The sequence below is a fragment of the Molothrus aeneus genome, chromosome Z, assembly GCF_037042795.1.
Source record: "Molothrus aeneus isolate 106 chromosome Z, BPBGC_Maene_1.0, whole genome shotgun sequence".
NCBI classification, from domain to species: Eukaryota; Metazoa; Chordata; class Aves; order Passeriformes; family Icteridae; genus Molothrus; species Molothrus aeneus.
The window spans coordinates 12,916,880-13,061,058 of NC_089680.1; the positions used below are offsets into that span (position 1 = coordinate 12,916,880).

At 41.6% G+C, this 144,179-nt stretch overlaps 1 protein-coding gene across 1 annotated transcript; it reads right to left on the reverse strand.

Annotated features, from left to right (window-relative positions):
* Positions 1-233: 233 nt before the first annotated feature.
* PLCXD3 (phosphatidylinositol specific phospholipase C X domain containing 3) lies at positions 234-74,818 on the reverse strand. Its single transcript, XM_066569661.1, has 3 exons — positions 74,648-74,818; positions 28,018-28,726; positions 234-3,495 (listed from the first exon to the last, which is right to left on the reverse strand). The coding sequence occupies exons 1-3, from the start codon at positions 74,748-74,750 to the stop codon at positions 3,339-3,341; spliced, it is 969 nt and encodes a 322-aa protein (XP_066425758.1). The 5' UTR covers positions 74,751-74,818; the 3' UTR covers positions 234-3,338.
* Between the last annotated feature and the right edge of the window lie 69,361 nt (positions 74,819-144,179).

A 144,179-nucleotide genomic window follows, 5' to 3' on the forward strand; every position in this document is an offset into this window, starting at 1 on the left:
AAGAATTTAAAAAAAAAGGAAATCTAATTTTCACACCACCCAATGATTTGGACCACTTTACTATATTAAAATTATAGATCAACTCTTTTGGCTATATTTGAGCAGCTGAAGAATCACAGGAGGAATCTGGAAACAACCAACTCCAGCCAAATGGAAAATAGAGCATTTTACACTATACTACCAGTAAATAAGCAAACATTTTCATATTTTTATGTAGGACATCCACATAGGACTGGGTTCAAAATTTATTTTCATGTTTTATTTTATATATCTGTTACATAAATTTTACTGGGAGAGCCTGTGGAAACCAGAAACAAAGACTATCAAGCCACTCAACAACTTGCTTAGTTGTGGGTGAAAGCATTAAAGTCATACCCCTTGTTCAACAAAACCATGACTTATGACTCTAGGTAAATTTTTGACATGGTCTGGATGAAGTTTAAATTCCATAAAAAGCCTAACTAGCTTAGATCACAGATTTCATTTGGGATGACTTGTACAGCCCTAACCTATACAGAAGAGTAAGCTACTGAAAGAGCCATCATGACTTCACAACAGCTGCATGCGTTTTTTTCAAACAAATTTATAGTAGTCCTGTCCATAACCCCAAAGACATTATGCAAGTGTACAAGGATGCATGTGTTATACACACACATTTAAATGTGTCATTATACTACACATACATAAAGAAATTATTCTTTATTCTACACTCACATGTGCATACACTTTTTCCAAGTACAAAACAGCAGGAAGTGTTCTTTTTATTTCACTCCCTAAACTAAAGCCAAGAAACCCCCCATAATGCTTGTTACCTATCTGTTCAATATGGCCATTTCTGAATTTCTAAACTCTGATGGGAGACAGTAGTCATCATCATCTGACAAAAAAGAGCAATGGACTGTATGATGCAATTCTCTCTTCTCACTCAACCAAAAGTTCCAGTAATATAAAGTGAAATGTGACCTTAATTCTATCCCATAAATCCTTGCAATATTTCAAACATTTCCTTGTGAGATGTTATAGCATCTATTGTTTCGTACAGATGAGATGTTTTATTTTCCAAAGTCGTGTACGTGTCTATTGATGTGTCCAGGAGATGAGACTACCTGTAGTTTATCCAGTTAGGTGTCATACAGTTGCAATGCTCTCATTTTATAAATTACTAAATTTTCCATTTACCTGTTATAGATGTTTTTTTAAAGCTAGGATGATCAGTAATTTAGTTTCTGGAACAGTGCCATTCAGTAGATTTTCAATCTTGTGTTATGCAGTATTGTATCCCACAAACAATTTAAGGATTATAGAGTACTGCTATTAGGTAAAATTGAACTACTGAATTTTTAGTACAGGAACTTTTCACTGATGAAACTGGCAATGATTTTTTGTAATCAGTGGAAAAGTGTTCTGCTCATAGCTGCCTTAAAGAGAAGCTTAGACCACATCTATTTTTAAGTGCAGTTTCAGTCTTGCAGAAATCAGGTTTCCACCACGGGACAAAATACTGTACATGTTAGAGTATGCACAACTCACCTTATGCTCAATCCATGCTAAACAAAGTCATTTCCATATTCAGGGCACTGGATCAGGCTCTTACATAAGATTAATCCTGGGAAGAAGTGGCACTCAAAGCTGGCCTGTGTTCCTGATGGAACCAGGGAAAATACGGACAAGCAGCTGTCCCTTAGAGGCTCATATTGTGACCGGTGTTATTTAATATCTTCATTAATGATGTAGATGAGGAATCAAGTGCACCCTCAGCATATTTACAGGTAACACCAAGCTGAGTGGTGCTGTTGACACACCTTCAGGATGGGATACCATCCAGATGAATGTGGGCAAGCTCAAGAAGTGTGTCCATGGGAATTTCACATGGTTTAACAAAACTGAGTGCATGGGCAGCCCCTGGTACCAGCACAGGCTGGGCATGAACAGCCCAGAGCAGCCCTGCCCAGAAGGGCTTGGGGGTGCTGTGGGTGAGAGGCTGCACATGGCCCAGCCATGGCACTCACAGCCCAGAGAGCCAAACGTGTCCTGGGCTGCACCCAGAGCCCCGTGGGCAGCAGGGCAGGGAGGGGATTCTGCCCCTCTGCTCTGCTCTGCTCTGCTGAGACCCACCTGGAGCACTGCATCCAGAGCTGGGCTCCCAGCACAGGAGGGACAGGGACCTGCTGGAGCCAGCCCAGAGGAGGCCATGAAGTTGATTAGAGGGATGGAACAACTCTCCTATGAGGAAAGGCTGAGAGAATTGGGATTGTTCCATCTGGAGAAGAGAAGGCTTTGGAGTGACCTAATTTTGGCCATCCAGTACTTGATGGGAGTCTACAAGAAAGGTGGAGAGAGACTTTTTACAAGAGCATGTAGTGACAGACAAGGGGGAGCAGCTACTGAGAATAGGTTTAGATTAGATATTAGGAAAAATTCTTTGCTGTGAGGGTGATGAGGCACTAGAACATGTAGCCAAGAGAAGCTGTGGATGCCCCATGCCTGAAAATGTGTAAAGCAAGGCTTTGGATAGAGCGCGGAGCAACCTGGTCTAGTGAAAAGTGTCCTGCCAATGGCCAGAGTGTCAGAACAGTGAAATTATCTTTAAGGTTCCAACCCAGGCCTTTCTGTGATTACAGAGTTAGGCCAGTATCACATACTTGCTGGCTTGACCTGAGGCAGAGACATTGGAAAATCCCATTTTGAGAATGAAAAGCAAGCAGGATTCCATCTGTGCTTTGTGCAAGCTACACAGTACATGATGTTTAATGTCCACTGATTATGGTACATAGCACGTCATGTTTACTGTCCACTGATTATGCATGTGTTAGAAGCATGACTTTGGATTTACATTACAAAGGCATTTAAACCTGCAGCTCATTGATAAATATGATCAGTTAAACCACCTAACAGATGAAATGTAGCAGCTTAAAATTTTTGTACCAGATATACTGTCCTCAGTCTCCTGGTGCAATGCTCACACCATTGGGAATCCTGCTGCGAGCAGGAAGAGGACAATATATACATCCCCTTGCTCTGAAAACAACAAATTTCTTGGCACTGTTCATAACCACAGAAGACACATGAATCACATTTGGTACCTCATGGAGAACCTGTAAATGGCCTTCTTTTATCAAACACTGTAAACATGTTTAGTTTTGCTCTTCACAATAAACACAAATATGAAAAATGATCCTAAATGATGAAAACATTTCCCTTATGCCCACCCACTAAAGCCCTAAACATCTCAGTGTGTTACAAGAAGATGAGTGTTTTACAATAGAATCCTTCTAGAATACAATCTTTCTTTTTTTTCAAATTCTGAATAATGCAGCAACACACATTTCACAGTACTATCAAGTAGTGTCATCTTCACCTTCATCCAGAGAATAGTTGAGCTTTATGACTGTGCTGATAAAGTCACCAAGTTCTACAAAATCTGCAGTGATAATATTCACACCACTCTCTCCTGCCTTCTGACTTCGGACCCACTCCATCATTGCAGGAAGAGCCCTGAGGAGAAAAGAGGAACAATAATTACTCATAAATCAGTGAGACAAATGCATCAAGGCAGGATCTACTGACAGTGTCTCCCATCAATCTTACTTGGTTCCTAAGGGAAAGAAACCAAGTGAGACAGGACACAGGTGACTGCTCAAGCTTTTTAAAAATTCTTTTTAATTTTCATTCTCTGGGGAAATAGTATGTTGACTGCACTTCAACTTCTCAGTGGAAAAGAATGGAAGGAAGATAATGCAGGCTTAGAGTAATTATTGATTTTTCCTAGGCACAAGGCAAAATTGGACCATGGACCAGATACTTTTTGATATCATCAAAATATGACTCCAAGGGATTTGCTTATGGAAAAAACAGTAACAGAGAACTCAAGCCATTTGCAAAGCATGCTTGACACACACAAGGAAATGCTGAAAATAGTATTTTGAGGAACATAGAAACAACCATGATTCCTACAGTATAAGTACAGCATATACCAAAAACCCTTTCTTCACCAGTGCTGATACCCAAGCCATGAATTAATTAGACTTAATCATAAACCAGTGGCTGGTAACTGAAACAGAAAGCACCACAGTCATATCAACTCTTTTCTAAGATGGCAGATTTTAATTATGTCAGATCCTTAGCACAGGAATACCAGGGTCTAAAGGATATCTGCCTAACTGTGCTTCTGAATATAAAGAAATTTTTCTGACATTTTTCCATGCGAATACAAACTAACAATCACAAGAAACATCTGTGAGAAAAATAAAAGGCTCCTTAGTCCTGCTGAGGCTGTCAAGCAGCAAAATCCAGGATTTAGGAGAAAGAAGTTAACAGAGTTCCAAAAAAATAAGGTACACATTTTTCAGAGAAAGTGTATTTTTCAGAGAAAGGGCATTTTTCAGAGAAAGGGTAATTGACCATTGGTACAAAATCCCAATGACTGTGACAAACTCTGCAGCAGTCTTTAAATCAAGCCTGGGTATCGTTCCAAAATTATCCTTTTGGTCAACCTCAAGCTGCTGAGTTAAATAAAAGAACCTAAAGTCTGGGCAGGACTGCAGTCAGTTTAGATGAACATTGTGTTCTCCCTTTGCCTTAAGATCTATAAATCTGTGGTTTCCCCTAAACCAGCATGTTGTGCAGCCTTTTTCACAGACACAAGGTACATGGAAAATTTTGGTCTGAGAGTAATTTAAATGAAGATGAACATGTTGAACCTACATCTTTTCTCACAAGCGTTAGGAAAACTGGTCTAAAGAAAAGAGAACTATTAGCAGAAAGAGATTGTACTTGTCAGTGGCTACTAGAATCAGTCAGTTTTAAAAATAATTTAACATGGAATAAATCCCAAGCAGCTAAAATTATTCCTCTATGTGATTTCACAGAAGAATACCAAGGTTTTATTTCACCAAAATATACTTGAATCTACTGTAAGATCCACATATCAGCAATACATTTAATTTCAGTCATTGATTCAGTATGACTGAAGCACTTGTATGTACGCACACAGCTCATAAAACCAGACTCAAGCATTCTGCTGTTTATGAACCCAGCCAGCCCTTCAGATATAAGTTTATGTAATGCTGAAAAGCTGCACTCTGTACAACTGTAATGGGACACAGGTCAGGAATTAAATACCTGGCAATGCCTGGACTGCTTGAAAAGATCTGCAATCAACCAGAACCAGGACAGATCTCAGCAGAACAGCACAGACCACCAAGGTGACAAAAGGCAGCTCACAGCAGCTGTAAACTCCACTGCATCTTCATATGTGAAAGGTACTGCTGAACTCTGCTCAAAGATACAAAGTCAAACCTACGAGATGGCAGTATGTTCTTTTGTATTTAATACCTGCCTATTTAAGCCCAAAGAGTTAGAGGTTTAAAGGTCAACTGATTCATTGTAGGCAGGCACAAATCCTTCCTTCCTTCCTTCCTTCCTTCCTTCCTTCCTTCCTTCCTTCCTTCCTTCCTTCCTTCCTTCCTTCCTTCCTTCCTTCCTTCCTTCCTTCCTTCCTTCCTTCCTTCCTTCCTTCCTTCCTTCCTTCCTTCCTTCCTTCCTTCCTTCCTTCCTTCCTTCCTTCCTTCCTTCCTTCCTTCCTTCCTTCCTTCCTTCCTTCCTTCCTTCCTTCCTTCCTTCCTTCCTTCCTTCCTTCCTTCCTTCCTTCCTTCCTTCCTTCCTTCCTTCCTTCCTTCCTTCCTCCCTCCCTCCCTCCCTCCCTCCCTCCCTCCCTCCCTTCCTCCCTTCCTCCCTTCCTCCCTTCCTTCCTTATAACCTTGGTATTTTACTCCCCATCCTCCCTTCCTTATAACCTCGGTATTTTACTCCCCATTGAGGCATAATTAACTCCTTTTGGTGTCTTTTACTTGTTCTGAAGCTGGTTGTGATGTCATTCTTTCTTCACACCTTACAGTTTGCTGTCCATACACTTACCCATATGGACCAAAATACTCTTTTCCTTTTCCTGATGTGTTCTTAGTAAGTCAGACCCCGCCAAAAAGTCATGCCTCCTTTTGATCAGTGCTTTATCCTACAGTCAGCCTGCCTTGCCATTTCATCCACAGCTGGCTTTGTTAGTTGAATGGGTTATTTTTGTTTTACTGATATTTCATACAGGACACAGTTGCATGACCCTCTGCTCATATGTAAATTGCTAGATAAAGTCACGGAAATCTTTTGTTCATGAGACTAGAAAGCATTTAAATATAAGTCAGAAATGAATCACATTATCAAACAAAAAGCTTATTTGCATAGCAATGCCAAATAACACAATCCTATTAAAAAAAAGATAGCTGAAGAAAACATTCCACTGACCTTAAAGATTTGATGTCAGCTCTATAGTTCTCTTTATGACAAAAGTTAATGCAGAAACCACACAGATGATCTCTTCCCCATGTGCCATCCTGAGAGTGGATTACACCAATGACTCTAAAAACCTCATGTTGCTCAGTTTCAGTGTTTATCTGAAATGCTCACGATAATTATTAGAATAAGCCTGCTTTAATATTCCTTGGGGTGCCTTTGTGGTAGCAGTACAAACCTTGCTCACCCTGCCTTGTAATTTCCAAACTGTGCTTCAAACTAGTGATTGTTCTCACCAAGGGTTTTACTCAGGTGAACAAACCACCTACATGACTGAGCTCACAAAAGACCAGTACCTACCATAGTCCTCATAAATATTCTTATGTGGTTCTCTGTCAGACATGGGGGAAGCTTCTAGAAGCTTCTCACAGAAGCCATCCCTGTAGCATCCCCCTCTACCAAAACCATGCTACTCAAACTCAACCCATCTTGCTGGGAAGGTAAGAAATTATTATATGCATGAGCATATAGGCAGAAGCCTCTCAGCCTGCAAACCCTAGGAGCATCACTGCCTCTGTGTTAGGCAGGTCCTGGCTCTCCTGTGGAGGATTTCTTTAGGGTGCCTCCCACAGCTGGTACAGTCCAGCCCTTATGGCCATTCCCAGTTCTCACAAGGAATCATTTCTAACCCCTCTGGGTTCCAAAGCCACCATGTCACCCAGAGCCACATGCACAGAAGGTGCTGCTTGTCTTTGCACAGAGCCAGGGAGGAGAGCAGGTGTGCTCCTCCACAAGAGCTGTGCCAGGAGAAAGAGAGGAGTCCTCTCCTCTTACCTCTCTTCCTGTTTTCATTCTGCTGCAGTTCCTCTGACCTGGGCTGGAGTTGGCCAGATCTGATCCTGCCAAGCCAGTACAGCACTGCCCCACAAACCAGCATTTGAAGTCAATTACTTTTTCCACATCCCTGGTGGAAGAAGAGGGGTTAATGGAAACATTAGTCCAGGGAGGGCAAAGACACAAGGCTGGGGGGCTTGAGTACTGGCAGGGAAGAAGGTGAATGGCATGTTACCTCAATTTGACTATGGACTGAGATCAGGAATCCTCGTGATAAATTTTCTGGCTTGAAGGAATGTGTAGAGTATCTCATTTCCTTTCACAAACTGGAAATGAGGAGGTGCCAGACAGCTGCCCCTCACTGCCAGGATGGTGGGTGTAAAGCCATGTGACTGACTGATGTGGAAGGACCTCATGGGAAGGGCTGTGGGCCAGCCCCAGCCACCACCACTGCACCTCCACAGAAGCAGACAGATCCACCACCCGTGATGCCCAGCAGCCTTCTGGAGCAGCATTTCCACCTGCCAAAGTCTGCATGAGAAGGGGGAGAGTAGAGGAGATCTGGGTGGTAGGGACCTTCCTATGCTGGACAATGCAAAGTCACACAGAGGTGCTTGATGTGGCTGCATTTCTTCTGAGATCTAAGTTTATATCTCAGGTGGCACCTCACTAGGTTAGTCAGAGGTATTCATAACTTGGGCATGACCTGGGTATCAAGATGGTTTACACCATGACTGCAAGCATGCCTTATTTCACCACTCTCAGCTGTTTTGTTATTTTTGAGGGGCCATATACTTTCTCATACAGCATTGCTACAGCAATTTTCACTTACAACCCAGTAAAATCTAGGCTCAGCTTTGACACTTATTTTATTACCTCTATTTTCCCTGTTCTGCTTGCTTGCTTATATAAACACAAATGTGCACATATTTAAGTTTTTCTCCTCTTTCAGGAACCATTTTCTGATGCATTAGAGATCTGCTGAGAAATACTGACCTCAACTACAAAACAGGCATAGCCCTTTTAAACATTACTGAATATTCAAGACCTCTTTTTTCTTTTTTTTAATCTATCAAAGCTCTCAAGTGACTTCAATGGCATTGAATTTTGTTCAAAAATAATAATTAAGCATTCAAGTTGCTTCAGTTCAAGCAGTAAAATCATGACTCCCATTAAAAGCTTTCAGAAAGAAAATATGACCTAATTATTTGTATTAAGATTTGCTTTTAAAAAACTGTTCTTAGGCTATTTTAGTTCAGAAAGAGGGTTGGTTATTTGGTATTTTTAATGCCTGAGTCATGAAAACCCGACAGTGTGACAGAAGACTAATGTCAGCAGTGCTGTAAGAAAGGACCTCCCATGGCAGAACAGCCGCTCCTCTCTGCAGAGCTTTCACGGGAGAGGAGAAGGATAAGCAAGTTCACAAACACAAAACAGAATGGCTATTCACTATTTAATGAGAGTTTGATCACTAAAGGCAGAGAACACGTTTTCTTCTGGAGTGCAGGGAGTCAGTGCAACCTAATCCACAGTGAGAAATTGGTCCCATTCACAAGGTGTGATGCTGCCGAGCATTAAGTGCCCATTCCCAGTAACACCAGTGAGAACTGCAGCAGGTCTCCATGCCCAGGGCAAAGTGACATGTGGCATTTCTTCCCTCTCCAGTGGAGCACACACCCTGCTCCCTGCAGCCTTTTGCAAATAGGTGTTATGGCTGAACAAAACCAGCACCCCTTTGCAGGAGGCTGTGCTTACACAAGCCTGACTGAGAGCTCCTATATTCCTTAATTTCCCTGCTCTCCATTCAATTTTACCACTGTCTGCAACAACACTGAATTCTAGAGCCATAATTCAGCATATGCTCACCTTGGCTTTTCAAGGATACTGAGAATTCATCGCTCCAGTGGGAGCAGTGGATTTCCTGTGTGTCACTGAAGCATGAAATCACGACTGGAAAGAACTTTGAAAAGTCATCCAAGTTCATCCAGCCCACCTTGAACAGGATCAGCTGCACTAAGATCAGTGATACAAACCACTTCTGGTTCAGTTTAATCTATTTACAAGCCCCCAGTGAGGGAGAATACCTTTCTGTGTATTCAGAGCACCCCCATACAGAAATCCTTATACACTCTCATTTGTTTCACCTGGAGCAGCCAGAAATAACGGCATTGTGGCACGCTGCTCAAGAGTGCTCACCATGCCCTCATTCTGCTCCTGCTGAGTTTTACTCGGCATCTGTAAATAAGTTTCCCTGCAAAGGATGAGCCTGAGGTACCATTCCACTGTACACCATTCTACCATAATTTTCTCTGTGGCAAAACTACTTTAAAAGGTTATCCTCTTTTATATGCTAGTCGTTTGTTTCCACTCCCTGATCAAAATTTACAATTCTCTCAGTTGTGCCAATAGACCTGTAGAGACAAAATTAACACAGCACATAGAAATAGTCTGAATTAACAGAAACAGAACAAGTGGTTTTGCTCTCCCTCTGTCCCTGATCATTGACAAGTTTTGGTTTGTAACATGTCCTCACTAATTGTTGAAATGTGACAAACAAGGAGCAAATGAACTGAAGCACAGAGATTTACACGAGCTCAGTACAAAAAGGCTGGAAAGGAACTCCTCAGATGCACTTCCACAACTCTTGGATCCTCTTTAGGCAGCAGTCGCATTGCCATAAAATTGGCACCACCAAGGTCAGATTGACTCACACCAGAAAATTTGGGCAACACTGAGTGGGAATTGCTTTCCCTGGATCTTGAGTGGTCATTACATAATGTAGGTTGTTCTTGCAACATGAGCTGCCATGTTGCAAGAACAACCTACATTAATATCTAACAACCTTGAATTTATTCTTCTGAAAAACTTGTCTTAATTTAGTCATCCTCAATTGCTTTATACAATTTGGAAATGCATCCATTCAAATGACACAGACAAGCATGCTGGGGTCACATGCATCTTTTAACGTAATTATTTTAGCAGCATACTCCTTAGAGTTGCCAAGGGCCAGATGTCTTCCTTCTCAGTTTGAACTGGTGTTGGCTTTCTGGGTTTCATTTATAAAATGAATTTGTTAAACCTACATCTTGTACAAAAATGTAATGGGATATTTAATAGCAGCAAATGGTGGTTTCTGGAGATAATTAATGTTCAACATCCCATTTTTCCCTTTTTCCCTGTTTTTACCCATTGCATCTGGAGCACTAACTAATAGCATTAGGAATACAGGCAGGAGGAAAAAGACTCATTGGACACTGTAATATAAGAGCTGTCTTTAAGGAGACAACTCTAGTATTTTGGCTACTCTCTTGGTTAATGCAGTAGGGAACTGAAGTGGCAAAGACAGAGCTAAAAGTTTGAGCTGCTGCCATACAAACCATGGTGTTTAACTTTTACGTTATGACTGAAAAAGGCTTGTAAAACCTGTAGTTACCCTTGAATGGAAAATACGCAATAGCCAAAGGATTTAAAGGAAAAGTACTACTTGCTATGAGGATGTCTCTGTTCAAAGGCTGGTTTTTCTCAGTGATTCAGCAGATCAAATTAGACAATTTCATCAACTGCTTCTCTAACCTGGAGCTGTGCAAAGCATTTGACATGGTCACGATATCCTTGCGTCTAAATTGAAGAGACATAGATTTGGTCATGGATCACTTGGTGGACAAGGAATTGGCTGGACAGTCACACTTAAAGAGCTGTAGTTAGTGGCTTAATGTCCAGGTGAAAAGCTGTGTCAAGTGGTGCTCCCCAAGGGGTGGTATTGGGACTGGTGCTGTTTAACATCTTTGCTGGTTACATGGACAGTGGGATTGAGGATTCCCTCAGCAAGTTTGCTGATGAAACTGAGCTGTGTGGGGCAATCAACAGCAATCAACACACGGGAGGGAAGGGATGGCATCCAGGGGGACCTTGACAGGCTTGAGAGGCAGGTCTGTGCAAACCTCATGAAGTTTAAGGTCCCTGCACATGGAAGGGGCTGGCATAGGATGACCTTCAAAAGGTTTCTTACAATACAACCATTATGTGATTCTATGTTAATCAGTTATCTCTTGGAGATCACAGAGCAGTGATCAGGGAGGTCAGAGCAGTGTTCAGTCATTAGCCCTTTTAACCTCTTGTAGCCCAAACACAAAGCTTGAACACTCATTACCACAGGTAATGCCTGGATGAGGCATATTTTATCTGTGTGAGACAGCTGGTCTTGCTCCCAGTTCCACATAGAAATCTGAGTGTTCAAGAAACATTAAAAAATTCACATAAATTACAATATGCCTGGAATACGGAAACTGGAATTGGAACTTATTCCACTCTCTGTGAAACAGAAAATCTCTGCTTTACAGAAGAAAATATCTGTCACCAATCAAAAGAACAGCTACAGGTTTGGGGTTTTTTTCCTCCCCCATCTTTTAGTTCTTTAAAAAAAGAGATATGATTTATTCATACACCTATTACACTTGAATCACTGCATTAAAGCATCCAAGTCAGGTGTTGGAATCTGACAGCAGAGCTGGAACTCCTTTGACAACAGATGTGTGTTGTAGCCAGTACCAGACCATTCACAGCCAAAGTTTCCTCCACCAGACTCTGCCAAGGGTTTTGTTTTCTCCAGGAGCTGCCACTGTGTGTTATCTGGGATCTCTCAATGAGCTGTCCTGCTGAGTAACTTATTTGGGTACTCGAGGCATAGAACTGTTCAGCTACCCCCCATTCTGGAGTTTCACTTGCTACTGCTGGCTCATCTCCTTTTTACAAAACTCACATTCTTGAAAATGTAAAATTTGAATGATTCAAGAAAAAAGACAGAGATTTAGAGATGAAAAAAAAAGTAGAAGGTAGTGCATGGAGGAAATACTTTGAAATTTAATGTGGAGAACAATGAAAGAAAATCTACCACATCAATGTAGGAGAAGTGATTTTTACAAGCATTTAGCCCTGCCCGGAACCTTGAAACACAGATGAATTAGCAGAGTGATTATGAAAATCCCACCCTTTTGAGTAACAGGAAAAGTTAGTAAAAAGGTATGTAACATTAGCAGAGAAAGCAGAGCAGTTAGGTGGAGGGCAAGGTTTAATAAGAAACTGGCTGCCAGCACTATTTCTCTGCTGTACGACTTGTAACAGAATTTCACACATCATTTCAGTTTCCACTGACATTGTTGCTACAACAAATCTAAATTACTTAAGTAAATAGATAAAACATGCGCTTTTTTCAGACTAATGGTGTAGCCTGAAAAACTGTTTCTTCCTGCAGATACCTTAAATGAAAGTGAATCTCACCAATATTTTAATTCTTTGCTATTGAATACAGAGACAACCAAAAAGGAAAAATCTGCAGCTGACTGTTTGCCATAGTATCTTATTCAGTATATTCCACAATATGTTATTCAGAAAGACATATGGAGAATAATTCATTTGGAAGGCAAAGTTGAAAAATGCGAGGAAAATAACTATATTCAAATAAGAGAAAGTTACAGTAAAGAGATGCATCTTATGGTTCCAAGGAGTTTAATACTTTCTTACTGTTTAGAATAAAGGTGAAAATGTGCTTTGTTCATGAAACATTCAGTAAACAGATTATGATGAAGCAATCCACCTAATAAAGTTGAAAGGGCAAATTATAAGAGAAAGAATTGCCTCCAAAGAAGGGAAATAGTAGTTTTTCATCCCTAGTGCTATTTGGACAGCAAGAAGCAAAGAATATAGTAAGGGTTTCAGGCAGCACATCCAAGTAACGGAAATTGGGCATAATTACAGCTCTGATTTGAATGATGTTGTGATTAAAACAAGTCGGAAAATTAGATGGTGGAAACAAAATGACATAGGAACACACAGTTTTTCAGTTAATTAAAAATATATTAAATGTGTAGCTCATGTTCAGCACAGCCAATTAAACATTCTTTTCTCACTCTTTGGTCTCTTAAAATTGTCAAAACATTTCAATATTTCTAAAACACTAGGGTTGAAAACATCACATGTAAATGTTTTCTTACATATTTTTCTCATATACAACTAGTCTTCAAGTTTGTTCCCATTTCACAAATAGAATTAACAACATTCACAATTCTTTTTTCTCAGTACATTTAATTTAGCCCACAAACTCCTCTCTGCTGTACTTCTATACACCTGAGGCATCACTTCTTCTGCCAGCCTGGTGCCTGGACCACAGGCACACACCTATTAACTCCTCCACAAAACCTGCTTCACCTCACCACAGAGAAGGATCAAGCTGCTTATTATAATTTACACATCTTCTGGCTTCTAGCTCTGGACTCCCACAGCTAAACCATCTTTGTTAATCAGCTGGATCCCAGAGGCACTATCCTCCTAAACAGCATCCTGGGCATTGCTGTGAATCATTTACCAGGAGCAGCCTTCCCAGAGCTATTCCTCATTCCTTCTACTTAACTTTCCTCACAACCTAGAATTAACAAGCCCAAAGCATTCATATCATAAACCCTTTACTATGCCAATTATAATTATCTAAAATATAGTACCCAGGAGATATTACAAAATAGTCACTTCTCTTTTACAGTGAGAAATGTTTGTCCTGGATACAGCTGGTGGAGACAGGCTCACCAGGTTATCTTTCTGCTGAGGTGGGAACTGTGCCCCTAACACAGACTTCCCTGACTTCTCAATAATCAGTGGGGTCATGAATGAATACTGCAAGAGCACCTCTTTCCCCACCCCCCCGTGGGAGTCCCCATCCCATGTCTCAAGACCAGAGTTCCCCCAGGGCTCCCACAAGCAGGCCAGTGGGGAGCAGAGCACAGTGAGTGATGTTCTCCCATCTCCAGTAAGTACCATGGTAAGGCAGGTTAGCAGCCACAACATTCTCTTGTAGAATGGTGTCTGGGAGGAACTTGCTAACTAGTGATTTCTGTTCCTTTTTCAAAAGTTGATGAAGCTCATCTTAAAAGCAGTCAGTTTTCTCACTCCCACTTTTCCAGCTGGAAAACTTCACTGTAGGGAGCCCTTCTCTCACTTCCAGCTTAAATTTATTTAGTCAGTGTTGCTCTTCTAAGAATGCTGGCCCTTAGCCTAAACTGTTTTCCCTCACTGGTATTTATTCCTGTGATATTTACAGCGAGTAGGTAATCACAGAATCTCTCAGGATTCACTGTGCTAGGATAAACAAGACAAGCTTTCTTGATGTCTTCAGCAATTCACTCCCTGTTCATCCTAGTTGGTAGTCCCTCTCTGCAGCTGTGCCAGTATTATCTACTCAGAACAAGGATGATCAAAATTGCATTGAGCATCCAAAAAGATATCCCATCATACCTCAGATGGTAGTGTCAGCATCTTTCTGTGCATGCTGTAAATGTCTAGGTGCATAACATGAGGGTACCACTCTTTCTTCTACACAGTTTCCATCAAGGGCTAAGATTTAGCCAACCATGGGTGACACTACAGCAGCTACCTTGCCTGGCAATCCCAGCTGATGAGATTCTGCTTTAACAGAGCATGCTCCCATCATCATGACATTACATTTTATACCACTGAATTTCATCTCACTTCTCCTGCAGGCATCCAGGTCTTGCTATATGTTACCCCTCAGCTTTCCTCAGTTACAATGACAGACTCTTGCTTTGTGTTAGCAGCAAACTCCCTTATTTACTGCAGAATTCAAGCTCCTTACTGGCAAAATTAAAGACAACCAGGGTCTTTGAGGAAAGCTACCATTTCTACAGTGTGGTACTTCTAACAAGTCCAACTTAATTTCTGATTTCCAAACTCCATTTCAGTTGACAATACACTACTTTACACTTTAGCAGCTGCATTTTGTATTATTTACCAGCTGCACCAGGCCATCCCAGGGGTGACAAACAGGTCAAGGGCTGTAATTATGGCCCTCTGCCCCCATGAGACCTCACCTGGAGCACTGTGTCCAGCTCTCAGGTCCTCAGCACAGGAAAGACATGCACCTGTTGGAGTGGATCCAGAGGAGGCCACAAAGATGATTAATATGATCAGTATGAGAGAGGTGGGGCTATTCTGCCTAGAGAAGAGAAGGTTTTGGGGAGGCACTGGAGGAAATAATATCTGCTTCTTTCATTCTCTTAGATAGTTCTGCTGACCTCTGAGCAACCCTTTCTAACATTCATTACTGGCATATTTTGTAACCAAACAATAATACTCATCTTTTCTTTTAACTCAAACTTATAGCAACCAGTCTTGAAAAGTCAAGATGTTACCATCAATGGCATCATAACATGACAGACTGCAGTCAGTCAAAAAGCTAAGTCAGACTCTCCCACATTGCATAGTCCTGAATCACTACCTCTAGACTACATCTGCCAATATGCTGTCTGCCTTGAGTTCAAATAATCTTAGATTTTAGAGAAGGCAGTTGGATAATTTAACTTCCATCCAAAATAAAGCAGTTGAACTTTCTCAGAGAAAAATTAAGGACAGATTCTGATTTATTTCTCCTGCAAAACAGTAAAGCATCCTGTACTGTGCCACAGTATTACTTAAACAATAGAGTCTCCCTGAAGAATTACATCCTTCTACACTGTTTATGATTGTGCACACCATGTTAATTAATATTGTGAATAGCACTGCTGCTTTGCTGGGCTGGTGGTATTCACCTTCTGGACAGCAGATATAACTGTAAGTTCTAATACTCATGAGCAAAATTAAAATGGATATGGAGGAGAATGGGACATAAAGACTGTCACTTGATCAACTGTGATACCAAGGGGCAGGCAAAGGCTGGATGCTTTAGGGCTAGACATCCACTGTGGTACTAAATAGATGTGAAACCAAGATTCTGAAACCAAGAACTGCTGTTCCGTGAAACTCCAGCATTTCAAAATGTGATTTTGTTTCATATTAGAAAGCAAAACAAAAATTTTGGCCTTTCTACAAAATAACGTCCAAGACCTATTTCTGAATAAAAAAATGAAAAGCTGTAAATATAGAAACAGCATTATATATTGCAATTAAGAGTGTAACATAAATCTAAATACAAGAAAGAACTAATAGGAGTGAAAATCGAAATATTTTGACGTATTTTTCTAAAATAGGCTTTTCCCTGGGGAAAAACACTGAAAGGAACATTCTTGGGGGAAAAAAAAAGAAAAAAGAGTAGACTTTAAAACATCAGTAGTTGTCAATAAAAAGTGGCATGGATGGGAAAAAGAAAAAATGGCTTTGTAATCTTTGGGTTGAAAAAAATCACAGAAACATGCACTTGATGTCACATCTAAAAAACTAACAACTGTAGACCAAACTCTTAACAAAGGAAATGAAATATTAAACAATATACCACTGATGCAATCTCAAATTAGCTTTAAAAACAAAAATTATTTGTTGACTTGGAGCAGTCTTACTGCTTCTGATCAGCACTAAAAATAGGCAGACATTGTGAGAAGTCTCATGTTTCCAGTAATACTGATAACTTTTGAATTGATCTCATATTTTATTTAACGAGAACTCCACAGCAATGAACCATGGTTACCAACCACAGGGAAAGGTAGACTTAAAAATACATTATGTATCTTGTAAAAATTTACCAAGGGACTACAGAGGATGCATCAGCAATAAAGTAAAATCCCCATGGAGAGAAGAAAAGAGAGGTACTTGGTTGAGAAACACTTCAGCAAAGAGGTCATGGAATAACTGAACTGTTTGGGTTAAAATGGATGCTTAAAAGTCATCTGAGGGACACAGCTTGCCACTGATGTCCATCAGGAGGACACTGAGCTGTTAACAACTATACTCTGGATATCTATCCAAGCCATTCCTCATTCACCAAAGTCAACTCGTCAAATCCATCTCTGATTTAGAGAGAAAGATGTTGTGGGGAACCATGTCAAAGGTTTTACACAAGCCCACACCGATGACATCCCCTGCCCACTGTTTTGGTCATTCCATCATAGAAGCCTAGCAGGCTGGCCAGGCAATACTTGCCCTCAGTGAAGCTGTGATAGCTGTCTTGAATCACCTCCCTGTCCTCCCAGTGACTTAGTGTAACTTCCATGAGGAACTCTTTCATCATATTCCCTGGCACAGACAGGAGGCTGACAGGTCAGAGTTCCCAGGGCTCTCCCTTCTACCCTTCTTAAAAATGGGCACAACATTTTCCTTTTTCCAATTACTTGGGACTTCCCCTGACAGCCATGAATTTTCAAACACCATGGACAGCAGCTTGGCAGCTCCAACAGCCAACTCCCTCAGGACTGAAAAGAACACAGATCTATCTCCCTCTTACAGTGGTTTTTCTCCCTGCTTTAATGCCAATTCACTCGAGATATCTGGGAAGAAAGGCTGCCAAGAGAAGTCATTCCCTTCTCCATTATCATAGCGTTGAGCCATGATGCTTCATCAGCACTAGGAAAAGCAGACCTGCCACCTCAGCCATACATGGTGCCTGAGAGACCTGCAGCAGCTCACACTCGTCTCGTGGAATGCAGACCAGGCTGCACATTCATCACAGAGATGCTGCACTCCTCTTCCTCCAGTAAATCTCTCACACCAGAGGCTAACAGTGGTCAGTCTTGCCTAAGCAATTGCCTTGCATCAAAGACCAGCAGACAGACCTTGCACAGCTCTGCCTCAGCACAGAGTGGGGTAGATCTGCACAACCTCTGTCACTGTCACCCAGTGCACTGGCGTAACCTGTGTCAACAGAGACATTACTTATGAGACAACACGAGTTCACAAAGCATGGTCTGGAGAAAAACACACACCACTTCAACAAGCAGATGTGAATGTATCTCCAGAGATACACCCTTTCTTCTCAGAAGAGCTGGGCAGCAGGTACGGTCAGTGCTGGCTGTCAGCAGCAGAGGAATACAGAAAGTTACTGAGAAGAAATTACAGTAACTGACCCTAGATGTCAGTCCATCCAATGCATTATTTCATAGAATCATAGAATATCTTGACTTGGAAGGAGCCCACAAGAATCATCAAAGTCCAACTGGCCTGCACAAGACAACCCCAAGAGTCACACCATGTGCCTGAGAGCATTGCCCAAACTTTTCCTGGACTCTGTCACATTTGGTGCTGTGACCAATGCCCTAAGGAGCTGTTCCAGTGCCTGACCACCCTCCAGGTTAAAAAACCTTGTCCTGATATCTAACCTAAACCTTCCCTGACACAGCCTCATGCCATTCCCATGGTCCTGTCACTGGTGAACAGAGAGAAGAGACTGGTGCCTGCATCTCCATTTCTGCTTGTGACAAAGCTCCAGTATGCTATGAGGTCTCTTCTGAGACTCCTTCAGGCTGAACAAGCCAAGTGAACTCAGCCTCTCTTCATACAGTATCTCCTCTGGACTCTTCAGCATCTTTGTAGCTCTCTTTTGGATACTTATACTTGCAGTTACTGAAGGAAAAACAAGGTCCTTCCAGAGCTGAAAAGTATTTTTCAAAACAGTCCACTTGTATTTCTTATGAGAAATAGCTTAGAAGAAAAAAACAAAACAAACAAAAACAAAACCAGGTGTTCATCATATGGATTAATACTTCCACAAATGTTCCTCAGACTGTTGAGCTTAAATGAGGGTGCTTTCCACCAAGAGAAAACCATTCATATGGATTTACGTCTCTCCTGTTCCAGCACAGCCAGACACTAACAGCAGTGAAACGCTGTCTGATGGAGAGAGGAAGCCAGCAGCAAATGCCACTAGGCAAGAAAGATCATTATCAGCCAAATGTTCTGAGCTGCAGTTAGCAACAGGCTCAGAAGAACTCGTTGTGGCTGGTGTGAAAACAGGGCAAGAGGCAAGGCACTGCTCTTGTTTGCAGTGCCACTGCAGGGACTTTGCTGACATCTCTCAGCTGAGTCCTATCCTTTACCTCTAGCAGAAGGACACTTAACAAACTGGGCACAGACACTGCCCATGCCATGTGCTCCTACTATTCATGGAAACAGCACCAGTCTTGCACAACACACAAGCACCTTGATGACATTCCAGCAATGAGATTCAGGACCACCTGACAACAGTCTGAAACAGCATCTCTGGGTATGAAACATCCTTTCCTAAATCTTTACCATCATTAAAAGCTGGCAACATTCTGGCTTCAGGCTTATATTTTCACCCTAATTACCCAAACCCTAACCAGCATCTCACATGTGGCTGAAGTAGAAATTAAGCTTGCTGGGGTGACTGCTTGCAACAGTTTAGAGGAAAAAAGCAAATCTAATTAAAAAGAGCAGGAGAGAGGTGAAGAAAGGGGCTAAGGAAAGGATGTGACAACAGTGCTCCCTTAGCAGAGGCAGAGCCTCCTCCTGACATGGGGCGGTTGGCATAAGACCCACACAGCTGGAGGTCAGCTGAGAGAGTATGGAAAGTCATGAAGAGCCAAGTCCTCACTGTTTCAGCATTTTCCACAGCCAAAAGCAGGGAACAGAGAAATGGTCCTGTAGTTGGTTTTCTCTGGTAAGACATGCAAATCCAAGACAAATCATAATGACCTTAGCTCTGAGAAAAAAACCTGCTCGTAAGGAGGCAAGTTTCTTTTCAATATCCACTCAAACCCTGAGAAAAAGCAAAATGGACATCTGGACAAAATGACCACTTTCCCATTATTTAAGCACTACCACAATTGCAGGAATCATTTGGGATTACAGCCTTGCCTCAGAGCTGTAATTTGAACAGGTCTCACTTGAAAAGCAAAGTCAGTTTCAGATGTCAGAGTGTGTAAATAAGTTGGGTTGGAGTGTTGATCTGCTGGAGGGCAGGAAGTCCCTGCAGAGGGATCTGGACAGGCTGGATCATGGCTGAGGCCAATAGAGTGAGGTTCAACAAGGCCCAGTGCTGGGTGTTGAGTGCTGCCCTTGGGTCACAACAGCCCCAGGCAGTGCCACAGGCTGGGGCAGAGTGGCTGGAAAGGACCTGGGGGTGCTGGTGACAGCAGCTGAACATGAGCCAGGCTGTGCCCAGGTGGCCAAGAAGGCCAATGGCATCCTGGCCTGGATCAGCAATGCTGTGGCCAGCAGGGCCAGGGCAGGGATTGTCCCCCTGTACTGGGCACTGGTGAGGTTGCATCTCAAATCCTGTGCCTAGCTTTGGGCCCCTCACTCGAAAAAAGACATGGAGATGCTGGACTGAGTCAGAGCTGAGAAAGGGTCTAGAGACTAAGTCAAGTGAGGAGTGGCTGAGTGAGTGGGGTTGTTTTGCCTGCAGAAAAAGAGGCTCAGCAGGCAACTTTTTGCTCTCTACAAAGCTGTACAGGTTGCAACATGGTGAGTTGACCTGCTCTACCAGGCAACCAGTGACAGGACATGAGGAAATGGCCTCAACGTGCACCAGAGGCGGTTCGGGTTGGACATCAGGAGGTTCAGGAAGAACATCTTCACTGATAGGGTGCTTAGGGATTGGAACTGGCTGCCCAAAGGGGTGCTGGAATCACCATCCCTGGAAGTGTCCAGGAAACTACTGGACATGGCACTTTATGGTACAGTTTACTTGGCACAATGGTATTCGGTCAAAGGCTGGACTCGATGTTTGAGATCTCTTCCAAGCTTTTTGAGTCTTTGATTCTAAATCCAAGTAAGAAGAGAATAAAGATCCATGGCAGTCCCTCTTTGCTGTTCAGCAGCAAAATTAATGTGTCCATTATTCAAGATCACATTTCATACTTGATTCACTACACGTCAGTGTCTGCTCACAGAACTGAGAGTGCAGGGTACAGGTTTTAATACCCCACCATGGAACAAATCATGGTAAGGTTCATCCTTTGTGCTGTACCTCTGGAAACAAGCATGTTCAACAGGAAAGTGCCTGCATCTCACCATGGCTCCTATTTCACTCTAACTACTTAGTCTCCTTCATATCTTAATACTCTTTTATGATATAATACATTCTGGATGACAGTTGCTTAGCTACAAAAACCCTCAGATCAACAGCTACAGTATTAAAATATTGCCAAAGGTCAAATCTCACTGTATGATCATTCAGCATCTTATAGATATGTCTTTTATTATTTTTCTTAGTGTCTGAAATAAATACTGGAAGACATTTTAATATAACAGGCTGAGCTCTCTAGGGCAACTGTACAACCCAGGACAATACATGCAATTATATCATTACAATTACAGTTAAATTCTTATTATAAACTTTATAAACTTTGACTACATCAAGTTTGTGTATTAGACCTAGCTCACCCCTCCCCCTCCAAAAAAAAAAAAATCATTCCTGGAGAAAAATATTATTACTAAAAATTTGCCTAAAAGTAAAGTTGTAAAGAAAAGATCAATAAAAGAAGGCTGGATATTTGAAGGATTTGTATTCATGAAACCAGCATCTTTCACAGTGACAGTGGCTCCTTAAGAAAAAATTGCATTGCAATCCACAGACATTACCAAATTCCTAGGGAAAAGACTGTATCATCTCTGCTTTAATAGAAGAAAAGCATGGGCATTTTCACAGCTTATGCAAATTCTGCATTATACAGAAGGTGGTACATCAACAAGACATTTGGCCTGCCTGCTTTCACTATTTCCAGCCCCCCTGTTGCAGTGATCTCTTTGTACAATTGTGGCAGCAGTGTGCCAGAATCCCCACTGCTTCCTCTGCAGGCTTTATCCAACACATCTCTGGCTGTAGCCTGCATGGCCAACTGCTCACTCAGCCCACAAAGGCTGTTTGTAAGCACAGGGAAACGTGTAACTAAATTAATTGCAGGCTTGGTGTATCTCCTGAAAATGGATTTAGGGGGTTTCTGTCTCTAAGGCTCCTTTAACACCCCTTCCTGTCTTAAATCTTTCCTACCAGCCAAGTGGAGATACCCGCTGCAGAAGCTGGGCATATGCAGGTGACTTCTCCAGGGACAGTGTGGATGCATTCTCTCCAGATTGCATTTGAAAGCCCTCTAAGGTTTTAGAGGCTGTTGAGAATTGCTCAAACCAATCAAAAATGATACAGTGTGTTCAAAATGGTTTTACAAGCTGACAGGATTTTGTTTTGACATTTCTATTCACATCCGACCCCTCTAGGACCGTGGAGCAGCAACAAAAGGTTAAAAATGGAAGGGGTTTTTTTTGGAAGTTTGATCCAAACATACAATGAGCATGTTAGTTCGTGCAGAACTGTCCAGTTCTCTGCTTAAACTGTGACAAGGATGTGCATATAGATCTACTTATAAAGCCCTATAAGTAGACTAGCATGATTTGCAGCAGTGGTTTGCAGCATGCAAGAGCTAACACAATACAGAGACATGGACATTGCCATATCTACTGAGTTTGTTTTTGCTTGTGTTTGTGTGAAACATCTTTGCTTTACACAAATTACCAACTTGAACATCACCTTCTGAATATATCTGGAAAAGGTTGTTTGTGTAAACCTCTGTGCTCATTTTGTCCCTTATAAATGAAGAGCAGAAGGATCAACCCATCAAGGAACCATTTCCTTCACAATGAGGAAGACGCAGCTACACAGACCCAGGCCCAACATTAGCAAATGCATTTTCCCTGGGGTCAGCACTTGTTAGCATCTATTAGCTTTTGAGTTTCCTTAGTGATCTGAGTAATGCAGAAAGATCAAAGAAAACCCAAGCGATTTAATGAGACATTTGCAATTTCACTACAGCAGCCATAAAGAGTGAAGTGTGAAATCTTTGAGACAAGTAGATGTTAGAGACAGCTTACAGCAGTGGAGTTGAGAGAATTAACATTCCCTTTTTTGTGATGAAAAGTACTTGCTGCTGTCTGTATGTGCAGGGCCACACTGTGCCCAGAGTGCAATGACAGGAAAACATAAAGTATATTTACAAGTAGTCACATAGCACACACAGTAACTGTAAGCAGGTGTTTTGATGCCCAACATTATAAAATTCACAAGCACACCAAGCAGAGGAAAAAACTGTGAGACACCGATACCTGCCTCAAGAAAACATCAGAACAACTACCCCAAACACACACCCAGAAGCCAAGCCACTGATTGCAGATGTCACTGTGGTGATCACCACGCCAATCTTCTTCCTCCACCAAATCCCACAGGCTACTACTGGGTATGTAGACAAATACTTTAGCAAAGCCATTAAAAACCTATGCTCCTGTATTTTGTGACAGTTTAATACTGTTCCAAGTTCAGGACCAGAGCCATCAGACACAACTACACAGCTCTTCCTGTGGGAATGCTATACTGAAATTCTCATGCAGACAGATGGTCCGTGATGAAATGCCACTATACATACACAGCCCATTGGGGGTTTCATTGTGCAGGCCTGTAGATGTTGTGGATAGATTCTTCCAAAGAAATCTCCCTGTGCTGTTCTGTGTGCAAAACACAGTGACTGCCTGTTGTGTAGAAAGACTGGAAGAGTAATTAAGCATAGTTTGAGGAAGAACAGGAATACTAAGGATTTGTCTGGTTCTTTTGAATAGCTTGCTAATATACCAGAATGCCATTGTGTGCCTTCTGTGGTCAGGAAATAATAACAAAAAAAAAAAAAAAAGAAAAAAAGGAAAAGACAGCTGCGTCCCAAGGCAAACATGTGTGGTCAGGCGTGCTTGTACCACACACATTAGTGAGGGACTGAGACTCCCCTCACCTCTCAGCAGCTAAAGAGCTGACACATTAGCTTCAAGTCCTATAATTGGAACCAGCTCACTGGAGCCTGCTGCTCTCCTGCAAAACTATACAGAGAGAGACATCAAGGTTACAATCAGGAAGGACGCAGAAAATTAGGAAAAAATAGTTGCCATTTCTGTTGTTTTTCATATAAAATAGTTTAAGAATGACATCAGTCAATATGGAATGCAGATTAAAATATGATCAATTCCCACTCTTCCTGTCACACAGAAACTCAAAAATTCAGCTGACGGAGGTGTGGCACCATCAGTAACTGACTCAAAAAATCCTACTTCTTGCAACTTCAGGAATCATTTTCCACAAAATATCCACCTAATCATCTAATATCCATACCCTAGCTAAATCTGACTCTCCTTAGTTCATGACTGTACCCAGAGATGGATTTTCTCCTGACAGTTACTGTGGCCTACTTACCACCTCTTCTGTCAATAGTGTGAATTGGATGCTTTGCCTCCATTTCAAAAGGCTTTATTCTCATGTGCAGGACATTTTTTTTTTTTTAATTTGGTTTGGTTGCTAAGGAGGAAGCTTTAGCAGGGTAGGCAAGGATTTAGTCATATGTGAGCCACAGGGAACATTATCCTTAGAGATTAATTTGGAAATCAAGTGACAATTGGCAGGGTATGTGTTTACTTTCTATTTTTTGAAAGCTTTACAAGAACCACAGGATTTCTGCATCCTCTGAAGGAGATCTATTCTTCTGCGACATTAATAAACGACAGAGACAACAAAGAGAGTATCACACTTGTCTCAAGTGTCATAGATAAAATTAGCAATTTCACTGCAAATCAGAAAGCAAACTAGATTATTAGGAACAGCTCTACACTAATCAAAAGGGTGTCTCACAACCACCTTTCAGATATACTGAAGGCAGCTGCCTCACTGTGAAGTTAATTCAATGAGCAGAGCAAATGTAATTCATTTGGCATATATTGTTTGCTAATCAAAGAGCATTTCTTGGCATCTAAACTGCATGTGTGACAGAATGTTAAGCCTGGAAACACATTGATAGTCCTCAAAGTTTTTAATCAAATCCAAGAAACATAGTGTGCACACATGCAAGCAATTCTCCTCATTCAAGTAGCGAAGGTGAAATCTGTATTACCAAGTGCTGTTACACTGAACTGTGGTCCTAGGAAGATCTTACAAGAAATAGCTTTGCCCTCACGTACTTGTGCAGGACAGAAAGCTTCAAAACTTTTAATTTCGCCTTCTTTCTAATTACCATACCACAGAATACTACCTGTTATGACAGCAAACCCTGCGAGCAAACATTATCAGTAGAAAACTCCTGATATATCTTCACTGAATTGAGTCTTAGGAGCATGAAAATGTTTTGGTTTTTGGTTTTTTTTTTTTTTTTAATTGAGGTTATTTTGGGCCTCATAGATTGCATACCTGAGCTCTGGGGAACAGGCTAAGGAATAACATCTCTACCCATTCTGAAATATATTGCCTTGGAAGGCTGCTCTATTGCAGGGTGAGTATGGACCTCCACCACCACAGCAATCATGATGAAAAGCCATTAAACCAACCATCTTGGCTAAGAAGAATATTTCACTGTGTTCTTTCCCAAAGAAAGCTGCAAAACAGCAGAATGGAGTCCGGATGGGATTGCTGTATGGAGTCTGCTCACAGATTCCCTATCCAATGGATGCTGTGACTGAGGGAAACCATGCTCTCCCGCTAAGGCAGCCACTGCTCTTCAAATCATAAACAATTTCATTATTAAAAAACAACTTCAGAGATCACAACCTGGCATGTTTCATTGCATCTGAGACGATCTACACTTTGACCTATTTTCAAAAGGAAATCAATATGTAAAAGGCCACTGTGCGGGTAAGAGAAACAAAACAAAAGAAATTACTATATGTTTTATTCAAAATGCAAAAGGAACATTTCTTAAATGTAATACTTAATTTAGGAAAAAAACCCAAACCAAACCAGACAACAAACCCCACACCAGAATTATTTGAAAAATTCAACCTTATTCATTTGAATTCAGAACTTTTAAAATTCAATGAGAGGGAAGAACCCCATCCAAGTATGGTTACAAAACTGCTTCCAAAAGCAAGATAACTACATTCTTAATGTAAGGCTCTTCACCAGCATTTCTTAAAAAGGAGAAAACAGTATAATGTATAAGCCTATGCAGTAACTGGCAACAAAAGCACATATGTTATTTACCTGGACACAAAGATGGGATTTGGTCTGGCTATTTATTTTGAAAAGAACAAAATAATATTTTTACTGAGTGATGGTTCACAGTGACAAACACAGCACAGCTGGAACATATGTCTTGTTACCTTTGGTGTGGATTACATATTTTTAAGCTACTGAAACATTAAGGCAGGGTAGACTGAAGACAACTGTGCAAATTCTGCTGTGGAAATTGTACTTCATCCTTTAATTGCTTGCCTATTTATTTTTAACAGAATCTTCATAAAATGAGGAGCAGTTCTGAATGTATTTGATGTTTACTTTTAGAGCAGTTAACTCAAAATACAGGCTCAGTTTCTATCAACATTATCATAAATTTCAAACCTGTTTCTTCCTACAGTCTATTTTTCTATTAAAATGACATTAAAAATGAGATGCCATACTTGGAAGACTAAATATTGGCTTTGGAGATTATTTTGAAGGTCTATTTCTCTCATAAGGACTAAAAGAATTATACAAAAAAAAGGAAACACCTTTTCATGTAGAAAAGTGACTACACATTTGGGGATCATGTGAAAAATCTCAGTTAAAATCTGGCAAAACAACACTTCCAGGTTTTTCAGCCCAATTACTTACTGGCTTTTGAAGGTAGTTACAATTTCAAGATTTGCTGTTGGGAAAGGCACACAAAGAGTTCAACGGCTCTGGATATTCAAAACTCCATCAAACATTTTCAGCATCTATTTCAAGTCTTTGCTTTACAAACAGCTTCTAAAAAGCACATTATAAGCCAAAGATGAAGAAAATGAGGTTTCATGGCTATTTTATTGATAAACAAGCTTCCTGATTGTCCTACTTCATGTTCTAAAGAACACTCAGGAAGATGTTTACCAGAGGAAAAAGCTCCCTACACATGGTGTTATGAGTAAAATCCATCAACAAAGCAGTGTTTTAGTACAGAGAACTGCTCTTCAGACTCAGGAGAGAGGGAGACTCCCCAGCCTGATGGAGCCCCTAAAGCACAGATGAAGGATATACCAACAGCTGCAACTGCAGTCACACAAGTGCTTCTAAATCACATTCCACTGCCTGTAAAACCTTCCATGTCAGTGTTTTACCACATCAGGTGAGGTTTTTACCTATTTTTTTCCAGTCAAGAACTGCTTTGGAAAGCTGCGGTAAAAACAGCTCAACCTTTCCCAAATATGAGGCATGTTTTCTTTGCAGACACTGCATTTTTCATACAAGGGGATAAGCTCCCAAGAGACCTTCCTGTCATAGGCACATCCCTGAAGAGAGCAAAACATTAGCAGGCCACTGACCCTCATTGTAATTTTTTTTACACTCTGCAACCCTTCTTTATTTTTAAGGAGAAAAAGAAAATAGCTCTTGCATCTTGGCATTAAATTTCAGTTTTCCTACCAAGTTGTCAAGAACATAGTCACATATATATGCCTTTAAGCTCAAAACTGGCTGTGATTTATCAAAGTCAGAATGGTATAAATAATGCATGTCTTGTACAGGTGGCTTTTTTTGTAATATAACAACTAATAGCCTGTCAACAAACTATTCCATATACAGAAGCTATATGATGGTCTGCCATCTCTTTCCTGTGTGGTAAATGAAGAAAGACTTTAAGGAGTCAAATTCTCTCTAATGGTGTCCTGCTGTCTTTGATACAATGTGTGATGGTACAGAGACAGAGAAACCGTGCATCTTTGTGTAATGGCAAATCCTGCAGCATCAGGCTTTACTGATGAGCCAGGACAAATTTTTTTCTAATCCAATATCTGAAGCCTGATGCACAAACAAAAAATTATCTAGATCATACAGATAGATTTGTCTAGATCATATAGATAAGATTTTCCAGTAGACATGATATTCAGTGCTTATGGTAAGAAACCACATTTGGAAAACAAAGCAAATAAGCAAAACCTGCATTCAGAAAAAAGAGAAGGTTAAGCCAATCCTCCAATATCTCATTATGCTTCAGTGGCAGATTTTCTTTCAAGATGCAAAAGCTTGTCCTTCAATGTGTTTCTCTTTAAATATTTTAGCATTATGCCAAGTTCTGACTAGCCCACAGTAGCATGGAAGAAATGCATCTGCTAGAGTGCCTTTAAAAGGAATTGGAAGAAGAGCACTACCAACACACATTCAGCACAGTCAGCACACCTTACCAGCCACAAACTCACCTTTCTGTGATCGTTTCTCTGAGACCACTTGCAACCCCTTTCACCACCGTACTAGCCTTTGGTGTCAGCACTACTTGAGATACGAAAAAGGAGCCTTTCTTTCTTCTTTCAGTGATTGATGCCTGCAGGAACTGAATCAACTTTTCCGTATCTGTTGTGTTTGCCCAGGGAGCTGGCATCATCTGGCCTGGCCACAGAAAGGCCACTTCGACAGCCACTGGACTGTGGTAGAACACTAGCACTTGGTGCTCCTTTTCCCACAGGTACTGGAGGCTGACTTCATGGGCAAATATAGCAGGACACATTTTGTTTCCGTATGTGTCCTTGAGCATCTGGACAAGCTTTTCGTGATGGCATTTCTGCATCCCGTAGAAATGATTGAAGTCCAAGAAGACCACTTCTTTTGGGTGCTCAGTGAGAAATGCGTTGATCTCCTCCAGACCTTCCTTGACTTTGGCACTGAATAAACCATGGGCAAAGTAGAGTTCATTGTCTGGGTCTCTGGGCTTGGTGGAAATTCTGAGATCAAAATACCGTATACCTGCCCCTAGCTGGCTGGTGAAGTTCATGGTCTGTGTAGCCAGCCACTTCCTCATCAGCTTTTTAGCCACAGTCCCAAAAACTGACACAAAATTCTGGACCGTCTCCGGCTGTTCAGGCCCAACTGGAGAGGCTTCATCAATGTAGAAGCTAAAAGAGTCATGAGACCCTAAAATACAAGAGAGAAAAATTATAAAAAATATATTAAAAGCCTTTAGTGGGTTTTTCTCAATGAAAATAATTTTCTGACCTGTACCAACACCCACCAACCAACCCCAACACCCTTTCCCTCAACATCAGTACATTTGTCTGGCAGCATTTGCCCCAACAACACTTTGTAGGAGCTTGAAAGAAAGTCTGTTTCACTGCTTGTCTGGATGCTCAGTCACTCTCTTCCAGCTCTTACTCATGCCTTTAGGCTCAATGAACCCAGTGGTCTCTGAAGATCTCTAAGCAATTCTGGTAGCAAAGCAAAACAAATCCCTTGAGCTAAGGAGGAGAGTTTGGCCCTGCACACTGAATTGTGCACTGTTTAGTCTGTAGAATCAAAGGGAAAAACCAAAACAAACCAATATCCTTCCACACATACCTTTATAGCCAGATAAAATAGGAGTGGGAAAAATGTCAAGGAACATAAATATTTTATGTTCTATCTTAAATCAAGTCTCATCTGGTCATACACAAAGTTACTAAATGGTTTTCCTTCTTAAATTTACTTCTAAAATTCATTACTTTCTTTTGCTAAATAAGTACAAGACGTAGAGCCAAGAATAGCATTGCATTCCACTAATAAAATTCAGAAACTCAGACAAAAGCCAAATGAACAATGCTCAGCATTCAGACATCGACATGAAAGCAGTTATATGGAGTTATAAGCTGACCCTAGGAGATGCTTATCATCTTTGTCAACCATTACCCTGCTGAACACCTGGTGTTTGCACCGGGCAGTTTACACAGAAACACTGTCCAGCTGCGAGCAGAGCCACACTCCTGGTATTCCAGCCATAGATTCTGGTCAGACTCATAGTAGCAAGCAGGTCTGCTGCTCAGCCTGAGACACACTGCTTGCAAAACTCCTTCAAAGTCAGCAGGACTTGTATTCTGGAAATGGACTGTGGTACTAGGTGCTCAGAGATCCAAATCCTACATCAAAATGAGTTCATAGCACTGGTCTTGTCTGTCACCAATGCTTTTGCAAGTGCTTTTCAAAATTGCTTTCCAAAGAACACATGCTGTAGCAAGTAAATATCACATTAATGAAATTCTGCCAGTCAGTCATTTCTGAGAGTGATGCTACTTTACCTGAACTGGAATAAACCCTATAAACCAAAACAGCAGCTATAACATTATCTTCTTTAACAACAAATGGAGTCATGACGAATCATCCTAGACTCTGGCTTGGATTTGGCTTTGTTTAATCTGACAAATGTCTTTAAATTTTGTACACACCTACTTCTCCTGGTTGTCTCTTTGAACTGCATTTTGCTTTAAATATTAAATAACTTTTCCATTTTGATGAAGCTTTCTACTGCTAGGTGTTGAAGTGATAATGTATTTCTTGCAGTACCTGATTAGATCACGCAGTATCTGGTTACACATTGATATCCTTGGGGACTAGATCTGCATACAGAATTCTAATGGTAAAACAAATTATTAGAGCAATGACCTGTGTACCAACAGTATTACAGGGAAAATCAATGAGATGCATTAAATGTTCTGCTCAGTGTAACCTGCGATAATCTAGAAATCAAAGTAAATCCAGTCTTGTTTAAAACAAGGCACAGCTACTGATATTAGGAAGGGATGGATTTTGCAAACCCCCCTTTGTCCATTGAAGCCCATTTTATTTTTGTAGAGTTTTATGCCAGATTAAGTACCTGTGTAAACCTGATCAACTGCTTAGAGCAGTAGGCTCAAAATGGTATTAAGACTAATTAAACCATTTGTCTTTTATCTTCTGATCTGCAGACATGGGCAACCTGAAGTTGCAGAAAACACAGTAGCTAAAGTTGACCCCGGCACTGCCAGTAGGCACATATTGGTTTAAAATGCTTCTTAGAACTACTTTAGTCAAGAAAGGCAGCACAATTTTCACAGCAGAAAACTAAAGTGAACAACCTGTCTACAGGTACCTTTTAGCTACTGGTGATGAAAAACACAGAGAAGTGTGTGTGTGTGTGTGCGTGTGTGTGAACATCAGTTAGAAATACCTGAACACTGCAAGTAGGACAAGTCAGAAAAATATTTTTTCCTCGCTAAAGTCTTTGTGCACATATTTGAGCCTAAAATAGGTATTTCTATGTGGATGGTAATGAGAAAACCGCACAGTGCTAGGTGAATTTTCACGTTTTGTAACCCAAACAAGGAAGCCCTACAGCATAATACAAAAAGGAAATAAGGCTTAACTTGGTTGACACAAAATGAAGCAGAGGTCAGCTGTTCAAAAGTATGTAAACATTCCTCCTGAACAAAAAATACAAATATTTTGTCTTTCCATATGTATAACTACTTGGAACAGGTCAATTAAATATTAATTTTCATCATGCACTCATCTACATTTCCTTTTGCCTTAATCATGCCTTGTTGTCTCAGATAGCTTACTTGTGAAACTCACAGAAATTCAAAATCCTTACACTTAGCAGAGCAAATTAGGGTATGATCTTTTCCACTGTCATGCCCAAAATCACTATATTCCTGGTAATGAGGGAATCCTGTAAAAACATGCTTTTGGCAACCATGTTTCCTTCCAACTCTTTCTTTTGTGCACAGGGACATTCCCCTCCTACATTTTCACTGGAAAGTGTTTTTGCAGGTTCTCTCTATCACCAAACTTCACCCTCCATGAAGAGAGGACACAAGTTACATTTAGGAACACAAATGCAATGATGCCTGCAATCTTTGGAAGGTGGCAGACCTTGCACATCATCTATCTCTGTTATGGCAGGTCTGTACCACAGAGACTTCACAGTCTGAGACCTGGAGAAGCAAAGAGGGCAAATTACTCATCCCAAGTCATGCGGGGAGCAAAAGATGATTTTCCTCTTGTGTGCAAACATATTTTCTCACCAGTTTACTTAGTGTCTAAAATTTTCTTAAAATATTGCACACTGTTTTCCCACTATTTCAACAACCCAACATATCCAAGAAGTCAAGGATGAAGGCTCATGGATCAGCATGATGGGGACAGCAAACGAGGGGTTAACGTGGTGTGCACACACTATAGACTGGCCAGTCAAGAAAAGAAAGTGGATGAAGCCTTTAAACAACTGGAAGAAACTTCATAATTACATGTTTTCATGGAGGAATTTTGAGACATTTGCTGGCAGAGCAGAACAGCAGAGTGAAGGAAATTCGGAGAGCATCAGAGACTTATTTTTTCTGCAGATACTCCTTTTAGTAGTGAAGTTGCACTGCTGGATGTTGTATGAATTAAGGAAGAAATTGATAGGGACATAAAGGCTGATGACAACCTTAGACTGAGTGACTACAAGGAGAAATAAGAATTTGAAATACTCAGGAAAGCAATGAAGGCAAAAAGCAGAGTAAAGATCCTGGATTTCAGAGCAACTGTCTTGGCTTGTTCAGGAAATTGGTAAGTGGTAGCCTGGAAGAACTCAATTACCTTAAATGCCAAGAGACTCAGCAGAAAGGGCTGAACTTGAAAAGCAACTTCTCTAAAGCATATGAATAGAGTATGAAGAAACAAGGAGGTAAGGCAGGAGGCAAGTTTGTCTGAAGGAGTAACTTCTGAGTGGCATCAAACTTAAGAAGCCACTACAGAAGGTTTTAGCAAGGACAGATTGCCAGGGAGGAACAGAGGACAAAGGCACAGAGGGAGTTAGGAAGGGCACAGCTGGGAAGGGAAACCTGCAAGGGATGGGAAAGGCAACAGACAGCTTCTGCTGATATATCAACAAAAAAACGCACAGAGAAAACTGGTCCACTACAGAACAGGGCAGGAGACCTGAAGGATGGGATGCCATCCAGAGGGACCTGGACAAGTTTGAGAAGTAACCCATGAGAATATAATGAGGTTTAACAAGGCCAAGTGCTGGTGCTGCACCTGGGCTGGGACAACCCTGGTACCAGCACAGGCTGGGCATGAACAGCCCAGAGCAGCCCTGCCCAGAAGGGCTTGGGGGTGCTGTGGGTGAGAGGCTGCACATGGCCCAGCCATGGCACTCACAGCCCAGAGAGCCAAACGTGTCCTGGGCTGCACCCAGAGCCCCGTGGGCAGCAGGGCAGGGAGGGGATTCTGCCCCTCTGCTCTGCTCTGCTCTGCTGAGACCCACCTGGAGCACTGCATCCAGAGCTGGGCTCCCAGCACAGGAGGGACAGGGACCTGCTGGAGTGAGTCCAGAGCAGCACCTTTGATCATAAAGATGATGAAAGGGCTTCTCCTCTGAGGACAGGTTGAGAAAGCTGGGGTTGTTAAGCTTGGAAAACAGGAAGCTGCTGAATAGCAGCTTTCCAGTACCTAAAGGGGTCTTATTTAGAAGAGAGAAAGTTTTCAAATGGACAGCCATAGGACTAGGAAGAACAGTTTTAAATTAAAGAGGAGAAATTTAGATTAGATGTCAAGAAGAGAGCAGTGTTACTCAGAGGGCAGTGGGGCACTGCATCAGGTTGCCCAAGGAAGTTGTGGATACCCCATCCCTGGAAGTGTTCAAGGCCGAGTGCTGGATAGCATTTGTAATCTGGTCCAGTGAAACATGTACCTGACCTCAGCAAAGAGGTTGGAACAAATGATCTTTAAGATTCTTTCCAACTCAAACCATTCCATTATTCCATAAGAAATTATCAAGAGACACTTAAAGTGTCTATGCCAGCCATGACTCAAAGAACAGAAGTGGTCTGTTTCAACCACTGAGACACTAAATTTTCATAAACTGGATATTAAAGAATAAATTGTGCAGTATCATTTAGATTGCTAGAAATTCCCTGCTAGTATTTTTACTAGGGAGAACTGTCTACTGTTTTCTTTCCTGGATTCCTGTAATAGGGCAATTGGGAATATTTAACCCACCACCACTCACTATGGACATATTTATGGTTTCCCTGGAGGGCTAACCCCCTCATTTAAAAAACGTAATTGGGCTTCGTGTTGAAAGAAGTCCCTAAGGGAGAGTACATTTTAGTTCAGAATTGTTTCTTCAGTCTCTTGGAGATTTACACAGAGGCATGGCAAATGTCCTGCAGACAAAAGGGACAATCACTGGTTTTGCTGGCTAAGCTTAAATATATCATTCACAAAGCCAACAAGGGTATGTGAACTTTGCCATGCCTTCCCTTGCTTCCCTGTCATCTCTGGCCATCCCTTGGCAAATACAGCCTTGTAAACAGCACCTAGAATTGAACAGCAGTGACCAATATGCTTCCAACAGCAGCTATCACACCCTGATGATCCACAAGTACCAGAAAAAAAAACCACAAACAAATAGAAGCAACAGTTCACAGGTTTTAGCATGTTTTGCTCTTCCTCTTTTTCCATGGATCTCTAGTCTCTATGCTAGGAGTTATCCAACAGCTTTTGGAAGTGGAATTTTTACTAGTGCTTTGAGTGTCATTAAAAGCTTTACCTGTCATTAAAAGCTGTACCTTTCTGTATTTAAGAGACGTCATCCCTTTGTGACTACTGCTGAAATGTCACATGCAGTGCCACATAATTCCTTCAAAGACATCCTTATCAAAGAAAGCTCTATAGTGATTGACAGCAGGTAACATGTTTCTTGGATGGTGTAGAGAATAGCTAGGACAAAGCCCATGACCTCTGGTACACGGGAGTTCCAAATGTTCTTGCAATCTCATTTGGTCTGTTCTCCCTGTCTTTTTTGACCTTAAAAATCAATCAGCCAAGGGAGAAGCCCTATGAATTGTCAGCTAGTTGCACTGCCACTTCAAGGAACAGCAAAACCTAGTCATGAACCCTAGAGTTAATGCACCTCAATACTGTTCTGCCTTATTTTTGAGATGGCTGAGTGCTGTTCTCTTCATCAAAGCCACAGCACATCTCAGGAAGTCAAAAGGTGCTGCCAAGAGCAGTCCAGCTCCCTTTAGCATGCAAACTGCTTGGATGATAATATCAGCTTTGTTTGATAAAAACACTAAACAGGCAAACAAAACCAAAACTGGGAGAAACAGAGACATTATAGATTGCCCAGTGTCCAAGTGTCCACATAGGTAACTGCCTCACTTTCCAGTTGTTCTTCCAGTGTTCATCACCAGCTGTGTCCCTGACCCCAATTGAAGGTCACAGGCTCAGTCACACATTCACACTCAGGAGTCCACAATCTAAAGGCATGGGAAGAAAGGTACACATTACCTCTGATAAAGCAAAAATCCAGATACTGAACGAGTCCCGAGAACAGGAATACTTGCATGACATTAAAAACTGGCATACATGTATATGTATACAGCATATATAAATACATATACTCATCCTCCAAGAAATTGCACTCTTCTTGTACTTGTATCTCATTCTGCCTTGAAAACATTGGTTACAATGTGTGAAACAGTGAGAAAAGGAAATGTTTGCTTCCTTCTTGCTCCATAACTTCCCAGAAATGACAGCTGCCCCTGCCTCCCCCCACATATTCTCTCCACCACCAGGTGAGTTCTGGACCAGCCACTGGAATTGCATATAAAGGTAACTTTGACCCTAGTCCTATGCATGGGAATACATCCCTGGGAGTCTGGACTGTGCTGCTTCATTGAGACTGTCCTGCAGACAATAGGGACAATCAGAGAAACCAGGCAGGAGCACAGGCACCACCATGCAAATTTTAACGTGGTCTGCTTGCAAGGCTGAGCTGAACTACTTTGTATTGTATTTGCAACCTCTGTCTGGTTTTCTAATGCTACTTCTGCCATGCGTGGAACTCAGCATTACCCAGCTAAAGCACCTCAGCTGGAGCCCCTCAGTCCATATCAAATGTCGAAGCACAACTTTAACAGACTCATCAGCTACTTGACCGATCAAAGACACAGCCTAGAACTGCATGTACAAAACATTCAAAACCCAGAACAAAGCATCTGCTTCTTGTTCAGTGTAATACAGAACAGAGAATTTATTTTCAGGGATTCACAGAACAGCTCAGTTTGGAAGATAACTCTGGAGGTCATCTGGTCCAATCCTCCCTTCTCCTGAGTGAAATAAAGAAAAATATGCAGACTTGACAACAGATCATTGACGACTTCTCCAAAACACCTTGCCGAAGCAGCTCCTTAGCCAGGAAGAAAGCAGAACTTGTAGGCCATCACTCCAGAAATGTCATTCCACATCTAATGACCAACTTTCAGACCTGGAATTACTTTTTGTCCTCCTTATAAAAAAAAGAAAATTTTCATGCAACAAGAGAGGATTTTAAACAATTACTTGCTCTTGTTCCTCTTACATGTCCTATCACCTGTGAAATACTCTTGTTCAAAAGTACAAACCAAATTTTGGCTATAATTGCTTCCATGGGGAGACTACTACTGTTGATACTGCCAGTACTCCATGACCATGATGAACTAACCATGATGAACTAATCCTCACTCAGGCCAAGGTTGTTACCATTTGAAGTTGTTAAGAAACAGCTTATGAAATATGGCAGTGCCTGCACTGGGAAGTGTTTCTGGTCACTGGACTGAGCCAAGATCAGTGCCTTGCCTAAGCCCTGCTTCTTTCCTATAAAGAACTCACTTCTAAAAAATAAAACAGGTTGGGAGGTGGGGAGGGATCTGCTTGGTATTAAGGCCCTGGGTAGCTAGTAATTATCACAGTACGACAGACAAGCTTGGCTACAAATCTGATTAGATTACTCATTATTCAATTCATACTAATATGTTTGGTGTATAGAAAAGTACCCACATGCAATTTCTCAAACTTCCCTCCTGCCAACACAAAGACCAGCTCCCATTCCTTTTAGAAATTGTATCAGATAGTCAATTCCACTTTTCAAATTCTCAATACTGTGTTGAAAAGTAGAGAAACAAAAAAAACCCAAGCTGTAATTATATTTCTAGCTCTCCAAACTATGTGAGCACATTCACAATCACAGCCACCACAAGCTTAGTTTTGCTAAAGAAACTGTTCTTTAACAGAAGTTTAGCGTATGCTGCCTTCCTGAGAGTTTTCCCTCTTACTTACTAACTTCTTTACTGTCCTGTAATTGTTTGTGTAGGATGAGATGAAGTAACTTTTTCTGAGACACTGCCAAGAGCAGATAGCCTCCCACTTCTTCCTAGGCAAACTACCTCCTGACAGATTTCCTTGGAGGCTTCATGCAGCCAGCACTCAGAAGGCAGCATGGTGTAGCAGCACATGGACAGCAGGGACTTTCTAAGAGTCCCAGATTATGTATTCTAAAAGCTCACCTTTAATTGAATAACTAGTTAATCAAATGCAGATCTAAACAAGGCAGATATTACACAGGCAAATGTAAGATTAACACAGCTGAGAACCAGAAAAAGGGCAGTGAGGCCAGGACACAGCACAGGGTGGAGAAGGCTCCTTCTCCTGTTTGCCCAGCGCAGCAGAGCCCTTGCCCAGGGCTGCAGGAGCAGCAGAGCAGGAGTGGGGCAGCAGGACAGGAGTGGGGCAAAAATATAACAGTTTTTTAAAATAATCTTTACATTAGAATTGACCAAGCACCTAAAACATATGGTTTAAGATCATCAGAATTTATAACTTCAGCAGCAGACTAGACACATCACCACAGCTTGCATGGGGCAGGTCAAGTGCTGTAGTATGCAGAGTGGCGTGGTCTTCTTGTTTATGTGTTTGCATACATGAAGATTGTATAGAATATTCTAGATCACATAAATTAGCATCACATATAACCTTGTATTTTATGCCCAACTATAATTTGAAGACAAATTAACTACTAAATCACTGGGAAATAAAATTCATCGGGGCAGAGCTGTAGCTACTATCTATTACCCAAACTCCACAAATGAAAATTCTTTTAAGTCTTTGCTTTTCTGTGAACTGTACAAACAAATCTAGTATTACACCTTTTCACTCTGCAAGCTCACTGCTGCGTGTTCAGATGCATCAGAGATCTCTATCAGATCTCACATTTTAGTTAAAGACTAGTCTCAGAAGTACCATTATAGCTATTTTTCATCTTAATTTAGGGACCAGCAGACAAGAATGTGAAGGAAGGAAAGAAAAAGGAAGGAAAAAATAGCAAGAGGTATATCTGATTCTAAGCATAAAATTAATGTGCCAGGAATAGTTTGGGGCGTATTTTGTTCCAGCACCAGCTCAGTCTGTCTGAGTATGTCATCAGCATCCTAGTCATACCTCCTGGGGCCATCAGAAGCACTAGAATTGTGAGCCAATAGCTTTGGGACTAGTGAGAGACTGTGATGATCCCAGGCAGCTTCGCTGAGCCTGCAAAATGGCATCTGCCAACAGTGAGCACCTTCTGACCATAATTCTGGTTCATGATCCAAATGCATTGACAGAAAAGGCTTGAAGGACAGCATGCACCTGAGAAAGCTCCTAAAAGAGAGAGTGCTCATATTTCTTCCTCTCCATGCACACAAAGAGCACAGGTAATTCAATGTTCACACTCTAAAATAGCATCAAATCAGACAACTTCAGCTTCTTGAGCTTTTATTTGATTTACTTTCATGAAAAACATTCTTTAGTACTTTGAAACATGAGAAATTTCCCTTAAAATAATTGCCTCTGATTACACTGATATATCTCTTGCCACCTATTGTATCTTTTTGGCAACACAGAAGGTTTTGGATACTTGATTTTGCCTTTCCCTCACCTCTTGCATATGCCCTCTTCTTTGATTTTTTTTGTCTCTGAAATACACAGTGCAGCCTTTTCCAAACTCACAACTGCAGTGACATATCTACTAGCCTCAGTATAGTTCTTATTTCATTAATCTCTTCTTTCTATTTAAAAATCAGTAACAGTCATTTAAAAAACCCAACAAAATGAAAAAGGTGCAGCATTTTCTACTCAATCTAAGCATCCCTTCTAAACAGTTCTAGTGATCTTGTAGGTGACAGAAACTACTTGCACAGCATATATGGTTTCTGCATATCTTTACCCATAATTTTAAGCCAAGAAAAGGACAAGAGCTCTGTCTGGACAAAATGAAACCACATTGCAAAGCCAGTGGAAAGAATGATCACTTCAATCAGGTTGCCTGTTTATTTTAAGATCCCTACAAGACAAGCACTCTGATCTGAGATGGATCACCACAAGAAATTTAAAAGGTAAGATTTTTCAACTTTACAAATATCAAACTGTGCTGCAAGAACCTCTGCAATGCAGAGAAAAAGGATTCTTCCTGCACTGTAATGAGTGCACTGGCAATCAGTTTACCAGAACTCTAGAATGGGACAGCCTAAAAACAATAGGGATAAAGTTTTCTTTTACCACACAAGAAATCCAGGCTAGCTTTCTTTGCTTTTTCTCAGTCACTGAGTTTGAAAAACTGAGGCAAATCTGAGCAGCTCACCTGATGCTTAGGGAGAAAAGCTGCAAAATATTATACCTTGTGATAGGAGAAATATCATACCCTTTTCTGAGTCAGTTTGCAAAGGCTTTCACAAAGAAACACTCTTAAAGCATCATTTTAAAAACCTGTACATAAAGACTTAGCTGACTGACTACACCATGCCTGAGAGATAACAAAAGGATGTAAAACACTGCAAAGTAAGAAGAGTTAAGATGGAAGCTTGTCAGGTGTTTTATATTTTGACCACTGCCCCTGTTACGCACCTGTCCTTATCATTTGGTTGCCTCAAATGTTCACATTAGACATTGCTCTACTTTTGTGCACTGCTTGGCAGATTTGAGGAAGAGCTATAAACAAAGTAACTCCCTAAGCCAATCTGTGGAATGCAAGACTCGTTCTCTGAGACCAGGTGCTCTAAAAGAAGTCTCTCATCCAAGGTCTCCTCAACTATAAGCAAAGACATTGTAATGTTCAACTTCATGTACCCTAGAGAAAAATACTGAAGTAATTTCCCTAGGACCCTGAGATACAGATGGAAAACACTAGGTCCTTTCTGCCAAAACATTTTTTTCCTGCCAAACTCTAGCAGCTCCTTAAGCACTTGAAGCCCGAACTTTAGGAATTCACCAGCTACACATGCTCAAATGGAGCACCCCTCCAGCCCAGGGATCCCCACGCAGTCAGGAACTGTACTTCAAGAGACTGGGTAAAGGAATGGGCAAGTGGAGCAGTATCACCACAAGGAAGTACATGGGCTCCTTCAGCTGGCCATAAATATAACCCCTCTGCCAAGTTACCACACCATGGTGTCACCGGCCTTCTCAAGCCCAGAGGTCTGCAAATAACAGCACAGCTTCTGCTTTGTTACATACACCACTGCTTGTCTGCCTCAGAAAGTAACTACAGAGAAAAAAAACCTTACTAGGAGGCCTCACTGTCTCCTCCACATAATCAGTATTTGTCTTTTACATCCAACTGCATAACAAGGAAAACAGTCTCATCCAAAAATTTTTGTATGTGAGCGTTCAAGTCATGGCTTTCCTAATTTGCCAGCTGCAAGGCCTCATGAGCCATCAGGCAGGGACACATTCTGAGCTTGCTGGCACCCGGAGCCCATGGCAGGTGTCAGAGCACATCCTCCTCACACACTGCTGCCCTGACACCTTTCAGTCCTGTCCCACATCGTGCTTTGCTGCTCAGATTCTCACAGAAGTTCTCCAGTCATGTTTAGTCACTGTAGACTATCCTTTCTAGGAGCACATGCAGAAGATAAAAATGTGACTTGCTACACACTGAATGAAGAAAACCAACTACAACACCTGTAAAACACAGGATCAATGCCAGAAAACAGCCTCCTGCTGTGTGGTGGCACCAAAACTGGAAGACAATGAGCCAAGAGGCTTTATAAAGGGAAGCAGCAGAGACATGTACCTATTTGGAAAAGAAGGACCCCAAGAACACCTTTCAATGAAACTATTTATTTGGTCGTTGCTAAATGGAAATATAAGCAAAGGCGAGCTGTTTTTTAGCCATGAAAATACATCAAAAAGAACAGAAGACACAGGAAAACACCAGAGGTATCAATCTCAATCAATAGACAGGAAACGGGACACACTTACATGCTATATTAGCCTGTAGATGAAATAAAAAACAAGCAATCAAAACAAACCACTACACTATGATACACTAAAGAATTAAAAGTGCCACTCTTGGAAGAGTCTTAGCTAGGACTGCAAAATGTATCTATCTGCCTCATCCCTGGTCTATATCCTTGCCAGCTCAGTAGCATAGAAATGCTTTTAATTTCATTTTGCAAACAGAATGAAGACAAGTAAAGACACATGGAATAGAGAGAACTTGAACTGTCAATACCTGTCTTCTACACATCTCTTCTAAGATCACTAAAGAGGCAATTTAAAGGTCTGCATGATCAATGAACCTAGGCTCCTGTCAAACACCTTGTAATGCCTAGCAATCCAATTTCAATCAGTTCTTCTTGCATTATTTGCTGCTAACATTATCCCTGCTCGATTCAACACAGCAATCAAATAAGCCACTACACAACACAGAGGGCTACAAGAAATGAATGAAACCAGTTATAAAACAGTATTGATGTTATTTCATTTCCTAAGTTTCCAGCCTACAGTGAACACCAGATCCCCAGTTGGCATTTATCAGTATAGCTCTAATGACCCATTAGGCCAATTTAGACTGCTGCAGATCTGGCTGTTAGTGTTAGACTTTAGCATTAAGAAGTCAATGAAAAAGGACAGGTGGTACTATTGATTAACTGAAAAAAGAGAGAGATGATCTATCCTTTTTCCAGACTCAGGATACAACAATTTACACTGGATATGCTTGTGTCTTCAAAAGCAATTATTAGGTTAGCTGTTTCATACTAACACTAAGTAAAATACCATAATTTCATAGTATTTTCCTAACATGTAATTGCATACTTTTGTCATCCTCTAACTAATTTCAGCTGTTTTCAAGGATTCAAAAGCTAACTGTAATTCAGTAAAATTTAAAATTAGTAAACACATTGTAAGGACACTTCAAGACTGAAAATGGAATGTTTTCAGTCTTGCATATGGTCAAAAAAGAAGCCATGTCTTCTCTGAACTTAATGGCAATGACTACAGTCCACCCAGACTGAGATTGTTTTGGCTTCAGTGTGACACACAGCTTAGAAGTCAAAATATTGTTATCTGCATTAATTCCACAGCTGGTGATACTGGTAAATTTGAGGGTATTAGTAAAGCTGACATTCACAGTGTGGTGATGATGCCAGTACATATTCTTCCATGCTTCCTTTAAACTCTCAAACAACCTATGTGTCATCCTTTTCTTCTGGAAAGAGATTGCCTTTATTCCTTGGTCAGGAATATCACAGATCAAACTGCCTTAACATCCTCTTTCTCTCCACTTTTTACCTCTATGTCATCCTGAATATCTTCAAGGTACTTGCAAGGACTTGCTAATTTCTGACCCAGTTGCATGAGAATGTGAGTGGCCTGCACGGAAGGAGACCCTTTTCCTTTTCCTTAAATCATTAAGTAATTCTTCAATAAAATTACACTGGCAGAGAGATCTCTGTTCAACAGTTGTACCTCATAGCCAAACACAATGGCACCTGTTTCACAATGCTGCTAATTGCTGGTTTTCAAGGAGACTGTCAAAGTTCCACCACGATCAGTGGCTTTTTTTTTAAATCTCTCTACCTTTTCTCCAGTTATATCTCTCTATCTTTCCTCCAGACATATACATTAATTCAGCAATTTGAAAAATTTTGAGTAACTGAGATATTTTGAAAAATAAAGTCCTGTTTACTCATTTTAGGATCAGCTCTACTGGGTAAAAAAACAATACAGCAAGCAACTTGCAGTTACCTTAAAGAGGACCAACTGGCAAGAGACCCAGATCTTACAGGCAACTGTGTAAAAAGCTTTTCCACAACTTTAACCTCTGTCTTGGATATAGAATTGCCCTCCTGCTGGGACATCACTGAAGCTGTGAGGCATGTGAAATCAAAGTTCCCAGGACCTTTCATTCCTCCAACTCACAGCTGTGATCCAGAGGGAGGTCTGAAAGACAAACTCAGGACATAGCTTTGCTGGAAATCTCTTAATCGCTTAATAGTAATTTCTGCAATACTGAGCTAATAATACACTCTTCCCCATTAGAGTAATGTCCTAGTAACAAGTGCCACATAGGAACGGGGTATTGCTGGATTTTCAGTTGGGGCAGTGTTTGGTGCAGACAGACAGTCAATGTCTTCACAACACTCTCACTGATGCCAATCATGGACCATAAGAACTTCCGCGTTGCCCACAAGAGTGCAGCTGCACTGCCACCCTTCAGCCTGCAAACCTGCACACCACAGGCAGCCAGGAGCCCTCAGCACTGCTGCCAGTTCATCCAGCCAAAACCAGCCACCACGGCAGCTGCAGAGCCTGTACTCTGCCCTTACAGGCATATGGTGCTCCAGATGGTGCTGCAAGGACATTGTCCACCCCTCCTGCCCTGGAAGTGTCACGAGCCATCAGACAGATCCCACACACAACAGAGAAGGCCTTTTCGCTGAAGTTCAGTTTTGTCCTGGGCTCACGACAGTAAACCTTGTGTATGGTTAAAATGTTTCGTGTTTTAAAAAGGACATATAAAAATAATTGCACAGGAAATTGTTTATCACCTACGAAAGCACCTAGTCTGTAAATCTTCTGTTATTAACAATATCACTGACATATAAACAAAAATACATGCCTCTTATCAGAGTGCATGTTTTTAGATCTAAATATATTCATCAAAATCAAAATTTGTAGGAAGCTCTAAAATCTTTCCTACAACTGGCAACCAGCCATTTTTTACATTAGGCTACTGCCATACTTTAATTAGCTCTAATTCACAAATTATAATCACTGTCTAGAAAAACTGTGACACATTTTTTATGAAGCAGTTTTGCATCTTTATCAGCATGCAGTCACCTTATTCTTACAGAATTCACTAATGCAAAAAAAGGTTTCTTTTCCCATCATGAATTATGACATCGCTGTCTTCTACTTAAGTACTCTGGTTTTCTGAACTACTAGCTAAAAGCACGAAAATCTTTGTTCACTGGAAACAATCAGCAAAAAGGAAAAAAAAATCACTCCTTTACTACAGGGACTAGTACTTTTTTCAAATATATTTCAGGAGGATACAGAAACTAATCATCAGTTCTTTACAAAAAAACTCTTGGGTGTATCATTCTTTCTGTTCCCAAGGACCTTTGAGACTCTGACTTGTGGAATTCTGTCTATTGCTGTGAGTCAATGACATCTAGGTTCTTCCAAATGTGACAGTTTTAAGCCTGCTGGTGTATAACTAAATATGCAGCAATACTCCTATTGAGGAAACACAATTTTAAAATTGAAATTAAAGATTTCAACCCTTTATAATAGTGATATAGCTATTGGTGTTACTGAAGTTCAGGTCTCATACAGTTCTTCAACATTCAGAGTTGATTTCCAAGCATTATTCCAGGCAGTTTTATTTGAGTTCAGTTTTCAAGTGCAGAGTTTTATTCATTTGCTGGATCTGCTAGGTGAAATGTAATCTTCCTGAAGCACTAATAACAAAAACCAAACATGGTGCAGGTAAGTGCAAGCTAAAGGATTAATCAGCACAAAATCTTGAGAAGAAAGGCTTTCAGATTGCAAACTCTATTGTCTGAGAAGAGACTGGCAATACAATGCCTTCTATATTTGTTGAAGTATACTTGAAGCACAGGAACTTCTTGCTCCATGAGCTTAGCTACCCAGGAAAGCAGAAGATACATTCCACCTTTTGCCTTATTTCATCTTCCATACCCATCTTTGACAAGGTACAAATCTACATTAAACTAATTGTTTCCTTTCACAAGTCAGCATCCTTTGAAGAACTCCAGAAACAAGACAGTTCAATTATTTGCATACAAAGCCAGATTTCATGGCACTGACTGATTTTCACCAGACAAGAAGAAGAGAGGCACAAAAGGGCACTATGCACTGTACAGGTAATGACATATTCAAGGATGACAAGCCAAGTGTGAATGTAAATGCTAGACATTGGTTTGTGTATGATGCCGCACACCAACAGCCATAAGGAGGGATAGGAGGCAATCTGTGCTGAAATCCACCCCTGCTGCATGCTCCTTTTAGTGGCTGCACACAGGCACATCACCCAAAAGGCTCCCCCATCCTGTGCAGCAAGAGCAGCTGCAATGGAAGCAGAATCTGGTCCTCAGTGTAGGAGGAAAAGGAACAGTGAGCAGAACAGCAGTTCCCACCCTCATGGCACCATTTAACAGTTTTGCTGGTATGTGACCTTTTGTTTGCCATCAAATCATCTCCCTAGCATTCAGATCATATGTTTGTCTATTCATCAAATCCCCTGAACATTCAAACCACATACACAAAGGCTGTTTGGATCCTTCTTGCCTCTATTGTGGCAGCTCAATAACTGAGACAGGGAGCTCCCAGCTGGGTACCATCAGTAGAGAAATACAGCACAGCCAGAGGGGAAAGACATGTCAGCAGAGCACACTTATATAGGGAGAAAATTAGAGTCTGGAAACTCACCAAAAAGTCATCCCTTTTCTTCTGAGTGTCATAAAAAAGATGCTCAAAATAATTACTACACTAGCAGTGTTTAAATGTTAATTTGTACAGTACTCTGTGGAGCATACAGTTCTGATTGACATTTTGGCTAGAAAAGGAACCTTACTTAGCAATCTCTGCTGAATTAAAGCATTAATAGAGGCAGTTTGATAAAAACTATGTCACCCTGTTTGAAACTAAGCCAAAGGAAAGACATGCTTTTATGACTTTGCCCCTGCAATTGTACAGTGATATTTAGACCTAGAGACTTTTAGGATGGATTTGAATTCTCACCATTAAGAATTAGAGACTCAGAAATCACTACAAAATTATAGCACTAAAAATGCCCTCAGCTGAAGAAGTTCTGTGTGCAGAAGCAGCAATTTATTTGGTATTTAATTTCATCACACAGTAGCACATTCACTTAGCTGGCCCATGCTTATCACACCAACTATTTCATCAAGTTGCAAACACTTAAAAATGAAGCCTCTTGTCTAAACTGATACAGGCTATCTAAATTCCTTCTGAGGTGAAAGAGAAAGACCTCTGGTGTCTATTTACCTTGTTCACATATCCGTGACTAATATAAGTTAGGATACTTCATTAGTGAAGGTTCTTTTTCTCCCTCTTCAAATGAGGAAAAAACAGCCCACTTCAGTCAGCTAAAATTAGGTGAGATGTATCCCAGCATATATATCTCTGCTACTAATTAATGAGTCTTTAAGGGGAGGGAAATATTATCCCTTTGTTACTAATGGGCAAATTAGGGCCTGAGAGGCTCTAAGTTGTATTTTCAAAGAATTTAAAATCCATCTACACGGAATGTGGAAGTTTAAAGTCTAAAAGTGTAACCCTGAAAATCCCTCTGTGGCAGGTAATGAATAGAAAGTCTTACTTCTTTTTTGTCTCACTGAGGTCCAATTATAGCAGTTACACCTGTACAGGGCAGCTTGAAGAAGTGTTCAACAAGAAACATGTCTGTTTTGCTGTAGGTAGGAGCTGGAGAAACTTCCACAGAGACATAACACAGGGACGCTTTTGTTATTGCTGGGCAGGGCTTATGCAGAGCCAAGGGCTTTTCTGCTTTCCTGTTTTTTGTAGCGCCGTGCTAGCAAGGACGCAGCATGGGAGGCTGGGGGGAGGCACAGGCGGGACACATGACCCCAGCTGACCAAAGGGATATTCCAGACCATATGACATCATGCTTAGGATAAAAGGTAGGGGGAAAGAAGAAGAAAGTGGGGGAGATATTTGGAGTGATGGCATTTGTCTTCCAAAGTAAACATTCCATGTGATGGAGCCCTGCTTTCCTGGAGCTGGCAGAACACCTGACTGTCCATGGGAAGCGGTGGGTGAGTTCTTTGTGTTGCTTTGTTTGTACATGTGGGTTTTTTCTTTCTCTGACAAACTGTCTTTATCTCTGAGTTTTCCAGCTTTTAGTCTTCCAATTCTCTCCCTGATTCTGCTAGAAGGGCAATGAGCAAGCAGCTGTGTGATACTTAGTGGCTGCCTGGGGTTAAACCATGACAGACTGGAATAAGACTCCCAGTACAAAACAGTGTTTCTCCACCACAGTAATACACAGAAGCATAAATGATAGAAGATGATCATGTTCTGTGGGAAATGCTGACTCAGGTTCAAGAGCAGAGGCCATTACTAAAGGGATGCAGGCAAGCACCAACTCTCCACAGCTACCTGGACTCACCAGATGGACAGAGGCAAGCTGTGCTCTGAAACCAGGTGTGAGCACCCTGCGTTTGGTGTTGTGGGCAGGAAGGTGTGCAAAGGACAAAAGGAGGGAGAGCCTACAAGACCAGAGTTGCTGCTACAGGTCCTGCAGAGACACCTGTAGGGAAACACACACTTCTTCTGCATATTTGCTGTACATGAGTGGTGTCGGGACAAATGTACACAGCTTCACACAGCCCAGAGAAATCCACCACAACCCTCAAGTGTTCTCTGTAAGCTACAAGAGAGACAGAAATCCTACTGGGAGAAAGAGCACACCATAACACTTTCTGTTTGACAAACTAAAATTACACAAGCAAATTTGGTATTTCTCCCAACATGACACAAGAACAATGCCCAGACGGTCAGTCCTTGCTTTACTGAGGGAAAGCATTTTTGGGAACACAGTCACCACAACCCAGGCTGGAATACACTCAATATCCAGACAGTAAGACTTTCAGGTTTCAGAGACAGAGCTATTCAGACTGCGTATATTCTTAGACAGCACTAGTATTAGTGTCAGGTTGTATTTTTGTATATAGCTTGAAGTCTGCTGCCTCTATTTCAGGCCTTGAGAAAGCTTTCTATATCTAAAAGTTTATCCAACTTTTTCCAATTATAGCTGCTGGTCGTCAAAAGTTATTACCTTTCCTACGTGCCTGGGACCATCACCATCATAAGGAAACTACTGCAATATGGGAAGATACTGAATTCGGTGTCTGAATGGAGATTGCCCAAAATGAAGAAAAATGAAGTCACATTACCACTTAATTCTCAAATTTGCACACCATGCCCAGAAGACCTATATACCTAAACCTCTAAGTATTACTCATTTTTAACTGCTACATACAACTAAGTAGAGAACTTCAAACACTGTGAAATCATCTGTTTCACTCAGCGAACTCAACTCCTCAGGAAATAACAGAAACAAGAAAAGTGCTCCCAAACACTTAAACATTCATGCAACAAAACTAAGTACTACACAGCAAAGCCTATTACACTGCCAAAATAATCTGGTAACAGACAAAACAGAGAAAAAAAATCTCATTAAGAGGAAAACACATCACTGCCAGCAACAAATTAACCTGGAAGCCCTACAAATGCATCAAGAAGAAACAATGTCATAATCAACACCCTTGGACACAAACTTAAAAGTCCTTAAAAATTTTTTTCAATAGAAGGCGACTAATAAAAACCCAAACCTCTTAAACCTTTAATATTTTTTGTTAACTCTAAATTATTCATTAAACTAATCCCTGTAATGCCTGGTCAATAAACCCAACTGCCAGATCTTAACAGTACAGGTAACAACACCCAGCAGTCAGTGCTAGAAGTTTACATTTTCCCTCTGCCAAGTAAATAACCTCTGAACTAAGACTGATCTGGTATCAAAGGCTCCATTTTTCAGATGAGAAAGAAATAAAAGAAGATGTGTGAAGTGTCAGGGTACAGAGGCTGCACTTTTTGGGAGGTAGAGCCCTTCTCCCCCAGTCACTTCCACCAGCCCTCCCTACTAACAATTCAGACTTTTTGCTTTGATATGTTACTGACATCTGAGGGGAGACACAGCCTAACAGGCAGCTCATGGTCCAACAGAAAAGAAATACATCTATAAATAAAAAGCATTACACATTGGCAAATGTGCTGATATTTCGTCTGTGTGCATCTTCCCACCTGCACAGCACTGGAAATTAACATTTTCTCAATTTGCTTGAAGAAACACACAGAAGGTCGGCTCGATCTTGTGATTTCTATGGATTATATTACCTGACTTGAATGCCAAACAGTTTGGTATTTCCAAATATAGACCTTGCATGTATTTTTCTGAACAGTCTCAGCAAAAGGCTGGACAAAATTTGATTTTCCTTCTTCCCAAAACTGATTATGCTCAGTGGCATATCCACTCCTATACACTCCCTCCCCATCCCTGTCAATTCCCTCAACCTTCTGTTTCCAGCAAAGAAACAAGAGGAAATTATAACCAACATCAGATTCATTTCAAGTGAAGCCTGTAACAGCATTTTTCCACAAATCTATTGGTTATTTCCCATTATTTATTTATGCATTTGTATCCAAATAGACAATGGTTTATATCACAAACGGTGCACAAAATGGACAGATAACTATACAGTTTCTTAATCGGGCTGCATTCCTCCTGCAAAAGGTGGCTGTAGCTTTGCAGAAAACACAATGCAAAGGTACAATGGTGAATTGAAAGGTCAATCTGACCTTCACTTTGACAGGTTTTAGACATTGAAGGTTAATATACCCAGAAGATGCTAACTCTGTCTCAAAGCCCCTTTTCCAAGCACTCTTTTGTGTACAGAAACAACGTTTCTATACAGAATAATAGAATTATTTGTGTTGGAAAATACTTTGAAGACCATCGAGTCCAGCCACATACATTGTTGGGCACCAAGCCCATCAAAGAGAGGCACAAGCACAAGCAAGACTCAAAATGCCATTTTAAGTGGCTTTAGATAAATGAATGCAAGCCTGTCAGAGGACACCGACACTGACAGACGCAGTTCAGACTGTGGGATTGCTGCAGGACACTGTGGCCACACACTGTGCTCTCCTCCACCCACCCTGCAAGGGACCTGCATCCCACAGCACCTGCAGGGGATGCACCCAGGGGCCTCCCAACCCCTGCGTGTTCCCTCTGTGCCACAGAAATGGCTTCATTAATGATACATCCTAACCTCATTTCTCCTGACTAGGTTTATCTTTTTTCCCTTACAGATGCAATAATTAGTCAGCAAGGAGGATCTGCCATAGCTGAAAGACTAAGTTGTAACACAAGAACCCAACTGGTATGAACTACATTTCAAAATCTGAGTGGAGCCATATCATCTATTGTTTAATGGAAGACTTTGCAGCTCTGTCACACTGAAGTTTCTGCATTTGCATTTGATACTACAGATACACTTTCCACCCTGCACCTCCTCCCCAGAAATGTATACCTCTGAAGGAAAAGAGGGCATCAATTCAAAGACAGATGGAAATTTAATTCCACCAAAACTGGAAAATTTTAATAGAATATTTTTATCTAGGTAGTATTTGTGAGCCAGAATTCTGACAAGGACATATTGTAAACTCAAAAAGATCCCCCATTCATGTTCTAAAATAAAAGCAGTGCTATTTAATTACTTCACCATTTTCTCCTCTGGCAAAAGCATCAGCTAAGCAAATAAAATATTTTAGTATAGAGCTGTGATTCCATATGGCTTTAGCCAGGTTGACAAATAAAACTTGCATAAACCTCAAAATCTGGGAGGGAAACAGTTATCTCATTAAAGTGCAGCACATTAACTTGCCATCAGCTCTGCTGCGTGCTGTGCTGTGAATAAATTAAATGTGAATTCAGAAGAATTCTGACTGTCTGTGTCTGACAAGCTTTATTACTGTGCGTATACCAGCAATCATCTCCCTAGTTTTGCAGGGGAAAAAGAACCACAAAAAAACATTGAGGAGACAAGAGCGAAAAAGTTCAAGTTTGTCTCTTGTGGCAGTGAAGGTTTATCAGCTAAGCTTACAATGCCAGAGATGGCCTCACATAAATGCTTTGATGGCAAATGGGTAAATGGAGACAATCTTCTGGACAGCCACCAGTGAAGCAGATATTTTGGTGACCTACCCTTAGCAGCTTCTCCTTGTGGCCAAACCTACTGAGAGTCCATGAATCATGCAAATGCAATCGAAGTTCTCTCAAACAGAAATGCAACCTGAGCACTGACTCTGATGGATTTTGGCTCAGTCAGGCACAGGGGAGGTCACTGAATAATATATTTTCCTGGGGCAGTAGGAAACATTTCCTTACCTTCTGAAGTTCTTTGTCCTTTTTTTCTTGAACTGTTGCTTAATCTTGGAGCATGAAGAGGCTCCAATATGTTAGCTGTGTTTCATGTATTTCAATGAGACATTTGACCATGAAAAGCAGGTAGAAGCATTTTTTTTCCATTATATTTTCTTAAGTTATATCTCACAAATAAAAATCAGGATTTGTGACCATCTTCATATACTTCAAAATACAAACATAATAAAAATTAATGCATTTTAATCAGGCAAAACCATCAAACAACCAAAACACAAATGAGGACAGAAGTGAGACAACTATCACTCTAGTTGGCTCAGGTCTCCCAAGACACTACCAGAAATGCAAGTATTCAAGACTGGAAGCCATTGATCCGGCACAAAGAAGGAATGTGCAACTATGTACGTTTTGCATCTGTGCCTACATTATATTATTCTTCAGATATGCTCAATAATAATGTATTAATATATGATATCTGGCATGAGCTTTTGAAGACCTTATGGCTGGTTTAGCTCAATGAGTGCAGCATTACGTGACAACCATCAAAGGGTATGCAAGAGCACAATGTGGGGCATGGGCACAACTACGCATAGTAGCACATGGTAAGAAAGAGTTTGATGGCCTGGAGCATGTCCAGAGAGGGGCAATAAAGTGAAGGGTGTGGAACATAGGTCTTGTTAGAAGTGGCTGAGGGACTGGAGTGGTTTATCTTGGAGAAGAGGAGGCTCAGGGGGGACTTCATTGCTCGCTACTACTCCCTGAAAGGAGGGTGTAGCCAGGTGGGGGTCCACCTCTTCCTCCAAGTAAAAAATTAAGTGAAAAGGAGAAATGGCCTCAAATTGTGCCAGGGAAGGTTTAGATTGCGTACTGGGAAGAATTTGTTCACTGAAAGGATTGCAAGCATTGGAACCAGCTACCCAGGGAAGCAGCAGAGTCTCCATCACTGGAGGTATTTAAAAGATGGGCAGATGTGGAATTAAGGGACATGGCTTTGTGGTGAATCTGGTAGTTTTAAGTTAATGGTTGACTTGACAATTATAGAGGTCTTTTCCAACTGAAAGGATTTGATGATTTTCTTCTATTGCACAAAGCACCTTGGTCTTTGGCAAAATAAAATCCTGTAGCTCCATGCTCATTTAACTTGCAGATGCATTAAACCATATAATGTCAGCAAGTCTCTTGGACAGAAGCACACTGAATTTGTAGCAGTTCAGACTGATGGGGAATTAAAAATTAACCTTTTACTCATCAATATTTCAATGCCCTATTAGGTTCCATTCAGTAGAGAGTGTTCTTAGCACATGTCCTTACAAAACAATCACAGCAAAGCTAGAGAGGATGACAAGCATTTAACTGAAGAAATTAGGGCACAGAATTATGGTCCATTTCATTGCTAAAAGTTACATGGCTTCAGATTACACAAGTTAGTCTGCAGATAAAATCTGTGTGTTCCGTAGAAGGTTCCCTCTGATGTTGGTCAGAAGTCCTGAAGGAGCTCACCTTGCTCTGCAGACCACACAGAGACAGTACTTTCCCAGGGACATTTTCGCTACTAGCAAGGCTTGGAGGCACAGAAATGGCATTTGATCTGTGGCCCTAAATCCTACAGTTTATCACAAGAGACAAAGCATCAACTCCAAGTCACTCACAGGGAACATGTCTCTGACAGGGTTACTGAGCTGAATGCAATCTCTCAAAAATGTAAATTCGAAGTATGGGGATGCTGAAAGTGCCTGGTACCCACCTGCAGCAGGAAAGTGGGTTGTACCTCTCACACAAAGGACTTCTGGGAAATTAAAGCTCACCCACAGCAAAACACAATTCCCATATCTAGTTTTTTTCCCCCTATCAGATTTCTCCAGCCAAATCAGACAGGTCATGTACAGGTATTGAGAGAAAGGAAACAACTATAATGTATCTTTTAAATGAGAGTTGTCCAGACACTATGTGATCTGGTGATTTAAATTAACTTCTCTGGCATTTAAAAGTGGTAAAGAGGTCAAAATATTAAATACCTAGTAAATAATTTGCCTCAACAAATACGCTGTTTTTCTCTGGCAAACAGCACAGGAATCACTATAATGTACCTGAGCAGACACAACTTATCCATGTTCTCTGAGAGGTTCTACATGGGTTCTTGCTGCTCAACCGCTTCTGCACTACACTTGGGGCAGGGCACCCACGTGTGCAACTGCCACACACACAGAAAACAGAGGAATAGAGAACTGCGAAAACAGTGGCAATATTCACTCTGGAAAAGGACTGTTGAGATTGTCAGGGTTTCCTACAAAGACATAAAACTTTCTAAACAGGTCCTCCTTTTATAACTTGTTCACCTATCACTTGATCTGACCCATATTCTTGTGCAGCTTGCAAAATAGAGTTTAATTTCATCCCTTATAAACTTTCAACAGGGAGTTGTCACCTGAAGGAAAAAAACACAGAAAAATATATGTGCACATATGCAAACACCCATACACACATACACATTGGAGTCAATGCAATGATTAAAACACACCCAAATTATTGTACCTACTAACCAAGTGACTACTGTACATCATGTGAAACCGTACTCTTTACAAGTTGACGGGGAAATCTCCGTTCTTGGGGAGGAAAAGTTTTCTCTTGTCTTCAAAAACACAGATTTTGAAACAACCAGGATTTGGCCCAGGAATAGTTTTTCAGTTCCTCAGATCTCTGCTCTCTCTCACTCAATCCAAAAAAGCCCAGCAGCCAGTTCAACACAAAGTGTGGCTTGTTATCCTGTTTGGTTTTGGAGTGGGGTTTTTCTGTTTCTTTGTTTGTGTTGTGAAGTTTTTGTGGTTTTGATTTGTTTTGTTGTTTAGAGGAGTTTTTACAAATAATTTTAAAATTTACTAAAATTACCCCTGTGTAGAACTTAAGTTTGCTAAGCCACAGGCAGTGTCTGCTCTGGATATCTCACAGTCTACAAGGAGAAGAAATGGACAGACAAAAAAAGTGCAGAGGAAGAGAAAGAAAACTATTGGTGGCAGTCAAAATGAAGAGAAATTTCAAATCCCTGTTCATGTTAATGTTGGCTTGGCCTCCTATATCCCACACAGGAAGAGGAACCCTCCTCAGCTCTCCTACACGGAAGGATGGTTTAATGAGGACCTGACTCAAAGTAAGACCATGCTCATCTCTGGCAAGTGTTTGCTTATGAAGATGCCCCTGCTTATTGCAGGGGGTTTGGACAAGATCAACTTCCAAGGTCCCTTCCACAGGAAACTATTCTGTGACTCTACAATTCTAAGCAGCTGAACAAATTCAACAAGACTTAAAATAGCACATAACTACTCCTTTCAGCACACAAGGCCTGTGCCCAAGTCCAGTGCAGATCTTTGACCTTCAAGCTCTCAAGTAGAACACCCAAGTGAGAACACCCAGGTTTGCACAGGGGGCAGAGGGGCAGGTTGGTCCTGTGAGTCCATTTTTAACAATGTCTTTTAAAGAGCTGACTTCTATAATCAAAAAAAGAAACCCCAGGGACTGAAGCATCTCTGTAGTAAAAGTGAGCGAGTTGTCCTGAAGCCCAGGCATGACTGATATTAGTCCTTTCACTCAGATTCAAGGAGATAAGTTAGCTACAAAGCTCTGTGTACAGCTGGTTACAATACTTAAGGAAGAGGAGGTTAATCTTTCAGGTACTTTTAATAACCACCTCTCAAATCAGTGGCACAGATTGGTGCCTGACAAAAGTGTAGACACCAAATACTGCCAGCTCCAATGCATCAATTAAGTACTGATTAACTCTGTGAAGAAAAGCCATACTGTCTTTTAACCTCTGTACCCTAAAGAGCTATATGCAGAGGATAATTAATTGTGCAGATCACTATAGGTGAAAGCCTAGCTCAGCTGCTGGAAAAAGCCATGAATGAATGAATTACATACAAATATATATAGATAGATATATACACATACACACATAAATATATATATACACATACACACATAAATACATATATATCCATACATACACACATTTTTAAAAAATTCTTCCTACATACATATGTGTATATATATATATATATATATATATATATATATATATATATATATATATATATATATGAATTTAAAAGTTTGCAAGACTCCTTTGAATGTGAGCCTAAAGAGTACACCTGCACACAATATGTACAGAGACCTTCAAAAGGCTGGGATGGATCCTTGCAATCATTTGTTACATTCTAATCCCACTCACTGTCCTTTCCAGGAATTAGAAAATGCATGGTGAAAGTAGCAAGACATACAGACTGAGACAGCCTGTAGTTCGCCCTGCATTAGGAAGAGGGAAACACCCTGAACATGGTCACAGAATGGGGTCACTTTTAAAATGTCTTGAAAACATAAAAAATTATGTCCACAGGGGAGCCCACATGTATTTGCTTAAGGTTCAAGTGGGTCAGCTTCAGGCAACATGTACATGGATCTCAGCAGTGGCCTAACTGACTTCTTGAGAGCATGGTTTCATGAATTCCAGATGCATTTAGAAATTCAAATTTGAACTTTTACCAGTTCCATGAAAGTGAAATCAGATATCCATGTTACCTGAGCAAGTCAGCCAAAATCCCAAAGAGTACTTTTAAATATGTCAAGTATCACAGAAAAATATTTGCATTTTGTTAATCTTCACTTGATATTAAACATGTGGAAGCCTGAAAATACATACAGATATTTGTTTCTTCTGACGCCAGTACTAGTCATAAACAAGGAATTAAAAATGTTTTCATTAACTTTACTCTTCTGCTGATCACCTACTTAAAAGGTTCCCTGTCTTTATATGGCTTGTATGTTTTTATTCATTATGTTAAAGCTCAGCTGTTCACACTCCAGGCATAGGATTCACTGTTCATATTATGTATCTTAGTCCACAGTTTGCTTTCAGTGAATTTGGCTGAGACTAATAGTACTGTCTGAACTTTGCAGCCTATTAATCAGTCAGATTCATCAATTTATTCTCCTATAAGCAGTGGTAAGTAAACTCGCATTAATTGTTGTCCCACACAATTGCTTTGTGTAAGAAATGTTAGGCAAGGGTTCAGGGAAGTTCACTTGGTCAGTGCATTCAAGAAGGACCTTTTTGTAATTTTAATTTAGTACCTCCCAAATGTTTGTAAGCTACTGAACCAAGGTCACAGTCACACTGCACCCTATTCACATTCTGACATTTCCTGTTTTGAGCACATGGGGTAACCACTTAGAATTAAGCTTCTATAAAACATTTTGAGAACAAAGCTCAACCTAAGCAATTCTGATGATGAAAGGATCATACTTTAGACAGAAAAACTGAATAGAAAGTATTGCTGAGAACAATGTGTTTCCTTATTGCTATACCTTGCTCTGTCTAACCCATCTACCCCACTGCAGTCTATGTTTATAAATTCATTCTAAACAGTCCATATTTGACATCTTACTCTGGTGCAGGGAATGTAAAAATCCAAAGAAAAACCCTTAACAAACATTACTTTTTTCTTCCAAAAAAGGATTAGAAGATAAAGCGCCACATTCCAATGCTATAAAAAATAAGTTTGATTTTTAAAATATTGAAGAGGAAAAAATATCACAACTAAGGTGAAAAGACAGCAAGAGTACAGAAAACAAAAATTCTGCAAGTCAATGTGATTACACTATCTGTTATGCAAAAAAAATCTGTTATGCAAATTAAGTCTAATAACTATGAAGGGAAGAAATAAAGTAAAAAAAAATAGTAATAAGAAATTGTTGAAGCCATGATTAAATTTCCTTGATTAACTGTGCCACAACTTCTGGTCCTTGTTCAGTCTGGAAAGCAATATTGTCCCAGCCTACATACTCCCTATATAATGTCTAATTGAATATTTTCAGGTATCACTGCCTGCTTCTGGCTCCTAAAATCCCAATTTCTGCTCCTAAAGGCCAAAACATGATTCAATGCTTCAGGGCATGTACAGGTGAAGCAATTATTTAGTCATCTAGGTGATACTCTTCCTGAAGCAGACAGCAAAATTGGCATTGTGGTGAAATATCCTTTCATAACCTTGCCAGAAGTAGCCTCTGTCTCTTGAAGAATTTTTAAAAATTTTATTTATTTAATAAAAAGTAGTGATAATGGTTTGGTTTCCAACAGAAATCTCTGCAAAGTGGTGAGACTACAACACTTTCCAGGACATGTAGGTAACAGAAAAAGGTTTACTTTTGTTACTTTTGTAAGACCTAAATTAACATGACATGTCCATTTCATAAAATATTTCCTGTATTATTTAAGTCACTAAGAAGTAACATTAATTTTTTATGTGTGTTCAACTATCAATCTACACTTACACATTCTATTGTTCAAGAGTGTCTGAAAGGTAGTATTTTAGAGGAAAGTAATTTTACATGGTTGGTTTACAGAACAGAAAAACCCAAGGGGAATAACAGACAAAATCAATAGATTCACACCAAAATCATATTAGAATAGGCTGTTCAACAAACATAGATTGCAACAGCTAGCTCCACAAGAGAAGTAGCTTTAAAACACTGGAGGCTGAAATATACTTTAATTCTTGAGTATTGAGTATTTCCAGCTCATCCTGGCTCTTTGCCAGGAATTTCCATCCCACAACTCCTGTTTCTGATCTAAGTCCATACTCATAAAAAACTGAAATATGAAACATAAGCAGTTAAAAACAAAATTTAAAAAATAATCTGTATTTCAGGCATCACAGAAAGGGAAGCTTTCAACAAGAAATTTTTCATTTTTGAATGAGAGAATGCCTACAATCTGTCCCAAATGGAGTATTCCTTTTTTGCGGTTTTTCGTCAACTGTGGATGAAGAAACGCATGTCTTACTTTCCAAGTTCTTTTCCTCACAATACAGCATTTACTGGAAAATGGACAACAACAGTAAGGGCATTTCAGATCAAGGTTGCCTTACCTCTAAGGCCACAATAGGTAATGGTTATTGATGCTGGACTGTTGCCTTGCATGGAAGAAATCAATTCAAGCCATGGAATAATTCAATTCAATAGACTCTACAGCAACTCTGAAACCTCATACTAAGATGGAGTGCTTTTTCTGGAAAGAACTCTGATCTCACTTTTAACAGATTTCTCTTCTCAATCTATCAGTTGTTCTAGCAGTCTCATCGGTAAAAACATTCAGTTTAATTTCAAGCTGAATATATATGGAGGAAAATGACATTTATATTTCACTTCTTGACTACCCCCAGAGTATGCTGTGATAGTTATAATCCTACCAGAAAGCCATTCTGAAAAATCATTGCTCATATTCTTTAATCAGACTCAGAAACATTTTCATACCCTGTAGGAAGAGACAGCTCCTTCAAAAATATGACTCTCACAGGATCTCTAACAGCAACTTTCTTCATGGTCTTGATGTAGCAAATAGTCTCTTCAGGATTTCATAATTTCTAGTATCGGAATAAAATGTGTCATTACAAGCTTTAAAAGGACAGCTCATGGAACAACTTACGGGACATCATCTTCAACTGACACCCAAGGATACAGACTGAAATGCACAGGCGGGGCAAAGATCTCAAATCTTCTCCTGGTATCCCCAGCCTCCGCCTCTTCCCTTTAGCTGGGATAAGCAATTCCTCATCATTTGCTCTTCCTGAGGCTTTCAAATTCAGGTTTGACATACTAAACAGCAATACCCTCTTTCCAGGCAACCAGAGAACTATGATTAGGGAGCACAGCAGAGGCAGAAAACATACATTTATACAGAATTACACTGTCACATACCTGGACCTCAAACACACTTTGAAAGCCATAATGCCTTTATGAGAGTAAAAAGAGGACTGCATTGAAGGTGAAAGGGCTGTTCAGGCAGAATGTACAGAGTAACAAATATTATGGTGATTGTGGGGTTTTGGCTTGGTTCTTTCTTTTATTTGCAGATACAGGGACAGCTCAGAAAGTAAGCATCACTGCCTAAAAAAGAAGATGATAATTTGGTATCAAGTGGACTCCCCAGTACGTAGCCCAGCATTTTAACACACATATTCAGAAACTGTGCAAATTTAAAGTAAAGGGAATTCCTTTTCCAGTGCATATTACAAGAAAAGCTTCAGAGAGGGAGATACTAGCCATTTTTTCCACATCACCAGACCTTTTGTTTATCTTCATCTTATGGAAGTATTTCTACAACACAAGACATGACTAGCACTCCCGAACAAATCATGGAGTGATCAAATTTTCTGTCTGGATCTTGCAGGGGTTAAGGATGCTGCCAGAGAACAACAACAGTGCAGGTAGTACCCAAAAACAATGGTTGAGCCAGCCTAGCTGAGATCTGATGGGAAGTGAGCTACAGACAATAGCTAGGGAACTGCCTGATACAGTATGTAGTCAGGTGTGCCCCATGGGTCAGGGACAGCTAACCTCAAAGTACATCTGCATATTGAAAAGTAGCATTACTTTTAATTGTTAATATATTTTCTTGCGTCTTCCCTACTTTACATTTTCTTCTAGGATAGAATATGCTTTGACTCCAGCAAATAACTCAAATATAAATTTACTTTTCACTGAGTTACAGCAATGACTAATTAAGGCCCAACTGGAGGTTGTCATCCTCCAGTTATAGTACAAACAGTCCTATCAGGAGGCTGGTTCATGTAAGACACCTCACTGGTAAGGGAAAAAGAATCCAAAATTTGCTGCTTGTTAAGTAGTGACTTCTGCATAATCGTCAGGCTGTAATTCAATTGGTTCCGATTCTGCCACACACACAACAACAACCCAGACACAGGCTCCAAAGTCACAGATGCTGGCTCTTTACCAGACAGAGATACTCATCACAAAACTTCACTATAAAAGAGTACTGCATTTTGACAGAGCTTAAGATGCCCCCTGCAAAGAAGAGCTCAGGGAACAAATCAAGTCACGTACAAAAATTCAGTCTGCCAATGCCTGCCCAGACTTCTCATATGGTATGGGAAAACCATTTACCAAGGCATTCACAGCATCAAGTTTTATACAGCAACAGTTGTGGCAAGTCACCCATAGTCTGGATTAGAAGCAAAGTCTCTAAATTTACAATATACTTCCAAACTTGTCCCTGATGAAGAAATATAAATGTATCTTAATTGCTGCTCTCTAAACTACCTCTAAATGCTTTCTGCTAGAAAGTAATCCCAATTCAAGAGAAATCAACAAAGCATGGATGAACATTTTTCATCTCTTAAAAAGTTTCTGGAAGTGTTTTGTGGAGAGTTCCCTCATGAGTAAACTTCACCAACATGCTGCCAACCTGCAGAAGACATGTGCATCAGCTGCAACAGACAACAGCCAGCGCTCCTGGGATCCATCTGACATTATCCACATGCAGCGTAACCTGTGATTCTTAGGGATGGTCCTGTGCAGGGCCTTGCCAGTCCCTCCCAACTCAGCTTATTCTGTGAATGCTGCATCTCATTTGCAACCACACCAGACCCACCTCCTCTTCATTAACCATCACAGTTCTGAGCACGTGGCTGTCTTAGGTTGCAAATGCAAGATATACCTAGGGGTGTGCATTATATTGCCATCTGTTAGAGGTGGGGCAGTCATCTTCTGTTAATTGGGCCACCTGATAAAACCAGGTGGGGCAGTTTTCTTTATCTCTTCCACAACCAATCCTCCTTCCAGAGATATATCTTCTCTTCTTGGGCCATTGAGTCCCACTTCATGACTGATAAAATTACATCATCCCACTGGGAGATGCTCTGCCCAGGGGGAGGAGCCAAGCATTCCCACCTGGATATAATCTGAGCCTTGGAACACCACAGGCAACCTTTTCCCACTGGATTCCCAGAGGAAGACCAGGCCCATCTACACCACCACTGGACCTTCAGAGGAAAACTGCACCCTTCTACAGGATCACTGCTTCAACAGAACCACACCTGTCACTGCAGAAGGGCTGCAGCCACCATTTAATTGGGCTACTACCACAGGGTGTCAGGTTGTATTCTGACTCTGTCAATGTTGTTTCATATTACTGCATTTTTATTTTTCCTAATAAAGAACTGTTATTCCTACTCCCATATCTTTGCCTGAGAGCACCTTCATTTCAAAACTGTAATAATTCAGATGGAGGGGGTTTACATTTTCCATTTCAAGAGAGCCTCCTGCCTTCCTTAGCAGACACCTATCTTTTCAAACCCCAACAGAGGATAACAACAGCAGTGGTGATTTCTTCCCAGCTGCCTCATCTGCCATAATACCAGCTTCTGCCACCCTCCAAGTCTCTTCCTGAATTTAACATGTTTAACATCTCCCTTAAAAAAGGAACCCTAACTTTCTGTTTATTTTTATCCAACTCAAGTCCATTTCCCTGTGATGCAGGCTTCTTTCATGTGCTTCTTTACATTGGTATTCCTTGTATGCTTCAATAATGAGCTTGTTATCAGCTAGGTTGTTAGTGAAAAAAAAATTAAATTAAAACAGGACCCAAACATTGCAGCAATGAAGAAGTGCCATGTTCAGTACTCAGTTTTAGCAGTTCAGTGCTGCCTTCACCAGCAAGCCAGTCAGATTGACTGCAAACACTGCTATGAAGATTTATTTTGGATATTTTAGGAAGTATCACGCACAACAGGACAACTGTAAAGAAATTTTAACCTGTTGCTTTGACAAAGTCATTAATCAGCCTCGCTCTTCATCCCCAAAGAAATTCCTTGAAGCTTATTTTTCTGAAATCATGAATTCATTGCCAAGAAGAGCAGCAGGAAGCATCTAACAGTAGGCAAAGGCCTACTGGCAAACATCCTTTTAGGGCTTCAGCAATTTGATATTCTGATTGAATTTAAAGTTATAAAAAATTAAAAGCTATAAAAAGGATTTGTCAACAGTTTTCACTTTAAACATCGAAGCTTGGCATTCATAAAGTATTTCAATACTGCAACATTGCTTGATCGCAGCACCAAAGTATCAGAACACAGCCCCGTTCTGCTGTGAGCTTGCAGAAATATTTACCTGCATGGTTTATCACTCACTTTACTCAAACTTCACAGCAAATTCTCTCACACTCACATTTTTTTAAAGTAAGGCCTGGGCTGCAATGGTATATAGATGGTTTTTTCCAAACAGGGTTCCTGAGTACAAAATTTATTAGACAGGGGTATCACAGCAATGTGTATTTTCGGAACACACATAAGAACAGCAGAAGTAAAAGAGTCTTTTCAGAGCCCACAAAAAACTTAGCAGCTGGTGAAATGCCTGGGTATATCCTGTTATTTAGCAGTAAAATGTGGGCCTTGTTATTGTAAATTTCACTTATTTTCCCCAACAGTACCTGTGTCCCTCTTTCTGAGCACACATTTTCCTTAACTTATGCTGAAGTCTTCAAAGCAAAATCAACCAACAAAAGACTACTAGGCTATGCTCTAGATGCTTTCTGAAGCAATGCTTTGCAAAGAGATGGAGCTAAATCTGGCAGGGCTCACCCCCTAATCTCCAGGCAAAGATTTAGGGTAGTAACCTAAACGGCTCATCTACATCCCTCCAGCCTTCAGAATATTTATTTCTTTTTTTTTCACTTTATTCTCTCTCTTGCATCATTTTGGAGCATGGATGAAAATCCTGGTGCCTTCATGCTTTCAGGCAATGCTTATGAGGCTTCCAAGTGCTCACACCTTGCCTCTCTCCCCACTAGAATACACTAAAGATTACAGCAATATGCAACTTGCTTATCCACCTTCACATCAGGAAACAATTCCACATGATGCAGATAAAACCACCTGTCTGTGGTTCCCAGACTGAAAGGGGAAGAAGTGCTGCCAGATGCCACTAGGGAACATCCAGTGCAGGGTTGAGGCAGTGCTTGCATATAACTCCAAGACAGCACATGCAACCTCTAATGTAACTCAGAATGTGCTGCTAACTGGCCTCCCTTGCTCTGCAGAGCTTGCAAACCCCCAGTTTAGCTGGAGCTTCTGTAACCCTTTATTTGATTCTCAGATGAGGCCAGAAACCTTATCTCCTGCAGCTCACCCTCCAATCCGTGGAGATCTGCCAAACCACTTACAGCCTGGTTTCACCTCTGAGTGGTCCTTCTTTTCAGAGACCACTTGAGAGGTGGGTGATGCAATGCAGTGCTCTGCATGCCATCAGACTTGATGCATGTGCTGCTTTCCTGTGAAAAATGTTTCCTTTCCTTGCTGGTATGACATAGTGCAAAGCACAGAAATCTCAGGTACAAAACATAAAAAACCTGATGCATCTGCTGTCAAAAGAAGCTTTTCTCCTCTATGCTTGGGAAAATGCATGGCTTAAAGGTCAAGTCACTAAATTAAGATCTATAAAACACAGGTTCATTTTCTATTCCTGCCTCAGCATCCCTGATTTTAATCAAGTAATTTAGTTTTCCTGTCAACAAAACATGGAAAACATCCTGTCATGATAGAGAAAATGAATCCTTTATAATTTGTGTTTAATACGAAGGCTATGGAGATGGATAAAACATGCACATACTTTCCATGTTCTGACCATTTTTTTCTGACAAGCTTTAAGCCTATGTCTTTGGCTCAAGCATCAGCAAAAGGCATAAGTCAGAAGCCCTGTCCCAGACCAGCCCCACCACCAGTCACCGGTGTTTTCACATGCTGGTATAGAGCTGTATCTACTTGGCAGGACTAATGTCAAAGTCACCATGTCTGATCACTTGCACTGTGATGTCTCAAGGATCTCCAGCTCTACTACTCTTCTCAGTGCCCAGATCAGAGAAAAACTGAAAAACTCCATAAATCCTTACCTTCAATGCAATACAGAAATCCACGTAGTGTTTTTGACAGCTACTCTTCTATTCTCCCCACCATAATTTAAACTATGTATTTTCAAGCCATCACACAGCAATGCAACATGAAAATCCAGCCTAGATCAGAGACCAAAGGAAGAGGATTGGTCTTTTGGAAGAAGCTGTTCAAAAGAGGTATGAATAGCCTTGGTGTTCCAGGGCTTCAGAAAACAGAGCAAGACTGCTGTTATGAAAGAACCGTATGCAGCCTCAAATAACCCAAATTTTAAAGCCCTTTCTTGATGAGTATTTTCTGTTTCAATGCCTATCTCAATTCCATAGTAATTCCAGTAAAAAAAATCACTACATCTTTGGGAGACAAAACCCAGAAATTTCAACCTTTACTTACTCTTCTTCCAAGAGTTCTCCAGACTTCAATTACATCAGCATCTTAAAAGATATGTTGAGACTTTGAAAATAAGCTAGCTTGTCTTTGAAATACTTTGGTCTAAATATTAAAGCATATCATTACAAATAAATGTTAATACACCTTATTTTCTACAGTAAAAAGGAGCAAGTCTGTGAAAGGCCTGCTACCTCAAACACCGTTACAATACAGATAAAACACAAAATATTACTTAGTGGTATTTCAGCTTCAAAATAATCAATTAGACCATATGCTATTTCCTCCTTTTCTGTACATTAGGGTTTGATCTAGCATCATTAGTCATCACAGTGTATGCGTCAGCTGATTTTGCCATGTGATAGGTAAAATCCCCAAACTTGCCTATCTCTTCTTGTTCCCTGATTTATATTTAGGTCATAAGCAAAGACAATGGAATTTTTGGATAAAGCTGAACTGTAAATCTTGTGATTTTTTCACTCTGAAGATAGATTATTTTTTCTTTAATGTAGCTATTTAATAATGGTTCACTTAAAGACTATAAGCAACACAAGCTAGTACTTTTCTTTCTGACACATGCATTACAGTGGGTATTTTAGAGGGCCATATTTAAGTTCATCATCTAGTCAGCATTGCTTTCTTCAGCAGTTCAGAGCAATTTATTCATCAAGAGCTAACTGAGGCAGACTCAGTTCCACTCTACATAGTGCACAAAGTAAAAATACAGTTACTGCTCTAATTTAGTGACATTTCATACAGATCTGCATTTATACATGGTATAAGGCAGTGGAAAACCAGACTCAGTTAGATTCATGTTAAAATTTCTCCTCTTGTGAGTGAATCCTGTTATCCAATAAACTGCTGAAAATTAATCCGAAGGAAATAAAGGCACCTGAACCATGAACTGAGTAAAACTTATTAAAAAAACACTTTAAACTTTTCACTTTAAACACACTTTTATCCTGGATCTTTCCTGGTTTGTCTGTAAGTTGGTGCAAATTTTAAAAACACATTCTTTTGTCTTACATAGTGTCTTTTAAGCACTTTTTTAATGTAGCAGGCAGAAAAACAGGCATGTTATCCTATCCTCACTTCCTTTCAAGTGTCATTTCCAATTAGAATACTCCTCCATATCTCTATTGGTTTTACATATTGTCTAAGTATTTCTGCCCTGCATCCCACTCTTAAGACAGAGCAGAAGTAACACCTGATGGAAAGTGAGATGTAAAAGGAATTGCATTTTGCTTCTTGGCTTCTGCATTGAAGAACAGCATGCTCTTGTAGACAATAGCAATTCCAAAATGAAAAGGCATTATCTCTCACTTGACTTGGAGAAGCTGCTTTCAAGGAATTTAATTTATTTATCAGCACTTCTGAATACCTTTTGAAATACAAAACCAATTAATAAACCCTAAAAATTACAACAAAACACCATCAGCTTCTTTCTCCATGGGAAAATTCAAGGTAATTCACAGCCTAAGATAGGTGGCTTGAAGATTAAGAAACCTTATCTCTCTTAGCATATATGGGAGAGCCATGCTGAAAAAAGGTAAAATCCAGTTCTGAAAAGTACACAGGCCAGAAGAGTAAAAGGATATGTATAGAGGGGAATATCTCTTTTTTCTCACCTGTTCCTTGAGTCTCTTCTGTGATATAGATCAGAGATGATACCAGAGCCAAAGCACTGAACTTACTGCACCTTTGATCTGCCTTCAACACAGCACTTCTCCCTGGTCCTAGACCTCCACCTTCACCCACTTTAACTCTTTTTCAATCCAGATATAAACAAGGCTCTCCTGCAAAACTGAAGTCACTTTCCGATAGCAGAGATTACTCTTGGTTTCGTGAAGGATGTGGCCTCAAAGGAAACAGTAAGAATTCGGTGGTGTACAAAGAATATTAATAAGCAGCTAGGAACTGAAATCCCAACATGGACCAGATCACTCAGCCTTACAGTGGCTTGTTCTGACCCCCGTAGAGCAAGATGATGTGACAGGGCCAAATACATAATGGCACAAAAGCCAACCATTTCTCTGCGACACCAGAAAAACGGCACCATCTTAAGCTCTCAAAGAAGTCAGTGTTAGTTTCATTGGTTTGTACACTGTTTTCAACGAGAATCTGAAGCATTGCTGGCCAGTTCATTAAAATTCGTCTTAGAAATCCCAGTTTTCTCCATATTCCACACTGTGATTTCTAAAGGAAATCCTGCCTCATGCACACCAGAAGCAACAGCATTCAAGCGCAGTTCATGTCCTTCACAGCGTCCCTTGGCTTGTTTCCCCTATTATAGATCCAAAAATTACTGAAGCTGGCTTGTTTTCTCCTTATGTATTGTCAACTTATAAAGTGTTTCTCAAAACACTCACTCGGCACACACACTAAATAACACTTTGCTAACGGCAGGAGTCCAGCTCCTGCTCACAGCAAGAGCCTGCACTCCTAGATAAGCCTTGAGCATGTCTAGACATGTGTTCCCCATTCCCATCATGGACAGCACCTGTTTTGAGGTGATCTCTCCTATTTGAAAGAAGAACAGCTGCCAATTTTTGCACCAGAAGCAGAGGAAGGCAGAACTCAAACTGAGCAACGCTTTGCAGATTACAGTTCATCAAAACTGAGTATTTCCATACCACTGGCAAAGATTCACTTCAATCATGGAAATGGTGAGATAACTGTACAAGGTGGAGGAAAAGTTAAAGCATTAAAAACAAAACAAACCAAACAAACTAACACACATACATGGTCCAAAATAGACAATTCCAGGTTTGGATTCACATGGTCTAAGTGTCCTGAATTTAAACATACCAAAATATATACCAAATATATACCAATCTATATGAAAAAAAAAATACTGATGCAACCCCTTAAAAGTGATTTTTTTTTGTGCAATGAGGATGCAGATGAATACAGACAAAGACAGCATCTGCTACTCAGTGCCTAAGCTAGATCTTTACCTCTTCCAATAATATCCTCCCCTTTTTGTGGCTTAGGTTAACTGGGAATTTCTGTCCAAAACCAGCTTCATCCAGCCTGTTTACCCCAGTGAATGAATTACTCCTACCGTTGTGCCATGCAGAGTGCCAACACAATCTTCACTGCTTTCCAGCAATGGAAAAAGTAACTGGCAACTGCCTCCTGCAGCAGCCTCAAAGAGATCTCCTGATCTGCCCACCACACACAGATGAGCCCCTTTGGAGATGCAGGCACTTCAAGTGTCAGGGAACCCATCCAAGTGTCTCCCATTTTTTGATCACATGATAGGAATACATGAAAATCATCCTCACACATGAAATACAAGACACCACTACCCCAGCTTGCATGGCTCCTGACACAGTACTTTTGAACATGATCTACACGATTAGAACAGTCTCGCAAAATCTGAGAGTTTCAACAGAAGGAAAGAAGACTAAACCTAAAACAGTAAAGGAAAGAAGACTAAACCTAAAACAGCAAATCTCTTGGGATTCCTGCGCTAGCACCTAGAATGAGCACCTGCTCAAACTTCCCCATTGACAAAGCAACTTTTGGGTATCACACACAATGGATGGAAAGCAGCACTCCACCAAAAGCTTTTGTGAGCTTTGCAGTATAAAACAAAACACCTTTACTTCCAAAGTGCAGCCTAGGGGTCAGTGAAATTTTCCATTACCCACTGAGCAGACTTCCAGCTCTCTCAAAACCCAGCTCTCCTCCTAAGAGCAAGGACAGCCTCAGTATCACTGGGCTCCTTGAGATTAGAGCAGGATTTAGCAAAGCTAAGAAACTAATAACCTTTGAGGCTCTAAAGCATCAATTTGATTGCACAGCACTACATGTAACTCACCTTTTCTACATTTTTCTTACTCTCACTTAAATCCGAGTTTAGAAACCTTTCATAATTATAAAACCAAGCTGCCAATGTATAAAGAAAAGCCAAGTTTTTAATCGGATTTAAAAAAAAATTCTATTCAAACACAAAACTACTATGGACGACAGCATGACAACAATGTAAGGCATGAAGTATACTATTCATCTCACTGGAGTTTGTTCTGTTAAAAAAACGGCTATTTATTAAAGACTAGATTAGTTCACTGGCCTTTATCCTGGCTTTTTTAAATTACAAGAAAAATTCATAACGCAATAGACTACATAGATAGGTGTTTGCCTTGATGGCAGCAGCACATGCCACGTATCTCCAATCATCTGAAACACCCTAAGGAAAAAACACAGAAGGGAGCAAAGCCTGGAACCAAAACAAAGGAAATCTGTTTCTTCTTTACATCCTCTATCTTTTAAAAGTATTCTACATTTTATTTTCATAGTTGAAACACTAAATATTTAAGCATATGTATGTGAGCTGACCAGGTAAGAGATTGGATGAGCCAAAGATTAACTTTTTTTAATACTGAGACACCATTTCAAAAAATTGCAAAGCATCTGAAAACTGTTTTAGCAATTTGTTTTAAATTAGATTATGGTGAAAACTGGGATGGTGTTAAAATAGATAGAAAAATAGAAACCTGGACTTTCTAAAATGAAATTATATATTTCAGCCTTTATGTATCATTATTAGCTGACACTATATAGCTGTTCAAAGTAATGGAAAAGATTAAACCAAGGTTTGCTACAGTAGGTCAAATGAAAAACCATTCAACTTTGCAAAAATTTAGATTAAAATCCAAACCTTCAGATTTTGAACCACATTTCTTCCCAATTATATTTTTTGCAGTGTCCCAAGGGCTATACTGTAGGGATTGCACAAGGAGATCTGTTCACAAATTAAGCACCTATAATTTCAAACTACTTTGAAGAAAGGATAAGATGGGAATGAAAGTTATTCTCCCTGGAACTGGCTGCTCTTTGAAGAGCAGAACAGTTAAACAGAAATCTGTCTACTAAATCTGAATGCTATTTAAATTATATACATTATATTTGAATGCTATATAAATAAATTATATAATTATATTTGAATGCTATATAAATTGTATACAATTAATTTCTAAAAAGTAGTGTGCATTTTAATTATTATTTCTATACAGAACAGTAGAAGAGATTGCACAGCACTCTTAGGGAGTTTAAAGTTACAGTCTGCAAAACTCTGTCTACCTAGGATCTGCATTTTAAAATACTTACACAGTTGAGAACGTGTCACAGTTGAGCATCTTCAAAGGAAAATCCATTTTGCATGAAAGACAAGAGTTCAAGTTGCAGCATAGTAAGAACCATAGGAAATTACCAAACATAAAACACACACCAAACACAAAGTTAAAGACTGTCAGAAGGTAAGGGCAGTTTGGATACACAGAACAGTCAAGAAATTTTCAGACAAGAGATTAAAAACCCCAGCAGTTCATTGAGTTGGAAAGACAGAAATAATTCCAGATGGCAACAAAGCTGTTCCCTCTGCCACACCTGCCACGATGGCAGGATGCAAGGCAGGTTGGAGAACGCAGTTCTGCTGGAACTGAGCTGCAGGAGACACGGTGGACAGAGATGGCTGGATTAATAAACAGCCCCTGTTGGGAAACCAAGCAAAGGCAGTTTCGAATTACCTCTGGTAGCAGATGGGCAAGTAACCGAAGGGTTCGAACTGTTTGATTTTTACGGCAATGTGAGTAAACAAACAGCTTTATTTTGTGTGTGCTAGAAACATGTCACAGCAGGAGAAATTAATGGCGAATGCCACAGGAAACTGTATCACACAGAAATATTTCTGAAAGGGTTGGAAATGAGACATTAGCATGTGCAAGGCCAGTGAGAAACTGTTTTGTGGATAAAAGTGATTGATTTAAAAGGATCATCAACAAATTAAAAAAGAGCTATCCTAAAGAATAGTTGTAAGGATATTTGCTCATTTTCTGATCAGAAAAAAAGAAAGCATAAGGTACTTACTTCTGGTAGAAAACCACTGAAAATTGACTGCAAGGCACAGCAGAAAAGAAAGAACTCTTCGAGGTACATATACATGTCAAAAGCTAATGGGCAACTTGCATTATAGTTTTATTTATAAGTTGACCTGCATCATCAGTTTAGAGCTCTAGGCAAAGCTAATTTTGTACAGAATTGGACCCAGGCAAGTGAAGCAGAGGTATTCTGCTGACCGGGAGCAGACAGAAAAGGCTGAAACAGATCCCACATGTCAAACACAATCACCCTTCACTCTTAAGTCAAATCCAAATCATTGGCTATTCAAGATCACAATTAAAGAGTTTCCTAATAACATATAAACAGTGAAAATGCTGTGTGTCTACATAACTAAAAGGAAGAAGTTCTAGACTTTTTTAAGGTGAAAGAATTTCCCCAAGGGGATGAGAATGGGGAATGTCTATCCAAGAAACAAAATATCACTTGAACATTTACAAGCTATTGCAATGGAAGTTAAAATATTTGAAACAGAACCTGTTAACACAGCAGTGCTATTGTTCACAAAAAAGGCCAAAATATTCCAGTTGCACTTTCTTCTCCCAAGTCTCCCCCAACCATCTTCAATATCTTAATACATCTTTGCCATTTGACACTACCAGACATCCTCTTCTTTGTGAAATAACTCCCCATGAGGTCTTGCTCTTTCTTTGCAAAGTATGATGATAGTGTGAAATAGAAATTTCAAGTCTCTGAGCCTTTTTCTAAAGATGGGTAGTACTAAAAAATTCCACCTGATAACTTGCTTCTTATTTGAAGTGAGCCAAGCTAGCTCTGCTGTGTCTAGCAATTGCTTTCCAATTGATGGACAAAGAAAGTTGTATGTCAAAATAAAAAAAATTTAAAATCCCATCTGAAAAACAACAGAAGCCAAAGAGGTCCTGGGAAAATACTTTTCACGAGAATTGTATTGTTCACGTTGCATTTTCGAGCAACAAGAATATATGCTGAGGTCAGAGGTTTCATCTGCACAAGGAAATCAGAAACAAAAGCTTGAATAATCACAACTCCAAAAAGTTATGCACTCAAGGGAAATTCTGGGTCTTAAATTCATTCAGAAGATTTTACACTTTACAGACATGGCCCTAGCATGCATCATGACTGCTCATATGGCAGAATCTTGGGTTAGTAAAAGTTTTGGTGGAGGGATGAGTTACTATGGAAGAAAATACTCTTTTCAGTCATAAATTATTCTTGTGGACTTCTCAGAGTCTTGGAATATTAGCACCAGGGGAAAACGCAACAATGATTGCACAAATTATTCATAGAAAGACTCTGATATTAAACTAGACACATATTTAAAGACTGTCAGTGAGAAAGTTTATTGATCAATAAGTGGAACAATTCATAAGGAAATGCTGCCTGCTGATGTCTATTTACTGCACTGCATGTAACTGATATGATCAGCTCAGATTAAGGAAGGTGCATTGACACAGCAGAATACACAGGCTCTCCATACCTCACTTTTCAGCCTCACCTTGGGAGCATGAAGATTTCAGTCCTATAAACATGCAATGCCTCCAAAAACCTATTTCTTATCCTGGTCAAAGAAGAACAGGCACTGACAAAACCACATTTTATCAACTACTGAAAGATACCCTTCCCCCAAAGACCAGAATCCACAGTCCTCCACCTTTTTCTTAGACAAACTGTTGAGAGTTCAGCCAGGCAGATCCTCTAACACAAGAGGCAGGCTGCAAGCAGTAGAAGATGTACACCTTGACCCAAAGTCCTAAGAATATATCCTTTCATTATTCTAATTGTCATAGCAATAGAAGATTAAATTTGTGTGGCATTTTCTGGAAACTAACAGATCATTTTATTTCCAAAGATTGTATACTGTTATTTGCTACCATTATCACTTGAGGAAAATCTGCCACTTGCAGCATAAGAGAACACAGACATAGTCAACTCAAACAAAGACAAAAACCTCATAGAAAATGCATCATCCTCATATGTGGAAGAAATTAAAATAGAAAAGTTTTTGATGGACAAAGCTGGCACAAGCTATATTAGAGATTTCTGTCTCATCTAGAGGGTTCCTGCAGTTGGGAAAACAAAAGGACCCAGCTTGAACTGTGGAGAATGGAATGAGTAGAAGAACTTACTGAAATATGAGAAAAATCCAGCACAGATTTGTTATTTACAAATGTATAAAGGGTGGTAAATAGTATAAATTTGTACCTGCATAAGCTTAGCAACTCAACAACAAAAGAGTATGAGCACAATTTTTAAACATATTATGAACAGAAAATTCCTTCAACAATATAGTTTAAATACAATCATGACAGAGTATCATGGGACTTGTGCTTCTCTTTGCAACAGCTAAAATAATACAAGCATGTCTGTGCAAAGACAACTGAGTGTATCACCTCAGTTCCAAGCACTCCTTCTAGACAATGAGAAATGTACTGATGATTTGTAAAACAACACTTCCCCCGTAATACAGAGGAACACCCTTTGTAATGGAAAATTCATTCTAACATTTTCAAGCTAATAGTTTGTTTTCTTCAACATTAGCATTGTTGGACTCTGGCTCCAGAACTGAATTTCATCCAGCTGAAATAAGGTCAAAATCAGTATTCCTACTGCACAAGGGAAGTTTAAATCCTGCTGGAAAAAACAGAAAAAAAATGTACTGTTAACTTCTTTTGGTATGGGGAAAAAAAACAGACAATGTAAATAAAATGCTATGAATACGACACTAACTTCAAAAACAGTGAAAAATTCACAAGTTAACGCTACCTTGACACATGAAGTTTTGCATTACACACATTCCTTGCATTAACTACTTGAATACTAGTTACATGCTAACAGCTACTATGCACATGTTATTAATGCTCAGTTGTAGACATATGGGAGAAAACTTTCATATAATACTAAGAATATCCAAAAGGTTATCTCTTCTTAAAGGATGAAACCAATCCCATGTTAGCCCTTTTCCTCACTATTGTGCATGTCCACACTGTATGTTGAATATAATAATAAATCTCCTGTTAAAAGATAATGCTTAAACTACACTAATACCTATAGTCTGCGTGCCATACGCCCTAGTTGACAAATTCACATGAACTATATTGCTACCCTCCGTATAAGACTCTATTTGCCAAACCTGGCATTTTAAAAGTGAGACAGGCAGATAAAAAGTCTATGTCAATTTACACTACCAGAAGGACAAATTTCAAAGGTCTTAATGCTACACCACTCAAATCATGTAAGTTTTTCTGCTAATTTCACAAAAAGCAAGTCTGTGTGCATTGCTGTTGCATGAACAAAATAGTTCTGCCAATGTAAGGGCTCAGTCTCTGCACTTAAAGCCTGCAGAACTTGCTCACTGTTCAATGCTATATTGGGATTAACCAGCACAGCCCACCGTAAATTGGTTGGTTTGTTTGTTTTTAATTTAAACAAGGTGTGAAAGCTTGTATTATTACTGAGAAAGCTCTGAGAAACGTCCACTTCAAAAAATTGTGGACAGTAAGAAAGTAACAGAGAGATGTTGGCGAGATAGATGTACCAGTAACAGCCTCATGATGCTTCCTTCGGTAAAGGAAGTCACTTAATGGTGATGCATAACAAAGGCAATTTTTTGCATCTGGAAGCAAGTTAAGTTTCATAATTTCTCCTCAAACCAGGAAAAAGTCTCTAAAACAATACATCTAACTGGAAAAACCACCATGCATCCCAAAGAGAATAATTTCTCATCATGCCAATATTCCATAAGAGCATTCCACAGTTTGTGGGTTAATGAAAAGTTATTACACTGGAAGATTTTTACAGCTCCAACAGAATTTGGTGGAACAATTGCAGATGCTGGGTTCCTATGCCTTGGAGGGACACAATTTTATACAGGATATATTCAACCAACAGCAACACTCAGTGTAGCAAGTAAAATACTAGATATAGCTTGTGTAAACCATAAGAAACTAAGAGACATTTAATTCTAGAAGGGCACACCTGCGTCTAAATGACACTACAGAAAATACATCATCACAAATATCAGCTCCTATTACATTGTACTAAAGTATCTTTAGTACTATAACAACTGGTGTAACACGAGCACCTACTACACGAAACTTGCAAGAAGTGAACATTTCTCACAAGAAGCTTAAGACATTAGAGCTTCAACATCTCTGAAACCTCATTCCGGTTAGACACCTTAGAGAGGAAGGATGCTGGTAAAGAGGTCTTGCAAAACCTTGAGGTGCTCCTTCAAACAGAGATCATCTGAAACAATTACTGGTTTGCATTCTAATATGTATTTTGCCTAAGTCTACAACCATACTTAAAATCTTAAAAAAAAACAAAAACAAAACACAAAACTGAGGAAGGACAGGAAAGAGTTCGTAGTCTAAATACCATCACCTGCCATCCCTCATCTTATTTAGAATTGTGTTGAGATCGAGCGTTTTCTGACAGCGACATGACACGAAGCCGCACAGTGCCGCAGCCTGCCTCCCCTCCCGCAGCCGCAGCCCTGCGTCCGTCCCCGCTCCGACCGACCTCGCCGCACAAGTTTACGGGGAAAGGGGCAGTATGTGGCATTTAGGTCCTAGGCGAGGTTTACTGCTTGGGCTGCTACGCCAGTCCGGCGGTACAGGAACAGGCTCCCTTCCCTCCCCGACACCAGGTACAGCCGCGCACTTCGCACCCGCCGCTCCACAGCCGCTCACAGCGCGGGGCCGCCGGAGCCGCGTCCCGCCGGCGCCTCTGCCCGCACCTGCCCCGCTGGCTCCCACCCACTCCCACAGGCAGTGCAAGTCAGCGCGGCGAGGGACGGGCACGGAGCCCCGCGGCAGCGCGGTAAGGGATCTCCGCGGAACCCCGCGGCAGCACGGCCGGGGCGCGCCGCCTCCCCAGAGCGTGGAGCGCTGAACCGCACCGAGAGCTTCACGTTCCCGGCGCAGGGCAGCCGCGGGGCGGGCAGCCGGGAGCACCCACCGGGGATGGCCAGGTTGGTAAGCGGGGTGCTGTGGAGGCTGCCCGGCAGCGCTGCCATCCAGTCGGCGAAGAGCAGCTCGTTCTTCCCCAGCGACGAAGCCATGCTGCCGCCGCAGCTGTACCGCCGCCGCCGCTGGCTCCAACTCGCCCAGTCCCGGCCACGGCCACCGCTACTGCCACAGCCCCGCCGAGCCCGGGCCCCGCCCGCCTGGCACCGCCTCCCCCCGCCCCGCCGAGCCCCCGCCACCTCCCCGCGGCGCGGCGTGAGAGCCCTCGAGGCCGGCACCGAGCGTGGCGCGACCGGACGGCACCGCCGGGCTCGGCCCGGACACTCGGTGGGCGATCCCGCCCCAAGTACCGCGGGAGTCCGGGGAGTGAGCGGCGTCACGGCCCGGTCGTGGCGGGTCCGCACCGCCCCGGGCCCTAGCGCCCCGGCCCGGGCCGGGAGCCGGCAGCAGAGCCCGCCCCGGGAGCGTGGTCTGTGCCTGGGATGGCGGTCGGGGCCCCGGCTTGCGGCTGGTGGCCCTGGGCCTCAGCAGAACCTCCCTGACCTTGGCGATGGCACGGCTGAATGCCCCGCGCTTGCAGGCGGCTCCCGGGCAGTTTGATCTCCCCCTGATACGAGCGTCTCTTTTTGCAATGGGTTGTTCACACGAAAAAAAAATCGGTGCACCTTAGTTGAACATGCCCTGCAGACCTAATTTTTTGGCAATAATTTTTTAATGATCCAAAGTAGTATCTTCTATTATCATCTCCAGCCTGTCTTTGGAGAAACATCTTAGCGTTGGCAGTAAGGAAGCATTTGCGTGGTTGCCTCAGGATGGATGAATGAATGAACCTTATAAAGCTCTGTGAGGCATTTTGAGCTGTTATAACCAACGTGGCCTTCTCACCTTCGGCGTTACCCATTTTTGTGAAAGTTGTTTATAAAGGTGTAGAAAGAAGTTCATATGGTAGAACTATCAAAAACAGTGCCTAGAGAGAGCCATGACTGAGGCAGGTTCACTTTATCAGTTCACCTTGAATTCTTATGAGGGTCGGCTCTGGTTCTGTAGCTTGTGTTCTTACTCAAACCCTTCTATAACAGCTGAGTTTGAAAATAAAATTTCAGGGAACAACTAATAATAGCCCTCCTTTCACTTTCTGTCTAAAGTTTCCAGAGCAAGTGTGATGAGAAACTCATCCTTTGGCCGCAATTTCATGAAAAGTGAGTGACTGTTTCTGAGGTATTTAAAGGAAATTTTGCTGACTCACTTTTTGCAATAGAAATAGCTCTTGAGGAGGGATTTGACTGGAGAAATGTGATTATATGGTTGACCTTGGGGGAGATGTTGAGTCTGATTTGAACAATACATGAAAAAGGGAGAGGAGAAAGCAAACAGCCACCAAGGCCTGACAAGTTTTTGCAGTCCTGCTTCCTGTGTATGAAGCTGCTAATCTGCCCCTTCCAAAATGACTGGTATTAGCAAGCATGAAAAAAAAAGACAGATCCACATTCTGGATATGAAGACATGAACCTCACTAAAAACATGGAAGATATTACTTATAAAGGTTGAAGGTTTTACATTACATCATCTTCAGAGAATGGAAGAAATTTTAGTAAAAATTTCAAGATTTTTAAAGAGCATTCCAGTAAGGGGCAATTAATGTTTCTAACAACATGATTAAATCAAGTAATATTTTTTTATTTAAGGGGCAAAATTGTTTATGAATTGCACTGGTCACCTGGAAAATTGTTGATGAACTTTCATCCATTTCACTATGTGGCCTACCTTTTCTGAGACAAAACTGAAATATACATCTTTTTGAAAGATTAAACATGTTGTTAATCTCTTATGGTCTCTGAAGCTTTGGTGATAGCTCAGAGCAAAATGAAACAAATACCAGCAAACTCATCACTTTAAAATGTATTAATATGTAGAATAATGTCTAAAACTACCTTTCAGTAGTGCTTTCTACTCCAATGAAGACCTGTAAATATCCCTTTCTCTACTGACTAGAAACCTGTTGGCATTTGCTTCTGCAAGTAATTTGGGCTTTTATATCTTCTTTATTTTTTTTTAACACCCAAGGTATTATTCTTCATAGTCTGGATTTTAAAACCATGGATACTCTGCTTCATGAAAACTGGCCTACTCTAACGTGTCTCACACAAATCATGCTTGAAGAGGTCTGCCTCTGTTTCTAGTGCAATGTAACTGCTACAAAAGCAGGCTTAAAATCTGTCATTGAGTCTCTATGGACTTGGGAATCACAGGCTTAAATCACAGGCTGAATTTGAAGGGAGGTGGGATAGGAAAGGAGACTTTTATGGGACAGAATGTGAGAAACATTTATAGAGCAAACTAAGAAACACTGACTTGGAACCTTTGCCATCAAATAAAAAGGTATTTTTTTTAGCTTTTCAGTGGTATGTAAAACATTTTTTTATCTGCTTGGGAGGTGTTTAATTAAAAAAAGGCAAACCATTTATCTTGATTAAAGACCATTTGACTCATTTTCACTGATTTATAAACAATGATAGCCTGTAAATCAAAGGCAGAATATCCATACAAGCTTTTGTTCCTATTTAAAAACAGTAAGAAAAAAAACAAAAAAAATCACATTTTTGGCTATATTATTGAAAGCCTTACATATAGCAAGTCTGAACTGTTAAAGAAAGTTAAGGAATGAAATAATTTAAAACCTTGAAAATACCAGGTAAAATGAAAATTAAAAGCAAGAAACAAGAAAATACCATCTTTGCTCTTTTATTCACAGCTATGCTGAGCTCACTGAAGATGCCATGAAGAGACAGAAAATTGAAATTGTGCTATCTGTTCATCAGGTACTGTGTTCTCTCCAGTCTGCAGTGTGTATGAATAGAGACACCTCTGCTTCCATGGAATGGCAAAATAGAGTAATTTAGCCAATAGGAATGTTGCTTCAGCATTCAAAACTAACTACACTATTTAAAAAGATTTCCTGTTGTTTTTATTCTCCAAAAAAATAGCATTTTAACAGTATACATTCACTGTTACACTTTTTCATTTTAGCAATCACACACTTTGCTTTTTCATATGTCCTTGGCATCTGTTTTAATCATGTGAATAACAAAGGACTAACAGGATCTTTTTCTGTAAGTTACATAAAGTACATTCCACTCTAAAAGGTAAAAGAAAAAATTACTTAATGGGACATTGTATTTCTGTGACTATCTTATTATATAGAAAAATTATTTATTTACTTTAAATATATTGTTAATGAATTCAAAATGAGTCTTGGAACTGAAGAATTAGTATTGTTTAAATAGTTGAACTTTTTCAGTGGATTCTGCTTCTGAGGTTGGTTTCTTCCTCCTTCTTACTACCCATTTCTATTATTAGAAGTTTTTCAGAACAAATCCTGGCTGCCATCCCATGTTTGCATCTCTCATGGCTTTCAGTGACTCTATCAGTAACACTTGGGCAGTAAAGCCTTTCCAGTTGTTTGCAGCTGAGTTGCTAATTATATTTTTGTTTCTTGGAAAGGCAGTGGATCCACAATTTTCTCAATTTTGCTACTTCTCATGGCTAACAGGTATAACAAGTGGGACAAGTACTTAAAATCTCAGAGTCAAAGTAGATTGAATGAGATAGTTTATTCAATAGCCATATGGGTGAATAGAAGTTGTTACAGGCATTTTGTGGTCATTTTTTACTTTGTGTGGCTACTTTGAGAATCTCATCCTGCATTCATTACGCAATCTCTGTTTAGCAGTATTTGTCCTGTCAAAACAGATTACAAAATTCCTCAGTAGTCAGAAACCTTGTAGAAACAGGAAAATAGTATTTTTTTCATTTTATCTGAAAGAATAAATCTGTTTCTGATTTTCAATCAGAAGAAAATATGGTTTATTCTGTACTCTGATTCGTTATTCTCTACTGAGAAAACTGAAGCATCCTTGCTTGTGCCAGTAAGGAATCTGAGAAGAAACAATATTTGTTCCAAGCAGCTGACAAATGTCAGGATGATGCTAATGTTATCTCTACTCTCTTGTGGTAAATTACACTGACTGGGACAATGGTGGGTTAATATAAATGTACAACACATGTTTTTACTTGCATACTTTATAACCAAAGCAAAGACATTAAAAAAATATACAGAAAATCAAATAAGGTGTCTAACAAGACAGTTTGTTATAGTTAACCAAATTCTGGAAGCTTGAAATAAAGAGGATAAAAGGCAAATTAGAGTCTTTGTATCCAGTCCTCAGGTGGAAATCAGTTTCACCTTAGATACGTCTTTCTGAATAGTGTTTATCAGGTTTCTGGAAGAAGGTTTGTTTTGTCTTTTTTAACTTTTCAAGCAGAATCCTGCTATGTCTCACCTAGCATCAAAGCACACCACTGGCTACTTTTTTTACCTGGTTAAACACAAGGAGGTTTGGTTTTGTTGGCATTACTGAAAAGACTCTAATGGCATTATCAAGAACAGCAGTGGCAGAACATGAAAAACCCTATTTTCTCAGAACCAGTGTATCAGATCACAGCAAAGTATGCAAATTTGGTGCAGGGAAGGGTGAAATAGAGATTGCTTTTTATTTCTAGACCAACTTGACCATGTTTAAAAGCTTCTGTAGAAGCTCATGAACATTTTGTCATGAGTAAGTGTTTCTGAGACTTGAAGGCCCCATGTTTGGCATGGTTAGGAATTTGCAGAGAAAGCTTGATTCAAGAATTTGAATGTGAGCTCATTCTCTAGGTAGAAAACTGTTGTTTTATTGAAAACAAAAGCAAAATGAGATAGTTTAGTGGTGGGCTTACCACAGGCAATGCAGAAGGAAGCATCAGTGCTGATCATAATCCTTGTAGCCTCCCAAATGCAGTGTTGGCATGGTCACAAAAGACCTTATCAACATGAAAATATCTAACTTTAGTTTAAAAAAAAGCTTGAAAGACCCAAAACAACCTCCCCTCTGCTATGTTTCCCAACCCTGTCAAAAAGGAATGAGAAGTTTTTGAGGCAGTTAGATACTCCGTGACTCTACTTAGTTTTGTCAGAAAACACAGCCCTTTGCATGAATACAAAATTTTGAACAGTCTAACTAAAATCTTCACTAAAAGGTTATAATAAACAAAACATTCCAGGAGATTGTTTGGATGATGTTATGTCTGCTTTGGCATTGTAACCAACACAGGCAAATTAGAAATGTTCAAGGCAGGGTAAAGACTGTTAAAAATGTAAGACCAAACCAAGTGAAATAAAAAATTTATTTTCATGGACTATATATTGTGTTATCACATAGTGGTAAATAAAAACAAGTCCATACAGAGAAAAATCAGTGAAAATTGCAGGAATTAAATGGATGTGATAATCAGAAGTAGATAATGCTTGCAGGATTTTACAGTGGACCACCAGAAACAGAAGATGCAATCTGCTTGTATGTGTAAACTATTTAGGATGTAGTTCAAAAGTACCATGCACGGTATTTGGAAAGGAGAGGAAAGAGGAAAATAGTATTTCTGAATAGATATTAAAGTACTTTTTGATTTGTCAAGGTATGGAAATTAGTTGCTATAAAAAGAAACACTTGTTTTACAACTGTTTCTTAACCATCAAGATATTTAGAGTGGCATTTTGTAATTTATTCTGGATTTGACTAGCAGAAGATATGTACTATTACATAGTTCCCATCTCATTGCTGTATGATTACTTTTAAAAGAGCAGACATCTGTCAAACAGTTCATGATCTGCAGTAAGTGTTTTTAACAACATTTTGAAAGAAATGGGAACTTCATTAAATGAGAAAATAGCAAAAGCAAACAAATGTATAATGACTGCTTAAGCAATGAGTATTAGGCAATAATAAGGATTTTTATTTCTGTGCCTGTTGGAGAACAGTCCAAAATCAGTGAGAAGATGAAAATACTCCACTGAATTTGGATCTCCTGCATGTAAAACTAATATCAGTTGGTCAATAGCTGATGCACCTACTGCACTTATGTCCAAAGCCACTGGAGATGAAAAGTCTTTTCTGTTTTTAAGTAGAAAAGATGATGGATTACACAGAAGACTTTTCAACAGGAGCTGCAGTGTGTTAACAGTGGTCACTTCTACTCTTGGCAACTGGAGTCATGTTACATGAAAGATGCATGTCTGCATCCCAGATGAGGCTTTCCAAACAAGCTCTTGCTGTTTGCATGGTAATGAAGCATTCCCAAAAGGTGTTGAAAACAGTCAGCAGGACTGATAAGATTTTTAGCACATGACTCAAATCAGTACGCCAGCCACATTTCACGGGCCGGAGTTGGTGCCTGCTGAATGGATGAGAGGTCATGTTCCTTTGTATTTACACATATCCCATGATCGGTGCAGTGCTGTTGTTTCAGCCTGGCATTTGCAGGTTGGGTAGTACAGGTTGCCGGGCAGTGTCTCAACCCCAAACAAAAGGGTTCTGAAGTCGTCAGACTTCTCTAGGGGAACAGGTTGGTGCAAATGCTAGAGAAAGAGAGGTGACAATTATGTGTAAGAAAAAAGCTTTTGCATGGTCTGCTCTTCCCTACTCCACTTTGTGATGTGATGGAACACAATGTGGTCATTACTCAAGGTGCAACAACATAAAACTTCTTACCTGAAGCCACAGAGTCTTATTTTTGTAGCGCAAGAAAATAGGGTGAGAGAGAATAGAAGATAGAACAGCAGAATGGAAAATGTGTGTGATAGTAAAGAAAGGAAAGGAATCCCCCATAAGCATGGAGAAAGCTGATATCCAAAGGTGGTCGTATCACCAAGAGCTTAGAAATCAAGTTCTGGGATTTATGTCTGCCCCTGGCCATTCATTCTCAGGGACAATGGAGTGGAGGAGCTGGTCTTGCTTTTCCTCTAGAGCGTGTCTGTTCCACTGCCATCCAACTCCCAGTTTTTCTGGATTCATCTCCATGTCTCACTGCTTTGAATTGCTGCCTCACCCTTGAACTTCATGGCAAATTAAATTACATACCTAACACTTTAATTTCATGATTGCACTGTACCTAGTGAACCATTCCAAAAATCTGTAAATATTTCTAGCTAGAGACTGGAAATCAGACATCAGTTTTTGAAAGAATTCTCTGCCTTCAGGACTGGGCTCTATTGCTGTTCATCGCAACTTGCTACTTGTTAAAAACAGTTTCATTAAATGCAGCGCAGCTCAGGATTATCAAGATAATTAAGTTTGCAATGATCCATATGACACTGAGTGAATAAAAGCTATCAGGAATTCCTAATATGAGTACAATCCCCTTAAGACTAAAATTCATTATTCTTTACAATATAAACTCAAACATTTTAGTGTCTAGGACACAAAGTATTTTCCCAATTTTCTTGGGGGAAAAATTGAGATTACATAGGCCGAAGGATTAAATAGGATCAGAGGCTTTTCCCCAGGTAACCGACAGGCATCATAAACCAATGCAAAGGACAGAAGGTGCAGTCTTGCTCTGGCTGGCCTCCTTCATCTGCTCATCAGCAGGAAGGAGAGCTTGCAATTCACCCTCCAATATGCTGCATATGCTGCACGATTCCAGCAGCTCATAAAGGTTGCAGCTTTAATACATTGCCTCTGACAACCTGACAGTATTTTAGCAGTGTTCTCCCATTTAATCATTTTTACCCTTTTTCATTTCATGCAGCAGCTTAGTAATCAGAATAATGCCTTCATCCACTGAAGCACTTACTATGGTAATAGCCTAACAAAGAGAATTTCAGGACCTGCTTTTTGGGATTCAAGATGATAAAGTCTGGTTGTGTTTTATTGACGTCCTGAGTCCTGTTGAAATATACACATTGGTCAAATTAAAAATCTTTGGACATGACTAAGTCAAATAGGGCCCAGTGAAGATGGATCACAGCAGCACAGCAGAGGGAGGAATGAGGCCATTTGATATGAGCAGCTGGAGGAAACAAGTGCTTGCACCCTTGCCAGCAGGACTGGTATGGAGCTGGGAGTGTGGCTGTTTCTGCCTTATCCCAACAAGAACCACGACAAGCATTGTGGGTCATCCACTGTATTTATTTAAGGGGCGAGGATTACTCATCAAAAGTGGAGTCTAAATTCCAAGGCTCACTTGCAAATCCAGAGCATCACCCCAATGATCAAACAAAGCCCCACTGCTTCCCACAATAGTACTGGGTAGCTCCTTTCCTTGATGCATAGGCTAAACTCAGCATACCATCACTTTGCCTTAATATATGTCTGGGGAGTTGTGAGGGGTTTTTTTTCAGATATTCAGCTTTCTATTTACAAGTTTTAAGGGCAATAGAGAAAAGCAATTCTTCATAGAAATAGATATTCCCTGTCGTATCCATAAACCAGCCACTTTAACAGGTGCTTTGCAAGGGCTGGACAGGTCAGAGCATGACTCTGCTATAATGTGCAGTGTCTGCTCTTCTTCACGTTGGCTCCAGGCCCTGTGGAGATTAGTGAGGGCTCAGCCAGACAAGACAATGAAAAGCAAAAAAATTCTGCACAAATCTACACACAGACATACAGACCTCACCGAAATATTCTTTCTTGTGTGTGTGAAGCAACAGATTTCCAATTTCTGCTGCTATGGAAAACAGAAACTTAATTCAACCAGTGAACATGCTGTTTTCATTCACCTGGGGGAGATCCAAGGTATTTTCCTCATGGTGATTAACAGCTTTGCAACCCACCAGTGCCTGCAAATGCACTGTGAAACAAAGAAGGCTTAGATGGACTTGGAGGAGTGGAAGAAGCTTGAGATGAAAGCCCAGTGTTCAGTTTCATTACCCTGCAGACTAAAGAAAAAATCTCTCTGAGCAGAGCACAGTGGCAGAACATAACAAAATATTTATTATTGCATTTAATTAGTGCTAGGTTCAATTTGAAGGTTGTTAAGTAGCCTTTTGTTTTCATAGGATTCTTTTTTTGTTGAAGGGTGGTGCAGTTCTGTGTAAATCAACAGATTTTTGCAAGTGTACGTATGTAATCATGTCAAAATCAGAAAACACATATTTATGAGTTGAAGAAAATGTACATTGATTCTAGGCATAAGTATTCTGTTGGAAATCTCTGTGTGGAAATGATTCAGCGGCAGCTGAATTGTAAAGGTAGAATGCTGAAGTCTCCTCACTGTTGTGTTAAGCTTATACTATCTGAGAAACACGAGCATTGATGTGCTATTCCACAAGCCATATGAAGGGAGAGAAATACCAAAACTGTGTCCTGTTTTTAGAATTCAGTTTTTGGAAGAATTTTCCACTGCTGAAAGGGAAGTAGCAGTGGGAGTTTTGTGAATTGTCTAGATGATAAATAACTTGAATCACACACAGACTGAGGAGTCACAGTGGTTCAAATCCTCCCCCCTCTGAAGTTGATGGGAGACAGCCAACCTGCACAAGTGCTGTTTTGGGTTTCCCTACAATGTTGCAAAAGTTTTGTACATAATTTTGTTTGCTAAACAGACCAAGTGTTGTGGAAGGAGAAGGAAAAGCAGGAGCTACTTTTCCTATTGCAAATGACAGTCAGAAATACTCACTGATCTGCATCAGTTTTATTCCCTGGTACCAGACTTTGGATCTCAGGTTGAAAATTATCCTGCATGAGGGGAGACAGATGTCTTTAAGACATGAAACTAAAGAAAAGCTTCGAAACCAAGCTGCCCCCAGGAATAGCATTTTGAGAAACACAGCTCAAGCACACACACATGCAGTTGGAAGCCCATCTGAATGTAGTTCACCACTCACACTAAAGGGGTTTTAATGCTCTGAGAGAATAGCACCTATTAGTCACCACCAGAACTCTCTTTTCCAATACTTCTTTCTATAAAATATTCTAGAAATTCTCCTTATAGGGAGAAGCTGTTTGAGCAACTTTCAATAAATTACAGAAGTTTAGTTGAGATTGGTTTGAAGTGCCACATTCTTTCTGCTGCACGTTGAGGAACTGTAGGACAAAGAAGGAGGATAATTAGGAAAAATATGAGAGCAAAGGATTTCAGAAGTTGTGAGTGTGCCAGCAGCGGGTAAATGGTTTTCTGATTGAAGTATAATGCCTTTGGGGAAAAAAAATCCTCACAAAAGTACATTGGTATAATCTGAATGCCCTTTTACTGTGCACCCAATACCTGAAAAAAAGGAAGTCTTACTAAATGCAGAAGGAAATTCTGGCATTTCATTTACACACATAAAAAAATGTTTGAAAACATTAGTATGAAAAAGCAATGAATCTCTCTGCTAAAACTGTCTGTGTCTGTAAGAGATAAGAGGGCAGGAGGAACGAGAAAGAACAGTAATTTCTTTTAAATTATTATTGTAATCCGTTTACTTACAGCACAGCACCTACAAAACACCTTGCAATGACTGGGCAGATGCTCTGGCAGAAATAAGTACTCTCACTGTTCCCTCACTTTTCCATTTCCTTGCAATTCACTTTTTTTTTCTAAAGTAGTGAATTCTTCAGCTCAGGTATTGTTCATAGTGACATGCTAATAGGAACCTCTACTCATCAATGCAATAGAAATTATTAACATGAAGGAATTATTAGCATACCACTATTCATGTGGTTAAACATGCATGTGAAGTCTTTGGTGGGTTTTTGCTTTGCAATCTCTACTTGGTGGCTCCCACAGCTTCAAAGTCCTCTGCAAGGGGGAAACCTGCAGAACTTCTGCCAGGACTGACCACTCAAGACCTTGCCCTGCAGTAGAGGGGAGGAGTTACTGGGGAAGATTTGTCTTGTTTAACATTATTGTTTTGCCCAAAGAAAGATATTCTGGTCAAGCCTATGAAGCCCAGCTCTATTCTGGAATTTTGAAAGAAAAACTTTTTAGAAGAATGAACAATGTGCATTTAAGTGCCCACTTAGTGTCTTTAAAGGATTTGTAAGAGGCAATAAGTGTTGCTTGTGCTACATCTGATAAAGCTTGAGAAGTGTTAAATATATCTCAAAAATTATGAGGAAGGCTTAGAGACAGTCAGTGAGGCACAAACAGCAGCAGGGACAGCGGTGGCAGCTACAGTAAGTTCTGGGGGCTGAGCATGAGAATGAGCAGGGCAGGGGGTTCCTGGAGTCAGGGACATCCAAGCAAGGGCCCAAAGAAGTCATACAAGGAGCTGCTTTCACTTGGCTTGTTCAGCCTGGCCAAGAGGAGACCTCATAGCTGCCTGCAGATTCCTCACAAGGAGAAGCAGAGGGGCAGGCAGTGACAGAACCCAAGGGAACAGCAGGAAGCTGTGTCAGGGAAGGTTCAGGTTGGGTGTCAGGAAGTGGTTCTTCACCTGGACGGTGGTTGGGCACTGGAATAGGTTCCCATGGGAGGTGGTCACAGCACCAAGCCTGACAGAGTTCCAGAAGCATTTAAACATTCTCAGGCCCAGTTCTTGGGATGCGGCTTGTGTGATACACACAATGATCCTGATAAGTCCCTTTGAACTCAGGAGATTCTGTGGTTCACTGAAGAGATGAGAGACCTGGAGGCACCTCTCTCAAGCAGGGTGATGTGTCAAGGGTGTTGCCCCAGGCAACCATGACATATTTCAGTGACACGGGAATCTTCCTTTGGTGAGGGGAGCAATAACAGTGGTGGGTAACACTGGGCTGAATAGGAGAAGAAGTTGGGCAGGGAGACCAAGAAAGGACCCCTGGTGGTCAAGGTCACATACAGGCCAATGATCCAGAGAAGCCTGTTGATGAGGCCTTCTTGGTTTGGCTGCAGGGCACATCATCCTCACTCTCATCCTGATGGGAGGGTCCAGCCACCCAGACATCTGCTGGGAGAGCAATACAGCCGGCTGTAAGCAATCCAGCACGCTCCTGGAGTGTGCAGAGGACAACTTTGGTCCAGGTATTGGCCAGACCAGCCGAGGAGAAGCATGGCTGGGCCTGGTGCTCACTGATGCGGATGAGCTCATTTGAGGGTTCAAGTCTGGACACAGCCTGGGCTGTGGTGACCATGCCCTGGTGAAATGTGTGATCTCATGGAGCGTGGGCCTGGCAAGGAGAATGGTCAGGACCCTGAAGGTTAGAAGAGAAAACTTTTACTGTTTAAGGAGTTGGTGAATGAGATGCCTTGGGAAACTGTCCTTAAGGACATGGGGACTGACCCGAGCCGGCAGCACTCTCAGGCCATTTTTCTTAGAGTGCAAGAGCTCACCATCATGATGTGTAGAAAATCTTGCCAGGCAGGCAAGAAAATGGCATGGCTGAGCAAGGATCTGCTCCTCAAATTGAGAAGAAAGAAGAAAATGTACAGCCAGTGGAGGAGGGACAGGTGACTTTGGAAGAGTACTGGGATATGATTCAGGTGTATAGGGACAGCATGAGGAAAGCCAAAGCACAGATGGAACTGGGCTTGGCAAGGCACGTGAAGAATAACAAGAAGGAATTCTATTAAGGATATAGGTAAGAAGGGAAAGGCCAAGGAAGTAATGGTCCCTTATAAGTGAGAATGGAGAACTGGTAACAACAGATACAGAGAAAGCTGAATTACTCAATGAGTTCCTCCCCTCAGTATTCGCTGGCTTCCAGTCAGCTTACCACATCTCTCAAGTTCTTGAACTTTAGATGGGAGCTGGGGAACTGAATCCGTGAACAGAGAGCAGGTTCTGTACCACTTGATGAAACTAAACCACCACAAGTCTATGGAATCTGACTACATGCATCCCAGGGAAATCCCATTCCTGAGGGGAACTGAGTGCTGCTGTTGGCAAACATTTACCATTGTATTTGAAAAGTGATGGCAGCGACACCAAGTACCTGGTGACTAGAAAAAGGGAAACATTGCTCCATTTTTAAGAAGGGAAGTAAGGAAGGTGTGGGGAATTACAAACCTCTTAGCCTGACCTCTGTGCCTGGTAATTTAATGTTGCAGATCCTCCTGGAAGCGCTGTTAAATCACATACAAGACAGGTGATCAAGGAGGTGATCTGAGACAAAACAGCATGGCCTTATAAAGGGCAGATCATGCCTGACCAATCTGCTGACCTTCTATGATGGAGTGACTGCAAGAGTCAACAGCTCCCAACCAGTACAATTTGATGCACATCAGTGCTGTGAGTGAGCTAGTAGACAGCTTGGTTCTGATCTGAATTCCTAACTCTTCTGCACTGTGGCAGTCCTAGTCACGGAGTGTACAGAGTAGAAGAAAACTGTGGTTCAATACAAAAATTGAATACAGTTTGTCTTGGCCCAGTAATTAATTTTTGGATCACCTCTGTCGTACTTGAAAGTAATGGTATTCTAGGTCCACCATTGTTTTTCAGTGATTTTGGTAGTCTTTGGATGTCAGCTGGAGTCTATAGCCTGTACTGCCATTAGGGGTATTAAAGGTGAGGCTCTACACAGAGCATACCATGCGTTACTCTGCTGTGACACAGAAGAGTTGTTGTAAATCAACTTCCGTTTTCACTGCCATCTTGTGAGAAAACTGGTAAGAAGAGAAGATATTCTGGGTGATATCTGAGGTAAAGTGTAAAAAATGGATGATACGAAAGGACAAGATGCTTTCCAGTAAGACATTGGTGTTGTTGGCACCAGACACCAGAGCAGAAAGGATTTCTCTCCTTTTATTTTCAGCTGGTCATAATATGGAAATACAATATAATGAGAAATAGCATGGCCATAGGAAATATTCAGTATAAGCTCTTATAGGTAAGTGTAAGATAGAAGAGGATGAGAAAAGCAGCAGGCAAACTTCCAGCCTGTTACCCTCATAACCTTCAGCATCATTGCAAAGTTCTCTTTAGATTTTCTAGTGCATTTTGTAACAGATATTAGATTCCTGAGCCGAAATTTGATGGCTGGAATTAACTTTATTTTTGGAATTGTTAGTAGGACCAACTTTGGCATAAAGTAGTATAATTTGTGATACTAGTAGCAGGACATACAGTAGTACCCTTCCTGGTAGGGTGTACTACCTTTCCCGGTGTTGCTCAGAGGTGTGAGATGTCCGCCGGAATCTATGAGATCGTCTGCTTGTTGCCTGGGAATCCCTGGAGGGATCCCATTGTGCCTGCTGACGGTGCTCATTCCTCCCCAAGCGCACTGGGACATCCCGTTCATGCCTTGCAGCTCGGTGCCAGCCATGAGGAGTTTCAGAAGCCGCGTGCCGAGCCCTGCTATGCTGCCATCTCCTGCTGCTTGAGGGGTCAAAACTCTGGGTCTGCTGACCCCTGCTGTGGCCATCAGGGTTCCACCTCCGGGACCTGCTTCGGTCTCTTTCCCAGTCTGTGGCACGGCTATTGCTGCGCTCTCTGCTGGGAGATCTGCGGTGCCCGTGGCCTGCAGAATGATGCCTCCTCCTGTCTGCAGAGTGGCGACGATATCTCCTTCCTCGATTACGTCTGTTGGAGCTGGGGTAGTGCCCTATTGAGTACACCTCATAACTATTGTCTCCCACTTTGCGTAGGAGGTATCTGAAAGGCTCCCGGCAGATTGGACAAACAGGTCTATTGCGGGACCATTCCAGTATGCAAGGAAAGCAAAAAGCATGGCTGCACCAGCTCACTGAGACTGGGTTGTTAATGATGTCCAGGCAGATTGGGCACATTTGGTTCTCTGAGTTATGTGGAGACTCAGCCTGGAGCACCTGGTTGTTGCTGGCAAGAGAGGAAGAGGTGCCATCTTCTGCCAAGCCCTTCTCCATCGCCATCTGGTAATGCAAACCAAAGAGACACAAGGCTCCTGGCCTGCCCTGGAGACACAATCCAGAGATGCAGTCTGCAGACAGCAGCTAAGCTGTCCACATGAAGCACGGAAGAGCTGCCCCTTCTACCTCGAGGCTGTGCTTGAGCTGCCACAAGGGCCAGGGACTATCCTGGGGCAGACAAGTGACACCAGAGGTGTCTCTGCATGTGGCAGCTCTCAGGGCAGGGCAGTGACTGACCTCTCTGACATGTGCAAGCAGGAATTGTGAAGATGTAAAAGCAGTTTCTGGCCTCTCAGCAACAGCAGTTGAAGCCTGGGAATGTGGCAGGTTGGGACCAGCTCCCCAGGTCCTGCTGCTGTTACTGCACAGGAAATCCTCTCTATGCCCTCAGAAGGCAATAGAGATGGGATGGGGGTCCATCCTTCCCCCACCTGCCAATGTCTGTCCTCTTTGGAGGAGGGCAGGCATTCTGGCCCTTCAGGGCTGCCACACACTACAAAAGGGATTGATGTCACACATGTCACAATGACTCTGATGACTCACAAGGCTTTCAGGAACTACACACAGAAGACACAAGCTCTGACCTCAGGGAACAAAAGCTTCCAAGGAGCTTGTCTCACTAGGCTGCCTTGCTATCAAGGAGTTTCCTCTTTCTGTATTTTTTATAAAGTCACAAATTTTACCATTCATACCCAGCACTATGTTCTGGTTTAGGAACAAACTAGCTTAAGGTGTTTTTTTAGCTTTTACCTACTAGCTCGTTATCCTCTTAACCTTGGACACCCTTACGTAGGTCTCTAGATTTTTGGATCTGTTTTTTGATGGAGGAGAGATTCTATGCTCCAAGCTTGATGGTTGGAATTGACTTTATTTTAGGCATTGTTAGTAGGACCAGTTTTGGTGTAAAGTGGTACAATTTGTGACACAAACAGCAGGACATACAGTAGTACCCTTTGTGGTAGGGTGTGCTAGCTTTTCCTGTGCCACTCAGGGCTGTGGGATGTCCATCAGGATTGATGGGATTGACTCCTTGTTGCCTGGGGTTCACTGGAGGAAACCGATTGTGCCGGCTGATTGGGCTCACTCCTCGCCGAGGAGCTGGGGACATTCTGTTCAGGCCTTGCAGGTTGTTCCTCATTGTGATCCCTCCTCCTTTGCTCTTCTCTTCGTGTTTGTCGCCAAACATGGTGGGCCCTCCTCCGAGATCGTCTGCTTGTTGCCAGGGATTCCCTGGAGGGATCCCATTGTGCCTGCTGACGGTGCTCACTCCTCCCCAAGCGCACTGGGACATCCCGTTCACGCCTTGCAGCTCGGTGCCAGCCATGAGGAGTTTCAGAAGCCGCGTGCCGAGCCCTGCTATGCTGCCATCTCCTGCTGCTTGAGGGGTCAAAACTCTGGGTCTGCTGACCCCTGCTGTGGCCATCAGGGTTCCACCTCCGGGACCTGCTTCGGTCTCTTTCCCAGTCTGTGGCACGGCTATTGCTGCGCTCTCTGCTGGGAGATCTGCGGTGCCCGTGGCCTGCAGAATGATGCCTCCTCCAATATCTCCTTCCTCGATTACGTCTGATGGAGCTGGCATAGTACACATCATAGCAATTGTCTCCCACTTTGCGGAAGAGGTATCGGAACGGCTCCTGGCAGACTGGACAAATAGTTCTGATGCGGCACCATTCCAGTATGCAAGAAAAGCAGAAAGCATGTCTACACCAGCTCACGGAGGTTTCCTCCTCAATGGTGTCCAGGCAGATTGGGCAAACAAAAGCTCTTCGAGGGATAGGCAGGAGCACCTGATTGTTGCTGGTAGTAGAGGAAGAGAAGTCACCTTCTGAGAAATGCTCCTCCAACGCCATCTGGTAATGCAAACCAAAGAGACACAAGGCTCCTGACCTGCCCTGGAGACACAATCCAGAGATGCAGTCTGCAGACAGCAGCTAAGTTGTCCACATGAAGCACGGAAGAGCTGCCCCTTCTACCTCGAGGCTGTGCTTGAGCTGTGCTTGAGCTGCCCCTTCTACCTTGAGGCTGTGCTCGAGCTGTGCTTGAGCTGCCCCTTCTACCTCGAGGCTGTGCTTGAACAAGGGCCAGGGACTATCCTGTGGCAGACAAGTGACACCAGAGGTGTCTCTGCATGTGGCAGCTCTCAGGGCAGGGCAGTGACTGACCTCTCTGGCATGTGCAAGCAGGAATTGTGAAGGTGTAAAAGCAGTTTCTGGCCTCTCAGCAACAGCAGCTGAAGCCTGGGAATGTGGCAGGTTGGGACCAGCTCCCCAGGTCCTGCCCGTGTTGCTGCATAACAAATCCCCTCTCACGTATGGATTTCCTCAGTGGAGGAGGGCAGGCATTCTGGCCCTTCAGGGCTGCCGCACACTGCAAAAGGGATTGATGTCACATATGTCACAATGACCTTCTGGTGACACCACAGGGCTTTCAGGAACTAATGCACAGAACTCACAAGCTCTGGCCTCAGGGAACTAAAGGTTCCCAGATTCAGTAGGCTGCCTTGCTATCAAGCAATATCCCCTTTCTGTGTTTTTAGCATTCATTTCCAGTTTTTAGCATTCATACCCAGTACTATGTTTTGTTAGAAATAAACCATAATGAGGCATTTCTTACTCTGCTGGCTTTGCAGGTCTGATTCAACTCCTCCTGCTCAGCACTGAGGAGGCCACACCTAGAGTACTGTGTCCATTGTGAGACTCACCCTTATGAGAGTGGGGTGGACATACAGGAGAGCACTAGAGAAAATGCTCAAGAATTATGAAGGAACTAGAGCATCTCCCCTATTAGGAAGTGCTGAAAGTGCTGCCTACAAACTCTTCAACCTGAAGAAGACTCTGAATGGGATAATTTTTCAAGGTATATCGATACCGGATGGGAGGGTGCAGAGAAGACTGAGCCAGGCTCTTTTAAGGGATGCCCAGTGACAATGGGCACAAAGCAAAACACTGCAAAGCAAAAATCTTCCCTCTGAACATCAGGAAACCTTTTTTTTGCTGTCACAGTGACTGAGCAGTGACAGATCTAGCCCAGGGTGCTCATGGGATCTCCTTCCTTAGAGAAACTCAGAAGCTGTGTGATGGTGGTCTCTGGCCATCATCTTTCAGTGGCTCTTCTTGAGCAGGGGAGCTTGGACCAGTTGGCATCTGGTGGTCCTTTTTCACCTCAGTCATATTGAGGTGATTCTGCGAGTCAAAGCACACTTGTGCAAGCTAAGAAAGCCTGTTGAGGTTGCCTGACGTCGGAAGATTTCAATGCTTCTTTATGCTCATGAAGAGTCAGGTTTGCCTCATAAAAGTCAATCATTCATGAATCTGCAACTTTTTTCCCTCCAGGGGCTTTATTAGTGACTGCACAGAAAACTAGCAAGCAGATTGAAAGCATGAGGGTTGTATAGGGTTAAACATCTCCTTAAAGGTATTGGTATGTTTTCATAGTGTGGATTGCACATGACCATAGTTTTCCCAGGTGCTTGTCAAGTCACAGTTTACAACTAATTCAACTTGCTGTGTGTCAGTGCTGTGAAAGAAAGTGGGCAACTTGATGCTGATGTGAATTATTTGATGGCAGCATCCCAGTCATTCTGCTCTGTGACAGTCCTAGTCATGGAGTGACACAAGAAGAGTATAGAGTCAAGGACAACTGTAGTTCAGTACAGTTTGTATTCAATCAAAGTTTGGATCACCTTTATCTTTTGGCAAAGCTCCTCTTCATACCAGTCTTACTGGAAAATAAAAATTTTCAAAACTTCCAGTAGGACTGTTGAAACCTTATCTCCACACACTTCCAAACTGAACCCCATGTGATCAAAGATATAGGCCAACAAAAACTGCTATTTAGGCCTTCATGGACCCTCAAACAAGTGGAATTATCAGCGCAGATTAGTGTCTGCAATTAAACCTGCCTACTCATCATTCCTGAGCACATCTTACACAGGGTGATTTTCATTGTTCTGTGTACTGACCTCTCCAAAATGATCAAGGAGAGATGTGACTGGTATCCTGGGGACAGCATTAGGACTATTATTGAGCATGAATGCTGAAGTCCTAGTAAACAAAATAAACTCAGTACCAAGTGTTTTATACCAATTGAAACCAATTGCTCTTATCAGGTATATTACCTCAATGGGAAAGGATTGATGGAAAGGATTGCCAACTTATTTAATGACTATTCTAGGTACCGCCTGTACCAATACCTCTTAGTTGTATCCAAACTCAGTTGTGGATACAACTTCCTACAGCAGCAATTAAAAGGGAAGGCAAGGTACCATTATGAAATTCATAAAATAATCTGGGATAATGCAAATAAATTTCAAAGAGAATTTCCAATTTAGTGGCATCTAGATAATTTCATCTATGACCCTTCCAGCTAGTAAAGATTTTATTCTAATACACAGTGCTTCAGCATATATCACATACCCAATCATTGTAGTGGGGTTAAATAATTGTGGAATTATTCCCTATCTGATATTGCACAGAGTATGGGTCCAGCAAAATGGGAAACAAATAACAAACTGTTCATGTTGATGCATGCATTGCAAGGGAACAACAAGGACTTATTGGTGGAAGTAACACCATTAAGGCCCATCAAGGCAGTTGTCTTGACACTGAACAAAATGTTTCTCAGTTTGAAATCCATCCTGATGGGACCCTTGGAACTGTGCTTATAAACATTGGAAAGGGATATGTTTGTATGAGAATTATGAGACTTATTCCTGATTCCATATTGAGAGACAACATCTCTACAGAAATAAGCAAACATCTGCTTTCATAATTTTACTTAAATTGATGATTCTGTCACAACCCATGAATTGCTACACATCCTGTCAAGATTTGTTGCCCACCCCCATTGGAATGAACCTTGCACTGGTAAAAAAACTACTGCAGCACAACAATGTGTGTTGGCTGCTGGAACACACCTGAAGTAATGGACAATGGACACAGAACTTAATCATTCTTCATTCTGGTTTAGAAGAGGTACACCATATCTTGGAAAGAGTGAAGAAAGATGGATAATATCACTAGTGAGACATTTTGTTCAGCCAGTCACCACTGTCTTAGGTTGCCAGGTATGGCCAGGGGTGTGCATTCTATTGCCATCTGTTAGAGGTGGGGCAGTCATCTTCTGTTAATTGGGCCACCTGATAAAACCAGGTGGGGCAGTTTTCTTTATCTCTTCCACAACCAATCCTCCCTTCAGGGAGATATCTTCTGTTCATGGGCCATTGAATCTCCCTTCATGACTGATAAAATTACATCATCCCACTGGGAGATGCTTCACCTGGGGGAGGAGCCAAGCATTCCCACCTGGATATAATCTGAGCCTTGGACACCACAGGCAACCTTTTCCCACTGGATTCCCAGAGGAAGACCAGGCCCATCTACACAACCACAACCTTCAGAGAAGAGCTACACCCTTCTACAGGATCACTGCTTCAACAGAACCTTCAATACCTGCCACTCCAGGAGGATTGCAGTCACCATTTAATGTTGTTTTATTACTGCTTTTTTTTTTCTAATAAAGAACTGTTATTCCTACTCCCATATCTTTGCCCGAGAGCCCCTTAATTTCAAAATTATAGTAATTTGGAGGAGGGGGTTTACATTTTCCATTTCAAGAGAGGCTCCTGCTTTCCTTAGCAGACACCTGTCTTTTCAAACCAAGACAACCATCGACAGCAGGAATTCTTAATCTAATGTTGCACACTATCAATAATTTTGTTGTTTTCTGCCATGTTAAGCTTATTGTTAAATATTGTTATATATGTTGGAGTATGCCTGCTAGCACTATTGCATGCATCTCCTCACATAATATTGTTCTAGCACATTCCATAAGGTCTTAAAAAAATCAAATCTGGTAACCCGATCAAAATTTTCCTTCAGTTTATAATTGAAGCATAATATATCTCTGTTTACAACTACAGAGGCAAGAGGGTGACTGCACCATCATTCACCGAAGCAAGAAAGAAATTGACTTTATTAATGGATTGTCCTGGTGCTGGGGGGGAACAGACAAATCCCTTCTAGCCTTCCTTGCCTTCCCAGGTACACTAAAACCATTGGTATAAGGCTCTGAAACTTGAGGGGCAGGCAAATGACACAGTAGACAAAGATCCATCCAGGGGGGCTAGTCAGTGAACCCCATTGATTACAACTGGTTTAAGTTCAATTTTTGCCAAAGTCAAGTTTTGTGTAGCAAAAACTGGTTTTTCCTTCCTTTGAAACTCCATAAACATTAGGGTGAGCAGCAGGCACTGCTCTGAAATTTTAAAAGCCTTCCAAAAAAAGTTTATGGAGTTTTTATGCCCTAAATCCAGATTGTGTCTAATTATTTTCCTCTATCACACAACCTGTTGACATTCTATGCTTCCAGTAATCACCTCCAGAAGAATCAAAATTCTGTATTTTTCCCCAGGAAAGCTGTTACGGATTGCATTACATAGTTTCCTTTTTTCCTTTTGTTAAATTAAAGCAATGTTTTAAATAGCCTGAATATAAATTTCTCTTTCCTCCCTTACTATTAGGTTTGAAGAAAAAACAAGAGATGGTCTTATTTCCTTAGCAACAGAGTCAGGTGTGATTTATGCCACTGTGTTTTCCTGCAGCTGTCTCCAAGCAACAAAACAAACTGCAATGCCAACTCTTGTAAGCACAATGTATGGAGGGGACTGAGGGAAAACTTTGGAGCCTGTATACCTATCCCTGGCATCAAACAGGAGGTAAGACTGAACAAACATGTAGTTTTCCTAGAAAAATAAATTAATCCAATATTCTAAACATATCAGATCAGCCTGACGAATGCCCAGTGTGCAAAGAGGAACCTATTTTAAATCAGTCTGTGTTTAGGAGACAGCTGTAGAGGTGTCTTAACACTTTACCAAGGTTTTGACTTAGCTTATGAAAGTGGTACCGCTGTGTTTGCTGTCTCTGAGCTCAGAGGAGGCTTCTCAGAGTCTCTGCACAGCAAGAGCTCTTGTGAAAAACAGAGTAATTGCATGGGAAAAAAATCAGTAATAATTCACTGTTAAAGTAGTTGCCAAAATTTGACAAACCTAATTTGCCATTTCAAAGCTGTTTCCTCTTTGAAGTCAAGAGGCCTGCATCTACAATTGTATAATGTTGGCAAACACTGTGTCTCTAAATAGCAACTTTAAAGCTAGTGAGGCTTCCGAAATGCAATCATGACAGATAACACCATTTCCCTGAAAAAAAATTACAGTTTTCATTAAGGTGAAATTTGCTTTGGAATGTGAGGTTTTATGAGCAAAAGCTGCAGTTTGTGCATCAGTCTCCACAAGTCAATACCTTTTAGATGCTTGTCAGGTGCAGAGCTAGGACCTGGGCGTGAAAGCAAGAAAGCAAGCAACCCTCCCTTGTATAAACATTTCATCCCCACTGCAATCTTACTCATACTGGAAATCCATAAAACCTCTGAAATGCAGGGATTTCCCTGGTGATGGAATCAGTGCACCCATGTTTCACACCCCTGGGCACAGTCTGTCCATGCCAGCCCGAATGCAGAAGAGTAGGCATCACCCCTCCCTGGAGTTTCTCTGCCATGTCAGTATGAACTTACTGTGTTCTTTCAGCCTTTGAGAAATGAAAAATACCCACAGACCAGGGCCTTCCACTCATTGTTGGATGCAACACCAGATCCATGGCTTGCAATACCAGCAAGCAGACGGGAAAGGCTTTGTAAAGACCACTAGACCAGCCCTCATTTTTAGGGGCCAGCTTCAAAATGGCACAAAGATCTCTTAAGAACCAGATTGCAGGGGCCAGGTTTGTATCACTGCTTCTGGTAGCGCTGGTCAGTGTTCATCCCAGCCTGGTAACCAATTAATTGCAGTTTCTGCCCTTCCCAGGCAGAAATCAATTTACCATCATCCTTCAAACTTTCACGTTTTCAGTTCCTGGGCATCTACCTAAGCAGTTGTGCTCTGAAGCCAACTTGCCTAATTACAGCACATTAGGCAATAGCCACCTTACCTTATATTTGTGAAAATTGCTTGGTTTTTTTTTTCAATATGTTTGTGCTAAATGGTTTTTTCCTCCTTTTTCTCCTTTTTTTTTTTTTTTTGTTTGTTTTGGTTTGGGGATTTTTTTGGCATGGTTTTCTTTGTTTTTGTTTGTGTTTATTTTTTTTGACTTGTTATGGGGCCTCATCCTTTAGGAAAAGGAACAGCAGTCTTACAGCAGAACATTTAGAGCATTTCCTACTTTTAGACCATCCCCCTTTACTTCATATATTTGTCTTGAATTTAAATGTCATGTTTCTGCAGACCTTCTCTAGAAGAGCTCTCACTGAAACATTTTTATGATACTCTACCAAAATTTTCATCATCGGGCAGCTGTTCCTTAATTTAAAAAGAGCATAAAGCTGTAATGCATAATGTTGATTTTTTTTTTTAATAACATTTTGACCTGAAGTGATAGATTGTATATCAGTCTGGATTTATGCTGAATATTGGATGAAAAAAACATTAAGGATTTTCTAGCTGTCTGCACATACACACTCCCATTGACACTGTTTCTGTAGATCAGGTCTCACTGCAAGTTTCAATATTTGAAAAGAAAATATACTACATCTTTGAGACATGATGCACTACCGAAATCAGGCTTGTTCTCCTGTTGCAGTGTGATGCCATTTCCTGTTTTACCTATCCCAACCCCCCAGGTGTGCCAACCTCTCCTTTCCCCTCCCCCTTTGCCCTCCTGCTAAGTGCTGTCCATCAGTCTTAACATTCCAGCAGGGTGGTGGTGTGGTTGGCAGAAGTTCAAAAGATGCCCCTCAGGTCCGGGCTCATTGGCCTGTCCAAGCATCTTTATCCCTTGAGCCTTCCCCTCCTCCCACCTGGTTGGTCTTTACCTGTCCCTTCCCCTCCCCCTGTCCCCGTCCCTTCCCCTCCCCCTGTCCCCGGGCTTAAAAGGAGATGAGACCACGCGGTCGGGATTCTGTTGGAAGCTGTTACAAGATTCAGAGGTCTGTCATCCTGGAATAAAACTCTGGATTAAAACTCTACAGCAGAATCCTCTCCTTTTCTCTTCATCATCACCTGAACCTTTTCCACCAGAGGTGAACTGAGTTCCTACTTTGCCTGGATTTGTTCCGAGTGCCCGCTGCAGCATCCAGCCAGCCAAAGGTATCTCTGAGGTGAAACACCACAGCTGCCGCCTTTGGTCCAGCAGCAAGGGCTGGACAAAGCCAGGCACGTCCCACCTGGTAATATTGGAATTAATATTCCATATTCTCCCATTCCCTTTTTTTTACCCAGTGTAATCAAGCACAGAATTTTACAGAAAAAAGCAATCCCTAGGACGTTCAAGAAATGCTACCTGGCCCTATCTCTAAAAAACTAATAAACATGAGTCTAATTTCTTTTGTGAGCAAAAAAATTTAATCATATGATTCCTATCACCAAATCTATGGAACTACCTCCATATCTGGTCCTGTCAAAAAGCTCAAATAACTTTTTCTTTAATTTGAGATGGAAATTCTGATTCTGTTTTATAGGATGCACCTGTCTCCTACTCTCTGTGGTGAGGCAGGCTGCTTCCCATTGTAAAATGGCACAAGGTGAGAGAATTGAGAAGCCAATTCTCTCTAAAACACAAGGAAATGCTACCTGGGTCTCCCAAATGGTCCTCAAAGTGTCTTTAGGTCCTTCAATTCAAAATTGTGAATGCCCTTCTTGAATGTATAAATACATGGATATGAATATGGTTTTTTAGTATAAAACCTCTCTGAAAGGAGAACCAGACCTATAGAAAATGCAAATCCATTTCAAATGTTTTAATAATTATCTGCTTATTATTTGTATATGTATTGTTTAAAAAAATTATATACTTTTAATATGAAGTGTGAAAGTACCAAAATGGAAATAAAACTCTATTTTATGCTTTCTCTGAATTGCAGTTTATTTTACTTAAAAGAATTTAAAAGTGCCTCAAGATACCTGATTTTTAGTTTATATGGTTGGGGCTTTTTTTGCTTTGATAATCCCTCCCACAGGTGTATTTAAAGGATGACTTAGAAGTGCCAAAATTTTTATTATTCATCAACAGGCTATCCTTTTCATTAGTTATTATGTCTCATCTGCACTTGTTTGCTTCTAGGAAGCTCATTTTAAATGGCATATCTTTGTATTTGTTCATTATTTTAAGTAAAATAAGCACTCTGCAATTGTTAGAGCTAAGTTTTTAATCTCAATTTTTACCTTTTCATTTGTTCATAAGTACCAATTTCTTTAGTGTCCTAGTGAGGCTTTTCAGTCTATGTTTAGTGCTGCATATCCAGAAGTCTGACTATGGGATATTAGAAGACTGATTTCTACACTGCCTTATACCAGTCCTTGTAGAACTAATTAAATTTAGAGATGAAACAGGTTGTCAGCAAGTCTGCATGTTGCAGTTCTCTTAGAAGAGTTGGAGATAGTCTTTTACATCAGAATGCTGCAATATCACCGCAGTTCTAGGAGCAAGTTGGTGCAAAAGAGTCATGACTGAATCTGAGAAGCCTGGGAGGAAGATGAGTTTAAAGCAACCCAGACACAGCCACGAGGTCTGTATGGAAATTGTGATCCACAAGTCTGGACAGCAGCATCAGGGGACCCAAGCACCAGCCAGCAACTCCAGATTGGTGGATGCCTATTCTCCACATCCCTCTCCACATCCCTCTCCTCTCCTCTCCTCTCCTCTCCTCTCCTCTCCTCTCCTCTCCTCTCCTCTCCTCTCCTCTCCTCTCCTCTCCTCTCCTCTCCCATACTTAAAGTCCACCAGGCACCTCCCCTCCCTGTAAATCCACAAAACTATGGTTTGTCATGAGGGGAGAGGTCAAGAGAAGAGCGCTGTCGTCCCTTTCTTTGTTGGACCAAAAAGGTCAGATGGGATGATGGCAGACAAGCATTCCCCCTCGCAGAGTCACTCAGTACCCCCAGGAAAGAAACAGTAAACAGGCTCTGCTTCTGAACCCTTCAGGGCAGCTCAAAATTGGACTCTTTATGTCCCAAAATCTACACTTTTTGCCTTTCCTTCCTTTCCCATTGTCATAGATATGAAAAAGCATCTGTGAAATGTCTGTGCTTGATATTTCTGAGATGAGTTTGCAGCTCTTGTAGCAGCATTAAGTGTGTATCTGGCAGTTTGGAGGAAAGAGGGGGGAGAAGATTTGGGATTGGTTTGGTTTTTTCTTTTTTTTTAACTTCTATTGAACTGTGCTGTAGATTTGCAAATTTCTCTCAATGACAGACACATTCTTTCCTGAACATTTTTCTCCAGTATATGTGACTTGAAAAAGTGCCTAATGAAATGGTCTTCTGTGCCTGCACCATAAACACACGTTAGCCCTAGAGGTACCAATTCCCAGCTGATACACAAAACCCATCTTCAAGCTCTTGCTTCTTTACTCACTGTCTAAAGAGTCATTTCTCATTCCCTGATGAAGCTTTAACCAGTAAAGGATCACAATGGCTCCATTTAAAATTTCCCTAACCAGCAATAAAACATTATTAATCCCTGCTCCCTCTCTCATCCCAGATCAACTAACAGCCATCATAAACACAGCAAACTGGGCTATTTGTCTATGCTTCAGCTCATGTAGGAATAATTTTCTGTTTGATTCTTCAATCAGATCTGCAGACTTTCCATCAGCTGCCTCTTTTATTCTCAGCCCACACAAGACAGTAAAATTGTCATCTTTTAAAAGCAAATATTGTACCTTTCCAGTTACATTTTCATTTAAAAAATAAATCAATAGAGTTTGCAACTGATAACCAGATTGTGATTGCTTTTAAGATTCTGCTATCTTTCCCATGAGATAATCAGCACAACAAAATATATCTATTTATTATGAGGAAAACTCACATATTCAATCAGCCTGTTTTAAAAGGGGCCATAAATGAGATTTAGGATTTTAGACAGCCTGGGTAACTTTCCGTCCTCCTAATTTCCAGTAACTTCCAGTTAAGTCCTTCTTCCCTGAGAAAGGGTTTTAAGAATGTTTTAAGACTTTTATTTATGTACTTACTTATGGATATGCATACCCCTACTCATATAATTAAGAAGCTTCTTTTAGTGTTTCTTTTACAGAAACTAAAAAGAGGTGAGCCACTTTGCTCTCTGCACAACTTATCTCAAGACATCCCCTCTCTACATTGTCCCTCTCTACAATCTTCACCAGCTGCCTAAACCCAAGCACTGATCCCTGCCTTGAAACACCTGTTCTGCAATCAACCCAAAGGCAGAAGCAAAGAGCTTCTCTAAAATAATTACCTCAAAGATTGTCCTAGCACACTTTGTCTTGCAGCATGGGGCTGTTGTGCTTTCACAATACAGGGGAAATGTTTTCACTCTGGATTTGGAAAGGTAAATGGATGAAAAGGAAGACAGAAGATGCATGCAAATATATTTTGCATATTCTGTAACACTTTAAAACACTGCTCATTGGATGTTTCTACTTACGTCTGAACAGATTCACTGCGGATTTTTGTAATTAAAGAAGAGTTGGGTCTCAAGTACGATATTCTCACGCTTTAATGCTACAACATTTCATTGAAAGATTCAGGTGTAGACATCCTACCTGTGATTTTCTCCAGCTGAGGACATGAAGAGGCTGAGTGAAGGCATTTGCCATCCTCCCAGCATGTGGCCCATGATTCCCCTCATTTCTTGAACTCTCTGGCAGGGACTAACAAAGAGAGTTGTGATGCAACAGTGAACTGCCCTACAGCATGGCACAGCCCTCAGTGCCAGCAACAAAACCGAGTGCCAAACTCCTCCTTTCACCTGGTAACCTTGCTGGAAAGCCATAGTGCGATAAATGGATAAAGATAGGAAAAATATAGTGGTAGGAACTCTGATAGGTTTTCTTTCTTTTCCTTTTCTCCCCTATATTGTGTTCTGGTTTTTTGACTGCTGATATTACTATGGGGACCTAATCAGAATCAGGCTAATCCCATTGCAATGGGAGCAGTGTTGTAATGTTAGAAAAGGCCAGAAAGGCACCCTTCTGGAAGCAGGAGTTCTCCCTGGAGTGAGAGACAGCTTTAGCGCCAGAGACCCCAGAGTTAAGCCACTTACATCCAACTCCCCATGTTATGAGTGGAAAAGTTGCCCATTTTTTTAAAAGGTTGCAGAGTTCACAGGTTGGGCTAGTTGCTGCCAGGGTGGAGTTCTGTTTGTTATTGTAATCACCTGTCGTTTTCGTTAACTACCTGTTGTTGATGGTTAAGAATTCCCCCTTTTGTCGAATGGGACCCTGCTGCTTCCTGGAGGAAGGCACCCGGGAGGGTGAAGAGGAGGGGGCATCGGGGTTGGCATGCAAATGAAGAAGCCCCTCACCAAACCTAGAAAAAAACCCTAAAAACAAATGAGCCGATATGGAATTGAGGGATCAAAGTGATGTCTAGACATGAGGAACAGAATCCAGTATCTGCTAAGACCCTTTTTATCTTTCACCCTAACCTACAAGATGTTAGCTAGAAAGAGGAGCTCGAACATCAAACTAAAAAGGGGGGAATCTCGTGATGCTCTCATGAGGACGGAAGCCCCAACTCTGCCTGCAGACCAGTGGACACAGCTGCACTTTTCCTCCTCTTCCATGCCACTCCTGGAAGCAGTGGCAGCATGAGTGCGACCTGTCAGTTCTTCCCACCCGAGGTGATTTTTAATAAAGGCATTAAAAAGGAGCAAGATCTCCTGCCCTATTTATTTCACCCCAGATGAAACAACAGCAGTCAGAGTGCACTCTCTGTTAGAAATATTACAACAAGCTCTATATGTTACAGAATTCCTGGTGCTGCTCCCTGGCCCAAGTCAGCCCTGAAGTATTAAAACTCAAAGGCAGGCAAGGGGAGCACTGCTGGCCCATCCCCTGCATCACTGCTTGGGGGCTGCACCGACTCTGCCACCTCAGGGTTACAGCTACTTTTACATTCATACTTTCTCAGAACAGGCTCAATCAGAGATGCAGGTTAAAGTTTATTCAGTTTTAGAACTGCTTGTTCCAAGCAGTTTGGTATCATTGTGGGCTCCTTCTTGCAGTGGTTTCCAGCACAGCCGGTGACCCAACGCTGCTCAGGAGCTGCACACACCGTCCCACTGCTGCACGGCTACGAGTGCTGCTCTTGCTGTGCCGTGGCTGGGAGGAGCAGATCCCTGATGTGGGACGTCCTGGGGAAAATAGACATGCACTCAAGCTCCATTCGTACCTTTCTTCCCGCAACTTCCAATGCGGAGCTCTGGCTGCTCAGGAGTATTGAGTGCGTTTCCCTGCTACTTACTGAAGGCAAAGACACACCCCACCATGCCAGTGTTATTGTATACAACACTCCATAATGCTCAAATTACACCAGACCGAGTCAAAAGCCTGATCTACATGGTATGTTCAGGATGAATTGATATAAAATACCATACCAACACCACAAAAGAACTATTCATTCATGTTGTTATGCATTTTATTCTTGTTCTCTTTTTGTTTTGCTAATGAAAAGTCGACTTATGTTGTGAAGCTATAATTATATGTGGATTTTCATCTGCTATAGGTCTTTCACTTCTCTAGTTCCCTCACTAGATTTTATAATTCTTGATAACACAAGGATCTATACAATGTCTTCACAAGATTAAATAAGGCCACTTAACTGTGCTAAGCTAGTTCAATAGCTGCCTGCACAAATGTAAACACCATGTGCCCTGTCTCTAAGAAACTTGGTGGTTTTTTATGTCAAAGCAATATTTAAATGGAAATGGGAAATCAGATAAATTACATGTAGAAGAATTTAAGACTAGTTTTATTTGATAAATTACCTTGCATATGCTGGGCACAAAGGAAAAAATAGCTTATAAAATAATATTCCACATTAAAAACTGATTTATTATGAAATACTATGAACTGAACAGATTGTTCCTGGTGACTATGTCTTCCAAAAGTTTAGAACCAATAAATTTCTCTGAGTTCCCCTCCTTCATCTTGGTGGTGACAGGGTAGGAGATCCATCGCTTCTTGAGATGTGGATGGTGGGTGTGCCTGTCTAGGAATGGTACAGTCTGGCTTCACCAGCCAGTCTCCTTCTCAAGGCTCCCTTTTAAAACTTCTTGGCCTTTCTACTTCTCCCCTCAGCTCTGGCACCAGCCTGAGCAGATGGTCCATCTGGTCACACCTCACACGGCTGGTGTCTCTGCAGCCGGCAGGTTCCAGCACTTTTTGCTCTTTTGAGCAGTGCCAGGCTCTGCACTCCCTGCACCAAGACCAGAGCCCCGCACACATTCACAGGTGCTCACTCCGTCCTTTCTGGTGCACGCAGGGGTAATATATGGTAGAAATAATTCATGCTATTGGAGAATGTATGTTATATAAAGATTGTAAAATCCAAAAATGTGTCTCTGACCACCCCGGCCTGAGAGCAGATGTCTATTCAGATTCCAACGAATTCCCAGACACAGCTAAAATAATGATCAACACTTTAGCGTAAGAATTGACACTTCCAGGGCGATGATCACCAGTATCTCGAGTCATAGGAAACCGCCTAAGACCGATCATTGCCTTGCCAATTGCATCAATCAAGATAGCCAGCGAAGCCAGAATTATATATCTGAACGCATTGCTTCCCCGGAACCCATCAACGCTGACTACGCACCTGGAGCCGATCTTTGTCCAGCTCTGCACACTGAAAAGAACAGCGATGAATGTGAAGAGTTACAAAAAAACTCCTTCGCCTCGGGCACAATAAACTGTATAAAACCTCGCCTCAAGAAGTGGCATTTGTGAATGAGGCGGATTCTGACATGGTAGAGGTCAGGTCCAGGTTCACCCAGTGCCAGTCCTGGGCTCGACGCTGCCTCTTTGGCTGTGGTGGTTTTGGAGACGGTAATTCATTCGCACAGAAAGATTAATAAATCTTTTTGAAATTTTTGAGAATTTGGCTCACGATTGATCATTTATAACCCAGGGGGATGTGACTTCTGGAAAATGGATGTATTTGGACTCATGGAGTTTTGACAAGTGGAAACCAAGTCTGAGCTCCTTGAGCGGTGCTGGACCACCATCCGAGCTCAGTGCCGGGGCCCCGCGCACCCTCTGGCCGCGGCACTCACACTGTTCCGTGCCCCGCGGTGTTTGTGCAGGTCCCTGCGCTGTCCCTGCGTGGTCCCTGCACTGTCCCTGTGCGGTCCCTGCGCCGTCAGGGCTCCTCTGGGCCATGGCTTCACCGTGTCCCACTGGAGCGCCCATCTCTGCTCCAGTATCGAGGGCTTGCCAGGTAGGAAACCTCCGCCTGCTCGGTGCCCTGAGGCGCAGGGATGTGACTCACTCCAGCTTTGAGGTCCAGGAGGGACCCCAGGCTGGGCAAAGGCTGCTTTGTAATCTGTTCCTAAACAAGCACCCGAGGAAATCTTCACACCAGCATTTGGGGATAAGCTTCAAGCTCCTAGAGAGTTCCTGCATCTTTACCTACTCCTCTCCTCTTCCTTCTCCTTGTCCCTCTTCTCTCATCTTTCCTCCACTTTCCCCAAACACTTTTGGGAACTTTGAAGCTGGCAGAACAGCAGCATAGCTCAAGAAGGTGATGTTGAGTTTAGAGTAGTTACAGCATCAGGTGTACATGCTCCCTTCCCCTATGTGAAAGGGGATGCAGCCAGTCACTCAAAATATGTGGCACTGACTTGCACATTTGACATGTAACTTCATGGTGTAGTTTTCTGGCCCTTCCTATTTTATACTCATTTATGCTCTATTCTGTCCCTTTCACTTCTCTGCTGCTCAAGACCGCAATTCACAAATAGTTCTGCAACATTACCATTTGCTTGCAAAATAATCATGGTTCCAACCTTTCCTCATAAACTCAGATGCAGCTCAGAATTCAATGAAGGTGTCATCAGATTAACTAAAATCAGAATTGCTATGCATGGATCTTAAAAGCAATTATTGAAGTCCCCTCATCTGAAGGAAGTAATTTCTCTAAAGGTTATTTAGCAGTCATTGTCCAAATATAGGAACTCACAACATTTCTCATGCCTTTTATTACAGTGGTTTATGCCCTGTCAAGAGGGATAAAATATTAAGAACAAAATATCACTATAGCATCTTATGATTTGATTTTTAACTCTGCTAGCATCTCTGTGTTTGCTTATGCATAAATAACAAAAATGTTCTCTGCAGTTTCATGTGGGAACCCCCACTGGCACCTTATGTTTCTCAAGCTGTAGGAAAAAATTGTGACCTTCTTGTCCTCAACCATACAACCAAGGGAGCTGCAGCTAAGACCTTTATTGGTCTTAAAGAATCCTTCACGCTACAAAGCTAGGCAGGTGGCAGTGTAGGTCCAGACCAAATAACCCTTTCCAACCCCAACAGATTTAAATGTCAGAACAAAGTCACTTCAAGTTCTTGGTGATATTCAAAAATTTCCAAAAGATTGGATGAAAACCACCCTCTTCTCTGAAATGCTCCAGTACTTGTAGTCATGTACAGTCCAGACCAGAGACGCCTAGAAAAGATGAGAAGTAGAAACAGTTTTCAATGTGGCTGGAGAAATTATGTGGTTACCAGGCTGTTGGTAAGCCAACTGCCAAGAAGCATGTTTGTGAGGAAGTAAAACTCAGTGAACAACTCAGGACACTACCTAATGGGCATCCTTTCCTTTCAGTGGCTCAAGAATAGCATAGTGTATGCAGTCTCTTTGGAGGAGAAAAGCACAAATGCTGACTCTTACTTGAGCTCCAGGAACTAGACAGTATTATGAAGACTTCCAGAAAAACACCACTAGTGATGGTCCACTCTGGGATCGATACAATATCAAACCAAACTAGACAGATGGGAGAAAAAACTTGGCTCCATGTTTTCTGTCCCCAAGAGAGAGACAGCAACATGATAGAAATAATGGAGACACATCATTAGTCTTATTAATAGAGTGAAATGGGTCTTTCCAGAGTCCCAAAAGAAGGATTTTTTTTAAGACTGGATAAACAGTATTTCCTGTGTTGCAGCAGTAATTATTGGGAATGGAGGGAAGTGGAGCACTAAGGAAGGAGGTGGTTTAAAAATAGGAATATGTAAATGAGACAAATATAACACAGACATTACCTCAGCAAATCACAAACAAATTGACCTACAATGACAGAAAAAGTGCAAAGAAATAGCTTTCCAATTGATAGAAATCGCAGCAAGAAGCAAAAAGAATTGGAAATTTCTTATTTTAGAGAAAACACTTAATTGACATTGCAGAAAACTAGTGGGAGGAATTGCATGTCTAGAATGTTAAAGGAATTGCTTTTAATGTGGTTAAGAGAAATAAAACTGGTATAACACAAGTGCAATGATTACAGCATGTGTCACAGGAGGCATTGCTCACCTTAGACACTTTAAACTACAGTCCAGAGTGCACACACACACACAGACACACACACAAAGACTGAACATTAGTTATATCACCTATGAATTGGTTTGGCTTTCCTTTTTTAGCTATTTTTTCCATGTTTGACACATATGAGAAGACTGAATGTTGCAAACCAACGAGAAGAGTACCTATATGGACAATAAGGCTTGTTTTACGTTGCTATTCTGAAATTGGCATCTTCAACTTTAATGCTACCTGATGCTGCTGGATCCTGTCTGTTGTGTTCCTATCCCATCTGTTCATCCCTTCAGACTGCAAAGCGGTATTTCCCTGGGTTTGTTTGGGTTTTGGTTTGGGTTTTGGTTTGGGTTTTGTTTGGGCTGGTTTTTTTTTTTTGGTGGAGGGTGGTGGTGTAAAGCTTTCTATAAATGTAAACACACTTTATTTTGTGTTAAAAGGTAACTTAGAAAAAGTTGGGGTTTTTCTCCCTAAAGTTTCATTGTATACATTCCACTTGGAAATCTTCACGGTCAAACAGTTTTAACTGTTCTAGCTCTTTCTGACTCTTGAAAGGTAAGATTCAGGGATTAGTGACAGTGACAGTGATAAAAAGGAGACAGTTCTTCTGTTGCATATGAGGATGGTTTTAGGCAGTTTCATTTGAAAGAGAGGACCAGTCAAAAGAGAAGGAACAAGAATGGATATTGTCATTCTTTGAGAAAAGTTTTATATGGTCAAAAAGCTACAATTAAGGCAGAGAAATTTTTTTGGTCAAATGTTCCTTTTAAATAAATGCAGACCAGATAGAAGTTCTGTATACAAAAAAAGAGACAAGGAGGAATAGGGACAATTAATATGTTGTCTAGCTCAGAGTATAGGAAGGTGTAATAAGGGAAGTTAATATGTTACATAAAGGTTTATGGCAGGCTTGGCAAAGAACAAAACAACTTCAATTTAATGTTTTAAGAAAAAAAATTAAATAAAGAATGGGCACCTGTTTAATGAATGCCTCTTTCTATTTCATTAGGAGCAATATTTATTTAAAAATTGCTACTTTGTATCTGGAAAAAGGCAAGATGAGGTACTTGAAGTATTTTCCTGACAAAGATGAAAAGGCCGGCAGAAGAAGAAGCACACTAATCTTATAGCAGATAAACACTTGAGACAACAGGGCCATGTAACTTTTCCCAAGTCATGAAGTGAATTTTCTGTAGAATGTTCTAGACAGTTGATTTTGTATAGAAAATAAGTTCTAGCAGAGGCCAGAGAAAATGTCTGATGCCTGGAAGATCTGCAACATTGTCCACACTTGAGCCGGAGCAAACAGAATGACAGATGGTGGCTTAATTTGATAGCAATCTCAGGCAAAATAGTGGAAAATCAAATAATCAATTGTAGGAGATTCAGCCGACAGAAAATGAGCCATCTTGCATCTACCATGGCAACACATCTGCCACTGCTGTTCTTTAATCTGCCTAAATGCTCAGTGAAGGTTTTTTGCTTTGCAGACAAGAAGATACAGCTAATCTCAAAGGCTAAGGTCTTTGTGGTGTTACCCCCAGCTTTCTGTATTCTCCATGTTCCTTTCTCTCTTTCTTTCATTTTCCAGAGTCAATGCTCTTTAGATTTAGCTGGAGAAACAGCTTACCCATTGAACTTGGAAAACAAGTTTTGCCAGATGGTGGATTTAATTAGTGAGTGGCAGAAGGTAAAGATAACTTGAAGTCTTGAATGGTGGTGGTAAATTGTGCTTGGCTCTTCTTTGTAAAGTCACAAGTGAAAAATTAGTGTTTAAGATATCTTCAAAATGCTGGCTATGTGTTGGAATAGTTCTTCTAAGATAATAGGAAAAATGTTACCTGAAGTCTAAAAAATCATCAGCAGCTGCAGTTGCTAGAGCTCCAGTGCACAGCAGCTTCCTTGTAACCTAAGCAATGAGCTAAAACATGAAACAGACTCAATTACAGAGTAAGTTTGCATGATAGCAGCAGAAGACTGTTAACAAGATACAGTGCATTTGAGAAATCAGCAGAAAGCAGAAATGCACAGCAGAATCCTCACTGAGGTAATCCCCAAGCTGTGAAAATTCAATCATAGAAGAAACACTCTTTTGACCTAACTACAAATTCAAATACATACTGCACCAATCTTACAGTATGAGCTGTATGGCACCCAGGGATCCAGTTGAGTTTTGAAGACCAATCATGTCAGAGGGGTGTGTGTATATGTGTGCATGTGTGTGTGTGTGTATGTGTATGTACATGTATATGTAAAAGAAAGACTGTTTGCAGAACCTGATGGAACATCTTGAGCTTCTTAGGTTTTGAGAAAGAAATGTTTCTTCAGGAGGTTTTGAGATACCGAAAAGTATGACATGAGTGTGTCACAGCATGAGTCAGACATTGAGTGGAAAGTGGGCTAGCAAGGATTTTCATACTATAAATTGGTTTAAAAAACAGATTGAATAAATAGAAAAAGAATCTTATATGGATAGGACTGGAAGAGACTGCAAATAGTCATGGCAAAGAGGTGTCCTTGGTCTCTTTTCTAAAGAGCTTTTGTAACCCAGTCTGGAAGAGATGACAGTACCCAGTGCAGCCATCTGCTCAAACGGCAGCAGCAAGGATGTCAGATCATGTGGCCTGGAGCCTTCTCCAGACCAATCCTGAAAGCTCCAAGAACACAGACCCACTGCCTCTCTTAGCAACCTGCTCTACACTGGATTGTCCCTACAGGGAAAAGGGTTTCCCTTTGTATATAATGTGGACTCCTCCTGTTTCAGCTTAGACACGCCCTCTCTCACCCTGCTGGCCTGCACTGTGGCAGAAAGCATGGCTCCATCTTCTCAGCGACCTGCCCAGAGGCAGAAGGGGGCTCTCAGGTGCCCTCCCTTCTCCAGCGAGAAGCAGTGCTCTCTGTCAGGCTCCCCTTGCCAGGCTCACTCTACCTACTCAACCTCTTCTTCAGGTTGTGTCATTCCATAAAAAGCAAAAAAGATTCTCCCATTAATTTCAGAGATTTATAATTTAAAATAGACTACTGTTGATCTGATAGTATTAGGAGAGAGATATTGTGTTCATTGCTTATACAAACCTGTAACAGCTCCATTGGTCAGGCAATATCAGTAAGGAAATAATAATTTCCATTTCAGCACGCTGACAATTGTTGGTCTTGGTATCTTGTAAAAGATCCTTTTAATAATGAAAAAGGTTGGGCTGGTACTAGTTATGGATAGAGGCAATTTAGGCTGGACAGGACATAAATTCATCAAACATTTTCAGAGTAATGAGTAAAATTTATTTTGTAATTTGGGAAGTTGATCAGTTAATCTAGACCAAGTACTGCTGAGGAGGAGAACACCCCAGTAAAACAAAACAAACAACCAAAAACAACCACCACGTCCACCCTATGTGTGAACGTTACCTGAAGTCTAAAAAATCATTGTAAGATTGTAAGATGTAAGATCGTGCAATAATTTCACCTGATCACAATGGGGTCTCATTAATAAATACAATATTTGTGAGTATTATGTTCATTTACTCTGTTAATTTACTCTATTATTCATTCTTTTACTCTGTGATCTAACAAGAAAAGCACTGATTTTAAGGTGCTTTGAGTTGCAAAACCCTTCGCCTGGCAACTTAGACTTAAATGCCATTCAACATATGCATTATATTACAACAACTCAAGAAAATTGCTTTTCAGGAATACCTACTCATCAAAGCAATTATTTCAAAAATATATCTAATAGTAAATAGGAATTTAATAGTAGATACTAAATCAAGTAGATCTCCATATCTGGACAACAGAAAGTGAAAATTGTTCTGAATATACGTAATTTTCTCCAAGCCACACATGCAAATCTCTTACTCTGAAATATCAATTTTCTCCTTCACCTCTCCTTTTTTATGCTCAAGCCAAAACACTGGTCCCAATGTAAGTTGCTTCTTAAAAATTTGTTTCAGATTAAAGTAATTGACAATTGTAACCATCTTTTATTTTTGACATGTTGGAAACAACATGTCAAAAATAAAAAAAAATTAAAAGAAAAAAGAAACATTAAATTAAAAGAAAAAAGAAACATCAAAAAAGAAACATTACAACAGAGATATTACATTCCCAGAATACATCTTCTGAAATGAGAATCAGATTCACCCAGAATGAATACACCCATGATAGATGCAGTGCACATTGTGCTCAGAGAAAGCAGTTCTCTTCCACTTTGAAAGGGGCCTTATTAACTAATTACACAGTAATAAGCAGAACATGCTGATCCCAGTGAGTAATGACCAGAAGGGTGTGATTTTGTCTCTGCACACCTTGACCCAGCAAGCCCTGAGTCATTCATCCTCAGGAAACTGCATTATTTTTATTGGCAAATTAAACTGCATATGAGAGCAGAGCCTGCAGGTGTATGGGCAGCTTAATTTTATTGGCTACTGTGGAAATAGCTGTGTGTACAGCAAAGGGAATGAATGCCATGTATGTCAAATATTGTGTATGTCAAATGTTATGTATGTCAGATTAATTGAGAATAATCCCCAGACATTCTAGTTGCTTGATAATCACTACAGATTTTCCAGTAGTAACACGGCTGATTTCATTTCACACCACTGTACTTATTACAGTCTTTTTTTTTTAATAACAGTGGTCTATATGAAACCTGAAATCTCTGGTGCTTACTCATTTCAAAATAGTAATTGCAGTCATTCACAAAATTAAAAAAACTTTGAAGAGGGAAAGAGCAAAAAAGGAAGTAGCTGAATTTTTTCTGCTGCCAGCAGGACTTGCTTTCACAGAGAGGAGTGTCTCCCATTAATTAACAGCAATTAGAACCATGATCCCAAAGTTCCTGGAGAGCTGTGGAATGGCAAGTCCCTGCAGTCAACAGCCTCTTTCCTGAGGGAAGCAAGCATTAGGGAAGGGCACAGCTGAATTCAGCTTTCCTGCTGAACATGTTTTTCCTTCAACATGATTTTCCACAACACAAAATGTAATAGAACTGCTTTGTTAAATCTCAGCTAGACTAAGTAATTTCTAGCAACATGGTTTTCCAAGACAAAAAGCTGAACATATTCCCAGACTTGAAATACATTGCTAGTGCTATTACATCTAAAACTAGAGCTAATGACTTGTTTTGTGACAAGTAGCTTTAGCATGTGGTTTCTTCAGCTCTGCATTTTTCGGCAGCAGTTATTGCTGGAGGTTTAAGCAAGACATGGACTGCTATGGGCAGCAATGGCTTGGTCACATTTGTCAGCACAGTGGGACACATACCATTGTGGTAACTTTTCAGACAAACACAAGTGGAACATATGCTCTGGACTTGTGCCATTTTTGGAAACAATCATCTTATCATTTATGAAAGAAATAGTATCAAAGCATTGAACACACCTTCTTGAAAAAGGTAGAATGATAAAAATGGGAAAGCTGCTACTCCCTAATCTAGCATAGAAATATGAGAATGAACAATTCTATGGTGATGTTCAGCCAAGGTGCTCCAAGGGGTTTAATTAAATATATCTTGAATTTTTTACTTGTCCAACATTTGTAATTTTAGAAAACAATCTTTTATATTCACGCATTAAGTTTGATTTTATCTAAGTAGATTGTAGATTCAAAAGCTAGTAGTATTTTTCCCATCATTACGTTATCCCAGTCCCTAACAATCATTCATTGACATAATTTAATTTCCTGTGAATAAAAGACAAAAGCAATATTTCAAGCCGTAATTTTACAAATGAGATAGCAAGGTCCAGAAAGAATTAAAAAATGGACAAGAAGAGCCTGGGGACAGAAACTTGATCACAAGATCTGCTTCCTGCTTGCCTGGCCTGTTTCCTTGCCTACTGCAGGGTGTGAACATACAGAGAAAGAAACTTGGTGTCTTGGTTTTGGTTTGGTTTTGCTTTTTTGGTGGGTTTTTTTGTATGTGCCATAACCACAGAATGGTTTGGGTTGGAAGCAGTCCTAGAGATGATGTAGTTCCAATCCCTCTGCCATGGTATTGGTTTTAATACCAATCCTTGGGCTTAAAGAAAAATGTGCTATATACTCCACAGTAAGGCTCATGTTCAGCCCACACCTCCTTCTTCTACAGGGGTACTCAACTGAAGAGTCCCTGCATGCCTCAAGAACCTGTCCCAGAAGCATTATCTTGCCTGGAGCATGGAATTTTCTGGATGATAGAGAAGTCCCTCAAGCAGAAAGCCCATAATTACTCTGGCAGTGAATTTATCACTGAAGATGAGGATTTTTGAATTCTGATATGAAATTGAATTGCTCAAATTGGATGTCATTGTTTTTGAGACACGTTAGCTGCATAGGCTTCTCACAGCATTCATACTAAGACAGAGGAAAAAGGAGTTGTGAGAACCTATACTAGACATGACAGAAATAAGGATCAATAGAGATGTTCCTTTGCTGGAAAAACAAAATAAAAACTTCCTGACCAAAACATGAACACAATGCTGTACTTACTTTGCTAGCCTGTTTTGAGCTGCTCAAAATACTGGTGAGACAAAAAGATGAATTTGGATCCCTAAGTGTTTCCTAGCACTGGTACAAAACTACTAATGCCTCCGTAGGTCTTGTCTAGGTAAAAGCTCCACGAGCTGGTCTCTGCCCATAAGTTTTGAATTTCCAAGATCTTTGGTTTCTGCCAAAAGGAGAGGATGGAAAACTATTTGTCATCTCTACAGAAGCATGGCATAAATGTCTTGCTTCATATCCCTCAGGATGCACAGTGGGAGGGAGGGAACAAAATGGGGAAAAAAGAGCCCGGGTGACTCACTAATATACAAACCTACATAAACAGAAGTGTCTGTCTAACCAGGATCAAGAAAGTTTTCTCTCTGTGCATGGAGATTTTCAAGTCCTCACCTACGGTCTATTACACGTCTTGGTATTACAGGGTGGCAGATGGCAGGTCAGGCACAGCATTCCACAGAGATGCAGATACTCTTTATTTCCCATGCTATGGACAGAGATTCAGCAGACCAAGAACAGCCTTCTGCATTTCTGTTGGGAGAGGGCAGATCTAAGCTTCAGTAAGTTGAGTTTGCTAGGTCTAGGCAAAAATCACTATAATTTTGCCTTAGAAACAAGAGAAACCTGACAGCACAACTGTCAGGCAGGACTAATCACTCTCTGTGTGCCACACAGAGCTGTTAAGAGTAGTTAGGATTTGCCTGATACAGTTGTGCCTGAGAGAGAGATTATTTACATACCTGTTGCAATGGCAACACAGAAAGACATAAAGAGTTATCAGCTGTGCTTATTTTGAGTCAGAATGACTTTTCTTCAGGGATGCTGATCTCTGATGTTTTTTGCCCCCTACTTTTAATATATTTATAACAAAACAATGAAGAATTGTGGAGCCATTGAAGTGCAGTAGATTAACTTGGGCAGATGCCAGGCCCCCACCAAAGCTGCTCACTCACCCCCTCTCCAGCTGAACAGGGGAGAGAAAATTTAATGAAGGGTGCACGGGTTGAGATAAGGACTGGGAGAGATCACTCACCAAATGCCATCAGAGGTAAAACAGGCTCAGCTTAGAGTATGAAGTCAAAATCAGCAGGATAGTGAGAAGTAAAATGAACCCTTAAAAACAGCTTCCCCACCCTATTCCCTCCTTCCCAGTTCTACCTCCTAGCCCAGCAGTGCAAGGAGACAGGGAATGGGGGCTGCGGTCAGTTTATCACAGGGGGCTCCTCTCCCTGCTGAGGAAGGGGAATCATTCCCCTGCTGCACTGTTGGGTTCTCCATTAACTTCTCCAGTGTGAGTCCATCCCATGGGCAACAGCTCCCTGCAAACTACTGCAATGTGAGTCCATCCCACAGGCAGCAGCCCCCCTCAAACCACTGCACTGGGTCATTCTTCCATAGGTGCAGTCCTTCAGGGACAGCCTGCTCCAAAATGGGAGCTGGGCTTGTCTCTCCACAGGTCTTCCACAGGCTCACCGCCTCCTCCAGGTATCCACCTGCTTGGTGTAGGTCTCCTCTAAGGCCTACAGGTAGATCTCTGCATCCCCAGGACCCTGAACATCTCATCACCCAGACCAACACAGCTGGATCAGCACTGGAACCAGGATCAGCATCCCATCAGCTGGATAGGTGCTGGAACCAGGACTGGCAAAGCCTTCCCCATGGATGGAGGAATGTGGAAGGGGATGACAGCTGGTCTGTAAGCCAGACAGAGTTAGTTGAAGAAGAGATCCTGATAAGAGTCACCTTTGCCCCTGAAAGGAGTTCTACGAAGGCCGTCGACATGGAAACCAAGAGGAAGGAAAGATAAATGGGGGGATTGCAGTCAGATGTTGGTGGAAAACAGTGATGGAGACTGCCCTCCACCAATGAACATTATGTTGATTTATTGCAGCCAATGAATAGGTATAAACTTTGTAAGAAGGTATAAAAACACAGCATGCTGTTAAATTAAACAGAAAGAAGCCTTCTGAAATGTATGGTGTACTTCTGTGTGTTGTGGCTGTCTCAACAGCTACAGAGGAGCTGGAAGAGTTCATCCAGGATCTGCTCCAAGTGCTGAGATCTGGAGGGGTTGAGAACCTGCTGGGCTGCAGCCTTGAGTGCCTGGAGCAGATCAAAATGTGGCAGCTGGAGATACAGGAAAAGGCCCAGGGCATCATCAAGGGCCTGGATGAGGCCAAAGCCAAGGTGGACAGAGCTGTCAGGGACTGCAGGAAAGGTGGGAATGGAATGAGGAGCACAAGGATGACACCCATCCACCAGCATTTCACCGTGGCCCCAACATTTCACTACAGCCCCAAAATCACAGTGCCCTTGGACATAGATGAGGCTCAGAACTTGCAGGTCTTTATCAGCAGCTTCCTCTGGAGTTCTTGTGGCCACAGAATGGGGACCCCAGGATCCCTGGAGACCACCATGGACACCCCATCAGCATCAAAACTCTCCAGTGCCCACAAAACGGTGACCCTGGTGATCGATCCCCTGTAGTCCCTGTGCACTACCAAAACCAGGCAAAGCTAATACATTCCACCCCTCCCCTCTCTGAGCTATTAAAACTCACAATCATCACATAAGCTTCACTTAAAACAACAAAAACAATTAAACTAAAAAAAAGGAAAAAATTCTTACACCAAAACTAAAGTAACAGAACAAAAAATTAACTCTTTACACAAAATCCATCCCTTGACCCTTTACCATAATAACAACAAAAATTCCCCACTATCATTTTATTCTATAACTCTATTCAGTACTTGTTCTGTCTGTTACTTCTCCCAGTTAGTATCCTTATCTTAAAATTCTCATGCTTGCCTGCATTCTCCACCAAAAAAACTGTTGTGGGTTGTTGGTTTTGCACGGCCTGCTTTTGGTAGAGGGAGGACCACAGAGGTGGCTCCTGTGAGAAGTTGCCAGAAGCTTCCACCACGTCTGGCAGGACCAGTCCCTGGTGGCTCTGAGGATGGATGTGCCACTGGCCAAGGCTGGGCCAATTAGAGATGGTGGTTACACCTCTGTGATAACATATTTAAGAAAAAATCAAAACAAAGTTTGTGGCACAGTTTTAATTCTAGAAGCCAGAGAAGAGGAGGAGGTGAGAACATGTGAGGAGAACAACATGGAGACACCAAAGTCAGTGGAGAAGTAGGGGGAGGAGGCGCTCCAGGCACTAGAGCCCAGATTCCTCTGGAGGCTGGTGATGACCATGGTGAACAGCTGAGCCCCTGCAGCCCTTGGAGGCTCTGGGATTGCAAAGATCCATCTGTAGCCCATGGAGGAGGTGCCCACACTGGAGTGGGTGGAGGCCTGGAGGAGGCTGTGAGTGGAAGAAAAGCTTGGGTGACAAACTGACCAAAATCCCCACCCCTGTCTCCCATAGCTGTTGGTGAGATGGAGGGAGGGTCTGGGGAGAAAAAGGTGGTTTTTAAGGGCTTATTTTACTTCACATTATTCTGCTCTGATTTTGTTAGTAATAAATTCACTTAATATCTCTTAAGTCGCACCTGGTTTGCCTTTGGGGTGTTTTCTCCCTTATCTCAACTTGTGAACCCCTCATTAAACTTTCTTTGCTCTGCCCAGCTGTAACAGGAGAGGGTGAGTGAGCAGCTTTCATGGGTGCCTGGTGTTTGGCCAGTGTCAAACCATGGCACCTGGGCAGATGCCAGAACCCCAACAAAGCCACTCTCTCACTCCCCACTGCAGCTGGACAGGGGAGAGAAGGGTTCATGAGTTGAGATAAGGACCAAGAGAGATCATTCATCAATACCATCACAAAACAGGCTCAACTTAGAGATATGAAGTGAATTTTCCACAAATAAAATCAGAGCAGGATAATGAGAAGTAAAATAAACCCTTACAAACAGCTTTCCCACCCTATTTCCCCCTTCCCAGCTGTACCTCCTACCCCAGCAGTGCAAGGAGACAAGGAATGGGGGTTGTGGTCAGTTCATTACCCGGGGCTTCTCTCACTGCTGAGGGAGAGGAATCACTCCCCTGCTGCGCCATGGGATCCCTCCCATGAACTTCTCCAGTGTGAGTCCCTCCCATGGGCAACAGCTCCCCTCAGACTGCTGCAGCACTAGGTCACTATTCCATGGGGTGCAGTCCTTCAGGGACAGGCTGCTTCTCCTGGGAGCAGGGCCCTCTCTCCGTGCATTTCTCACAGGCTCCTCCAGGGGCTGCAGCGGAATCTCTGCTCTGGGGCCTGGAGCAGCTCCTGCCCCTCCTCCTTCACTGACCCTGTGTCTGCAGAGCTGTTCTCCTCACAACTTCTCACCTCACTCTGCTCTTGCTGAAATTAAAACTGTGCAACATTTTGGTTTGATTTCTTCTTAAATACATCTCACAGAATCATTACCACTATACCACTCTTTGTGATTGGCCCGGCCTTGGTCAGTGGCACGTCCATCTTTGGACCTACCGCGAGCTGGCTCTGATGGACATGGTGGAAGCTTCTGGCAACTTCTCACAGAAGGCACCTCTCTGCTTCCCCCTTCCTCCCCACCCCCACCCCCCATCAAAACAAGGTTGTGCAAAACCAATACATGAAGAAATGCAGCTGGGTTTGATCTGACATGGTCAGGTAATGTGGTATTTCCTCAGTGTATCAACATGTTAATCTCTCTGGTAGCGAATTTTCTTCTGTGTTATTTGAAAATTCTCAGATTATGTTTTTCCTTCAAAATGCTGTCTCAAGACTTTCAAGTAAAAGGCCACCCATCTGATTTGTCCTTTACTAGGTGATAGATCTGCTACTGAGGTTTAAGTTTCAGCCAAAAATAAGGGGCAAACTTCTGATCACAGCTAGATTGTCTTAGCATAATATATTAATTATATAATTTAAAAATGGCTATGCATTTTTGGGCTAGATCAAACAATGTAGGGTTTCACAGAAATTTAGAGCTCAGAAGGTGCCTAAGGGCTCCCTTTGCCACCTGCTGAAACACAACCATCCGTGAAGGCAAGCCATCTCTGTTACAGACAAGAGTAGAACAAGAATGGTTGGCTGACATCTCCATCTTAGAAAGATGAGGACCCCAAGTCTGGCAAGTGAGGACACTGGCAGCTGGAACAAAGCACCAAGACACTGATGTTCAGCCATCACTTGGCCTCTCTAAATCAAGACTGGGTATTTTTCTGGAAGTTAAATCATACACAGATCAATGGGTCAGGGTGAAGCTTTATAGCATGTGGCATATGGGTCAGACTAAGTAACCAAGGGAGTCTTCCAGCATTTATATTGATTAATCAGCTGACCAGAGGAGTGAATGACAGATCATACATTCAGTGAGAGCCAGAGGTAGGAACTAAGGCAGGCAGGACATATGAACTCCTCACCTTCTACTGTGCAAATCACTGCCCCTTAAATAAATAAAGCCATAACATATTGTACAGGAAGGTACACAGGATCCTGATTTCGCCCCTGTGTAGTAGGGCTTTTTTCCTTAGGAACCTCTCTGTTTGTCTCCATGCTTTTTGTTTGTTTATTTGTTTTATTATGAGACAGAGGATAGGAGCAGTACACGATTTTCTTTTGTAGCTCATGATTTTATATCCTACATCTGAAAATGAAATGTAGCATGAAATTTACTTTTTGTAGTAATGAGAAATTGGATCAAGTAAAAGCAATTTCTGTACTCTTAGCAGGAAGAGCCCCTTAAAAAAGGTGGAAAAGGCCTCCATTCAGTTTGAAAAAAATAACCATCAGATTTGGACCATGTCTCACAGTGATTTTATTACCATCTGATATATGACTGATATTGAATTACAGATGGATCACCATATCAAGCCACAAAACTATGATATTTTCCTTTTGCTCTAATGTATTGTTCAAATTCTTTCTCTCTCTGACTCAATAAAAAGCATCAGACTCTATGCAGCTGCAGCTAAAAGAACTTCCACCATAAAACATTGGCTCTGTTTGCAACAGCTAGGACAATGGTTTTTATTTCAATAACAGTGTTCAGTGATTCATGTTAATAAAAAAATCCTCAAGAGCTATAGGCTTTCAATGCTTGGATTTATTTTTTTTTATTAATTATTCTCCCATTTGATTATGATAGTACAGTTCAGGAATCTCTGGGAAAAGTGTCATATTATGGCAATTACTGTTATTCACCCTCAGGCTAACAGAGCAGATCAGCTGCCTGGGAAGTTGCAGCAAAGTAAGGCAGAAATATCATAGCCTCTCACCCAGTGGCTTCCCCTTGCACTTGGTCCTGCTGTGTGAGCTGGGTGACAAAATAGGAGCTGTCACAGCACTGCCCAGCTCCCCCACACATCTGCCTGGCAGCACCATGCAGCAGCATATGCTCTGCCACAGCCCACAAGGTACAAAACAGCCCCGGGGTACAAGAAGAGAAGCTCTTGAAAGAGCTTCTGATAAGATGCTATTTACCAAACCCATCCAAAAAAAACCAAGCAAACCAGACCTCATCAAATAAAACAGCTCTGAGACTAAACTGATCCCTAGAAGTCCTCCAAAATACCCTCCTCACAGTGAATATTAAATAGCACTAATACACACAAGTTGGCAGAATAAGTGAAGTGTGGGTTCCGCTGTGCATCTGTAATGCTGGCAGCCTGTGCATGGGGAAAACAAGCCCACTCAGAGAGCAACTCTCTTCTTTGCATTTCACATTGCCATGCAGAGTACCTAGCAATACTGCTGAGCCCCTGTGGTTTGAGTAAATAAACAGTTCCAGTTTGTAATTAGTATGAAGCAGAATGATAAAATATAATGAAAAATGAGACCTTCACCAGGCCATAAATAATTTTTTCTGACACAGCACTGAAGAGCGATTTGTCTGTGTACAAGAACAATGCAGGACAAACAGCAAACTATGAAAGCTTTTATGCATGAATAAATTAAAATTATCTGGTTGGAAATTACACACACACTCATAGTATACACAGAGATTTCACTGACAAAATTGCTGTTCCTCTGAAGCCATAGTGGTGGAATCACCAAACTCAAAGAAGCACTCAGATGCTTGGCTTCACCTGCTCAGGCAGCCTTACCACAGGAAAGGGACTTGCAACCAGTAGCAGCTTAAGCAGGTGCAGAATGAGCTCCCAGACAGCAAAACTGCTGTTAATTTTGAGAAAGTCTGTTTCCATGGTTTCTACAAAAATATTCCAGGTAACATCAAACCACTTGCTCATCCTGTTTCAGTGATATTCCCTCTCCTGATGACAATGGTGCAACAAAAATCCTTGCCCTGGCATCCCTGCCTTTCAACTGGAGATTGTCCATCCCATGTCAGGGAGCCACAGGCTGAGCTCCTTGCACTCTGCCATTTTGCAGAAGAGGTGGATGATGGTGCCCAGGTCACTATGGCTTGCCTGGTGTCCACAAGCCCCAGGAATGGCTCAAGGCATCACTGGAGCTCTAAAACTTCCCAGTCGCCACTCCAGGATGCAGATTCCCTCCTCACCTGCCATATTTGGCCAACAGCACTTTGTGTCCCTGCTGTCAGCTGTAAGGATCCTGTGGACTCCAAGGGCCTGCCCAGATCCCCATAGCACCAGGAAACCTCCCCTAGAAGGGTGTGAGCACACAGCACCTGCCTGAGTGCCCAAGCCACCAGCTGTGGTCTCCCTTGGAACGCCATTTTGTAAGGATAATGAAATACTCCTGAGGGTGGGGAGAAGGTGAGCGTAGCCATGCTTAGAAGTGTGGTTGGAGCTCACATCTGTTGGGTAATGGTCTTACCTCTTCCAGGGCTTAATATTAAAAAATATTATTACAAAAGAAAAATAAATTACAAATATTATTACAAATAGAAAAATAATCTGAATTTAACTTTTCTCTTTTCTTTTTTTCTTTTTTTTTTTGTTTTGTTTTGTGTTGATTTGATTACAATGAGAGCAATTTCTCCACAGTACAAATTAGTGTGGAATTAATGTGGATTACAGTAAGAACACATCAAAATGGGTGGCCGGTTCCTGTGAGAGTATGAAACATCCTGGAGCATTTAGCCATTGGAAACTATTGGCAAACAGCAGTGGAATTTTTCTCTTGAAATACAGTATGGATAAACTAAACAACAGAAAGAAGGATTTTTAAGGTGTGTCTTTGGCACCACAGCAAAAGGTGCAAACTGCCAATGATAGTGTCAGGCTGGAAGTGGGAGGACAGTGGAAAGCCACAAGAGTCTCTGAAGAAGTCCCTCAGCCTGGACAACAGGCAAGATGACATGCAGAAGTGGGCTTGGTAGACATGTGAATAGGAAAACAAGAAGTGTCAGACAGGGATAGTGGGAGACTACATTTGATAGCTCGGGAAGGTTTGATTTCTATTTGCGCATCTGCAGGCAGGCAGAGTTCCGTCTGAAGCTTGCTCTGTTTTTCACGGTGCTGGTGCTGGGTGGCGTGAAAGAATGGTGCTTTTATCCTTGTTGTCTCTGCAAGAGGTTCATTCCCATCATCACATGTGACTCAGCCTCAGTTTCACAGCTTTTCATTAAGGCCACCAGAACTGTAGCCATTAATAGAACCCAAAACTCAAAATGGTTCAAGCCTAAATGAAGTAAAACACTTTTCTGCAACTACATTTTTGTGTCTGACATACTACAGAATGATCCATACCTGGCTGAAGCACCATGGAAACCTTTCAAATACTACACTGATGGGGGTTCTGTAAAAGCCTGTGTAAAATCTGTACCATTCTGATTAGAAATGCATACATGGAAGTGAGAGGTTAATACTATGCATTAGAGCCTCTGCAGGGGCACACTGTGAATTGCTTTATGTAGTGCCTTCTGAAGTTCGTTCTTCGGTGTAAATCTAAATTTGGTGAAAGAAAAAACAATGTCTGTTCAGATCATATGGGAAATATTGTTTAGTGTCATTAATATTATAAAAGAATAATTTACAAGCCTGCTGTTTCTTGTACAAAGCAGTCCAACTCGGTAGACTCAAGGGCTTTCTGAAATATCCTTGCAGCCAGATCACTGGAAGAACCTGCTGGTGTCTCATAGCACTGTCCCCACAGCCTGCTTTGGCCCAGCACTGGGCACCACATGGATTTTGCTGCATTGGTGTCCACAAAGAGTTGGGTGTTCAATAGGACCAGCAAAACCTGGGGCTTTGTAACAAGGCAGAAAGCTGTTGCTCAGGCATGGTCTCTAGGGCTTAAAAGCATCAGCAGCAGAGAGTATATGCATTCATGCATGACTAGTGTATGAGAGACTAAACATCCATGAACAATGCATTGTTTTGAATAATAAACAAATAACATTGGGTGCATTTTCTGCCTGGATAGTCCAGGGAAGCCTTGATTTTTCACTTTGAGTGATGGCCCTGATCGTGTTCCTCACCATCAGCATGACTGCTGCACATTGTGAGTAGCAAGAGGGAATTACATCTTAGGGGTTCTGAGCATACACACCTTAGCTCCTGTGTAATGAAAGGCTGCCCTCAAAGGACAAGGCAATTATTGTTCTTGCAGGGCCGGAATGTGCAGGATTTCTGCAAACTGGGAAGAGTGACAAAAATGTTCCTAACAATTCAGACTGGTTTGATTTTGCTTATGGACAATGACAAAGCTGTCCAGAAAACCTCATTTAGCACATCAGTTCCTGCTGTTTCAAGACACAAGAGTCCAACACACACATGGAAGTGTGGTGCACCCCTGCAGAAGATTCTGATATTACAGATCCACATGCTTCTCATTTCGGGAGGTGGCAGGCTGTGAAATGGGCAGCTTTTAATAATCCTTGGTCACAATTTCTATGCAGACTCTTTGTAAAGGATCCCTAAACAATGTGCCATGGCTACCATTACCGATGGTCCTATGGGCATCTGTGATTATAGATAATTATTTGCCATACTTATGAACAATTTATTGACCTTTTGGATTTCTTTATTAAGTTAGCTATGATTATTTTACTAGCTTACCCATGGTAAAGTGCTTAAAACCAAAAATGTAATGTAAAGTGAATGCATTTATTTCTGAACTCTGTTTTTCAAACAAAAACAAAAATTCCCTACTAAAAGATAAAAATGTCAGTAGGAAGTACTGTTCTGAAAAAAAGGACAACTGCTGCCACTGACACATCACATCTACCTGCCTGCACGTACACAGACATGTCTGTTCAGTTCCGGGCTTTGGAATTGCCCAGAGACTTGTCTCCTTGCTGGGCCATTGCTCTCACTTTCTGTCTGACCCTGCTGGCATTTCCAAAAGAAATCTCCCTGACAGATGAACTAGTTTGGTCTTTCATCTTCTATTAACCAAAACTGATCACTAGAATACCCTGCTGCAACAGGGGAAGAAAGAGCTAGGCAGTGAGGAGCTGGAGACCTACTGACTGACCTGAGATTCTGGTACTGAATCAATGCTTTCGCAATATTTTTCCTCACAGTTAAGCTTTTCTTTTCATCCTCCTACCATGGACAAAACAAACCCAAAACAAACCAAAAAAACCAAACCAAAAACCAGAAAAAAAAGCAGGGTTGCATGCTTCCAATGCCACATGGGAAGCTTCACAGCTTCCCTGTGTCTGCTTTCCATGCAGAGCAAGCAAAGCATACACAGCAGCAGCATGAGTAGTAGGAAAATGAACTTGCTGCCTCATTCACCTTCCTTCATGGTCCTAGAAGTTGTAGGTGCTGCACCCCAGTTGAGATTTTGCTCCCAGTCTGTAATGGGTTATTTATGAAGTTTTCAGAAGACATTCAAACAGTTAGTGCAGAAGCAAACAAAAAGAACATGCTTTTTTAGAACAGACTATACTCTTAGGCAATGCTGCATCACATTCTCCCAGAAACCCTTAATTCTCAAAAAATCCAACATTGTTTTAGTGTGTACACAATTCTGTCTCTTTTTTTTAGCAAAATTGTTTATCCAGTGTTGCCTACCCTTGAAGAATATAACAGAAGAAGATGGCTAAAACTAGTTTTTCTGTTCCCAAGGACTGAGCTCCCACAGTTAATGCTACACACACTGCACCCAGCAGGTCCCATGACTTACTGTGGGAGAAGTCTAAAATCCAGAATTCTGTTCCAGGCAAAGGCAACACACTGCTGGACGTCAGAGAGACAGTTGAACAAAAAGCTTTTTTGCAAAAATTTCCCACTTGGTGGATGTTATATTTTGGGCTATCACAGGTACAGTTGATGAGAGTTAGCATGTTTGAAGAGAAGGTTTTTCTAAGCAAAAAAACTTCACTTAAATAGAACTTTGTGGTTTCAAGAAGGAAGGCTGGAAAAAAGTGCACAGCAGATGGATACAGGAGGGTAATTTCAGTAATGATAATTTTGTGAAGATTCAGCCTGGAATAAAAGCCTTACAAAGTAGCATCTCCTGCTTTTCAGGGGTATTGGCAGGGCAATGGATGGTGGTACTCAGTTCAGGCAGGAATGCCAAGCCAGGGGGACTGTCATGATGACCAAGTGCCAGGCAGCAAGTGTCAAATTTAGAGAGATCCCAGGACATCACCTTCTGCAAGTCATTCTCAGGCCATAAACTCAGCAAACTCAGAGCATATGATGATAAACCAAGATTCATCCATAGGAAGAGAACAGGAGAGACTGGGGACATCAGGAGCTCTCCAGTAATTGCAAATTGATGTGCTATTGCAGCCGTTACTATTTCCTGCTGCTGTCTAAACCACCACAGAGGTTCAGGCAGAGCAAGACAAGGACACATGCACTGAGACCCCTTTGAATGCCCCAGCAGCAGCAGTGCATGTTACCACTGCCCTGGTTCACCAGTCACTGTCTTGGCTAAAGCCAAAGAGAAACCTCCTTCCCAGAACCCCAGAGAGCTCCAGCACAAGTAATGACAGTACAAAACCTGTGTCTGCAGAGGCACAAACCTCATCCCTTTTCTCTGAGAGTTCGTCCCTTCACCTGTTCTGCCCCTCACACAGGGTCGTGATGCTTCACCTTAAAACAAACCCAAACCCTCCACTTCTGTGACCAAATGAGCTCTTCACAACTTGCCTCTTCAGATACCCATAAATTGTCTTCCATATGAAAGTATAAATTTATCCATAACCAACACATTTGATCCTCAGCTAATAACATGTTTCAGCTCAAAAAGCTTTTCTCCTCTCCTCAGCATTTACCTCCCAGCATATTTATTATGAGACATTATATCTCCCCCGACCTTTGTTTGACCTGGCTAAAGGAGCTAAGCTCATCAGAGGAAATGTTGTAATTATTTTAAAATACAATTACCAGTTCTGCTAACAAGAGAGAATAGAGAGACTACAAAGTCAGGGGACTTCAGTTGTAACAATTAAAATGGGAAGGTGCCTTAGAGGTTTTAGCTGGAGACAATCATTAATTTCCCAAATACGTGTTTCCCCATGAGACACAGAAATTAACAAATCTTCTACTAAGGATAAAGTTAATTGACTTTACACTTCACAATATGAAATGTGTCCAGTATCCAGCCAGCCTCCAGCTGGAACAGCTCTTTGCACATCTTCTGGTCTTTGCCAGCGTAGATCTCAGGAGGCACCTCCAGCCATGGCACAGGCATTGCATGCATGAGCTGTAACAAGAGGCAGAATTCTGGCTGTGCCAGCAAAAGGAGCACTTTTTCATAGGTTATTAGTGAATTTGTTTTCCACTTGGAAAACAAATTCACTAATAGACCCACTTGGCTTTATGTCCAACTGAGTTTCTTTTCAATCTTTTTTGAAATAAAAAAACAACCCCCAATTTCTTCTCTTTATGCAAGTTGTGATTTTAGGACACTTATGTTTGTACTTGAAAGTGTCAGAAGTTGTATGGCAGCTAAAAATTAACTGGGAAATCTGACCCCACCCTGGGGAAGGGGCCTGTCATTAAACCAGCAGCAGTCCATATGCCAAACACTCAATTTCCAAGAAAGAACAGCAAGAAAAAAGTTCCTGATTTAAACGACAGTCTCCTCCAAGAAGTCAGTGGCTCAACTAACTGGACATGAAGCTATGCCTGGGACATGGCACTGGTCACCAACACCTGGGAGTAGGTGCCCTGGAAGGCCACCCTGGAGACATTTGCCTCCTTGTTCAAATTAGAGTCCTGCAGAAGTGATGGGCACATCACTAATACAAACTCACTCCAGCAAGAATTAATCAGCTGCTGAACCCTCTGTCCTCTCTGTCTCACCATGCTTAAATCATGGTGAGTCCTAGAACATCTCTATGTGTCCAAGAAATGAATTATATGCAGATAGATAGTATGTGTCTGTGTGAAATCCTGTGGTGGGTTAAGCCCACCTGGCAACGAAGCACCACACAGCCACTCCCTACCCTCCACATCCCAGCCCCTCCCTGGTGGAATGGGAAGGAGAATCAAAAGTAAAACTTGTAAGCTGAGATAACTTAAAAAGAGAAAAATATAACAATAATAATAAAATGAGATAAAACTCAAGAAGAAAGCCAGTGATGCACAATAAATTGTTCACCACCTGCTGACCGATGCCAAACCCTGTCTCCAATACCTGACTGACCCCTTTTCTGGTAATTCCCAGTGTTTGTGTGCTGGCCATGTCAGTCTGTGTATGGCACATCCCTTTGGCCAGGTCGGGTCAGCTCTCCTGGCCATGCTCCCCCAGCCTCTGGGGCACCTGAGCAATGCAGAGCACGGGACACTGAAATGCCCGTGACACAGGGTAAGCATTAATTAGCAACAATCAAAACACCACTGTGCCTCCAACATGATTCTCATACTGAATCCAAAACACAGCACTGTACCAACTATAAAGAAAAATTATCCCAGTCAAAGCCAGAACAACATTTCTTCTATAAATGCTACAGAAACTGCTTCCATTTATGTAGAGGAAGAAAAATATCTTTGCCCTACAGTCTGATAAAGCTTGTAAAAGCTGTAGGAGATTACTTCTCTTCCTCATCTGTAGTTAGTTTTTCCCAAGCTGTTACATTTTCATCCATGAGCAAAAACATGCTAATGGAATACCACAGCTATTTGATGGCAAACCAGAGCTTACATCCTCCACATGGCCTTATGGGCCTCTGGGCCAGTCCTGGTACATCTCAGGGAGGTTACAAGAAAGGACACAGTTTAAAGTTCCTGGCAGAAGCTGGATGTGAATAAATGTCTCCAGATGACAATTAGGATGTCTGCAGGAGTAGCTGAGCCACTTGAATCACACAGGAGCCTAGGGCATCCCCACAGAGCTGCCTCATTGATTACCTGCCCCTCTGCCTGCCCAGGCTACACTCCAGAAAAGGGAGATAGAGGACAAAAAAAAAAAAAAAGGCTTGTGTACTCATGGATACTGCCTTCATTCATCTGTATGGTAAGTGCTTCTCCCTTCCTCAGGATGATTTAAGCCTGGTCTCTTCTAGCTTTCCAGAAAGCATGATTCTTTTGGTTTATAGTAGCTGATCTATGAAGGAGATGCACAATGTGCTCAGGAGTAGTGCCTGTTCCAGTGCTGGAGCTCTGGACACAGCCCTGATGCCAGCCAGGGCTGAGGACACGGGTTTGCTCTGAACACATGAAGGAGCACTTTGCTGCATGCCAAGGCATTGTGCAGGGTTTGAGGCAGACTGCAGGGATGTGGTGCCCATCCCCATGGCATCAGCTGCCTCCATCGTTGAAACTGCAATAGAATCAGAAATTCAAGCAACTTCATTACTTTCCTACCTGCCTCAGCCATGTAGTGACAGCTTTAATTAGTGTAGATAATGTCACAAGAATAAAATCCTGACATAATGCAAAGTCTCTTGGTGGTATATAAATGTCAAGACAATCATGGAAGAGAAGTGTTGCAGCAAAACAAATGCAGTATTTTCATTTACTGAGTGATAGATGAAGATGCAAATGTCACCACATGGCTGAAGGGGGCTGTGCAGACAAGTAGAGGTGGCTCACTGTAGCATGCTGCCTAAGCTGATGTGCAGCATGTCCCTGGGAAGGGGACAGCCCAGGAAATTTGTACTAGATCTGCCCAGGAGGACATGCCAGGACCAGGCTTTGGTCACTCATCATACACTCACTGAATAGTTTGGTTGGTAGGAGGCCTTAAAGATTATCTAGTTCCAACCCTCTTGCCATGGGCAGGGAACCTTCCACCTGACCAGGTTTCTCAGAGCCCCATCCAGCATCATTTGGACATTGAGAGGGATGGAGCACCCATAGCTCCTCTGGCCAACCTGTTCCAGTGACTCATCAACCTCACGGTGAAGGATTTCTTCCTAATATCTAATCTAAGCTTAGCTCCTTTGAGTTTAAAGCCATCCCCTTGACTCCTATCACTGCATGCCCTTGTAAAAAGTCCCTCTCCAGCTTTCCTGTAGATGACCCCCACAGATACTGGAAGTGCTCTATAGTCACCTCAGAGCCTTTTCTTCTCCAGGCTGGAAACCCCCAACTCTTTCAGCCTCTTTGGCCTGTATGATGTGGGATACGTGCTTGCAGCTCTTTCCTTACTGGATTAATCCTGCCTCCAGCTGATGAGATGTCTGTATTGCCCATAAATCCTGCATAGGCAAAAGGAAACACAGGTCCTTGAGAAAGAGATGGGGAGAGAGAGGCACAGAGAACCCTTTTCCCAAAGTCCTTCACCCAGTGAGGATTTGGGCTCCAAGGCACCTTGACAGGATAAGCAATGAGTAGTAACAGGATATGACCTGGACACAGGACTTCAGTTTGAAGATGATATGATTTTAAATTAAATTAGCCTTTATGTTCTGTTCAAATCATAATCTAATTTCACTGACATTTACCGAAGTCTCCAACAATATACACAGGACAATTAATGCATTAAAAATTCAAATGGCAAGTCAGGGATAAGCTAACAAATTGAGAAAATAAATTGTTTTCTAAAAGGGAAAAAACTCTTCCTTCCTTTTGCCTCATTTTTACTGTTGGCATTGAATTATATTTTCCATTTCAGGATTTTTAAATGTGGACCCAAGACATACACTATCAGCATGTGTAGCTCCAGCCACTGAACACCACCAGGTCCCCAGTCATGATCTCAGCTGTGTGCAGCCTCCCAGCACCTCATCACAACAGGAGCAGCCCAAGTCTGCCAGACACAGCACAAGAACGCATGCAAGAGTTTCACATGCACTATTCACTGTGTGGCTGAGGATGATTCTTATCCCCTTCACTCCTGCTGAAAAAGAACCTAACAGCAGTGGGAAACACCAGCAAGACCTTGCAGTTGGACGAGCCTGTAATTTTATGCAGCTCCTGAATCTCTGAGAAAATATCCTGGAGTAGCAAAAAAGATTATCTGCTTTCTTTATTCAGCCACAAAGGGATCTATCTAACAGAGGTGCTACACCATGTGATGATGCCAAGAAAAATTTTGATATATTATTTAGAGAAAACAGGCTAAAGCTCCATATTATTCAAAGCAAATTCCTGTTAAAAGCAGGGTTTTCATAAGCAGGCAGTTTAAGCAAAAAATCAATGATTAAAAATGTCAGTTGATGGTCGTCATCTAAGAAATGACAGAAACCACCAGAAAACACTGTAATTTAGACATGTTAAAACAGGCTCTAGAAAAAAAATCAATCAAACTGTTTTCTCTGTACACATTAATGACATCCTTCCCTTCAGCAAAGAATTTTTCCAGCAGTGCCACACATTACACATTGTGGGGAAATTGCAATACATGAATTTATTTTCCAAATAGGTGATCTAAAACAATATTAAAGCAGGACAGAACCAAATTGTTACATTTCTTTCCTCTGAAGGATTGAAGGTTAATTTTCCCTACTGTCAATATTTTAGTCTTTAATGCATCTATTTTCTTAAGATTTTTGTTTTCTTTTTAAATCAGATAAGCCCTTAGATAGGATAGCCTGATTTTTGCAGCAAATGCTGCTCCAGAAGGCAGGTCTCCTTTGCCCCTTTCCCCTGTTTTTTGTAGGTTTCCTTTCATGAGCACCCTCCTGCAGCACCTGCCCATGAACATGCCTGCAAGCTGTGGGTGAGAGACAGAAAAGTGATTAATGGAAACAGCTTCCCTGCAGTCCATGTGCAAAGGCAGACATCCTGCCAGACAGGAATACTGCTGCAGTTTTGCCCATTTCCAAAAAGCTGAGTTTATCTGCAGACAGTCCTGTCCTCAGTAGAAAAGTTCTTGTCAAGCTGATCACATCCCATCAAAGCTGAGGGCAGGCCACATTTGGGATGTGGCCATCACTCAGGAGCACAAGAGGTTGTGGAAAACCAGCAAAGCCACCACAGAGTGAGCAGAGCCTTGGAAGGAAGGACTGGACCGTGGGGTGCAGCAGGGACTAAAGGGATTTTGGTGGGGTGTTTTTGTTTGTTTTTTCTTCTAAATCCTCATTTCTATTCTGTCTCACTTTGAGGTTTTTCATCAATCTCTCATTTTGCTGTTCTGCCCTGGGGTTCAAAGCCTTTTGGTGTCCTTGGCAACTGTGACAAGGGAAGGGTGCTGCAGCTGCCCTCAGAGCTGGCACTGGTTGGAGCCCATCAGGAAAGGGGGATCTCTCCAGAGACCATTCCATTTTCATTCAAAGGCAATATGAATCACCTTAAGAAATAGAAAGAATGCAGAATGTTCTAAAAGCTCATGATTTGTAATATTACAGGCTGTGTGACTTGGAAAGGCATCTCTGGAGGTCATCTTGTCTAAACCTCCTGCTCAAGCAAGTCACCCAGGGCAGGTTTCTCAGAGCAGCATCCACTCAAGTGTTGAGCCTCCTCAGGGATGGAGACTGCACACCCTCTCTGGGCTGCCCAAGGCATGAGAAAGGAGCTGACAGGCATGCTATCACCATCATAAGTATTTCAGTTTCAGCTTTTCTAACATGTGGCAATGTAGAAATTAGTTTCTCAGCTCATGCTTAGCACAACTATAAAAGTCAGTTTCCACCAACTTCAGATATGTCCAGTCAAATATATTTCCCACTAAACTAGTGAATCGGAGAAACATCTAGTTTGGAAAAGATCTTCAAGATCATCGAGTCCAACCATAAGAGGCATGGATGAAAGACTACAAATAAGACTAGAAAGTGCCCGTTGCTGTGAGCAATCCCCAATTCCTCTGGTGTGAAGATACTTTCAGCAGCATTTGACACCTGTGCCAGAGCCCAGAGCAAGAAGGGAAGGCTGCCTTTGTCTGTGCAGGCTCTGCAGTGCCTGAGCACCTCATCCTGACCAGCTGAGATTCTGGTTGTAGGTTTATTAGCAGACTATACACACAACACCTTGTCTTTTTGCTCAAGCTTGCTCTTTCCAAATATTAATGCCCCTGTGAATTATCTTACAGTGAGGACTTCAATGCCAGCAAGCCCTTTCCAGGATACCAGGCACAGAGAACCAGCTAGCCAGCTGACCTGCACTGTAGGGTGCCTTTCCACACCAGGGGCCAGCAGGAGCACAAGCACTGCTCCATTCCATTGCCACTGCTGGCAGTGTCCTTGATGGCTGCAGCCTCATTGTCCTCCCCAGTAACCCTGTGCCAGCAGTGGAACAAAGCCTGTGAGCTTCCCCACAGCACCCCACTGTCCCTGGTGCCACACAGCCCCATGGGGAACCACTGGCTGAGATTTCAGAGTTTGCTGCAGCAGCATTCTCCCAGACACTGGGACAGGCATCTAACACTGCTCCCAGCAGGTGCCTGCCATGGTGCCCCATTCCTACCAGCTCAGCCCTTGGGAGCAGCTGCTTGGATGGTGCAATCCAGGAGGTTTGCAGCCTGGATGTGAGTGCACAGTCTGGGCATGGCCCTGGCAATGTGTGCTGTGCAGTAAAGGCAAGCCCCCCAGATGATGAGTTTAGGTTAATCTTTACTTCACTTTCCTTGGCTTTTTCACCTGCAGAGGAAAGAATGTGAGGAAGGAAATACAGCAGGGCTTGACCCATTCATCTTTCGTCTCCCCTGGGGCCATTCCAAATTAGCCCTACTGCACCCACTCAGTGTCATCACTACCCTCATGTTTTACAGCTGGTCTGCTTGAAATCCCCTTCGGGGTTCATTTGTTTCACTAATAACACTGTCTAACTGCCTGGGTGCACCTGGGAGCCCCTTTAGGAGTACACCAGGGAGCAGCACCATCTCCTTGCTGTTTCACCACTCCTGGATGTGCAGGAGTATGCAACTCCTGATTTGAATAATAAAGCTGATGAGGTTTAGGTCTAAGTTTAAAGAAGGATCTTTTTTCTGCCTGACACAGAAGACAGCAGATGTCTTCTGCAAGGGACTCCTGCAAGACCTGGAAATATCTGTTTCCCTGGGGCAGCTCCTGCTGTTTTGGCTTGCCAAGCACTCCCTTCCAGGGACTGGGGGGTAGAGGCTGGTGGGGAGCAGTGAAATCTAAGGCATTTTGCCTCTCTTCACAGGCCACTGAGGCTGAGGCAAGGCAGCACCTCCACTAGACCCCAATTCAGCCTCCAGCTGATGCCTTAAACTTTCCTGTGGTTTTACTTGCTCCCCCGATGTACCAGGATTATTTTAATTCCTTACCAGATGGGATGAAGAGTAAAAGTGGCAGGGGACAACACACAAAGAGACAAGGGACAGAAAGAATTTATGTCTCTTAATCTGAACATACCAGGACAATGCCTGGTACCTGGCCCTCAAGTTACTAATGTACCTCTCCTGTTTCCCTCAGGGATGTTCTGTGGTATCCCTTTGAAGAAGGCTATTTGGATGTATTAAATCTATCTGGATGTATTAAATATTAAAATTAAGGAAGCATTTGCCCAGTCCCTCCTCTCTTACACATCCACTAATTACAGGCTGACATCCAGAGCTGGGCTTGAGATCCTCTAGTATCTAAAACTTATGGTTTCAGTTTCCACATTTGCAAACCTGTTTCCACAAGTCTGTGCAGCAACTCACTTTGTGGATCTTTATGAGCCCATATTTCTGTGAAGAAAAATAAGAAAAATTTCTTTTTCTTATTGCTGCAGATATGTAACACTACAACGTTAGCTTGGTTCTCTTAGAAACACTTCTGAGCCTGTGAAGGGAGTGAAATCACAGATAACCCTTCCAACTGCTGGCTTTTATGAACTGAAAACCAAGTAGTCAAAATCACCTATCACCCTAAAGATAAATGAAGACTGAGAATGTAAAGAAGAGGGGGTGAGTCTCCCTTAGCAAGTATTCAGAGAGAAGCAGCCAGTTACCTTCACCAGGTGCCTGGGATGTTGTATCCTGGGGCCAGGATCACTGCCCAGCTGTGGAGTCAGAGTGAGAAGAGCAGGTGAAATTCAGCAGTGAGAACTGGAAAGGAGTGAAACCAACACTGCAAAATTAGCCCTGTGTGTCAGGAGATCACTTCAAGGTAGAAAGGGAGCAGCTGAGAAAGCCATGAATATTCCATAAAACTTTCATTTGCTTCCATCAGTCATTGTTACAGTGGATGCCATCTTACACGTCACCAGATGATGTTTTTGGTGCTCTGTCTGTAACATGCATTACTGCAGGACAGTGCCTACCACTGTGAGGTGCTGATAAGCTGTGCTGAACCCCATATACCTTCACATGAGTAATCAGGAGAACAGTGTTCTCAGAGTTTTATATCTCATGGTGCCCATCAGCACCCACATCCCTCCCAAACTCCATGCTTCCCCAAGTCTTATGCCGGACTACTTTGATCTTGTGAAAGTGCACTAAGCTTCATCAGGCAATCACAGCCCTGCTCATATTACTTCACTGATCCTGTGATAAAAAGGTTTTCTTTTACTCCAAACACCACCCACAAATGAGGTATTCACAGGCATCATTGTCTGCCCAGCTGGTGGACAAGTCTGCTCTCCATCCTGGTGATGGTTTCCAACAAAACAAGTCACTCTGTTTCTGTAAGCAGAGAGGCTGGCTCATGAGGCTGGTTAATATGTCAAGAGGTGGAAAAACATGAGTTTAGTGAAGAAACCAACACCTGTGCACTCCAGTGGTCTCCTCATGCATTTGGGATGGCAGTGAATTCCCAAGCTCTATTCCATTAGTGTCAGGTGCTGATGGTGCTCCCAGGAAGGAAAAACTCAAGATGGCATATCAAGTGTGTAAGAAAAAGGCAAAAGCCTGCCTGTGGGGTGTTAATGTTGACCCTTTGGGTGTCTAAACATTAAACAAGGTGTTTAAACTGTTTCAGAGTGTTCAGCCAGGACCTCAAACCTCTGAACACGTCACTTTTGGAAATGTTGTACTGAGTAGGATGCACCCTTGAAGGAGAGTCCAGGCAAAGCAGGCAGGAGGGCAAGGGGCCAGCAGGGACCCAGGCAGTTTGTCTGTCCTACCATCTCCTCCACTGTCCAGCACAGGCTGTCCATCTGGAAAGCCCCTTCATCCAAAACTAAGCTGCTCTTTAAGCTTCCAAACCTCAGCTTACTGAATCATTACTTTCAAAAACCAAAAGGCTGGCTCTTTGTTAATGTGGAAAGAAACTTTTGAAAAGCATTTGTTCCCCTAACTTGTAGGAGTTCCTCAAAACCTTGCCAGCACTGGGGATGGACAACTTCAGCATTTTTTCTCAGTTATCTTCATCTTGAAAGCTGTTGTCTGGTCAGCCTTGAAAACAACTTCCCAGAGAACATGTAAAAGCTGCTTATTTTATTTTGCAAATACATTGAAAACAAATGCTTCTGCTGCACTAAGAAGGGATATTTTTATCTTTTTCTTTTTTAAGTGGATTTTTATTCTGAACTGTTTTATTTTGCATTTCATGGAAACAAAATGTTCTAAATAGTGGATTTGGAATTAATATTTATCTCATTCTGTAAAGGAAATTTCACGCTTTGGGCTTCCTTTTCATTTTGCTGTGAAAACAAATAGCAACAATCTGTGGCTTTCCCAGGAAAAGGAGCATTGAATTTCAACCAGATCTGGTAAAAAAATCTCAATTGTTACAGTAGCAAGCATATGAATTGTGGAGTTTTCTCAGTATCTTTACAAACAGTGATTTTTTTCCCCCATTTTCCTGAAGTTAACAAAGATTAGTGAGCTAGCAGAGGAGGCTAGGGAAGAGTCTAATTTGTTGCTTCTTAATGGTACAGATGTAAAACATTATCTAGATCCCTATTTACAGCTAATAGCAAGATAACATACCTGAGAGACAAATCATAGCCTCTGTAAAGTGCACGATAGCTCTGAAACACAGCACCCCACAGCATTCAGCAAATAACAAAGGCTTGCAGAGGCATTATTAAGTTTATTGTTAGAGAGTAATGATGATGTGAATGGACACAGGACTATAAATAATATAATTTCATGAAAGGCTGCCAAGAGAAAAAATTGAAACCAGCACCATTGTGGTACGAGGGCAGAAGTGAACAAGGGTGAAGCCCTGCTGAGGGTGATGGAGGAGGGTCCTGGACCAGCTGCTCTGAAAGTTGGTGGGAGGGTGCTCAGCCACTCCAGTGACCCTTACTTAAAGGGAAAAAAAACAGTCTGAAATCCCATTTGTTTGCCTTCAGTTCTTGTTCCCAGGCTTTTGCCAGTGTTGCAGCTTCCCTGAGGGGGAACATTTCTTTTGCTGAAGTGTTGGCTGGAGTGGTGTGAGATGCCAGGGTGGAGGGGCCAGAGGCATGCTGAGGTGGGTGGGTACCCGAAACCAGGCAGCACAGCTTCAGCAGCAAACCTTTCAGCTTTGATAAAAGGAAAAAAATCGTGATTTTTTTGCATTTCCTGCTGAGAGCAGTCTCGTTTGCCAGACTAAAGCACTTTCCTCTCATGTTATCTTGTGGCAGAGCAGGAAACCTGCCCTGCTGATAATTCAGGAACACGCGCCTCTCCCCGTGTTCCATGCAGCACTTCTCCCTGGCCCTGCAATACTGTACACACAGCATGACAAATCCCAAGAAATAGTCATGTAATACCCTCATTTTTCTAGGGTTACTTGAGGACTTCCATTGTGAGCAACCTGGGAAACTGCCTTGAACAACAGTATCCTGTAATTCCCTTTTGCCACAAACGTCAGAGAAACGACCCCATTGTAGGGCGTGGGTGGAGGTTGCACTGTCCCTTGTGCCTGCTCTCTTGGAGCAGGTTCACCCTCATGAAAAGAATGTTTGCATTGGAATACACCATTATTTGCCAGACTTACCACCCTGGGAGAGTTACTGTATAATTAATTATGAAAAGGGCATTTAATAGGGGGAGAGTACAGATGGCCAAACCTGCTTTTTACTCAGTAACAGCTGACGTGAAGGTTAAGGGAAAGGATGAGTTTCTAATGGTGCTGTCAGATGGAAGGAAAAATAATAACTTTTCTGTTAAGAGGAAAACTACCACTATTGGCCAAAAGTTGCTGTTTAAAACAAGTTCTACAAGACTTTTCCCAGCCATGGGCAGAGACAAGGAACAAAGTTGCTGTTCTCCTGTGCTTGGGAGAACAGCAAGTGCTCCTCTACAAAACTTGTTAATTTTAAAATTAGCTGGTTCTTCTACATAGTCTTATCTTTTCTTTTGTCTTTCATTGTACCAAGATCCTCTGGGGACTATTCCAGGGCCTGATTAAAAGCCAGAGTCCAAACTGAGCACACTCAGAGCATCCTTATCCCAAGCCCTGGCCCCCAGCAGATCCTTGCCCAGAGGCTCAGCTGCCCCAAGGACAGCAGGGATCACATTTTAGAACCCTGGCTCTGGCACCACACACATTTCCCATTTTGTAATCAGAGACATTTGTTTCCACCTGTCCAAGAGTAATCCATGGGAAGTAATACACATCTCCACTACTGAGGAGATGATCTACTACAGACCTTGCTCTGCCAGCACTTCATGAGCTTTGTCAGTTCTAACACTGCCCAAAATACAAATTGGTAAACGTTATGCTCTTCAGTCATCTAAAAAGCTCTCAGACTTCTGAAAGCTGAACTTTCACCTACTTGCTGTCTCACTCTTCCCTCATTTTAAGTGGCCACAGGATTTTCAGGCACTACAGCTTTTAATAAGATGCACAGTGGCTTTTCCAGGACAGGCAACAAGACGGTGACTTGGCCAAAGAGGTTTTAAATTATCCTTAAATGATCCTGTGGGATTTCTAGTCCCATGCCACTTAATATCACTGTACCATGTTTGCCTACCATCTTCCCCCCTTTTATCTTACACTCATATAGATGTGCACATGCTAAGGATTCTGTTAGGATCATGTGGAAGAAGAAGTATTTTTTAAAACTCTTGTTATAAGAAAAAAATTTAATTTATTTTCTCCACACAGGGAAAAGGGTGAAAAATACTGTGTTTGTACATGACTGAGGGGAAAGAAAAACAGTGGAGGAACAACGTGGGAGAGACAACCCTGCCTGTGCTTTCTGGAGATGGTTCTTAGCTGCTGGGATTTTTTGTTTACTAGGGTTAGCAAATACCTCTGCAATCTTACTGTGAACACTCAAATAGCAATTTAAAAGAGCTCTCTTTTTGAATAATATCTCAGCCACAGCTCCATGTCATGCTTAAGGACCTCTAATGTTTTGTGATGCCTTAAAAATTAGTAACAGCAACAAAGCTGGCAGAAGGTGCTAGTGGGGGCTGGCTGGCACCCTGCCACCCAGAGCCTCACAGCTGAGGCAGCAATCAAACCCTGGGGCTCACACCACCCCAGCAAATCATGCTTTGCAGAGGAATTAATGCTCATGCTAGACTACCAGCTTAATTCACCTTAAGGGAACAGAGCAGCTTTCCTTCTCTGCAGTCCTCTGCAGCTTAGTGCCAGAAACCAGTTAAGAATTGACCTTTCCTCCTGTCATTTCAGTGCATTTGGGTATTATCCCTCTGTGGATGAGGATGTGCTGAGTGCACCATTTCCAGCCGCAGCCCCACCACTCCCCGGGTAATTGCGCAGGACGCTGACCTCCTCCTGCTGTGACACATGTAACCACATTCCCCAGCAGGGATGGCAGTGCTGATTTATTCAGCAAACCCAGTTTTTTCATTTCCCACCTTAAAGATTCTGTGTAACTAGTGGGACTCCAGCTGTATTCATTTTTATTACTAGAGGCTTCACCTGCGGATAGTGGTGGTAAAATTAGCGCTTGCTTCCTCTTCTCTGGCCCCAGTAATTATGAAGATGAATGTCTGCTGCTGGGTTTGATTTGACAAAGTTCCCCTAAGGTGTGAACCACTGTGTGAATATACAAAATTTGGAGTGATGAGTGGCAAGAAATTCACAGGAAAGCCATTCTCTTCCTACCCTCTTCATTCATTAAATTTTTACAGAACTTGTTGCATTAAATCTGGTTGTAAATGTATTGTTATTATTAGATTATTTCAGATTATATTATTATTAGATAACCCAAATGACCTTGGTGGGTGGGTTTGTTGCCCCAGCACCAGCAGTGCCATGATGTGATGGTGCTGCTCCCTGGTCTCTCTACCCCTTTCAGCTCCACTGTGAAAACAGTCTGTTGCAAAGTTAAAATCCCCATGGAAAAAAAGGTCTTGTGTTGTTGCTTTCTCAGAGGGATTGTTTTGCAATAGGTCAGATAAATTGTTCAGAAGAGATGTACTCAGGGGCAATTTGGAAAATTAATTACCAGCCATGACCTCTCCACTTTTGAAGTGAAGTTATCAGCGATCATACCCCTTTCTCAGTTTCTCTGTGACAGGTTACCTCCAGGTTTTTGTCATTACAATATGGTGATGTTTTTCTCAGACTGGATGAGTTTTGCAACTCCACATCCAAAGTGTTCCGAGGCTCTCTCTGTAATTTTGTCCCACTGGTGTACCAGCAATGACTTTCCTGCACAACGGAGGAAAAGTACTTTGGAAATTATAAATTGGCTTTTGTGAAGCTGTGGTTTATTTTATATTGATCTGCAGCTTCTTCTTCTTGCTGCAGCAGTTAACATGTCCTAAAAAATGCTGAATTGCTCTAATGAGAATATGGATATGCTGTTGCAGAATAATTCACCATCCTTCAATTTTATAGTTAGCAGATTGATGCAGTTGCCTTTTTTTTATTTTTCTCCTTTTCCGGGCCAAAGGTTGCCTGAAGAAGACAGGAATCTGAAAATGCTGGTGTAATCAATACAGCAGCAGAAAATCAGCAATATCAGCCTGTAATCCTGAAGAAGTATTGGCACTACAATGAGAAGCATCCCCTGGTGGAACTGAGAGTTCCACGATGCAGGACAGAAACTGAGTTTGTGCCATTTCAGTCCGAGATATCAGCTCCTGCCTTCTGTTCCAAAGAAGTCTTGAGCCTTTCTCAGCCCCGTCCCCCACCACTGTATACGCACAGCCCACAGGACAAGCATCTATGATCTGAGAAGTGCCATGTCCAAGACTGATGTTTTCCTTCTTGCCCCAGTGAGCACTGCAGTCAGTAAAATGCCCAGGGCTTGGGTGGCCAAGCCCCTGGCTCTTCACTCAGATTCATCCTCTTCATTTGAGTTTATTATTTTAATTTTTCAAACAGAGCAGCCATGTGATCTCCAAGTTGAAATAAAATTAAAAACAGAGAGAAGAACGTACGGTGCATCTGTGTTTTTTTCTTACAGGAGATGTGTGAGAGGCAGTTTAGAAACTGGCCAGAACACCAGAAGTGCTGGTGCTCAGCAGTGGCTCTCTAACACCATTCCCCAGCACCATCTCTGCCCATGATGTCTGCTCTGCTATTCTGGTCTCAGTTCCCCTGCTGGCATGGCTCAGCAGAACACAGGCACACACACTTCTACCTCCTCTCCTCCTCCTAAGAATGAGTCCAGGCAAGCGGGAAAACTGATGAAATTTGAGCAGTCTTCCTTGAGCAGAGGGAGCTACTTGTTTAGGATTAGTAGGGTGCCAGAAAGAGGAAAGCATGGGTGATGGGTTTGATTGGAACGAATGCAAGATGGAATTAAACAAAAATGAGGGGCAAGCCAGAGTGATTGATTAAAGTTTGTGTTTTTAGGGATATTATTTGACATGACAGCCTTGCCTGCTATAGCATCACATAGCTTGTCTTGTTTTTTGGACAAATCTGAGTGATAGTGTTACTTGCTCATACAGCCAATTTTTCTAAATGGGTGGGGGAAACGTGATTTTCCAGAATATAGGCATTGGATCCAATTCATAGTCTTTATTCACTCATTGCTTAAACAGATGAGATTGAATTTGTATTACATTAATGTATACCTTCTTAAGTGGCATGAATGTGTTCCTTCTGTGGCTTGCCTTTGCTTTTTGGGTGGTAACATGTAAGTTTGCTTTTCATGCTTTTTGTTCAGTTTCTGCAAATTAATTCTCCTCCTGGCTGCAGTTTTTGCTCTTCTTGAAACAGGCTTTCCCTGCATTTAGAGAAGTTTTCAGTTCCCTTTTCTACTAGTTTCCAGCTAGAGAACCAAAGGGACTATTTAGAATTTTATTCAAATAATAAAAGTAATTACCATGGGAATCTACAAAAAAATTTGATTCATTTAGAGGAATCAATCTTAAAAGGGAAAATCCCTCTGCGTCCTTTACTAAGGTGCCATAGCAGTATATTGCTTGACCTGCCTGTTCTTTAAGAGACTTGCCAGTTTTGTTGGTTGCCCTGAAACACCTTGCAGGTAGGTTCCTACAGACAGAAAGGAGGGGAAGTGAGTTGCTTACACATTTGAAAGCACATGTTATTAAAAGAAGAGCCATCCTCTGAAGGACAGTTCAAGTCTTGCCACTGCTGGGCGAATGCACACTGCATGAACATCTCCTGCTCCTTCTTGACTTCATTCACAGCCTTGTGGCTTTTGCCATCCTTTCTGCTAAAGACATTATTCCCTGGAGCAGCTCTCTCACCCAGCTCCCTGAGCAGCAATGGCTGGTTAGGTGTTTTCCTGGGGCAAGAAAGATGTATTTTTCAGGGTTACTGAAAAACCTGGTCAGGGTTAGGAGCTGAACCTTTGCAAAAACTCTCTCTGCCAAGTCAATACAGGGAAAGAAACATCATCACAATTTTTCAAAGGAGCTGGGGCTGTGCCAATTCTATGTTGAAAACAGCACAAACCTACATTCAAGGTGAGACCCCTTGGCAGCCAGGTGGGTGGACAATGGCTTGTAGCCCTCACAGGGACACAGGTTTGAGAGAAGCATGATGATCTGCACTGCACCAAGAGCAGCATTTCTCACCTGTGTAATAGCCCCAGGGGCAATGCCCAAAAGCACTACAGCACCTGCAGTCTAATAATCTATCCAAGATTGACACAAATTAAACAGTTTTTCACTGGATTACATGCTGAGGAGACAGTTTTAAGAACATGGAAATAAAAGTTCTATTTTTAGACTCTACTGCTCCCACAAATAAGTCATGTTCTGCTTGCTTCTGCATGCCATTACACCAGTAAAATACAATCAGTAGGAAGTATCATGGGAGGTAGATGGAGAATCCAATCATCTTGAAGGCAAGGATTTCTCCCCTGCCCTTACTTCTTCTAGATATGTACATAAACATGTGGACCAGACACAGCAAGTTTTCATAACACAAACACAATAGCTACTTTTATCTTTGCTGGAGCCTCAAAACCTGATGTTATGTAAATACCTTGAGAAAAGTAATTCCTTCCCCATCCTGTTGTTCTCTGAAATTCTTCTGTTTAAAGCTGCCAAACACACTGTGGAATGGGTATGTTAAGATCCTCGGTCTCCAGAAGCAGATGGCTATGTGCAGAAGAAGGGTTCTACTCTCAGAAGAATACTGCTGTACAGCAAAGAAATTATGTCCTGGCCAAGTCCCCTCCCAATTCCTGGGATCCCCAGCCTCCTCACTGGTAGGGTGGGATAGGAGCTGAAAAGGCCTTGGCTCTGAGCAAGCACTGCTCAGGGTAAGGAAGACATCCCTGAGTTACCAACCCTGTGTTCAGCACAAATGCAAAACAAAACCCCATACCAGCTACTGCGAACAAAACTAACTCTACCCAAACTCAAACCAGCACAATAGGCAAAATGGAAGACATACAAGGTACCACAAAACTTCTCAGATACGCCTGTAACTTTCTCCTCTTGTCAGAGGAAAACATAACCTTCCACATTTGTACGAGTGGATTTCAGAGCTGCAAGACTGCTGTATTATCTCTGGGGGTTTGGCAATTACCTTGTAGCCCCCTTCACAGGGATGTTGGATTTTGACCATGCATATAAATTACTGAAGAGTTTCATTTCAGAGAAAAACATCAGGGTCTTTTTTTATGACTCAAAACATTTTTCTTCACATTTATCAACCTGCTTTCTGATGATACTGAAGAGAAAACGATTCTATGACACATTTATGCATGACCTTATGGCAGGCATGGAAGGATGACCCCACTACACACAGACATTTTCATCCCTTTGCAATCATCTACTTTATCATTCAGTAGGTGGTTAATGGAATTTGTCTTCATGTGTCATCTAGTACAATTTTCAGAGTGCAGCCACACGTTAACATCAATGATTAACATCTCAAATGTGATCAGTTCTACAGTAGTTTTAATCAAAAGGTAAAAAATCTCTTCTCTAAGGACTACATATGCAGTCCATTATTTAACTTGATTGAAAAACAAGTCATTTTGAAAATGAATGTGATAATTATGTTTGAGATTGACCCAACAGAGACACCAGTGAGAAGAGAGAACATGTAGAATCCAGCTGTTAACGGATTTTTGAGCTTCATTATTTCTGTTTATCAAACCCATCCACATTCAGACAAGACCTTGAGGTTTTGCTATGTGCTGATGTGTGACATGCTGGTGTGAACACAAGCTAAACTTTTACTTCTCCCAAAAGCAGAACAGAACACCACAAAAAATGGTAACAGAAAAATTAATAGACAAAACCTGCAATTTTAAACCTTTATTATTTTGATTGTTTTTGCACATAGGAAGGACTTTGATGTTTAGTTTGCAGAGTTTACAGCACAGCTATGTTTTCTACATTTTTTTCCTTTTTTCACGGACAAAAAATCAGTAAAATATAAAGTGGAGTCCAATGTGATAATATAGTAGAATCATCATCTTCTTCAGGACAAAGAGTATCAACTGTCCTTGTCTGTGATGTGCTGTCAAGCAGGGAATGATGTCAGTCCCAATAAACCTTAATCCCTGCAATGCCAACTATTGCAACTACTGCTCAGAGTATACCTTACCTGTGAACCACACCTGTGCCCACAGAGAGGGAAATACTTAGGAGTGCTTTAATTTTTGCTTAACAAATAAATTTTAAAAGTGGATTCAAAGCTTGTTTCAATTATCTTGTGCGAACTCATGACATTTTTATAACAATACCAATATT

What these genes read in the sequence shown, in the direction of transcription:
- PLCXD3 (XM_066569661.1), bottom strand. Translation starts at nt 74,750, where the DNA reads ATGGCTTCGTCGCTGGGGAAGAACGAGCTGCTCTTCGCCGACTGGATG. An exon ending in TACCAACCTGGCCATCCCCG is followed by an intron (nt 28,727 to 74,647) that starts GTGGGTGCTCCC and finishes CTTGTATTTTAG; the next exon opens with GGTCTCATGACTCTTTTAGC. An exon ending in AGAGAAACGATCACAGAAAG is followed by an intron (nt 3,496 to 28,017) that starts GTGAGTTTGTGG and finishes TTTTCTCCTCAG; the next exon opens with GGCTCTTCCTGCAATGATGG.